The sequence below is a fragment of the Opisthocomus hoazin genome, chromosome 6 (genome assembly GCF_030867145.1).
Source record: "Opisthocomus hoazin isolate bOpiHoa1 chromosome 6, bOpiHoa1.hap1, whole genome shotgun sequence".
NCBI lineage: Eukaryota > Metazoa > Chordata > Aves > Opisthocomiformes > Opisthocomidae > Opisthocomus > Opisthocomus hoazin.
The window spans coordinates 68,665,520-68,809,698 of record NC_134419.1 but is presented as its reverse complement, the minus strand read 5'-3'; the positions used below and the strand labels follow the sequence as shown (position 1 = coordinate 68,809,698).

Sequence of the window (144,179 nt, the reverse complement as noted above, 5' to 3'; positions counted from 1 at the left end):
ATTAATTGATGTGGCCAAAGCTTTGAGATTCTTAGATGCACGCTCAAATTATTTAAACAGCTTTTAAGCAGTTCTCTTTCAAATGTGAAACAGACACGGTTACATCAAGGTCCTTTCAATTGGACACCTGACCAAGATGAAAGTGTGGGTCTGGAGCTGATCATCTTCAAAGTGGGAGCACCTGGGGTGGCTGCTCTGTGTGGATGCCAAGCACTGCACAGGCACTGCAAATTCAAAACATTCCAGCTGGTGATTTGTTACACCAACCTTTTTCATCTGAGCTAGATCAGGCTGTGAATCAACATGGCACAGACTTCCTGCAATGGACAGAACCATGTTGCAGACGTGTAAAGTACTAAAGTTGTATCCTTTTCATTTCTGACCATTTCTGCTTATCCAATAACTAAGCAATTTTAAAACTTTCCATTTTCCCATAAACATCTGCCACAAGCAACTACATTTAGCCATGTCTCGGCAGGTCTTAGTTCCATGAGCAGTTTTTTTATGATAATTTCTATTTTTTTAATGGTAGCTCTCTAAGACTTTATTTAGAATCATGTTGTGCTATCTGAAGGAGAAGGAGAGACTTTGTACTTTATCCAGACCCAAGAACAGGATTCTCTGAAACCAAGCACAGCCAGAAATACAAATAGATGACTGCCACAATATCTGACATGCTAACACGAATTAAAACAAAATTAAATGGGATAACGAGCCTTTGACAATTGCTTCTTTTCCTTAAATTTGGTTATTTGGAATTTCCTAGACACATGGATCTTCCAGACCAAAAATTCAAGTGTTCCTTTTCTTCTCCAAGTGTCAGCATGCTCTGTCTGAGGGCACTAGAGACTTTTCAGGGAGGTGTGTTTGGAAATGCTGTCTCCAGTCTTTCCCAGTCGAGCTCCTGAGCCATGCTGGTATGGAGGGCAGGCGAGGTCAGTGTTCAGATTGTTCAGGTTGTTCTCAGTGAAGCTGGAAATCTTGACAAATGCTTTGGATGCGCTGGGTGCTTTATTCCTAACATCCTTCCCTGAAACATCACATGGTCCAAGCATGCCATATGGTCTAACAAACAAGCTTAAGGTTTAGGCTGTTGTTGCTTTTTCAATCAGACCTTAGGTCACCATCCATTAGGCCTTAGGCACTTTGAAGCTCATGCACGTAATTAAACCCAGTTAAATAAAGGCTAAAATCCATCTTGTCTTTATACCATCTTGCCTGCTGACCCGAAATAAGCTTTTCAGCACTCCACAGTGGACATCAAACGCATCCCATTTCTCATGCTGGGATTAATAAGTGACTCCCAGCTAATTGAACCTCTCTGCTTCCATGATACCAATACATCCAACGCTCTCACTTCCAAATATTTTAGCCACTTTCATGGTTGCCATTAGTGCAGTCTCTGATCAGTCTCAGTCTCAAATGCAAATACACCATCACATCTCTGTGATTGACAGCTGCTCTTTTGTGAAGACTACAGACAGACATCTCTGGGCCAGAGAAGAGAATAAATGTCCCAAACCATGGCAGACACCTTCCAGCTCCCTGGAGTCCTTGGCAGCCAGCACAATCACTGCACCAACTTTTCTTCCCCATTTTCCCTCCAGCAAAAGGCATGGGCCAGATCCCACTGGCATCTATGAGCATCTTACCACGGACTTCACAGACCTTCTACTGACTTGGCAGCAAACTTGGCTCAAACCTAATTGGTCCTGCTAGCATTCCTGTGGTCTTGGACTTTGCAGGGTAACAGAAATAAAGGACAGAAATAAATCCTTTGTTTATTCTGGTAACTGAAGAACTGCTTTAACCTCTGGCTAAAAACAGGTGCATTTTCCTATCAGGTTAATGAGTCATGCATCCCAGGAAAGACTGGTGAACTTGGAAAGCCCAGCGCTCACTGAACAACAGGAAAGGATGACTGGTGGCAAATTTCATCATCCGGTTTTCCTGGGTGGCTTTTTTCTTTTTAAGTCACATTAAGTCATTGGTTTAACACAGCTCAGGCTTGTTCCTCACAAATTCCTTTTCTGTGTGGTATTTCAGCATCATATCCAGTTTGGGATGGAAAACACTACTGGTGTTAGACTCCTACAGGAAATAGCAGGTGTAATGTGTGACTACATAAACAGTGAAGGCAATTAATACCTCTGTAATAGATTTTGTGCTTGGTCCAGCATAATCAGACCTTTTAGCACAGGGACTTGTATTTTTTTTTTTTTTTGATGTGAAAACAAAGTGCTCCCTTTCTGCAGAGCTGTTTTCACAGAAAACAGTATTGCTTCTCACATACCGTCTGGCCAGGAAGAGCCAAGGAATTCTTAAAAGGTGACCTTCAAAGGTGACTTCTTTTTGATGAATTAAAAAAAACCAACCTGCAGTATCTTTCCTCTCCAGTTTTAATACCAGAAATTCAGGTCTCATTACCCTGTTTTTCCACAACTGAAGACTTACCACAACGTCCCGAGAAGCTACGCTGGGGATATTTCTCCACTGCACAGTTAACTCATGTTCTGACTCAAATTAACATCAGTGGCTTTTCTCGTACACAAAGGAGAAACCTCTGACCTGGCCAGGGTGTGCTCTCAGTCCAGACCAGCTTGCCTGGCTAGCTGTAGAGGGCAGAACCTGGAACTGTGCCCTAGCCCTTTTGCACTGTGACTACAGACAGGAAAATTAAACAAAAATCACTTGATTTCTGGTGGTTCTCCAATGCACCTTGCCTAGCTCCACTGTGGCAGCCAAGTGGCTGCAGAAGAATCCTACACCCTCTGAGCACCAGAAAAGTCTGGCTCCGTGGCCAGATACACACAGATTAGCACAGCCCCAGCAAGGTCACTGAAACATGGGCAGGTCTCTGCTTGAGACTGGGCCAGGTCAACTGTGCAGTGACAATGAAGCTTGGTGGAGGAACTGATTTCTGTGTTAACTCTCTGATGGTTTTGCTAGCGTCTCACTAAGTTAAGCATCTTTCAAATAAGGAGAAGTCACCTGGTCTCTGTATGGCAGGGATGTTCAAAAGAGTCCTCTCTTCATGTCTGCGTCCTTTGAGGAAGATCAGTGCATGAATGGTGAAGAGAAGGCTTGACATTCTTGGCACTGCCAATGAAGCAGATAAGTATATAATTATAAAACATATATAAATCCCCCTGAACACAGCTATACAGAGGAACATGAGCAAAGCATCTTCCCCTTTACAAAAATAAAAGGCTTTCTCCTTTGTTTTGTATCATAAAGCACAAATATTTGCAGTCCCTGCCCATCCCCACCCCATTCCTCCCTCTCCCCCTGCCCTGTCCTGCTTCAGGTCACTTTGAGTGACACTGGCACTACTTAAAAAACAACAGAAAGTCAATTACCCACATATGTTATTGTGGGGTTAATATTTAACCTTTTCTAGCTGCACAGTCAGCTGGCTCTGTAAGACATGTTCCTCCAGCCAATGATAAAGTGATAGCTTTCCATTCCTGTCATGCATGATTTGGAGGCTCCTGCATGAAGGCGGAGTCCCACAGATATGCACTGCATGCTCACCTCCCTGGCCCAAGTCCACACCAGGACAAGAGAAAGAGGCCAGACTGCAGAAGCCACATGTTCCTGGAGGGCTGTGGGGATGGATGTAAGAGGGAAGACGAGTACAACACATGCATCTGAGAAAAGTGACATTAATTTGGGTCACTATGAGTCTTAGAGGTCTATAGGAAAAGTGTCTGTCTTTCACAGCCAGTGCTTATTCACCAGGACCAAAGGCAGTGTCAATAGGCTTATGGGGAGCAGTGCTGGCCACTGTCTGTCCATGAGCTCTCCGGGGCCCACAGACCCCAGACTCCGTGGAACACTCACCAGCACACACTATAGACTCGCTCCATGCTGTTAGAGAGAGGATCTGCAAAGCATCACTAAACCCAGGATTCAGTCTTTGCCTGGCTTACACAGGGACCCACAGCCTCGCAGCCGCAGCAGCACAGAGCCTGCCCCCCAACCAGCTGGGGAGAGACGCAGGGACGAGAATCATGTGGGCCCCCACAATGTGGGGCAAGCCAAAACAGAAAGGATCCTGCTCCTCTCTGCCACCTCCTGCAGCCTCAGTGCCCAGCCACACGCTCCAGCTGAAGCAGCTTGCTAGCTCTGCAAGACACTCAGACCAGAAAAATATAAAATAAAATGGATGAGCAGATATTTTCTAGCATAGCAAATTTAACCATCTCATCCAAAGGGTTCAAGGAGCACCAGCGCTGTCGTAAATGGTGGGAGAAGGTGACAAGGAGCAGGGGTGTGGGTGAAAAAAGATTTTCTCTCTGGTGATGGGTAGCTGCTAAAATGCCTTGCACTATGGCAAGCGCAACGCCTTTAGGCAGTGTTGAGGGAACAGCCCCTTGAAACTGCAGATATCTGAGCTGAAGCAAGACAGGCGGTGCCTGCCCTCTCCCTGGCTCCCTCCCTCAGCCTCTCCTGCGGCAGCACCCTGTGTGCCCACAGCCACAGGGCTGCACTAGCACGAGTGCTGGCACGGGGGAGAGATTCACACCAGATCCAAGTGCCTGTGCGCCCATGTGGTTACGGCAGGAGTCTAAGAGCAACAAGGAAGAAAGATTTACACCTTGCTGAGAAACATTTTTAAAAAGTGTGGGAAGTTTCGTCAAGCCTCTTTCTGGAGCTATGTTCATGGACTTTTCAATTGAAAAGCAATCTTTCATTTTTCAGTTGAACAAAATGTATGACCAGCTCTGTGAAACACCCCTAACTGGGGAAAGCCCCCAGCGCAAGAACTTTTCCCATAGGTGTAGTTTGGAACAGAACAGAATCAGAAAAGCACGATGAAATAAAAGTTCAAAACAACCAGCTTGGTGACGTCTGTGCAGGCAGCAAAGCCTCAGCCTCCAGCCCCAGTTCCAGTGGCCAAGCTCATCTCCCAGTAAGATAAGGTTGGAAGGGGAGTTTTGACAATAAACCTGCCTAAACAACAGCCCCAGTAGTGCTAGCCTAAACCATGTGAGAAGTCATGAGCAAAATTCAGCAGAGTGGGTGAAACAGAAGCGGCGACGGAACCACGCTCAGACATCAAAGTGTCTATATGTTCTACTTAAAAACAATTACTCTGATCTCAGCTGTCCTTAACACCACTAGTAAGGAAACTGGTTACATTATTATGTCTTTCTATTAAAAAAAAAAGAATACTACTACTACTAAAAATACTTCCACCTCAGTGATAATTTAATCAAGGCTTCTCAATTCTTCTCCACACTCCTGAATCTTATGGGATTAGACCACCTTTAGGGTAGCCAGTGTAACATGCCATGTGACAACAAACAGAATTATTTCTAGTTGCCTGCTTGCAGGCCAGTACACTCAGTAGCCAACTCAGCCTGCTATGTGTCCAATCTGCCCCACACAGTGTAAACCAGGAGAGAGAGTCCACTTCTGCTTCCACCACCCTCATTGCTAAGCCAGCACCATTCCTCCTAATGGCAGAGAAAAGGGACTGGTCAAAAGCAGGGTGAAAAAGGATCTTTGTGCCCTGCCAACATTAAGGATTGAAAGCGCCAGAGAATGGGAACGTGATGGCTTGTTATATTTTCACAGCACAAAGGGGAAGAATGTCAATAATACAGAAAAATGCACCCTGCAGCTCTCATGGTACCAGTGCTATAACACGCATGCGTTTTGGGGCCACCTAATAACAGCACAATACTGATAAATGGGGGACTGGGGCTAGGGTGGGCAGTGAGCTGGGAAAGCAATGATGACAAAGGAAAAGCTGATGAGGGATGAAGTGGGAACTGATTAATATCAGAATATCAGGAGCACATAGCTCCACTATCAGCTGTCCACATGCAAGTGAAGGACATAAGTGCAAAGAACACTGCCTGGTTCAACCCAAATCAGCCCGAAACAGCTCAGCTCCATGCACCCAGCAGCTGCCAGGCTGCAAAGCAGAGAAACCTGATGCTCTGTGGTCCAGCCCCCAGCAGACAGAAAACATCTTTCTCATTGCCACATACCACCCTCTGCCCCCCACCACGCACAATGGCCAGTGCCAGGCTTTTACAGAAGTGCTGATTTAACAGGATTCTCCACCTTTTGCAGGATCTGGTCCTTCAGAGGTCCACAGGGTGAAGCCATGACATAAAGGAGCACTTTGCAGTGAGAGAGAGAAAATCCAGCGATGGGGAACCCTCTCCCCTGACAAGAAGCAGCACGGCCTATCTGCATGCCCGTAAGTGCTTCTTCCTGGGAAGTAAATTGCTAGCAAATAAACCAACCCATATGTCAAGGCTTGGTTTGTTTTTTCCAACCTTTTCAAGCACTTGGCAGCTATGAAAAGGGACAGGAGGATCTAGTTTTGGTAATGTATTAGTGAAACCTCACAGTTCTTGTTTATGTGTCAGGCTTTGAGGAGCCAGCACCGAGCCTGGGCTGTGCACAGCCATCAGCAGGCTATAAGCAAGCTGTGACTTAACCACTACGGGGGAGAGAGAGTCGGAAGAAAATCCCTCGTGGATTCCCAAAACGGCCACCAGCTGATCTGGTCCTGAGGTGACTAATAACAATTTGGACTGACTTGACATGCTGTGGCTTTAGTGGAAAGTTAACTTATTTTCTTCTTTTTGTTTTAATTCCCCAGCACAAAGAGGCTCCCTCCCCTTGCTGGGTTCCAGGGAAATACAGAGGAAGCTCAAACAAAATAACAATTTACTTCAATGCTGTAAATGTCACAGTAATGCTCATGGAAGGGAAGTGGGGAATTTCATTTGATCTGTGCTAAAATGCTCCCTCCCTGGAAGTGTTCAAGGCCAGGCTGGATGGGCCTTTGAGCAGCCTGGTCTACTGGAAGGTGTCCGTGCCCATGGCAGGGGGGTTGGAACTAGATGATCTTTAAGGTCTCTTCCAAGCCAAACCATTCTATGATTCTATGAAAATGGCCTAAGCAGATCGTGTTCTGTGTTCTGTGATTCTGTGATTCTGTGTTCGGATTTGGTTTCTCAAAAACAGAGAACAAAAGCACACATCGAAGAAGATAAATTTAAGACAGTCTGTCAAAACATGGTATGAGTTGTGCCTCTGCACCTTGCTCTTGTTCATCTTTGCTAATTATCCATCCTGGTTTGATTGGTTGGTTGCTTGGCTTTAAAACATTATTTCCCTCGTCTCTGATTGAAACTTATTATGGCTGCTCTCCAGGCTTCATGGAAGCATTATCAGCCTTCAAAACCTCCTGCATTCCTCCTTCATGCCCCTGTTCCTGCATCACATCATCCTCCACCAGCCCAGAGGTATTAATTAAAGGATGATCCCAGGGCACTCCTATAATGCCATCAAAGCCACTGTGTCACCCCCTCACACCACTTCCTCAGCACTCGTTCCTTCGATTCCATTTTGCTGGAAGGGAGGAGCAGGAAAACAAATGTGACCTGTGCTTCTCCAGGACTTAGTTGTAGCAGCTCTTTCTGTCAAATTAGTAAAAGGAACTGACAGAAAGGAGCCTGTTATTCCAGTTCTGCCAGCCACCTGATGACAGAAGCAATTGATCCAAAATGCAAATAAAAATGTTACAAAATGAGTAAGAGTCAGTTGTCCTTAAAAATGTTTGCAACCAGAAAACTGCATTTTTTCTTTCCTTAGTAACAAGTTCAGAAACAGAAATAAATTTGTTAGCTGAATCATCTGGAGGTGCTTAGTCTGTAGGTTTCTTGAAACAATACTGAAGGATGGGATTTTTAAAAGTTGGAGAAGAGGGATAAAACCAAGTTAGACCCTTCTTCTTCTGCTTTTCTAGGCATCCTTACTTGCATTATCAGCAGAGGTACAGAAACTTAACAGAGGGAATTCCAGAAGCTCAGAAATGTTACATTTTTTTCTATCAAGTTCTGAATTTTCCAACATGAGTCTTTTCAAGTGGGATGAAGAGAAATTTATATTTTTTTCTTAAGAAACAAATAAACAAAGAAGCCACCCACAAAGCATAACACCACAAACCATCCAAGTCTTGGTTTCAAAGTGAGCATTTCATGTAAATCTAATGTCTAGTTTTGTGAAATTGCTTCTGAGAAAAAATAACTCAATTGTAACATTTTCAGACCTGAAGTTCTCGGGATTCACACTGCTTTGGAGCATTTGCATTTTCCCTCTCCCTCACTTCCTACTTCACTACAGCAAATATTTCAGGGAAGTGTTTAAATGCAAGGAAAAATCTGTTTTCAGTGCCAACTATAATTTTCAAGTACACAGGATTGAATAGGGAGGGGAGGAGAATCTATCTTGATTTTTTTGTGGCTTTGTCCTGAATCACAAAGACCAGATGGGTAATTTCAAGCAGAATGATTTTTATATCTGAATGGGAAACATACAGAACAAATGAGAGCAAAAGCCAAGCCTTCTGCGTAGCTGGTCCCTCCTATGGCAGTCCTCAGAATGAAACATGAAAAGCATCTGTGCTCCTGCAGGCCCCTCAGAGATGGAAAGCTTCAGAGAGCTGCAATGCCTTTTGAAAAGACACTTCATAGCTATATGCCCCAAATTAATAAACCTGTCTCTCTTTTACAGATGATATAGGATGCATGAACAGTGAAAGGTAAAGGTCTTTTTTGCTCTGTTTATATTAAACATGGCCAATTCTTTTCTTCTTGTGTAGACACTTGTGGGCATGTACTTGGTATGCAAGTAAGACAGTGCAACGTCACTCTGACTTGGTCTTTTCCTCTTGCCAAAGGGCTACAACAGAGAATAAACATTTCTATGAGTATAGCTTGATCCACTCTCCAGCATTTCTTCCCATCCCTTTGCTATGACTTACTCCACCAATTATTTCTACACTTATACAATCCCGATGCCAACTGACTCACCTGTAGCGATTAAACCATTGTAACGGGATTATCTCCATTTAGTCCTTGTTGTCCTATAGATACAAATTAGAGCAGCATTTGAGATGCACAGAAGCCAATTCAATCTTTGAGTTTAACTTACAGTTTTCTTACTTGTTGAAGTGTCTATGGCCTCCCTTGCCGTAACTAATATCTTCCTATTCCTTCCCTTTCCAAAACTCAAACATCACATCCGCACCTATACCATTCATCTGTTCTGGTACTGTGCCCCTCCATATTTCCTTCTCCATCTGTATCTGCTCTTTTACCAGCCACCCAGACTTCACCAGCCCTCCACCGTGCAAACACCTCTGAGCATTTCACACACTGAACCCCAACTGGGTTTGTTTCTATCCCTTCAGTATAACCAGAAGAGCATCCCTGCTCCACGAGCTGCTGCTCTGTCGGACACCCACTCCAACCACGGCACGCAGAGGAAATAATCAGCCCACAATGGCAATGCCTCGTCTGACTGTTCATATTTCTAGCAAAGTTGTATATTTAGGAAATAAAGACAAGCCTGAAGTTGTATGACCATGGCCCCCTCTTCTGTAGCTATTCCTCTTTAATGTGCTACGTGTCACGTATTAGACTGCAAACTCTGCTCTGTGCAATGTCTCAGTTCCCAGTTCTGTGGTTTGACATGATGAGCCTCCAGCCTTGACTTCAGTCTGAGTGACATGGTAATAAATAACCAGTAACAAAAAAAACATAATAAATTTCCACATGCTTACTGAGTATATCTGAAGGATATAGGCTGCACAACAGCATTCCTTGTGATTGCTTGAAACTGGTGGATCTAATACTCCAAGACTTCTCTAAGCCTGGAAGTAAACAACTTCTCTACCGCACCACCCGGCGCTCCACCCACCAACTCTACCTTCCAAAAATAATGGGCAGTGGGTGAAAATGAAAGGGTTAATTTCTCTGTCTCTGGTTAACCTTTCCAGGCTATTCAGCTTCCTTTCAGACTCCAGTCCATCGGAGGCATGTGAGGTGAAGGATAGAATTACACACTGGGCATGTTTCCTGTACTTAGTGGGTGGATAGAGCACAACTTCCGCACTAATAATGTCAAGGTAATTAGGACATCCTGCAAAACCTGTAAGAGGGAAGAAACAACCATAGTTTATTGTCATTTCTGTTGCTGAGGTGGTGGGCTCCCCTCACAACTCTTCTTACCTTTTGTTCTGAGCCCATCTCTACTTTAGCAAAGACACAACTGGGCCAAATACAAGAACCCCAGGATTCGCAATACAGATTTGGGCTAAAATCTGAGTTGTTTTTGCAGCCCCAACACTCCTCCCAGCCCTGTCTAAGGGCCTGAAGCAGTCACTGAAACCTGCACCTCTGTACCTCATGGGAGGCTCTGAGCCACAGGGCTGCAGAATCACATCCCCTCTGGCTCAGCAGTGAGTTAGTTTCTGCAGTGTGACACACTCCCAACCAAGAAGCATCAAGAGCACATCTTGCACAACCCCTTCTTCCACAAAGCAGACTCTAGTCTGGTGGTCAGGACAACCCTTGGGCAGATGAGGCACGGTTCTAGAAAGGCATGTCCCCTTTCCAGAAGAGCCCAGCGTGCAACAGTTTCTTACTGGAGTCCCTTCTCCTGGCTTCTGCTGGGAAGAAACGCTTCTTGCTTGGCTCTCGAAATAAAAGGCGCCAGCACTGACCTTCAAGCATTATGAAGGTCAGCAGCCCCCTCCCAGGCCACAGGGGCCACAGAGTGGGGTAAGATTTAAATAATTCTGCTCAGTGTCTCCTGCTGGCTCCCTTAGCAAGCTCCTTTCTTTGATGTAGGTTTTTGTGGATGCCTTTTAGAGAAGTGGAGCTCTTCCTCTGTGCTTTGGAATGCCAGATTTTGGAGAATTTGAGGCCAGTGAATGTAGGTGGAAAAAAGCAGACAAGCTTTGGGTAACTGAAACTTGTTTTAGATCTGTTTCACAAGATTTTTAGCAGCAGACAACTGACCCTACAGGTTTGTTATGAACTGCCTCTCCTCTTACTAAAAATATACCAAGGGTAATATGGTTGCATGGGCACAATACTGGACACCAGCTGGATGTACAGCCCAGACCCCCAGGCCAGGGCTCCGCATTTGCTGAGGGGGGTGGATGGGAAATGAGACAACTGTGAGACAATGCGCAAGCCTTCGCCTCTCAAAAAAAAAAAAAAAAATCCTTTGCTCATCTTTTCTGGCTGCAGTCATCACAGCCTTTGCGTGCACACAGATGCCAGCACAACCCATCCCATATCACAGGAAGCGTCTACGTGGTCAGATGCAGACAGTCATATGGAAGCTCAGCCTCGCCGGGGGAGCTGGGGGCTGCTGGGTTCCTGAAGCCATTTAGATGCATTAGCAAGGACCATCTCAGTATCACTTAAGCCTTGGCTAGGGAACGTGACTGTGCAGACGTACCCTTGACCAGGGACGCTAGGTACTAATTCGTGCGTATGCTGCCCAGCTAAATGGGCCTTCTGTCCATAACGGAATACAGATAATGATCTGTTAAATTATCGCTCTTTCCTTTTGTAAGGTTTCCTGGCTGCTGGGTGCTGATGTTCGTAAACACTTCAAGGAAAGCAACATTGATTTTTCCTCAGGTGGAGGATTTCAGGATGCCGCGTGTCTCTTGTTTGCTCTGCCAAACATATTTCCAAGAGTCGTGGTTTTGCACACATTGCAAGCACAGCCTGCATCAATATCCTGGGGGAAATTGTGATTCTAATTAACGACAGAGTTCTTCTAAAGGTGTCTCTATTATGCTTGTACATCAGGGCAGTCTGCTAGGAAATTTCCCTTCCCTCTCACGTGGCACAAGCTGTTGCCATCTGCAGAAGATAGTGACAGTAATGCTGAGGCTAAATTGTTGAGTGTAGTGCTGCTGGGCTTGTGAGGAGAGCCACATGTTGTAGAAGTCCTGTCTGAAGGGGCTTGTGTGCAATGAGACTCTGCACTTGCTTTTCAGAACTGCCAGGTTTTCAAACTGCACTTGTCATGGTCATCAAATCGAGCCTGTAAAAGAAAGCTGTGCACTGCAGATGTGAGGGAGAGGCAGGGGAACAGGATCTTGGATCCTGGAATAATTAAAGATGACTCTGAAAGAGTTTGAAAAAATGAGATTGTGAAAATAAGTAACAGCAGAAGTCAACACAGGATTGCTAGCAATCAGAAGATAATGGTTGTCTGTAACAACACTTTTCACTCTATAAAATAACATCGGTGTCTAAAGGCTGGTCTCCATTCAGAATTTACTAGCATAATTATACTGCTAAAAACACCAGTACAGCTCTGTTTGGACACACTTATTTCAAAATAAGAACATTCATCATATAGGGTGGAAGTACTGGTGTAACATAAGGTATAATTATTCTGGTAAACTTCCCTGTGCAGACAAACCCTAATGAAAAAAAAAACTTGTCTGGTTCATTTTATGCACTGATTTCAGAAGCAATCTCTGACCAGCAAACGAAAGAAAGCGGACGCCCACCCAAAAGACAGGTCCCACAGCCATGTGTGCTTCTCTATCTGCCAGGCTAGGACCAAAAAGCTGAGACAGAAAAATCCACCTTTCCATAAAAGTCTGGAAGGGGGAGGTTGGTGGCTAAAGTGACTAAGTATCAACAATGCCTTTGGTCTAGCTCAGTGTTTCCTCTTCGCTGCTACAACGTGGGAACGAAGCTGTGGGATAACTGGGGGTGGGAGAGCTGCAATGGTTGGTCTGGGCAGTGCCTTTCCCTCAGAGGCTGAGAATTTCATATACAAAGCAGCCTGTGCCTCTCAGCATTCTGGAGGAGTGCGGGCCGGCAGAGGTTAATGACTGACCCTAACCCTTTTGCCTGGGAGTGGGCTGAACTGAGGCAGAGGCACCAGAAATTCCTGCTGATGGGTCCAGAAGGGTCACCTAGTGATAGACTTCAGCTCTATGCAAACTCTGAAGAATGTCTCTGCTTGCCAGTCTTTCTCAGGCCACTGGAAAGGTGGGGATTTCATGTGGCTGTTCAGCTGCAAGATTTTCCACCCATATTTCTTTGCAAAGGAAGATTCCAGCCACTGGGCTTAGGCGCTGTAATCCTGAGGGTCATCTGTGAGCAGTCCACCATGACCATTCCCTGCCTCAGTGCTTTGCTCAGCTCAGCTTGCAGTGACACAATTTTCATGGGTTTCAACCACTTCCTTCGCTATGCTGCCTCATAGATATCCCCATGAGGAATGCCATTTCCTTTTGCTAAGTTCTTCGTGCTATTTCTAGTCATGCCCAAGTAGCTATTCTCCTGTCCGACTTAGCCTTCGAAGGCACACAGCTCCTAAGAGAGGCCGATGCCAGAATCTGCTCTTAGAAGGAATTCCAGCATTAGGACATGAACACTTTATTGCTGCAGGCCTTGATGTCCCAAGCACACTGCAGCGAATCCACTAGCAACCGAAAGAAATGCTGTCTTTTGCCCTAGCAACATTCCACTGCTCACTTGTAGCAGAAGGTTTTTGAAACAAAGCAGGGCTGCCACGGCCTGGATACAGACCAGAGTCATTTGTGGTCATTGACTGCCTTCGGTTCCTCTCTCAGTCAAATTTCTAACAGCGAGAAGTAGCTGCCGAAGACTCAAAGTTCTTCAGATGTTTATTTAATCTGTGTTCAGAGCTGTGTCTGCCCACAGGAACTCGGAGACATCAAATGGGTATAAGGAAGAGCTTCAGCTGGAGGGAGTTTGGAGCAGCTCTGCTCTCTGCTCACAGCTGCTGGTAAACAGAGTGGGGCGGGACACAGTGAGTGAAAGAGACCTACAAAATAATACTGGTCATAGTCACTTTGAACAAAGTGTTGTAAATTTACGAGTGGAAACCCTTCAGGAGAGAAATGAGTTCACTGGAGAGCTTCACAGCACGCTACAGACATCACCCAGCTCTCAGGGAGGAAACATATTCCCTTCTTCATGCAGTGCCATGCAACCAACACATCTGCATCTGGGGACCAGCATCATGTCAGGAAAGAGCATCCAGAAGGGATGACTGGTGACAAAGAAACTGAGACACCTTGCAAGGACTCTTCTTTAGAGACCCTCTCACATTTTTGCCTGGTTTTATAGGATCCCGAAGGGAAGACATTGCCTTACATGATGCCATCTGATGGAGAACACCAGAGTTTGTGGAGTGCTCAGAAATTACACAGGGCCTCAATTAGTGACTGAGACCAGTGTAGATAACCTGTGCTGGGGCTCAACTGCCAGATAGCATTGGCACTTTCATCAGACAATCAAAGGTCACACAAAACATGTACACATGTTAAAATAATCATTTAATACCCTCAGAACAGAAATGAAGAGTCCTCTCTACACAGTTATTACAGCTTTGTATAGCTCTAGTTGGTGAGAAAACCTCAAAAGTGCTCTTTTCATAAAAGCAACTGTAGAAAAAATATTTCCCATCTCAGCTATCAGTCTCTGAACATCACAGAGCTCAGACTTTGCTTATGAGACACCCTGGATCTTAGGAGCGAGGTCAGTCTACTAATTCCCCTAAATCACGCCTCCTGGTTCTTCAGACAAAACAGCAGTCTTACATACTGCCCAATGTCACTGAAACTTCTCACACAGAAGAGAAGCAGAGCCTTTCCCCAGCAGGTGACTCTGTAAGGTATATCCTGAGACGACATGCTAACAGACCCCTACCCCAGCTCAACAGACACTGTGAGTGATCATGAACCCCACAGGCTCCTTGTCCCAAGTCTCAGTGCTTGGAGGATACAGCAAACGGCAGAGATTCCCCCTCCAGCTCTGCAGGGGAGACTCATGAACTCATGTCTGCACAACAAAGCAGCGTCGGCTGTTTTTTTTCCTTCTTTCACCCTAAAGAGTCCTTTGACTGGATCCTACAGCAGTCTGGTTCTGGCCAGGCCACAGGGATGTTCCAGCGCCATCTAGCCAACCTGCCTTAGAAACACACAGCAGCACCTGAAGCACCAAACCCAGGGCAGAAGGTGTCCCTAATAGCACAAACCTCTCACCACCAAACCCAGCGCTGAAGGTCACACTGCAAGCTCTGGTCCCGACGTACACTGTGGCTTGGTAAGTTTGCTAAAGGCCTCTTGAACTGAGTCGGCCAGTAAGTTCCGTGCTAACCGGAGATGGTTATCATATCGTATATGCCTTTGCTACCAGAAGAAAAAAGATAATGAGGGACCTATCATGGCTTCAACTAACTTTGGTTTCAGATTTTGCAGTTCCTTTGAATGAGAAGCAAGAAGTGAAACCTTAGGGTGCGAGTGCAGTGTAAATCCCCAGATAGATCTAATCAGATGAAAACTTGCATCTCTGTTCAGCTCTGTAATGTGGCTTGACCTACATCAGAGCTGGACCTTAGTGAGAGGACAGACTTTGCAAACAACTCCAAGGAGGAAACCAAGCTGGCACTCAGAGGCAGGATAGCTGTGACATGCATGGAAGGAGAACCATTGCTAACGCACACTGGCAGCTTTCATTAAAGGATTTGTTTTCATGATCAGCTTTAGCCAATCTGAATCTGCTTCCTTGATGCCATACATTGCCATCAGCTCTCTTGTGTGGGTACTGGTCATCACAGGGTTAGGTACAGTACCAGACTGGCCTGCTGATCCAGTTGAAAACCAAAATCCTGAAAAGGAGAAGTCTTCAAGTAGGTAGAAACTAATCCTTCTCCCCATCCCAAGTGCCAGCACCAAGAAGGGAGGTGGCAGGAAGATGTAGCCAGATGTTCAGGGGAGGACAGGACTGCTTCTTTTGGCCATGCTGCAAACCTAAAGCATAAATCCAAACTCCTAGCACTCCAGAGAAATAATTTAATTCATAACAGCTTAGAGTACAAACTCAGTGTCCCCACTGAGTGCACTTACCTCAGAGGTGAGCTTTCATGTAAAACATTAGAAGATGACACAGAGGAAACCAGAACTGAACTGCAGTAGCAACATAACAGTACCACCTGTAAGGTGACATCTCTGATTGCTGACCTTTTTTACTGAAAGTTCATTCTGCGTCCGTCACACAGAACAATAAAAACAGATACTTGCTTCATCAATTGCAAACCAACCTGCTTTGTGTCCTGAGGTTCCCCAGCACGGATATGATACAAATAAAAAAAAAATCCAAGACGTAACGGTTTACTTCTAAAAAATTAACGGAGCCAATACTATTTGGGGATTAATGATATACACACACACACACATATATATCTATATAAATACACATTAAAAATACGCAAATCAGTATGCTGCACAATTTCTTCTGGCCTCATGTGGGTAAAGGCCACTAAATTTTAGTGGAAGAGTTTTTGTGACAGCAGATTTTTCTTTTGTAGCAAACGTAATGGCAGATGTCAGCATGGGCGGTTCTGTAAAGCTGGGATGATGTGCAGCACCAAACACCCTAGTAATGAGTTTCTGAGATTACAGATTTGTGAATGTCTAATTTTAGAGAATATGGAGGGGTATCTCTATTCCACTCACCTGAGCAACGCCAAATAACGTCATGAGTGTTCTGCACTTCTGAAGAGAAGTATCAGCCTCAAGTTGGTCCACCTTGGTTCACTGGTCACCAGAAACCGCCCACAGAAGACTGTAGCCTCACATTGCATGTTGAAATGAGACACGCATTTGCTTCCCAAATGAGCAGTTCATCCTCTTTAGAATGGAAAGCTGCAAGGGAAACACAACAGCTACTTTCTCCTGCCTTTTGAAACCATAAAGAAATACTGTAAGCACTCAGTTCAGAGGCCTGAGCCTGATGCCCTCTGCCTATGGGGTTCCCTGTCCAGCAGCATAAGCATCAGTTGAATGTGGGGTGTCCTGTTAGCAAATATTTCAGCCCTGACGGGACGGTCTCTCCCAGCAGAGACTTAGCTTAGGCAGGAGCCATTCAAACATTTCCCCCCAAGCCTCTAGCACAGATGCCAGTCAGTGCAAAGGGCACAGGCGGTTCCTGGCAGTGTGGAAATGCAACTCCCGACTGCCAAGTCATGGGAGAGTGACTTGAAATGGCCAGCCTTGCTTGTCCCTAGGGCCACAATTTCCTCACTGCAGCATGTGGACAAGGCTGCTTTTGCCAAACCTCCCTCCAGAGAGACAAGGTGACAGTTCAACTTTCACCCATTGTTCGACTCACCCCGTCCAGAAGCTCACTGGACTGGCAGAAAACAATGGCGTGATATTACTTACTTGCATAATAACCCATCTCACATTTAAGAATTTGGACTTTTAATCTGTAAATTATCTGTATTTTCATTTGAAAGAATTTTAGTGCAATTTGGAATCTGTGTTTTCCCAAACATTGGAAAAGCAAAAGGCTCACAGCTTCAGTCCAGGCCAGAACTTGGTGGGGAAACCACTGACAGGACCCAGTATTTCCAGTTTTTCAGATCTAAATGCTGACAAAAAACCTTCCCCCCTCCCTGATCTTACATGAACTTTGATACAGCTGCTTCAATAGGCACAAAGAATGCAACAGCTGAATTACAGATCTTTCTGTCTCACTTCTGCATCACCTGTGCCTGCATTAACCATGGTAGGGCTGGACTCTTCATCTCTGGATTTTCTAAATGGAAACAAGGACGTATTTCTGAGGGATGTGCTTAAAAAAAAAAATAAAAGCCAGAACTTTTTGAGCTCAGTGCAAGGATAAGCAAGATGAAATTCTCTCTAAAAGAGATAAGTTTTCAAGTTTGTTTCAAGTCTGAACAGTGGCAGATCATTTCTGTGTTCTAAACCAGGATAATGCGAACACAAATGGGGTTGCTTCTGAGAGTGATCCAAGCTCGCAACATCGCAAACGAAGGAGTGATTTAGTGTCACACCACGAATCAGGTAGAAGTTTATTTAGGAGGCACTTATTTGCAAGTAGGCTACATCATAGCAAGTCTGTTAGGGCCAGTTATTTGAAAGTTACCAAGAAGGTCACTGAGCTGATGCAGAGAAGAACTGATATTTGCACAGATTCTCTCTATTTAGCAAAGAGAGATACAGAAGGGTTGGCCTGGCAGCAGCCTTTTCGATATAACAACATCACAGTGACAGGAAATGCGTGCTGTTTTCCAGCATTGAATTTCTAATTCTGGTATCTCGCTTCCCTCAAACAATTTTTGTTGTGTATGTAGCTGCACTAAAGCATTATTATCTTTTGACTGCCTGGTTTGCAGCTTTTTGTGCTATAGTCGAACATGAGCAGTTTTTTGGCTTTGTAAAGAGTAGTCTATTATTGTACCGTCACTGGGAAAAATTGAGAAACTTCTTTTGAGGCAGAGAGCAGTTGCAGAGGGAGAGAGGGAGGAAATATAAGTCTGTAGCTTGTCAAGGGCTTGATGGAGATGCTTTGCTGCTTTTGTCAGTAGCTGTACAACTCTTGTATAATATTTTTGGGCAATGGCCAGCTCAGCCTCGCAGAACTGTTTTGATCAATGTTTTCTGGAAAGTAGGAGAGGATTTGAATATATCTGATATCTCTGGGTAATGGAATGAAGAACAAAGACGATGCAGTTAAAGCTGCAGCCCACATCTAAACACAAACCTGGAGAAAGGCATTTTATCAGCAACTCTTCCCTGGATATGTATGGTAGAAGTACAACTGAATGCTGTGATGGCTAAGAATCATAAAAAGTACCCAGGGTACCCCTACACAGGGAGATAACACTTTGCGCTAACCAGCCCCCCAGTATCACAGAGAGGCACAGTTCGCAGAGCGGGAAGGGAATATGCATTGTTTTATATTAAAAATTCCTCTTCCTAGAACAGCAGCATAGTCGCAAGGAGCTTTACAACCCTCCTGGTTAGAAACAAAACAGAAGAAACCCACACACCTCATCAATGTAGTTACACTAGTACCACATCCCCCTGCCACCTACACAGGACCCCAGGCCAGGTCAGATAAGCACCTTGCTGGGAGGCGGGGGATTTGACATGCCAAACAAAGTATTTGAAATTACCGGAGAGCAGGAATCCTGAGCTCAAAGTATGCCAGCCACCAGAGACAAAAATACTCCAGCACTACATAATACCTATAGCATTATTTATGGCATACATATTTACCTAGGGATAAAAGGGAATTACTTCTATCGTGAAATATGTATCCTGCTTCAAAATTACCACTGTTCCAGTAAATGCTGAAAAGCCACTGGTAATGCCCCTGGTGATGCTCTACTCTGTTAAACCTGCGCTGGTGCAGTTACTGACTGTCACTGCGTCTCAAGCTGGCTGCTCCCTTTGCTGGTCCATTCAGGCAAACTAAGCACGCAGTACTGTAATTTTGGGCTTGCTAAGCAGATGACTGATTTGAATAGCCTTAAGTCTGTCTCTAATAACTGCAGCATTAATATCAAATTATACTATTCCTATGATTCCAGGATATACCTAAAGCAACTGGCTGCTTTCTTGGATGGTCCCTTTCAACTGCACCTTCAACTCAATCCAGCACACTTGCTGTCATTTCAGCTCCCATATTTGAAGCTGGTGTGCTGATGTGTGCGTAGGGTGCAGTGCCATCGGGGACTTCGCAGTCCCCAAAAGTACCAGCGGACATCAGGAAGGAGAAAGGAAGTGGTAAAAAGTCAGTACTCCTGGTGGCATTAAACCTTGAGACTGCATCATGTGAACAAGAACAGCCTCATAAACCCCTCTGTGCCTGCCTGGGAATTTGCGATTTCAATTTTTCATTTATGAGCTGTGGCCAATTTTAGTTTCAACCTATGACATTCTTCTGTCATATTTGTTCCCATCTATATTCTTGGTTCAGCCTAAATTAGCCTATGGCCCAATCTAGACTGTAACAGTCAAGGACTCAATTACAACTTCTGTTGCAATCAGGTCTGGGAACAAATGATTTCCGTTTTGTGGTGTTGATGGGAATGGTGCCCATGAAAACTTGAACCCAGAGAAAGCCAGATGGTCCCATCGAGGGAGTTGATGGGAGAGAGGAGCAGTGCTGGCAGAGCTGCTTCTGCACTGTTATGCTGGACTATTATGAGAGCAAATTTCTTTCTCCATCCTTTAACCCAAGCTCTCACACACATTTTTGGTGGGTGGCACATCTGGCTCTCAAACTTATTGTTTCTCTGACTAACAGTTGGCAGAGGTTGGTGGGTGATTTTCATGACAAAAAGGCTTTTGTTTGACACTCCTTTCCAGCCAGCAGATGAGAAGCAAAGACACACAGCAATATTCAACGAACACTGTGCAGCTCTTTCCAGGGATATTTTGTTTTTGAGCCTTTTCTGCAACAAAAATAGCTTTTCCACCAAGTCTACACATTTCTGGAGAATTTTTATATATATGTATATATTATTGGTGTTACTCCTTCAGAATAAACATAGATATTATATATTTTAGCCTATCTGCTGGGAAGACTATTCAGTTTGAACAGCCTCCCCAGAAGAATCTCAAAAATGAACTGAACAGATTGAACTCAAGTCTCAACCTCAGATTCCCCTAACCAGTCTAAGCAGATTCAGCTCAGGTCTGAATCTTATTGATGTGAACGAAACTTCCCCATACTGCTCTGGAATAGGGAATGACTGCCTGGATTATATAAAAGATTATTTCAGTCTTGCACAGAAATCTGTTTGCCCAAGGTCACAAGAATATTCTGGCAAAGGCAAGAATAAAAATCTTGATTTCTTGTCTCCCAGTCTGCCCTTTAGGCAACTGAAACCAAGCAAGTACCCTGGGGAAGGAGATATGCAAGCACCATGCCAAACTGGGAATAGGAGGGGAAGAGAATTTGACATTGTGACAGGACAAATATACTCTTCCTCACGGGAACTGTATCTCTAAGGCTCCTTCCAGCAGACGCTGGAGCTCAGAGAAGAGGCTGATCTTTGTTCTTGTACCTCGGAATCACTGGGAGCCCACAGAGAAGTCGTAAAACCAGAGCACCGACATTTCCCACCCCTTCACTGACATCCCAGAAGAGTTCACATCTGACATCAATTACTCCACTTGCTCCAGATGGTTTTCAAATACATATCAGCAAATATTTAAGGTGTGTTTTTCCTTTTTAGCAATCATTTTTCTCTATGGCTTAAAGAAATGCCCGTTAATGAATGGATAAGAGAGGAAATCAACAAAGGAGTCAGAGGAGTCTGTGATTTGCTTCCACATCTCACTTCCCAAATAGCTTCAAGACTTTAACAGTGAAAAGATTCTTCAGCACATTAAAACACATTAAAGTAAAGCTCCACTCCAAGCTTTAGCTGCCCAGTGGTGTCTCTTTGGGTGTCCCAGCCTACCAATCTCAGCAGCTGACAGCCATCACACCAAGTTCTCCCATCATCTCTGGCTGGTGGCACTGCACTGACTCCCCATGCTACCTTCCCTTCATTGCTATACCCCGCTGTGATAAAGGCTGGTGCTAAAGAGGACGCTGCCTTCATGAGAAAGGCCGGACGAACAGAAGAAGGGCTTCTCACCTTTCAAACCCAGGAAGGCACACCGTCCCCACAGCACACCTGGCTCTGCACTTCTGTGACAACCCAGTCACCATCTACAGTTCATGAATCCTGTTTTGCTGTGGGGCCCTTGTGTGGCAGCGGGCTGACTCCACTGCCATGGCAGAGTCTGGAAGACTTGTTTTTTTTACCCCACTCTGAGAAAACCTCCACAAAATGACCAAGTAGCACCTGGCTGCTGAAAGGAAGAGCAGGCTGGTAAACCTTAATAATACTGTGCTTGCTCAGAAGCACCCGTTGACAGAGGACTGACAGCCACTGATAGCACACTAGTTTTCCAAGTCTGAATTTGGGAGGGGCTGAGGTTATGCAGCGGGAGGAAACAAGTGTCTAAATGTGCGTGTGAACTGTTAGACACCACGCTGTCAGGTGAGTAGTTAAGACCGTTCAGGGCTTGCCTGGATTACCACCGTTGCAGCAGTGCCTTCAAACACTGGTCCTGGGCTGAGCCGCCCCATGGTCCTGAACATGGTGCAAACACAGAACAAAGACCATCCATATGCAAAGAGCTTAGCAGAGGACACTCCAACGCATGGCATCACCAAAGCAACTCACCTCCAGTCGCTGTCGGTACACCAGCTTGTTCACGTTAGGAAAGCACATCCATCTATAAAAACCTGTTGGGATCTTTGGACAACACACGGACTGTTCCTGCATGGAGTCTGTAAGACAAAATGGGTTATATTGCATTGGCCTCTGAGGATAAGTCCTCACAGTAAAGCCTGGGCCTGCTTAACTTAGCAGGCATTAATACTGACAAGAGTTCAGGGTTCATCAGTCAAGCTAATTTGTTGAACATTACCCTGCTTATCTGGGATAATCTTTCCTGCTAGAGGAGGGCAGTGGCAGGCTAACACGCTTGGTCCTCCTTTGCATGAACTAGTTTCATCTTCCATCCAACGTTCCTGCTCTATTACAGCATTTCTGTTTAATGATAGCCACGAAGAGGGAAAAATGTGTATTTGTGTCCTTTTTCTTTCTATTTTGTGATGTGACAAGGAGACGAAGAAGGCTTATTTAATTATGAATACTATATCTGTGCAGTTTCAGCAGCAGTACTAGAGAAACAGAGGGTTTAGGAGCAAATCTGTTTTGAAAAGTGTCTGTGAAACTTGTTTTTGATAACCTTGATTTTAATTTATTTTCCCAATACACACTTGGGAGAAAAAGTTGTGTGGGAGATATGCCTGCCTCTTCCATCAGGAGATGAGAAAACTTTTACTCATCAATTCACTTGTGAAATTCTCCAGCAAAAACAACTGCCTGAAACCTCTCAAAAACACAGAATGTGCAATATTAGAAGGAATCCGAAAAGGACCCTTCCCTTGACAAAGCCTTCAATGAAGGCTGAGTAAACTGTGAAACCAGACCGCTTTAGCAGGAAACTGTCAATGGAATGGAGCAGGGGAAGGGCTGAGGGACCACATGTTCACTGAAGCATATGGTTACTAATTTGCTGGACATATGTTATATTCCCCACAGGGCACAGGAGGGCTTTTGGATTAAAGGGTGTAAATCATTGGTTATCACCATAGAATTAAGTTCTATTCTAAATGTACAGAGTCTAAATATATACCTTTTTCTCCCCAGAGAGCTCTTCCCCTAGTCACAGCTCAAAAAAAAAAACCCTCAATCACACTGTGCATTGCTTTGAAGAAAGAAAATAACTGTTCACACAGACTTTCTTCCCTTTATTATTATACTTTCCGGGGGGCAGGGAGGGGCAGAAAAGGGTGGGGAGAAAGTAGCGAGATATAAAAATGTCTTGGGACATTTTATCCCATAATTTCCAGAGGGAGCCATTGATCACAGATGTGCCCAGCAGCACCTAATTATTTTTCAGGGCTCTTGCAATACATGTTTAGGACTCTCAGAATAATAGAACCATATGGTAACATTGTCAGAAGGAGAAAATAGGAACTCAGTAGGCTGGGGGGAGGGAGAAGGCATTAAAATGTGCTGACTGTAAATAGAAAACAATTTGTCAAACAAAGAATGAGGAAAAAGCAGGAATGTGAATTGTTGAAGATAAAGCTTTTCTTCACATTCATTGCAGAAGATTCCAAGAGCCTTATTCTTTGTTTCCCAGCCTTTTTGCTACAGTCATTCCCAGAACTCTGTGCTGTGAGACTGGGTATGGTGTCGTTGCAGAATTTTTGGGGGACTGAGGAGGAACTTGAACAGTTGCTTTACACCAGGGCAGGCGACCTGGACATGACATGCATGGGGAGTTCGTGATGTACCACCAGTTGTGTGACATCTGATGCTTCTGTGGAAGCTTCTCCTGCTGTCCTGAAAGGTGTCGAAGCAGCTACAGAAATACAGGAAGGTTTGCCATGTAAAGTTTCCACCTGTGACAATGTCTGTCTGGACAGGGGCTGTCCAGGTAATCCTGGTGTCTCCAGTTTCACAACCATACAAATGCAGACTTGGGGCACACACACTCTTTCCTGAAGTTAAGCCAGAATCCACTGCAGCATTCAGCTGTCACAGGCACACTGAAAGAGCTCATTTTAGGCCCAAGAACTTGCATTTCTGCCCAGAGGATCTCAGAGAGAAATAGATTTGTGTGTAACGGATAAGACATATGGGAGGGGGCAGTCTGACATGTCCATGATGGTGTCAACTCTATTTTACATGCACTATAGTTATGGTTCACTCAGAGTCCAGGACCTTCTGCTACTCCACACTTGCAGCTGGGCTGTGAGATATCCCAAATAAATACCCAAAGTCCTCAAAATCCTCCTGAATAAAATGGTCACTTTGAAAGAAGAGAGCTGCCTGAGGAAAACCCATGCCCAATAAATGGTAGGACCATGCTAGAACATTACCATAGCTGAGCTCCCTTTCCCTGCAAAGTGGGCAGGTCAGAGCTCAGCTTCAAAAGCAGCCTGGGCTCTAATCTGCCTCACCAGATGGATACACTTAAAAGTGTGTGTGTACTGGCATAAGGACTCCTTGTCTGAGTGGTAACAGGATTGGGAGCTAAGGTACATTTCCGGGATAAACCTACAATGCAGCACCAAACACAGGAGAGACACGCATGCACGGAGGAGGAGGCTTTTTCCATCCACCACACAGCTTGAGGTGAAATGACTCCACACACCACTCATCTGTGTGGGTGTCACAGTGCAGGAAATCCACCCAGCTGAAATCAAGGCATCAGAAGGTGACTGGGGCTGTGCACAGTGGTGGAAGGAGCCTCTCCTGAACAAAAGGATGCCACTGCAGTGATCACAATGTCCCCAGCATGAGGCAGGGGCAGCTGTAATTGTGCAAAGTGCTCTTTATTCATTACCCTTCACTGAAGCTCTGCTCCTCATTGTGCCTCTCAAAAAAACTTCAGGGCTACTTCTTTCCTGTCCTCAGCAAGATGCAATTTCCTCTCTCCTCCTGGACAGTACATTTAATCATTCTGCAAGGGACCAACAAGTTTAATTGGCCCAATGAGCTAATTTTAGATTTTCATTCCCGACTTAGATTCACTTCAAATACACTTTACGAACAAGAAATATAAATGTTAGCAATTTTAGGGTCACGTTTTTCCAAGAGCCTAGAAATCCTCACTGCGGCTATGTTCTTTTACATACACAAATAAAGTCACAGACAATAATTGTTAATTATCTGCCTAATGTGCAGAGAGCATCAGGTAGCTGGATCTCCAGAGGGCATTCACAGCAACCACAGCTGACTGCAGGAACAAAATTGGAAACTGTTTCCCACTCACAGGCCCATGACGTCACTGAAGGATTGGAAAGGGGAAGGAAACATGAAGATCTGTGTTCTTCCCCTCAAAAGCCCCAAAACCTAAAGAAGCCGAAGAAAAGCCAAGAGAACTGACTACCTAGCCTTTGACAAAACAAAAAATGACTACTCAGTCTATTAAAAAATAATTACCGAAGATGTTAAGATATGTTGCCATCATCCTTACTTAAACCAGTAAGTTTCAAAGAAATAAGAACCAGCTCTTCCTGCTTATTTCTTTTCTTTAGCTACCTGTAAAGGAACTAGTCTGGGCACAGGTAATAATCTCCTACACACCAGGAAACTCTCTACAGGCTGGTTTAGTCCACTAAGACTCAATTTACTGCTGATAATTAAAGCCGTGTAATGTTTTGCATTGACCTGTCATTAATCTTGGCCCACATAAATCCCTCTGGATTGCCTCAGCTGCTGGCTAAGGAAGGTAGCGACCATGTGTTAGCCAGGCCTAAGCTCAACTGTTTCTCCCCATCAAGACCCAGAGCTATCACCCTTTCAAACACTCTCCAATCTGACACAACATTTCTCCTTTTGCTTACCATTGCCGGGTTAATCTCCCTGTCCCTTCTGGCTTTCCTTAGAAATCACTATTTCCTACATTTCTCTTTTTCATGACATGAGTTTTGGATTATCTTCTTCCCAGATTTAGAAGCCCAAGACAAACCTCAATGATGATTTCTGCCCAAGTTTTTAATCTTCATAAATCAATTTGCATTATCTTTCGTCCACATTTGTTGTCACAAAACCTCTCCTATCTTGACATGATCAGCTTTTTAGTATTTTGTTCATCTTTTTTGCTCGGGGAAGAAGAGGAACATTTTAAATTTCCAGCTCGGGGCCAGAAGAGCCCAGCACACCGCTCACGGGCCAGTGCATTGCACAGGAAATACGTTCCCTATAGACATTCCCAGATGACAGAGTAGAAGTTGCATGTGACAGACCAAACTCTTTTCTTGGTGATTCATATTTCACCATTGACTTGTTGCTTATTTCTTTATGAGGGAATCACAGCAAGTGCCAACAAAGAGGGTATTTTCTGTACATGTCCATGGGAACAAGCAAAAGATCCAGAGCATCCTATAAAAAATAATGAAGACTTATTGCTCCAGACAGAATAGGACAATAAAAAGCCGACACTGTAGACTGTAAGTAGATAAATTCATAGAGTACTTTGTTTTATTTAGGTTTCCCTATGTGCTTGCAGAGATAGCCCCATTCTCTGAACAGCAGTATACACAAGATTGCTTTAAACTGTACGACTACAGCACAGCCACCTTCGATAAAGTGTAAGGCTTCCTGGATGGACAGCAGTCAGTCAGGGGAAGCCTTCTTAATGATGACACGATTTTGAAAACACTCATTTCTTAAAATCATGAAAGTGACAAGTGGATTCAATTAATTCAGCCTGTGATCTTCTATTAGCTGTCCTTGTCTACACCTGCTATCAAAATTTCCTGGGCAAGCATAGGCTCCATGGAGCTGAGGCTGGGGGCTTGTACAAGCTCCCTTGGAATGCCGGTCTTGGAGTCCGATCGTCCGTGAACCTACTCTTGTCTAGCACCCTGCGTGTCTCAAGGATATAATTTGAGGCTCAAATCTAAAACATGACCACATAAAACTCAGTAGGTATGATGTATTTTCAGTCTCTGCCATAGTGCGAGTAGTGTGTATGCAGCAATGGATTCACATTTCCATCACGTCAGCTCCACTTAGCATCCTTTCACAGTTTCTTTTTTATCGCACCACTGACTAACGTGACATAGACTAACATAGCATGAAGCAAGGTAACATGGCTGAAGAGCTTGAGAGATATTACACTAAATACATTGCAATGAAATCTGCACCACTAACTGCTTTCCCTCCCTCCTCTTTTTCCTTGAGAGGAGCGCAGGTGGAGAGAAATGTGGTATTCAAAACCAGAAAGGGCAAATCATGCAAATCCCTCAGTCCACTAACTTGAAAGCTGGCCTTCATTTTAGAAAGTTTCCAGCAGTGCCAGTAAGTTGAGAGAGAGGGGAAGAGAGGACCTCGGTCCTAACCAGGGCCTTTCCCGCACTGACAGTGCAGGCACTGCCACTGTTCAGTGGAGAATCCCTGCAGATGACTCAACGAGCTAGACAACACATATTACTTACAACCTTCATTTTCCTGCCTTTATGCTAAACCTGAATCTGCTCTCTCCCCAGAACAAGGTCAGAGCTGGACCCTTCCCTTCATTTCCTCCCGACCTCTATTTTGAATATTGCTGTTGAAGTACGATGGCCTTAAAAGTTCTCTTAATTTGTACCCATAAAGTCATCCATATTTCGGGGCATCGGAAAGAAAATGATGCTGCTATCCACAGCTATCAACCCTTTCCCCTGACTCTGACTCCGGTCATCCAGTTCCATTACTCTCCATTTCTTTCTTGACTCATTAGCATCCCTGGGTGCTTTATACCCTGTGATGTAGCCAAAGAACACTGTTTATGACATAGTTCCATTTGAAGTTACTCCAGCTTTCTTAGCAGGCCTTTTGCTGAGGAACTGCTAATTCCTTCAACCTTAGTGTCATAACGATACTGTCTTCCTGAAAGAAAGAAATCAGGGAAAGAAACAGAAAGGACAGAAAGAAAGAAAAAGAATACAAACTTGCTTAGCGTTACCGACAAGATGTACTTCACAGCTGCAGAAACGCTCAAACTCCTGCACCAAAACCTAGCTATGACTAACCAAAATAAAGCTATTCTGTAGCATTATTAATGACAATAAAGGGTAAAATTACAATCAAGTTTCCACTGATTCCACAGTACTGCAGCTCCACTACTTTGGTATATTAGTACAGAAACCTTAAATATCTATTTAAAATTAATTATTTCTTCCACAGAAATACTCTTATGAAATGTCCATAACATTAGAAATAATTAACACAAGTGTGATACTGCTCCTTTTCATAGAAATAAGGTTTACAATATCTGTTGGGACACAGAAAATATCAGACTTTGCAATAAGCAAACCTTCTCATTTTTGTCTCTTTATGAAGTGATTTTCTGACTCAAGCTAACTTAACAATAACTTTCTACCTCTTGTTTTTTAGTTTTGATTAAAGTTCTCTCATGTGCCTTTAACTTCCTGATTTCCCCTGGACTTCACTTGTCTTTTCTGAGGTTTCATTTCAACCTGCTTTCCCACCCTAGATACTTCAGACTCTTTCCACAGTGTAAAAATACAACTTTTTTGACATTAGCTGCTCAGAACATCTTCTGGTGTTCATATGGTTCACCCACCTCTTTCAGTGTTGACTCATCTCTGTGACATCCGCTGTTATCTGTCCTGTAATTTCTAATTCATGCCTTACAGCATTATGATGTGTTTTCCCTTCCACACTGGTGGACAAATACAGTTTGAAAAAGAGAAGTGATAGAAAATAAAGGGCTTTCCTACTAATCTCATATCAGCTGGATTACTCCACAATGAACATTTTCAATTTGAACCCCCACCAAAACCAGAGGAGACCTTTTTCCCCAAAAATACTAGCCTTTCTTTAGCTGAATGTCCTTAATCACCATTTGTTAATTTGCTACATCCCCACTCAGTGCTGTTCTACACCTATTTTTGTACTTGTGTAACTTGCACAGTTAAAGTGGAGCCATTTCCCTATGAAATGTCTATAAAACGTAAGTTTTAAAAAGGTGCTTCTATGTCGGGTGTAAGTGTTATTGATGTAGGGGCCTCTATTCCCATTTAGCTGCACCTGTTACCAGAAGGCTCCTATCATGCAGATATGCCCACCTGTATATGGGTCCAGTCACATCGGCACAGATGCTGCACATAGAGCGGGCACAAATGCATGACATGCCACTTCTAGCCCTTGAGTCCTCCTGTGACAGGGCTGCCCAGGGCAGCTTTTGCCCCTCAGAGCTGGAGGCTTTAGGGGCAACTGACCTAATCAAAAAACACAAGAAATAGCTGCCTACACTGAGATGTTTGACAGCACCTACCTGTGCCAGTCATTGTCCTTGATAGTTTGCTGCATTTGGGCAGAAATCACGTGAATACCCTTGCTTGTGTGGCTGTTACGAGAAACCAGACTAACCCCATAGGCTCTGCCGTAAGGAACAGCAATGCACTAACACAGGGAGTTTCTTTACATGAGCTAGAGGAGTGGATGACAGGTGGTACTTAACAGACCTGAAATGAGTAGCGAGAGAGTAGGATGTGATAAAAATGCAGTATTTAGGGAACACAGAAAAGAGACAAATCAAATCATTGACAACAGCAATCTGAGGACAGACATCCTGCCCAGAAAGTAACAACAGGAAAGTGACATTTTATGTTGTCACCTACTGTTGTCTTTCAATCACCTTATGGCCTCATGTTATGTTGGTCCCACTAACACTTCTGCTGAAGAGGTCTTTCACAGTCCTCCTGGATATCATGTCTGTGAAAGATGTTCTGGGTATCATACCCATGGATATAATATCGGAAGAAATCCTCATAAAAACTAAGTAAAATCATGGTGATGTACAAAGCAAGCCTGAAGGCATCACCCCCACTTCTTAGCAGCCTACAACACTGGGAAGGTAAATTATTGCATACTAACATCACGTTTGGCTCTTCCTGTGAGCTACAGCCATGGCAGCCTCCAAAAGCTAAAGACAACAGTGGAGAGGAAGACTGGCAACATCCTGTCCACTCTCATATAGGCTGCAGACCTCCATGAGAGGCGGTCCATGACAGGTGGAGTTTCTGACCTCCTGTCTTGCACAGCCCACCGTTGGTGAACATCACCACACAGCCCACTCTCCCCTCCACCCGATATGAATCGAGGTTTCAGCCACACATTTGTGTTCTGCTCCAGGTCTGGGGAGCTTCTTGCTGTTCAGGAAATCTGAGGGCATGGGAACCAGCAGCCTTTGGACACTGGTCAGCAATACTGATTCATGCGCCCAGACAACTGGACTGATGCAAGATGGACCATGCTTGGGAAAGAGAAAGTTGCAGGGAATCAGCTTTGCTCAGCAGCAGGTGATGTAATGTCTCTGGAAGGCAAGATGGGCAAAGAGCACTGACGCATCCTTTCTCTGTTACTAGAACAAGAACTGGGGATGGAGGATATTCACACAAACGTGGGAAAAGCAGAACAGAGGGAGGAAGGAACAAGCAGACGGGGAGGAGGAGGTGCTGAAAACCGGCAGGGGAACAGCTCTTTCTGGGAGAGAGTAGAAAGGATTTTGCGTTGAGGAAAGCTGTCGCCAGTTATTTTTGTACATATTTTAAAGTTCACCGAACCCAGCTCTGGAAGTTGCATGTTGTGTTTTTGGCTGGCAATATCAACATACCATATGGAGAAGCCTCAATTTGAGCTTTACAATATTGTTTGGATTTGATATTGACGTATTTTCATTACTGAACCTGCCTTAAATTGTATGTTCTTTTCTTTTATTGTGTGATGGGCGAAACAAACCCAGAAAACAAAGAAGCAAAAACTAAAAACAACAAAAGAAATGCACAGGCAAACGCCTATATTTTTAATTAGACTTGAAATTCATTGACTCTAGCATCCTGTCTTTAACAGCATCTACCAGACATGGTAGATTCCAGACAAGGGGAAGAGGCAAGAAATACTACACTACTGTAGATACCATGGATGCTGTTTTTCCATCTGTTTGTCCCATTATTCTTGGACTGCTTCCATGGTTTAGGGATTTGCTGAACCAGTGGAAAAGGGGGGGTAACAGTCTAAAGATAGTCCTTATATTTACTGGTATAATAAGAAATGAAGGGCAACAGCTCCCACCTTCTAGACTCTGAGAAGATCCCTCACAGAAAATAATCTGGAACAAAAATTTGGAATGGATGAAAGCACAGAGGCTGAAGGGAGTGAAAAATCCAGGGAAGAGAAGAACCGGAGGTCCCAGAGACAAGGGAGCTGAAATCACTAATTTCTCTACTTGTATAGATTTTCTCTTGTAATGTTATATTCTGCTGAAATTGTGCAGTATGTACTTTAAAAAGCTTTGGGCTTTTGTCACTCCAGATCACTGATCACAGCTGCCAAAGGCAAGACTGTCAGTCAATTAAATGCCATGCAGCTAACTTGATCACAGTGCTTGGCGTTGAAGCCTGGGATCTGATCTACGACGAGCACAACCATGACCTTTCAGGTCAGCCCAGCTAAGGCCTGAATGCAGATGCTGAGAAAAAGCAGTAGAAGTGAGAGGGTGGGTGCAACTCTCCAGACATGAGAACCACTGTTGAGAGGGAAGGGCAGCTTACTTGGCAGACCCAAGATGCTGTAAGGGTATCAGTTGATGACATGGACTGTTTTCCACAGTGAATATGAGAATCCCAAGAAGCATACTCCGAGCTGCACGAGGAGCTGCAAGAATAGAAGTCTAAGGGAGGCCAGCTTCATGAGGCCAAAACCGGCATTTGGGTATCTGAATCTGGTTTTGGAGAGGGTTTCTCGCTGGTTTTTTTTTTCTTTTTTTTTTTTAATAACGTATTAAGGTTGCAAACTTTTTAGAACATTAATACTATTGACTATATTCTTCTTGTGCTTAACACCTTGTGTCTTCATCCTGGATGGGGATTACATTGCTAATGTAATATGAAATCTAACCTCCAACAGTATCCAGCAAACACCCTGGGCTGGATCTGAACCCAAGAGCTGTGCAGTAAAACATTTTGCATTTTGTAAACTTCTCTTCAGCGGACCGCTGTCTCAAGTTGATACTTTTTGCTACAACCTGCATTTTAATGAACTATACTTTCCTCTGCTAATTACCATCAGCGGCACAAAATCAAGCAGTAGTAAGAGGCCCTCCTACGCATCTCTTCCCCCTCCTTGCAACCCACACTGCACCAAACTGCATATTTGCATTTTCAGAGACTGCTTGCCTGAAATGTAATTGAAGACATACAGATCATCTGTTTACAGTAAAAAATTACAGTAATTTCAGTGAGGTTTTCGTGACAATTTCACTCCTAACGTGGCTATTTTAGATATGCAGTTAAAACACAAGAAAGATGCTAGTGACATGATCAGAAAGCTTGCAAAGACATCAGATGAAGAACGAATACTATAGTAATGTTTGCTACAGATATAAGAAAAGCTATACTGAAAAGCCAGCCTCTTTCTCCTTCCTGCAACTCCAGATAAGGAAGTTACTAGTACATGATTGCAGCACTACTGTGTGACAGTACACCTCTGTAGCTAGTGTGGGTCATGCAGTGCAGGGGAGAACCCTGCTAGCCACGATCCTGCTCCAAAACCTCTCAAGCAGCTCTCTAGTAGCAACTCCTGTACTCCCTTCCCTTGGCATCTCCATCTATTCCTCAGCTGTTCTACAGGCTACAGAGCATATCCATCTTCCAGGCAGCAGCAGCAGCCACACAACACAAGTTCAAATTACTTGTTGAGTCACTTTATTAGATTTTCTACTACTGCTTATGGCCTCTGGTCTGCATTTATTACAGCCTGGTGACATAGGGTGCCCAGTGTCCTGCTGCAGAGCCAGAAACATTAGAACCTTTTTCACTGGTCACCTGTCACAACAACTTGCAGAAAACATGGTGTTGGTAAAGATTTAGAGAGAAGTAGATGCTCCCTGGGGAAACACCTTGTTCATTACACTGGGCACTGGCAGAGAAACTTAGAGACCAGTACTTAGGCAGAACCAAGTCTCCAATCTCCCTGTAGATACTCACTGGAGGGAAAAGCTCCATTGGATTCCATGTTTCCAAGCTTTTCCTGTAGAAGTGGGTAAAAAGGAAAGGGAAAAGGCATAGGCTCATTTTTAATTAACACTGAAGTTCACAATTAAAACCTGAAACTATACCGGGGGGGGAACCCCACCCCCACCACTACCTTTGATGACATCACTTACTTAGACTTTGATGTGCCTGATCTCCCACCAGCCTGCCTACTTGCTGCTCTGTTCCTAAAACCCTACCGGCACTTCTGATTTTTTTCTCCACCTCTGCTTGTGCTGGAGTTGGAGCAGTGGGGAAAAAGAAAGGAAACAAAACCTGCTGCTGAAAACTCAACACTCACTGTGCCCTCATTTCTACTTGTCAGAGCATTTGTGCAACACCAACCCAGCTCTGTCATCTCATAATCTTTAAAGGTATTCATTACCACAAACACTGTTGAGGTAGGAAGCAGTCATATCATCCCCATCGCAGAGCAAACTGAACCGCTGAGGGATCAGATAGTTTGCCCAAAGACACCTGAGAGAACCCAGGTCTGCCAAGGCAAGGTGTGGTGCTCTGCCACCTTCCAACTGGTTCAACTGAACTCTATTCTGTTATATTTTCTTCCATGCTATCAGAATATCCACCAATTTATTCTCAGTTTTAAAAGAAATTGAAACAAACATTATTTGCACAAAGAATATTTTTTTTAAATCAGAAGTCATAGCTGAGTACAGTAAGTCTTGAAAACATCAAAAGTCATTCTGGAACCCAAATTCTCCTTGAATTTCACTAAATGCATAGTTGCATCACTTTATCCTTAGTTCAATTCTCCCTTAAATTCTCTCCGATTTTCTGGCCAGAGATAACCCGAGTACGAGATGTATTTAGGTCTACTAAGTGATTGTTTATCTGCAATGGCAACCTTACATTTGGAGGAACACTAGAAATGCTAGTTTGGTTCAATAGATGCAGTTAATCTCTCTGAAATCCATCTCTCTGCAAAATTCTCACCTGCTGGAGTCAAATGAAATCAGCTTCAAAGGGGCCAAGACAATTTTTTATGTGCATTAACGATCAACATCACATTCACTGCACCTTCCTCTCTGGATGGATATGAGAACATAACACCTTCTCTGCTGTCTTAAGGAGCAACTATGAAGGGAAGGAACTGGCTAAAACGTCTTCAAGATTTGAAAAACAGGCCACAGTCCAAGTCCTATTAACAGATGACTGCTGTTAGCAAAATTCTTTCTTTTCATTACAAGGAAGAATATGAAACATTGATGAAATTATGTAGATTAACAGGATAAATCAAAGTAGCCCCGTTATACTTACAAAGCTGTTGATCAAGCAGACAGCTGGAAAACACAGTTGACCTTGAACATATGTGCATAACTATCAATTAATTAAAGATACTAAATGTAAACATAACACAGTATTTTCGTAGGCATGTGGCTACAATGAACTGCAAATGTTTCAGTATAAAAGTAGCCTGACAGGACAGAAAAAGCAGCATCTTACAGACAGAAGAGAGCCCTGAAGTGAAGATACTAAATTCTGACTCTTTTATTAGAAAAAAATAGGCCTTCGTCTTTCACTCTTCAAGCAGCAACAGTTTATATGCACACAAGACATGACAGAAAATTTCTACCAAAAGTTTGGTATTGTCCCATTTAGCAGGCAGATTAATTGACCCAGGGGAAATTCAGGTCTGCAAGAGACTAAAGCAGCCTTGCAAAGCTGACTTTACAATTTTCAGATTGGTAGATTTCAATCACATTTTTGAACAACTTCGCCACATCTCTGACCTTTTGGCCAGAAATTAAATACTGAACTTCAGAGGAAACAGCCAGGTCAACTTCCCTGTGCTGAAAAGAACCCACTTGGCACGTGGGAGGAAGGATGGTTCTGTGGTTAGGTCAGCCAAGAGTTGGATTCTGTTCCTGGCTTCCTGTGTGGCTGTGGGTGCCTAAAAATTATAAACCATTCCTCTGATAAAAGAGAGGCTGTAGAGGAATTTCATTCATCTGCGTGTGTGAGCATGCTAAGATATCAGAGCATTAATATATGACAAAGTCTCTACGTGCAAAATGTCTGCATGGTACAACTACCACTGCATTTGAGTTCATGCCACAGAATTTATGCCAGATCTCAGACACTCCTCAGGCTCAGGTATGCTGCTGCAAAGATAGGGACATTGAGCATAATGGGATACAATGATACAATGTGGATTGTACTGTTTTGCCACAATTAGTCCCAAAGTTTTTATCTGGCCCTCATACAGGATTTTCCTTTAAAAAAAAAAAAAAAAAAAAATCACTCAAGTGAAAAGAGCACCAAATGGAGATACCAGCCTGGCAGACAAGCCATCACCGTCTATGGCCAGCAATGATCACTACAAACACAGCAAACAAGAGGCTGTGAAGCATATATTGCTTCAGCTGTATTTTCACCTGTATTGCCTACAGGCATTTCCGTTTCCTCTCTCTCACCTATTTACATTGTGCCTACAAGGGTACGTGAGCTGGTGGCAAGCTCTGCTATCTGTCCGGCTGACGTTGAAAGGAAATCAGAGATTCTCCTGCAACAAATAAATTGAGGTAGGTAAAGCCCTGTGATGAGCTAGCACCTGACAGACAGAGCCAGAAAACTCCCCTTTCTCTGCCTCTGTTGCCCACCTCTAAAGAGAGCTCTGCTCGAGTGCACTGCAGAGTTCATTAAGAAGACAGTGCATGACGCATCAGAAGTAGGTGTGTGTGGGAAGCAAAGTTCATAGTTTCACAAAGCATTTTGCAATTGCTGTTATAAGCATGTGTAGTATTATCCACCTCAGCTGTTTAAACCCTTGCATCCAGGGCTCTGCTCACCAGAGTACTTCAAGCTACACAAGAAAAAATTAATTAAATCTTCAAAAATATTTCTGTAAAGAAAGCTAAGTGAATTCTGTCCAAGCAAAAGAAACCAAAACTGACATCTCTATGAGCTGAATTCCTTGGTTTACTTACAAGCAGTCCAAGGGTAAACACAAAGCCAATTTTCCTCCTACACAATATACGTCAACCTGAGGAACCTTCTAGGAAAGGCAGGAAAAGAATGCACCCATTCATTCATTTTCCATCCTAAGACTACCAGCTAATGAGAAGGGAAAATAAAAACTCTGTGTGAGGCAAACTCCTGCCTATCACAGGCTTCAATGAAGGCCACTAAATTATTTTAGATTATCTTTAAAAAGCAAACCGAAGAAAAACAAAACGAGAAGGCATTCAAAGGCAGGCTTTCTAACAGGGACAGGATACACACACCTACCTATCCTGCCCTCGGATACTTCAAGAAGAGACATGAACACAAAGAAAACTTACATTGCTGCTAGAGTCACATGAACCTTTTCAGTAGCAAGAGTGCTTCAATCTCCAAATACATTAGGAGGGAAGTGACATTTATAGCCCTATTGAAAACAGAAATAAAGAAAAGCGATGAAGAGATCAGTTGTTTCCCCTGCCTTCCTTCCTCTCCTGCCTCCCCCTAACTCCTATACCCTCCAGGAAGAAAGATTTGACTCCCCTTTGACTTTTCAGAACAGCTGGTCTGTCTCTAACAAATGAGATACCCAGAAGAGGAAGTTTAGGAGTGACTGAGCTGCTGAAGAGACCCAGCTGACCTCAGGGCATCAGCTCCTCTCTGCTGGAGAAACCCAACCCCTCCTAAATGCCAAAGTTGAGGCATTTACCACAGCAGTTCAGGGAAATCTCTGGTTTTGGGGATGTATCATGCTAATACTTCTCATCATTGGTCCAATCTCACTCTCCGTTTCATTTGAGGAATGCAGGAACAACCCAGTCACTGCTGTTTTGCATTATGCCACTGCAACTGCTGTGAGTCTTACACACAAGGGGCTATGGTTTTAGCTAGAAATGTTAGAGTTGTTTCTAACAAGCAGTATTTTTGTACTTATTTAGAGATTTCTCATTGGCTTTGTTATTTAAGCTGTGTTAGGTTTCCTCTAAGCAAAGGGAAGCAAGAATTTCAGATCAGAACAAGACCTCATGCATTTCCAACTAGATTCATAAAAGATGTCTTCATGTCAAGCGTTGCAATGAGCCAGGAGAGCCCCACCATTCTGCACAGCGAAGAAAGACTTTCAGACTTAACAGAGAGAGTAATACTGATGGCAGGCTATCCGCATCACTGTTCCATGTTAGCAGTAGTGCAAATGAGAGCTGTGTAAAATGCCAGGGCAAGCAGAGGGACATTGTGTTCATTAAGGGTTGCAGACGGTAGTTAAAACCCACCAGCAAAATGCTGCGTACCTTCCTTAAGCAGCTCAGTTCAAATAGGTTCAAGGCCAGGTTGGATGAGGCTTTGAACATCCTGGTCTATGGGAAAGCATCTCTGCCCGTGGCAGGGGGCTCGGAACTGGATGATATTTAAGGTCCCTTTCAACCCAACACATCCTGTGGTTCTGTGATGAAATAGCAAACAAAACACCACAGGAATTGCACATTCCTCAAGTCATTTCCAAAGCACTGCCCTCAGCTAAGACCAGGGAACCAAAAGTTACTAAAGCACGAGCACAGGGGTCTTTGAATGATGCTCCACACTCAGTATGAAATGTGATATAGGGTCTGCAGCAATACTTGTCAGAAACATTGTCCAGCAGATGGAATGACAAAGGGGGATGCTTTAATGATTATTGACAGCAGCCACTTTTATTTGTAAGAGCTTGTAAGTTTCTTGAAATTGTACCCGAAACACCTAGACTGTCCAGAGAAGTTGCTCTTCGAAATGCCTCATCGTGAAGCTCCCAACCATACATCTGCCATCCCTGTCCCTGCATCAAGTTGGACATCCTGGACATCCTTATATCAAGTCACTGAACTCTGTACCCAGCTCCTACTAGAGATGAGCTTGAAGTGGCAAATTTAGATCTTAATGCTGCTGTAAACTGGCAGATACTCAGACGAGAGAGATGTGAGACCTGTCTCCTATTTCCAGCAGATGTGTGAAAAAGCTAGCTTGAGAGCGTTAAGCAGTGGCAATCACAGAATCACAGAATCACAGAATAGTAGGGGTTGGAAGGGACCTCTGTGGGTCATCTAGTCCAACCCCCCCGCCGAAGCAGGGTCACCTACAGCAGGCTGCACAGGACCTTGTCCAGGCGGGTCTTGAATATCTCCAGAGAAGGAGACTCCACAACCTCCCTGGGCAGCCTGTTCCAGTGCTCCGTCACCCTCAGAGGGAAGAAGTTCCTCCTCATGTTCAGACGGAACTTCCTGTGCCTCAGTTTGTGCCCATTACCCCTTGTCCTGTCACTGGGCACCACTGAAAAGAGCTTGGCCCCATCCTCCTGACACCCACCCTTCAGATATTTGTAGGCATTTATAAGGTCCCCTCGCAGCCTTCTCTTCTTCAGGCTGAACAAGCCCAGTTCCCTCAACCTCTCCTCGTAGTGGAGATGCTCCAGTCCCCTCACCATCCTTGTAGCCCTCCGCTGGACTCTCTCCAGTAGCTCTTCATCCTTCTTGAACTGGGGAGCCCAGAACTGGACACAGTACTCCAGATGAGGCCTCACCAGGGTAGTGTAGAGGGGAAGGAGAACCTCCCTTGTCCTGCTGGCCACACTCTTCTTGATGCACCCCAGGATCCCATTGGCCTTCTTGGCAGCCAGGGCACACTGCTGGCTCATAGTTAACCTGTCGTCCACCAGGACACCCAGGTCCCTCTCCGCAGAGCTGCTCTCCAGCAGGTCCACCCCAAGCCTGTACTGGTGCATGAGGTTGTTCCTCCCCAGGTGCAGGACCCTGCACTTGCCCTTGTTGAACCTCATCAGGTTCCTCTCTGCCCAGCTCTCCAGCCTATCCAGGTCACGCTGAATGGCAGCACAGCCTTCCGGTGTATCTACCACACCTCCCAGTTTGGTGTCGTCAGCAAACTTGCTGAGGGTACATTCTAACTCTTCATCCAGGTCGTTGATGAAGAAGTTAAACAAGACTGGGCCCAGTACTGACCCCTGAGGGACACCACTTGTCACCAGCCTCCAACTAGACTCAGCGCCCCTGATGACAACCCTCTGAGTTCTGCCATTCAGCCAGTTCTCTATCCACTTCACCGACCACTCATCCAGCCCACACTTCCTCAGCTTCCCCAGGAGGATATCATGGGAGACTGTGTCGAAAGCCTTGCTGAAGTCAAGGTAGATAACATCCACAGCTCTCCCTTCGTCTACCCAGCCAGTCATGTCATCATAGAAAGCTATCAGATTGGTCAGGCATGATTTCCCCTTGGTGAATCCATGCTGACTACTCCTGATAACCTTCTTTTCTTCCACTTGCTTGATGATGGCCTCCAGGATAAGCTGCTCCATCACCTTTCCCGGGATGGAGGTGAGGCTGACCGGCCTGTAGTTCCCTGGGTCCTCCTTCTTGCCCTTTTTGAAGATTGGAGTGACATTGGCCTTTCTCCAGTCCTCGGGCACCTCTCCAGTCCTCCAGGACCTCTCAAAGATGATGGAGAGTGGCTCAGCAATGACATCCGCCAGCTCCCTCAGCACTCGTGGGTGCATTCCGTCGGGGCCCATGGATTTGTGGACATCCAGATCGCTTAAGCGATCCCTCACACAGTCCTCCTCGACCAAGGGAAAGTCGTCCTCTCTGTAGGCTTCTTCTCTTACCTCCGGGGCCTGGGATTCCTGAGGGCCAGTCTTAGCACTGAAGACTGAAGCAAAGAAGGCATTCAGTAGCTCTGCCTTCTCCGCATCCTCCGTCACCAGGACACCCGCCTCATTCAGCAGCGGCCCCACGTTGTCCCTAGCCTTCCTTTTGCTGCTGATGTAGTTGAAGAAGCCCTTCTTGTTGTTTTTGACATCCCTTGCCAGCTTCAATTCCAGGTGAGCCTTGGCCTTCCTCGTCGCATCCCTGCATGCTCTCACTATGTTTCTGTACTCTTCCCAAGTGGCCTGTCCCTCTTTCCACATGCCATGCACCTTTCTCTTCTGCCTGATCTCCGCTAGAAGCTCCTTGTTTAACCATGCAGGTCTCCTGCCTCCTTTGCTAAATTTCTTTCTCAGGGGGATGCATTGCTCCTGTGCATGGAAGAAGTGTTGTTTAAAGAGCGACCAGCACTCATGGACCCCCCTGCCTTCGAGAGCCCTGGCCCACGGGATTCCTCCCAGTAGCTCCTTGAAGAGGGCAAAGTCAGCCCTCCTGAGGTCCAGGGTTTTGATCCTGCTTATCGCCCTGCTTCCTCCATGCAGGATCCTGAACTCGACCATTTCATGGTCACTGCAGCCGAGTCTACCTCCAACCTTCACGTCCTCCACCAGTCCCTCCTTGTTTGTTAATACAAGGTCCAGCAGAGCGCCTTTCCTTGTTGGTTCCTCCACCACTTGCATCAGAAAGTTATCATCGATGCTCTGTAGGAACCTCCTGGATTGCGCCTGCCTAGCTGTATGGTCTTCCCAGCTGATGTCAGGGTGGTTGAAGTCCCCCATGAGAACCAGAGCCTGTGACTGTGAGGCTGCTTGCAGCTGCCTGTAGAAGGCTTCATCAACCTCCTCCTCCTGGTCAGGTGGCCTGTAGTATACACCCACCGTAATGTCACCCGTGTGAGCCTGTCCCTTAATTCTAACCCACAAGCTTTCAACTCCTTCACTTGCCCCCAGGCCAAGCTCAATGCATTCCAGTTGCTCCCTCACATATAGAGCAACTCCCCCACCTCTCCTTGTTGACCTGTCTTTCCTAAAGAGTCTGTAGCCATCTATGACAGCATGCCAGTCATGCGAGTTGTCCCACCACGTTTCTGTGATGGCGACCAAGTCGTAGCCGTCCTGCTGTATAATGGCTTCCAGCTCCTCCTGTTTATTGGCCATACTACGTGCATTGGTGTAAACACACTTGAGCTGGGCTGTCAATCTCACCCCTGGCCTTGGCACTCCAAGCCTAGGCTCATCCCTAGTGAGCTGGGCAATATCCCCTTCCCCCTTCGAACCTAGTTTAAAGCCCTCTCAATGAGCCCCGCCAGCTCGTGGCCAAGAATTCTTTTCCCCCTTTGTGATAGCTGAGCTCCACTTGTTGCCAGCAGGCCCGGTGCTGTGTACACCTCCCCATGATCAAAAAAGCCAAAATTTGACCGATGGCACCAGTCCCTGAGCCACCTGTTAACCAGGTGAGTTTTCCTGCCCCTTTCAGTGCTGTCCCCTGCCACTGATGGGATGGAGGAAAACACCACCTGCGCCCCTGATCCCTCAACCAGTCGCCCCAGTGCCCTGAAGTCCCTTTTGATGGCCTTGGGACTTCTTTCTGCTACCTCGTCCCCGCCAACCTGCATTACCAAGAGGGGGTAGTAATCAGAAGGCCGCACCAGACCAGGGAGTTTCTTCGCAACATCCCTAACCCGGGCCCCAGGGAGGCAGCAGACTTCCCTGTGGGATGGGTCCGGTCGGCAGATCGGGCCCTCTGTTCCCCTCAGAAGGGAATCGCCTATGACAATGACCCTTCTTTTTTTCTTAGTTGAGGCAGTTGTAATACGTAGGGCTGTCTGACTCGTTCTAGGCAACCCCCTGGATGGAGCCTCACCTTCACCCACATCCTCTGTGGCCAGTCCCTCACATTCCAGAGCCCCATACCTGTTGCTTAAGGGCAACCGGGCAGGTGAGGGAGGTCGGGGGGAAATTCGCTTGCCCCCCCGAGCAGGGACCTGTTTCCATTCCCCCCCATCTCTTAGGCCCCCTCTTTCTGCTCGGTGGCAAGAGGGTAGGGGGTTCTCTGCTTTCTGTGGAGCCGCCTCCTGCTGCCTCGGCCTCAGGGAGGGCAGGGTGCGGCTCCACCAGTCAATCTCCCTCTCACACTCCCGGATGCTCCTCAGCCTCTCCACTTCCTCCTTCAGTTCTGCCACCAGGCTGAGCAGGTCATTCACCTGCTCGCACCGAACACAGCCGTTGTCTCTGCTGTCCTCCGGTACGAGCGCCAGGCTCAGGCACTCCCTGCAGCCAGAGACCTGGACACCCGCGTTCTTGCGTGGGGCCTCCGTCTGGGTCCCCACACTCCTTCGAGCCACAGCTTTACCACGGGTGTTAACCATGGCTAGAGTATCTCCTGGAAGAGCGATGCCCACTACTTGAGTTGCCAGAAGGGGTGGCTGTACCCTGCCAGTCGCCTTCCCCGCTCGCCCTGCCCGCGCAAACTGCTGCGCCGCTCCCGGGCTGCTGCGCCGCCTCTGGTCGCCCGCGCTCCTGGTCGCCCGCGCTCCCTGGGGGCTGCTCTTATCCCTGAGGGGGTTTGGCCGCTGTCACACTCGACTCCGGCCCCGCTGAGTCAGAGCTGCTGCTCGTTGGCACTTCCCGCTTTCCCGCTGAGGGGGGGGGGGCTGGGGTCTCCTCTCTCTCTCGGCGCTTTTTGCCGCCTCGCCGCTGCGGTTTTGCCACCGGAGAAAGGGTCCCTCGGCGCGAGCCTCTGCTCCAGAACCCTTCACCTTCAGTAGCTTCGCCGAAATGGTCGAAATGGCGGGCACACCGGCTTTTAAACTGCCGCTGTCACACTCGACTCCGCCCCCGCTCTTTAATCTTTAGTTCAATCTTTAATCTCTTGAATCTTTAGTTCAAGCATGTGCTGCCATAATGTACCATGAAATTATCATCTAGCAATGACTTCATCTGTGACCTGGAAAGTCTCCCCTTCCCCAGGAGGGGGAAGCAATACTGTCCAATCAAAGGCTGTCACTCACAAACCAAGTGCAATTAGCCAGAGGCATGTTGCTACTGATAATAACTATAATGAATCCCAAGCAGAGACACCTTCCCTGGCAGGCTGCTGTTTGGGCTTGAAAAACAGTTTCAGAATAAATAAAACAAAAACAGAAGCCATCACATTAGCTACTGATTTTTCACCTCCTACTCAAGCACTCCATAGAGATCCACTCTGGGCTTTGTCAAAAGCAAGCAATTACTCTCAATCAGAGATATCTGGCATGGAGGGAGTGACTTAGCGCATTCCTTGGGGTGGGTGGTTATTTTTATACTAATTCCGATAATGGAGCTAGCTTGCCTGGTGGGAGAAGACGACTCATTTCCAAGACTACCTCCCAGCCCCCTTCCACTCCTTTCCTTGATTTTTAACTTACTCCCACTGCTTTATGACTGGTGCATTACACATAACCAGCTCCTGAGGTGACTGCTCCTGGGTAATAGGAGAGAATTGCTCACATTCCAATGTTGGGTGAGTTGATTTTCCTTTTTCTTCTGTTGCACATAGCAACATGTATATTACACTGCACTGCAGCAAACCCACATTTTTTCCCCCACCGCACCTCAAATCACACAATTTAGAAAGGTAACTGAGAGTACCAGGAACAAAGAAATCCCATGATGATCTGGCCACAGCTTGTGCTCGGCTTTTCCACAGCTGGTCTCCAAAGGTACCAGACTGGTGACCAGTTATCTCAGCCAAAACAAGGGCAGGAAAAGAACTGATGTCTGACTTCAGGCTGACATTTCTGACATCTCTGGCCAGGGCCTCCAAGCCCATATCCTGGGCTGACAGCTTGTCTGGGCACATACTAACTTCTCTTGCTTTTGCTAAGCCAGCATTTATATTTCTGGTCCCTTTCACTTGTCAGAGGCTAAAGTGAGTCAGGAGAAAGCCTGTGCCAGCAAGCCGAGACCATTCCAGGCACATTCCAGGCATACTGCTGGTACAGGCAGCTTGCTCCAAAAGACAGCCAAGACCCAGAGTCCACTTTCCACTTCCAGCTACCTCAAAGCCGTTACTCCCTGCTAGGTTCCATTAGACTGTGTGTGAAGTATATCCACAGTCTTTCAAGAATTTGATGGTTTTTGTAAAAAGATTTTTTGCTATAAAGTACTCAAGAGTAGTGTTGTACTTATTTGTAACTTATTTGCTGATAAGTTCTTTCTGTAGTCTTGTTAGTACAATCCAGGAAAAGAAACACAAAGGAAATATTTTGTTATTCCCTGATAAGGTACTCCCCTACTAAGCACAGCAGGTCAATTATGCCATGTTATCAGTTATGCCATGTTATCACTGTCAGCCTCATTCTCTAGATGGCATAGAGGTGCTTTCCTGGGAGATAATTTACTAGACCTTTTTTAGTTTAACCCAAAGGTTTCCCTTCCTTCCACTTCTGAGTACACATTCTCCAGAACAGAATTAAAGAAGTATTTAGCCCAGATTGTTGAACGACAGTATTAGTGAAATCTCTTTCTAGCCTTATCTGTGCTAGACAGCTGGCAACTGTGGATGTCTGTGGCATCCAGGTAGAGACATTTTCAGGGGCTGCTACTGGCAGTATGCTACAGCATGAGAGGCTGCAATGTAACAGGGATTTTTTTTTTTAGTACCTTTTTTTAGTTTCTTGCAAAAAAGCATGTCCCTTGCCAGCATAATATCACCTGCTGTACACCAACTGCATAAGAGCAAATAAATTACAGTAGCACATCCAGATCTCAGAGGTCACTACATGGAAACCTCGTCAGCAAATTTCCCCTATCAGATACAGAATCACTACTAGTAGACAGCTGGAAGTCAAATAGCAGCTATAAAACCATTTGAGAAATGACAGTGGCACCTTACAAATGGGTATTGTTCAACACCTGTTATCATTTCTACCACTTTATTTTCTGCTCCATTACGAGTCACACTGGTTTCCTTGATATAATGCACACACCTAGCAGGTAAGACTGAACAAATCAAATCTTAGCTCAGTACAATTCTACACTGAAGGTATTTAGTCATATCCTTGCTCTTATCTTTTAAAACAATGCAGAACAAAGGAAGGCCCTACCTACCACTGAAAGTTTATTTAGATTAAGATAGATGAGCCTTAAAGACAATAGTACTCTTTGAACAATTTATTGTGCAAACTTAATCCAGAATAAAGGCAGGATTGCTGTGATTTATCTTCTTCAAAGATTTGCCTTCCAAGTAAAAGAAATTAAACTGAATTCTCTAAAATATTAAATTATAATTATGTATTAAAAAAATAAACTAGCATGGTATATTGTGCAGCTATATTCTCAGTTTTTCAGTAAAACCACAACTTTTTACTAGGAAAAAAAGACAAACATTTATTTCCGAGGTAGCATGTCAGAACAAATATGCAAGAGCGGGGAAGAGGAGGGAAATATAATGAAGAAAAAGCTTTTAAATTTGGCTATGCATAAGAAAACAAAAATTACTCACTTCTCTCAACCTAAACTATGCTGAGTTTTTCTCTGTTATATAAATCTAGGCTTCCAATCCAGAGTCAGACCTACATTAGCATCACAACACTGAGTCACTCAGCTGACTGACGCAGACATAGTGAGCTCTCCAGCTGAAGAACTTAAGCCTTTCCCCATTACAAACAGAAACAGTCTCCCTTTTTAAAAAAAAACACAACAACCATACTGCTCCTCTTGGGAATATCAACAGCTTTAAAATGGTGTAGTCTAAGTGTTGTAACATAGAAACTAAATTCTCTTCTTGGACAACACCCAACCTGCAACCTGAAAAAAAATGTTACCTTCTGTGACAGCCTGGTTCATTTAAAGTTTAAATCCTTTTTTACTCCTTTGTGCAACTTCTCACACACAAAGTAGAAGCCTATCCCATGAACTGTGGTCATGGGAAAAGCTGCTGCTAAAGTACTATGGTGCCTGACCACTGCACATCAGTTGTAGCTTGAAAGATTAAAAAATAATCCCCATTGGGCAAGTATTCCTGGAACTCTTGAAGCCTGAAAGTTAGTTAGCTGTGAAAGGCTAATGAATATTGAAGGTACTAACAAAAACAGTATTTCATAACTGACTTCAAAAAGTTCTAACCACAGTAATTGCCATACTGATGTCTCATGTTATCGTGTATTTCAAATGAAGAGGATTTAAATGAAAAAAGGCAACCCAATTGCCTATCTCACCACTGATTAACCAGCAGTTTGTCTCTTAAGCCTCTATTAATAAGCAAAGAGTAGCTCTTCATCATTCTAGCAGACGAGAGCACTTTTCCATTAAAAAGTCATTTGCCCATAAATCAGACCTTATCAGAAGCAACATTTGACGTGCTTGCAGGGGAGTAAGAGAGGAACTGGGCAAGCGAGCGGCAGGCTGAACAAGCGCACAGAAGCGTGCTATATGCTGGACCAAACGTGCGTATCACACAGAGATTCAGCACAGCTAATGACATCTTTTCTTGCTAGGCATTAAGATCCCATTAACTGGTGAATCATTCTACCATCTGCAAAAAGCAGGTCCTTCCTCCTCTCTTCCCTCACTCAGGACAAGTAAAGGGTAAGCTTCAGAACAACTTTCAGCTCTTTTAGTTTGTCCTTATGAGCAGTTTCATTGTGTCCCTTGGTGACACCATTGGTGATGAGATCTCCAGTTCTCTCTCAAGGGGATTTTACTACAGTGTAATGTAACACGTAGAGACCAGCAGGTTTCCCAGCTGCATATACACCAATGTTCAAAATGACAACCAAAACCGACACCTTTGAAGACAGCTGCATAGATAAATAGATGGTTTCATGTTTGTTGCCATTAAGCAAGGCAGCACTCATTTTAGAGCCAGGACTGAAGAAATGAAATATATTACAACAGACCATGAAGTTGGGAGACTACCAAATAAAACTGAATCTAGCTACCTGCTAAGCCCAGAGTCATCTTGCAATTTGCAGAGACAACAGGAATCTTCTGGCAGGTCAGACAAAAAGGAGGGCAGTTTTGTTTGCAGGTCAGTACCTGCCACACAAGTTTTGCTTGGTGGCTTGGTGCTTTGATGCCATACAAAAACCTTAGCCAAAGAAGGAACTCACTTCACCTGTCTGTCTTGAGCTGCCACCTGATAACCACATGCCAGAACCTGTTCTCTTCCTGGTTCCAAGGAGGCCAGCTAGTTGCTCATCAGGATGGCCAGACCCAGGACCATTACAGTAGTGAGTTACTGCTTCAAAAGTTACTGGGAATGCAGTTCCCAAGAATTTCCTTTGTAGCAGTCAACATCCCACATCATTCCCACCAGAGCTGGCACGGCTGTTTGGACACCCACACTGGCAATCAGACCAGATAACTGATTCAGATGCAAAAAAAACAAAGGGTAGTTTTTGCTGTGCTAGCATCATGGGGAATTTGGCATGAAAGTTGGTTTACATGACTTCAGCAACACTGCTGTAAAAAGTAAAACCACAGCCAAATCGTCTGTTTTAACAGGGAAGTTGTTTGGTTTTGGGTGTTTTTTAAAGCTAATTTTCAAAATAGTTAAAGCTGCAATTCAAACTCTGTGTTAGGCAGCACCCTCTCCCTCACCACTTTTTTTTTTAACACTCATCTGGCTTCCAGATCAAAATGATGAGTGCCACTGTCGGTCTTGAAATCAGCTTAAGGAAAAAACAACGCACCAAGAATCCAGTTCAGACAGTTGAACTGATTTCACAGGCATTTAGAGAGACATTTTCACTGCTGAGTTCAAACTTAAAAACAACTGCCCACAATATGCTGTTGCCCCTCTAAAGTTAAAAAAAAAGACTCCCTAAACCCTCTAAAGAGTTACCTCTCAATCTCTACAACCTAGGGCCACTGCTTCTCCACACCTGGTCAAGAACAAGGGCGGGTGGTGCCAGTTCAAATACCCTCCCACCTTATTTTGTTACTCAGTTCAGGCTCCAATTTCTATCAAGATAAAGCAGATATGGGGACTGGACTAGATGACCTTCCAGCCCAAACTATTCTATGATTCTAAGAGGACAGCATTACAGTGCTTAAAACCTAGTTTTTCCAGTAATTTCCCTTAAGTTTCATATTTAAATAAACAAGAATTGGAACAGGAGAAGGGGGAGGCTCAAGTTGCAGTTGCACCAATTTCAAGAGCTTCACACTGAACTGGACACTTCTAAATTGTAAGCTGCCTGGTGCACCTGAAGGATCATTTCTATCTCAAGAATGACTTTCACAGACCTTGTTTTTTTTGGGACTTACTTTTTCTGTATAGAGACAACAACTAACTTAGCAGATTGTAGATATTGTTTAGCTAACATGTTTAGCTTACCCCATGCTTCATCATGGCACGAAGCATCTGATCTCTTCTTCACTTTACATTACAAAGGATGCATCCATAGGTTTTTTGGTTTTGGCTTTAAAGAGAGCATCATTAAGTGCTGTGCCAAGAAACCTGATTAAGACACTACTTTGACTTGTAAGTTCTTCTAAAACAAACACTCAATTGACAGTTTTAAGTAGATGACAAATGAAGTCCTTTAAAAGAACATTTTAAAATCAAAGAGGTAAACCAATTCTACCCTGCAAGAAAGGGGAAAAAAATTACCAATTCCTTAAGACTGGATTGATATACATTCACTCAATAAAGAAATGCAGATTGTCACAGCTGTCTTAGGCAGCAATTACAAATGAGTTATTCAGAAGTACTAACCATTCCTTGATAAGAGCTATTCAAGTTATTCTACAATGGCAGCACACTGACAGTTTCCTGATGGTGTCTCAACTTCCCCAGCACTTGCAAGTGGCAACTTCGCACCTCTGACAGAAAGCTCCTGAGAACAGGCAGTACTGGGCCACTGTGAGCTACGCACAGAGAAAAACAACAGACTAAAACTTTACTGAACTCTCCAGGAACCTGGGGCTTCCTTTTTTTTTTTTCTGTTTCCTTATTCTAAGATTCCACAAATAATCCATGAATAACCTATTCAGTGATTTAAATTCCCTTTCTTGATCACCACTTCTGTGTTTCATGGTGAAGAGTTTTGCTCTCTTTTACTCCTAGCCACCTGTGTCCACATTCCAAGTGCACTGCTCCAGCAGCAGCTGGTCAGGCAACTTCCGTGTCGCTGTTCCTGCTCTCCAACAGGCTGAGTGCCTCAGCACTGCACTTCATGGCAGTCACTACTGAAGAACGCTCTGTGTCATTGGTGTGCCATGGACATCACCTCTTCATAGGATCTCTCCTTCCCTTTCCTGCCGTGTCCTCAGTTACCTTCAGCTTCTATGCTTGCTCTTGTAGTTTCCAAACACCGTCCCCTGTTATGTGGCCATAACAGATGATGGAGGCACCTGGGGGGGAGCAGACATCTCGCTACTCTCTCTGCACATCGGCGCTTCTCCCGAATTACTGTTTTGTTAACCACACAGCAGCTAAGCTAATGCCTCAGTATCAGATTCACAGGATATTAGAATTACATAGGCGGAAATGGGTATGAATAGCAAGAGGGAGTGTTAACACAGTGTGTTTAAAGCAGGTCTTTCCATCCTTCTGCATCAGGTAGGTGTCAGTAATCCCAAAATATTTCCTATTTAAACAGAAAAACAAAAAAAAACCAACCCCAATTAAAAAAAAATAAATGTAAAAAACACTGCAGGGAGCAAACAAACAACTTTCTGTGCAAGTGCATGTGGCAGCAATCCCTCTGGGAGAAGTTTTATTTTTGTCTTTGTGATTTATCCACAACTCAAACCTTCATGTCTTCACCACCCTTCAGTGGCTGCCTGTTCACATTGAGTTTTGCATTTGTCACCAATGCATCTCACGAGGCTTTGTAACGCCACCTTAATTTTCTACTCTGACCAACTCTCTCCCTCTTAAACTTCCCACAGAGCAAGAATTTGAAAGAAACAAAAGAGGAGTCAGTCACCTAACTTCACATCTCCAATGAGTGGCTGCAGTCTGAGCTGAATCAGAGCCTTTTGAAATTGAGTCATTTTGTCTAGTTTGCTCCAATGTGATAAGCTAGATGGGATAGAAATTCTATATATTATTACACGGAATTATTTCAAAACATGGAGCTAAGATAAAAGCAGAGTCCAGGGAGGGCTAATCTGTGCCTGGCAACCCACACTTTAATCACATGCCGACTATTTGTTAGTCATCTCTTCATCAGTGCTCTCAACCCACTCCTGCTCCTCCTGCAGTAAACTTTAATTAACCAAAGAAACACTGGAGTTACTCACTGAGAACAGAGAAGCAGAAAAATGGCGGAGCTGAATGCCTCTCATCATAGGTGAGAGTGAATCAGTTTGAAGGTAGAGGAAAAGCCAACCCTTTAAACCAAAGCAGCAGGAATACCTGTCTGTGAGTGGACATTTTGAAACAATCCGAAAGGAAGATTTTTGTACCATTGCTCCTTCATGTTTCTTTCTCTGGCATGGGTTTCGGGATAGCAGCTGATCTTTTACAATAAATGAAACTGAGAAAAATGCAAAGAGAACAACACATGAGTCACCTGTGTGGAGAGTTCACTAAAATCACTGCTCTTCATCTGCTGTGCATTATCCTTACTCTGATGGGACAATTGTTAGCTAAAAGCCAAAAACAAGCAAGTCACATAATAGCAATGTGTGTACCTTCGGCTGAGCCTTCAGTTCCTTCTAATTTTAGTGAGCTAGCACCACCCCTGCATGTCATGCCAATTACCACAACAGCAACAGCATCTGTCATGCTACCAGCAAGTAACATCTGAGGTGTTATGGTTTTGTTATGCTCCTAGGGTTAATAATTGTCTATTGGTGGAAAGGAAAACACTGTACAACTAGTTGAACAAGTTGTCATGACTTGCCAAAGAGAAACCATGGCAGAGCTAAGGTGTTACCTTCTTGGATCACCATCGTTGCACCAGCACTAGCACTCTTCCCCGCCACATCAAGCCAGGCAGCATGAGATCTGGAAGACGATTAAAGGAAAATCAAGTCCTGGCTGTTCAGCCAGGCACATTTCCATATTGGTTCTGGAGTGTGAAGAACCTACTAGACTACTTTAGCTATTAGGTAAGTATTGGAGGAAAAAAAGTCTGGCAGGTCCCATACTCTACTGGGTTTTACAATAGCAGCCAGAACTCTGAGTCACACGGAAGAGCTGTGCTTCGGACGAAAGCTGCCTATTAGCCTTGCATGCTCATAAGAGATTCTGCATAGCATCCTGCACCCACCATGCACCTGGCACATTTGCATAATTTGCAGTATTAGAGTAGAAAAAGGATTATTAAAACAATGACTGAGGCAATATTCAGCTCCAAATGGATGTGCTGCTGTTACCCGGCCATAACAGGCTGTTGACAGAACTAGCTTTAGATAGATTTGTCACTTCCTTGGTCTCACTGCCCCTTCATTCTTCTCCTAACCTCTGTATTACTCCATTAATGCCTCTCCCAGCTTCTCTTTCTTCTCACTTCTCTCCACAATCTGCATTTTGCCCATCATTTGCACTCCGCCACCTCACTGCTCTCTCCCTTTCTCCCACTCATGATGTGACACCTCTCTTCATGCCAACATCTCTGCTTCGGCCACAACAGACAAAGATCAGCTACACCAGGATCCTGCTTTTGTCAGTGATTACTGGCAGATACCCGAGAAAGACAGTAAGAATCAGCCTCTTTTTCCTCCACTTATGGAGCCTCCTTGCTTCTTCTGCCCCTCACCTTGCTGTCAGTCAGCACTTTCCCTCATGCCTGATCATGTGAGGATACAAAAGATCCTAATAACTAGGTTTGAGAGGAAAAAGAGCAGAGCTTTAAAAGAGCTCGCCATCTGGATAGTGTTCGGTACAGAGCTGTCACTCAGTGCCACATGCATATGCCAAGTCGGTTCTGTCATTAGAGAGATGCCCGTACGCATGGGCTGTACTCACAGCTGAAGCAGTGAATATTCTTCCTCAAAGAATTCATCTCCATTTTTACACACTCTCTTTTATCTCAGGCAATGCTGTAGAAGCAGTGTGTCTGATCTGGCACTTCAGGATGCTGTTGCTGCATCCCAAACAGCAAAACAAGCACCAAAGGTAACAGGGTTTGCTCCTCCCAAGCACAGTGCAAGAGGCAGGAGATTCTTTCTTACCATTAAGGCTCCTATTACCCTTAAACAGTTTCAGTTTTGCTGCAGCAAACTGCTATCTCTCTCCCCTAATGAAAAACCCCCAGGGGTAAGTGCACTTAGCCACCTCTGCAATTCATGGTCTAGGAAAAGAGAGAATGACTGTTGTGTTGGCACAGGAAGGATACGCAGGCAGCCGTGCTCAAACTTGCTGACCTGGCACAACATTCAGCTGTAATGCAGAACTATTTTCCCATGCAACTCATTGTTAGCGTTCAATTGCGAATGCTGTAGAAAAGGCTAAGGGATTTGGAGGGAGGTTAAGGGAAGTAGAGCATGATCTGGAATGCTGTTTTGCAGTCCAGAGAGCAGTCGGGAAAAGACAGCAGAGGCTGCCTGAATAAATGGGGAAGGCTGAGAGAAACTAGCATCGTGCAACAGCCCGTCTCCAAGCACAAGTAAGACTGGATCGCCACAGAAATCAAGGTTCATAGCTGCTCTCATGCCCACTATAAAAGGTATATAAATCACATCAGTAATAAAAGAGTAATAAATCACGTAATTATTGCATGACTGGATTCAGGGGAAGCAAAGGAAAAATTCAGCATGGTGTTTGCAGAAGATTGAAGTCCCCGACTACAAAGGGGTGGCTTTGGAGCTGAAGGAGCTGATGTTTTCATGACCACTAACTTTAATTACTAACATGTAGGTGTGCAAGTCACATGATTCAATACAAGCATATAAATCAAATGTGAATCAAATCCAAAACCAAATTTCAGGAAACTCACATACCAATGTAAAGCAAGTGGAGTATAAAGAACTGCTAATTTGTTGTCAATTATGACAAGTTCATACCCTCTTTTTGATGTAAGGTTTTCAACTCAGATATAGATATGTCTCACAGTTTGATTAATACCAAGAGGTCTCACCTCTTCTAGACTGCACAAAGGAGTTTTGATAGTTGAATAATTATTCACTCATTGAAAGAACCAGCTTCATCATGCCTGCTGTCATGGTGTGTTACAGCTCTTATGTCCAAATCACTGATAAATGTTGTATCTATTATGCCTGTAACTGCAGAAATGCAGGAACACCTGTGTTCCTTATCTGTTCCCTTTCATATGCTTGTATGCTTTGATCAGAGACAGAAGTTTCAAAAGCCTCTGCTCTTCCCTGTGCAAGCAGCTCTTCTAACCCCTAAGTTCTTCTGCTGGTTCCTGTTTGCACTTGTCTGAAGCCCCACTCATTTCTGAAACTCACATCTCCTGTTCAGCTAGCATAAGACTTCTTAATAAGGACTGAGTTTAGACTAAATCTAAGATAGCTTAAATCACTATATGATCCGTAGATGGCAGAAATCTGCATCCAGACTTTTGTACCTGCCAGCTAGTGGAGAAGCTATTCTAACACTATGTATAATTGAAAACAAAAAGAAGTCTTAACTTAGCTTCACAGTCCCTTTATTACAAACAAACATCATGCTTCACTGTACCATATTGCCCATCGCAATCCCCTTCCTTTCAGCTCAGTGGGACTTTTGGGTCCCTTCTGAGATCAAATTCCTACCAGGAGCTGTAAGTTAACATGTCACCCAGCTGGAACCCTGCTTAGGATGTTAAAAACCAAAAATATATGCCTCTCAATAGCACTCTCTTGATTACCTAATTGATTTTTAGAAATTAACAATACTAATGCTAAAACACCCAGCAGCCTAATTATCAGCTGCTTTTCATTTATACTCCCATTAAATTCACAGCTGCTTTGTGAAGTGACAGGCTGTTGTATCAAGACTGCCTCGTATGCTCTCACTCAAGCCCCTTCCATTTATTCCATAGAGAATGACGACATGAATAACTCAAATGCCTGCTTGGTATTTGGCAGATGCCATTCACATATGACACACTATTCAAAAAGCAAACAGCAAGAATGACATGACGTTCTAACCGAAAAAAGGGGCATTTTCTTCCTCTCATGCTAATAAAACACTTAATTTTGAAGCACCCGCTAATCTCTTTTGAGCCAAATCTGCCAGCTTACCTGTCTTGTAATAAACCAAAGCTGAAAAGTGGGTAGCTGTGAATACAGCAACTGCTGTTGAGGGATGGGGGGAGAAAAACTGGCAAGCAAGGCATCTGCATGACTGGCAGACTCTAGATAGGACCCTGAGGTGTCGAAGTGCTGTCTTCCAAAACCCACCCAGCTGGGTTCCTTGGCAGGAACACCTCAAAAAGAAGAAAGGACCCGCAATTACATTTTGTTGGCTTTGAAACACGCTAAATTAACTGTCAACTTTATGCAGTGAGATGTTTCAGCATCTTCAAAATGTATTTGCAGGTGTATTTCTAATTTGCCAGGGCATTCCCATGCCAAGCACGTGGGCACTTCACTGACAACACAAATCTACACCAAGAACAAGCCTGCATCATCTCAGCTAAGAACTTGAGTAATTTTGCTAGACAAAACTAGGCTGATTTCAGGTTGGACATTACAAGGAAACACAGAGAGATGTATTATACCCATGAATTACATGGGAACAGCCTTGGTGTAACTCAATCTGCCAATGCTTTGGCCCCTGAACTATTGTTGCCCATAAAGAGGGCTGTCAAAACTGATGCAATTTTTATACACGCTTTCCTGTCCACTAAGATGCAGGTTAGGATTTGTTTGCTTGTTTCAGGTTTAGCAAAAGGCTCCCACTAGTAAAATTTTACCTACTATGTATTCCAGATGCATCCAGATGACCTAAGGATAAGTATTGTAAATAATGAACAGAAACCCTGAGATGTTTCGTTTTCCAGGGTCACCTAATCACACTCCACCCGATAGCTTAATTCAGTATCTCCAATGAAAGTGAGAAGCACAACTGAGACATCTTCAAGTAATTACATTTTCACAGCAACCAATTTTATCACTGTATAAAATGAAGTTATTTCTATCCATTCGCACTACCCGTAACTGAGGAACCAGGAAAAACACATAATACGTGAAATACTGTTTTTCAAGCAGCCATCAAAGGCCAATCACAACCTCAGACTCAGCTGATATTTGCCTATTCCTGATTTAAAACAGCGAGAAAATGAAATATTTGGGCCGTATTTGGTTTAAAAGTTCTCTTAAACATACTCCTCAAAGACAACCACAGGACAGAGAACAAAACATATTGGCTAAAACATTAGACATGCTCAATTTCTGAAGACACCGACTGGATTTAAAGAAAAAAGTTGTCATGAAAGAATGAATATGAAGAAAAGGTTCTGCATGGCTTGGGTCATCTTTGATCTCAAGTTGGATTCAGCCTAGAATTTCGCCTTTTTTTCTTTTTTTATTATGGGGTAACCAAAGTATGAATAATGCACTTATTTTAAGTTCTGTTACCAAGTCCATTAAAAAAACATGTGTTTTACAGTCTCTTCTAACTACTCACAGCCAACATACACAGCTTATCGATGATATAAACCTGATGAATTACATCTGGTTTCATTACCATGCAGCTCATAAACCATAACGCAGACCAAAAGAGCATTTTTACAAAATAATTTGAAGTCAATCAGGTTTCAGAGTTTTAAGATTTTGAACTTGGAAACACAGCGAGAATCAGGAGTCAAACACATGTGAATTCAAGGCAAAGGGTGTGTTTACTATAAATGACGCTCCCTCTCTTGCACAGCTATAAACATTTGGGTGGCTTATTTTTGAAGGGGTAAGGAATAGACGACAAAATTAGATTCAATGATTCTGTTTGTTACAGAAAACAAGATGTTATTATTTATTGGTTTATAACTGAGTGCTCTGGGACCTTTCCTGATAAATGCTTCAGTGGCTGAGTCACAGCATGCGCAGGATTAGTCACGGCTGTAGAAGTGTCCTAACGTTTCATTTACATCTGCAGGTTTACCTGATGTATATTCATTTTTTCTGTAAGTTGAAACTCTCTAAAGTTGTGTGCTTCAGAAGCTCCTGGCTGCATCATCTGCTTCATGTCACCACATGCTCCACCTGCACCATTGGAACATGAGGGTCAGACTGTGATAGCACACAAGGAGGGCGATGTCTGCTGGCTGCGTTAGGGAAGAGGAACGGAGGGCTCACAGCTTGTACATCAACATATGTTATGTGGGCCACAACAGAGTAGAGCATGTGTCATGCTGACTTGATGCTATTTTAAGTGGCAACGGGTAAACTAAATGACTTAGATGAGCGACTATGCACTCTGCTTTCATTTTATGCTGCAGCAGAGAAGTCTGAGTGTCCAGCAGTCCTTTTGTGCATGTTAGCTTCTACCCTGTGGTATTCCCACTCCGCAGATAGGGAGAAAGGACAAGAGGTAAGTAACTTTGCCCAGAGTTAAACTGCAAATCCCTGGCAGAATAAAATCCCTATCAATACCTCAGGCCTCCAGGTTTTAAGTCACCCTCTCCAAGTAATCCCTAAAAATCCTCTGCCTGGAAGATGTGATCTAGCAAAGCCCAGCTCTTCCATGAGAGGTGTCAATAACTGCCTACAGTGGATCGCCAAATGAACACCAGGCAACTTATCTCAGTTACCTTTCCTCACAAGCTTGATCAAGGTCTGAACACGGGTGCATGCACGAGTTAGCTGCATGACCTCTGTTTTGAGAGGCTTGCATGCCACAACAGAAAGATCAAACCTGACCACGCAAGCAACAGTATGGAACCAGAAATGTAGGATTCCTACATGGCTTAAATGCGTAGCCAGCCTTTGAAACCTTAAGGCACCCAGCTTTTCTCCATCCTACATCCAGCTTTTGCATACACCTTAAACAAGCCACTATCGAGACATGGAGACACCTTCCCTGGTGCCCACACCCTTACGCTACCTGTGTGAATGATGCTGCTTTCTCAATGGGCAGTTCGTTTTCTGCCCAAGGGACATCTTAGAGACTTGTCCCCAACCAAGTGAACTACAGACACAATGCAAGTTACCTCAAATGGAAGTCTATCTTAATGTAAAAAACATTTGAAAAGGGACAATTGTAAGAATTATTTAAACTGCACTTAAAGGGCATGTGACAGGAATAGCCTCTAAATAAACTTACAATCCCTGTTAAATAAATTCTTACACAAAAGTAAATCGCGGTGAAGCAGATAGTGAAGTCTAAATGATGGCACGTTGCTGCTCTATGCTAGCTTACACTGTTTACAGCTTTGAAGACATAGACAGAGGCTAATTTGCCTAATGAAAACAAACAGCTCCCCAACACTATTCTGTTTCCTGTGAGGTAAACATACATTTTATTCAGTTTAGCATGTCCATGTGGTATGCGCTACACATTGACTCACTTTTGCATTTCTTCCTGCAGCAGAACCCAAACTGTTAACTCTCATCTGTAGGTTAAACCACACCTAATTTCCTTCCTTCTATTATTCTATATTCTCCTTCCTCTCTTCCTGTTTCTGTGCTAAGGATACTGACATCTACTTATGACAAAATCTTCCTCCTCGCTTTCAACAATTTCTCCAATCCACAAATTGCTGTAGAAGGTCCTTAACTGGTCTTATTAGACACACAGAGTCCTTTAATACCATGTAAATGAAAATATACTACACGAAAGCTTGACCAGCTCCGGAAGAGAAGTGAATCAGTATCGACTGAACATGCTGCACTAAAATCACTTATATTATTAACACAACCGATGATAGGACTAGTCCACAGAGCCTTATTCAGTGATTTAGAGTTTCAAAAACAACAGCATTTCCCTACTCAGATCTATACAGATGCTCCAAAGAAATCTAGAAAGATTATTTCCCAAGAGGTTTTGTTAAAAAAAAAAAAGGATTAACATAGTTGATCTAATATTTCAACCATTCTGCACAACAGCTCCTGACAACAGCTCCCTCAAGGATAGCCTTAAAATTATATCATAGCTTAATTTGGCCTTGTTTTACATTAGTTTGAAACCATGTCTGTATTTTATTGAACTCTGATTCTGTTACTGGTTTTACGTATTATCCAGATTAAATTTTTAAGACGGTTTCATGGTTTGAAAAGCATCATCATCTACTGGTAGGGAGTTTTTAGTGCAGCAGGAAATGGAATTAGGAAAGATCTACTGCGTTAATTGAAGATGCCACTAAAAGCATTTGTCAGCTGCAAATATCCTGCCCTTTCCATTTCAGCAGTGATCCTGGGAGGAGAGTGTGGAGCAAACTACTCTCCACGCACACAGCAACTCTACTGCAGAGAAGTCTGTGATATAGGATGGGCCTATCTATGTACATCAGAGCTAGGGGTGCATTTACTGCCTTTAGACCTGCTAACATCAACAATATCATTTTCAGATGTACAATGCTTTGATATGACAATTGTGCTGTGTTGTGCCTGCTCTCTAGCTCCAAAGGAAACACCATCTGAAAGAAAAACATAATTCAACACCACAAAAACCTCTACCTTCTCCACCGCTATGATGTATATTAGAATCGCCAGCGTGACTAAAAAAAGGATAAATGTACTATGAAAACCCATCCAGAGATATGCAAATAGTATTTCCAATGCTCACTATTCTGATTTACCAGGCAGTTACTGTCTTCATTCTATTACAATAAAAGGGAGGTGGAGAACCCAAATGAATGCCCTAAATCTAGAAATATTAACACCATAAGTGTTATTGAAATAAGTCTGCTTGGAAATATCTCCACAAAAAAGGCAGAAGAAAAAAACCCTATGTTTGAGTTTTGCTGCCATATTTTATCCCTGTGACTTAAGATATCAGTGTCATGACTCACCCCAGGGATTGAATTCCTCCCTGGGTGACACGACCTCCTCATACCAGCTTTGTTCCTCATATTAGTACAAATTGGTCATCCACGAACATTGAATGAAGAAACTTCCTTATTAGTCATATCTGGATCTGTAAAACTAATACCAGAAAATTATGTTTAAACAAGCCCACTGCCACTGCCACAGGTATGTGGCCTTCCAACATTTCAAAATCAAATAGTTTCATTAGGTGTGGGAGGGAGGATAGAAAAAGGAAAAAAGTTAGACACATAAGACATCTGCTTTGTGGTGCTAGATAAAATCTATGGATCAGCACTGCTTGCAGCAGTTTGGATCCATATTTAGCTTTTCGTGTTTATTTGCTTGACTGGCAAATCCCAAGGAGATTCTGAGACGGATGCTTAAAAAAAAGCAAATGTAAAAACCCACCAAGCTTTCCAGCTCAGAAGGCTCAGCTCTCAGCTGCACTTTAGCTGATTAGCTGTCCATCCTTTCTTATGCTGTAAAACACTGTGCGTTCCCACATTCAATTAAAAACTACACATCAAATCCTCCTGCTGAACACAGGAAGAGCAGGTGTTTGTCTATGCATGCTCTTGCCTGCACCTCTCCTGGAAAAGTTCAATACATTACTGACCTGACACGAAACTAAAAACTCAGAGGAAAAAAGGCTACATCTCAATAATTAGTGTGAATACAGGCTCGGTTGCTTAATTCAAAGGATACTGCAATAGTATCTAGTAATACCCTTTATAATGGTCACTGACATTAATCATCACCTTGTTCCCACTGACATGGGTTGCTCTCTCTGCTGATAACAGCACAGGGTCGAATGCCAGTGAACAACATATTTTACTCTCTTACCAAATTACGGCAATAGGCTTGTCCAAGACGAAGATGAACATCCCCGTAATTTCAGGGGACCTAATCGGAATCCATCACCTACCCCTGAAGTCAAGGTACCAAGTTAAGCTCTAAACGCTCCTGCAGCTCTAAAGCTTTGGAAAGACTTTGGATCTACAACTACACCGAAGAACCGAAAACTTCTCACAAAGGAAGCATAGCATCAGGAATCAAAATCCTCATGGAAAAGAATCCAACGTATGAAACAGCACAACGTATCAACTATTTCTTTTCTCCTTTGTAAGAAGTAGATAGCACTGCACTTAAGAAGAATAAGATGCAATTGCTAAAATGCTTGAAAGAAAAACTAAAAAACCCAAGCAACCAAAAACATCCCATAGATTTTTAGCCAATACACAATGAGTAAAAATTATCCCAGAGCCCACGTGTTAATACCTCTGAGTGAACAAGAATCATGTAGTTAGGCTTCCAAATCTATGATATTTTACTACACTCTTGGTAACCTGTCATCTTGGTTTGCCTGTCACATTAAGACGGATACCACAATATTTTTTATACAAAATTTAGTATTTAAAGAAGTATCAACCAGCAACACCACATTTTTTTCGTTCAGATGACATAGAATCATAGAATGCTTTGGCTTGGAAGGGACCTTTGGAGGTCATCTAGCCCAAACCCCCTGCAGTGAGCAGGGATATCTTCAACTCTATCAGGTTGCTCAGAGCCCTGTCCAACATGGCCTTGCATGTTTCGAGGGACAAGTCCTCCACTACGTCTCTCGGCAATCTGTGCCAGTGTTTCACCACACTCATGGTAAAAAATTTCTTCCTTATATCTAGTCTAAATCTACCCTCTCTTAGTTTAAAGCCATTACTCCTTGTCCTATCACAACAAGCCCTGCTGAAAATATCTTCCCCATCTTTCCTATAGGCCCCCTTCAGGTACTGAAAGGCTGCTGTGAGGTCTCCTCGCAGCCTTCTCTTCTCCAGGCTGAACAGCCCCAACTCTCTCAGTCTGTCCTTATAGAAAAGGTGCTCCAGCCCTCGGATCATCTTTGTGGCCTCCTCTGGACCCTCTCCAACAGGTCCATGTCCTTCTCATGCTGGGGGCTGCAGAGTTGGACGCAGGCCTCTGGGTGGGGTCTCACCAGAGAGGAGTAGAGGGGCAGAATCCCCTCCCTTGACCTGCTGGACACGCTTCTCTTGATGCAGCCCAGGATATGGTTGGCCTTCTGGGCTGCAAGTGCACATTGGTGGCTCACGTCAAGCTTTTCATCCACCAGTACCCCCAAGTCCTTCTCAGCAGGGCTCCTCTCAATTCCCTCATCCTCCAGCCTGTATTGATAGCGGGGGTTGCCCTGACCCAGATGCAGGACCTTGCACTTCGCCTTGTCGAACCTCATAAGGTTCACATAGGCCCATTTCTCGAGCTGGTCCAGGTCCCTCTGGATGGCATCCTGTCCTTCTGGCGTGTCAACTGCACCACTCAGCTTGGTGTCGCCTGCAAACTTGCTGAGGGTACACTCGATCTCGCTGTCCAAGTCATTGATGAAAATGTTAAACAGTACCAGTCCCAGTACAGACCCCTGAGGGACACCACTTGTCCCCAGCATCCATTTGGACACTGAGCCATTGACCACTACCCTCTGGCTGCGACCTTCCAACCAATTCCTTAGCCACCGAACAGTCCACCTATCAAATCCATATTTCTCCAATTTAGAGAGGAGGATGTTGTGAGGGACTATGTCAAAGGCTTTACAGAAGTCCAGATAGATCACATCCGTAGCTCTTCCCTTGTCCACTGATCTAGTCACAACATCACAGAAAGCCACTAGGTTGGTCAGGCAGGACTTGCCCTTGGTGAAGCCATGCTGGCTGTCTCGAATCACCTCCCTGTCCTCCATGTACCTTAGCAGAAATTCTAGGAGGATCTGCTCCATGATCTTCCCAGGCACAGAGGTGAGGCTGGCAGGTCGTTAGTTCCGATATAAATAGAAACATTGGCAAAGAGAGTTCTAAGTGCCCATCTGATACACTTTTCTTTGATTAGTAGCCTCTGCGAAGCACCATTTGGTGGCCAAGGATCCAAACTGACTTCATCTGGAGACAGCTGCAATGACATGCAAGACAATTACTGTAAGAGACATTCCAGTTTCATTTTCAGAGGAAACATCTGTAGAAAGACTTTCAGTTTCTCTAAGCACTGGATCGGCTACAGGACTGAGATAACGCTCTGATCACCAGCAACAGGATGCTAAACGACATGAAAGCAGTCTCGCTGCTCAAGTAGTGACTAACATGATGTAGAAGGGAACATTTAACAAGTTCATTCACGCAACAGGACGGGTGCTTGCCATCTCTCACCACTATATGCATACTCCAGAAATTCTCTCACTTCAGGAAAACATGTCTGAAAGTCTGTCAGTAAAATGGAGGACGGAGAAGTCTGGAACAGCGATGCACATATTTTGCATTTTATGCAGATTGTTTATATTTGTAAAGAAAGCACATTGATGCATGTGAATTCTGCAGCTACTATAGCACAGTTAATATTTTTAAAGGTTGATGTACAGTGTAGTTAGCAAGAAATAACCTTATCATAGTTCAGCATTAAAAACGTTAACTGTAGGCAACTTCCAGGTTCACAGGATGGAAGTAGAATATGGCATGACAAAGTCAGACTTCAATAGTCCTTGGTGCCGCTCTGATGCCAGATGTTCACAATCTGGTTCTATGTCAGTGGAATTCACTATTTCCCATGGACTCCTCAAATTCTAATTTAAAGAGGGAATTCATTTTCTTACTCGCTTTCATTTGATATTCATCAGTACTATGTCAAAGTATTTTTTAGGTATTAATTTCTCCAACATAAGGTAGCTTTATCATCCCTTGTTCTACAGGAGGGCAAAGAAACAGAGATACAGAGGTCCAAAGATGTCCAAGTGACTAATTAAAGTCTGATGTCGTTAACTTCAGAAGAGGCAGGGAATAATCAGAACCCTGTTTACAAATAAGTACCACTGTCTCAAATGGCTTGTTTCTATTTTGACTGCCCCTAAAAACCTACTCCTACAGCCTAAATGACACTGATCAGGAGTCGTAGCTGTCCCGAGCCAAGACGCTATGATTTTTTCAAAACCTAGGAATGTATGACAGTTCCTAAGAGTAATCTAACCACGTCCCAGTGGCAGCAAAATTACCTCCTGCTAAATCAGAGCTTCTTTGCTCAGCTTTCAGTGACAAGTCCATGAGGCAGTTAGCTCTAAGTTCACACACTGAGCTTTCCTTTTTTCCATACACAGGCCTACCTCACTCACTATACAGACACATCTACACAGGAGAGTAAATCCAGATCTTCATAGGGGTATTCAGTAGCCCTCTTGCAAAGCTCTCTTCCTCTTCTTTCAGCTCACTTATCTTTGAAATTCAGCAAACAGAGGTACAAGACCTACAAAAAACAGCTTATTTTTAGCTACAGATCCTTGATTACTGTAAATCCTGTGCTCTGAACAGAGTGCTTAGACCAGAAGTGTGTAGCTCTTGTGTGGGTGGACCACCAAAGGCCGAGCACCAGCACCGAGCTGCAGTTGCAGGACACAGCCGAGTGTCTCACTGCTCACCAGTGCAGAGTGGCCACCCGGCTCTCTGTGGGTGACAGCTAACCGGCTGCCATTGACCCCACCAGTGTGTGGCATGCAACTGGCAAAAACCCCTTGCATAGTCACCACTGCTGTCAGCCGCACCCACCATCCCCTTCCCTCACCTTTCACGTACTCATTGCAAGCTTCCCTCTCCCCACACATACAATACCCTTCTGCCTGCCCTCGCTACTGCAGGTCTCCTCTCCCCCATCACAACCCCACAAGCCATCACAGCAGTCCGCCCTGTTCCTTACTTCCCAGGTCCCTCCACACAAACACAGAATACACCCACGCTGTTCCCATATTAACCTCCAGTTCCTGCTTCCCAAACCTCACACACTGCTGGCTTGCTGCTTCAAGCTCCTCTCCTAACACTCCCAGGCTCCTCTGCCCACTGCAACGGCCCTTGGTCCCTATTTTCCAAAGTCCCCTCATGTTCTCAACTTCCTTGCCATTCCAATCCCTTCTGGACATAAGGACTCTCAGCAACAGACTTCCTGGCACCCCGAGCAGATGAACCAGTGTTTCCAGCTGCCTTCTCTGAAGTCCACAGGCCTTCAGCACTGCCATACTCCCTGACACACATGGCAGAATGCCTCAGAGAAAGAAGTCACACCTTGACTTGGCGTATTGCTCCTAACCGAAGACTCACGTTAAGCTGAAAATACCATCTGACAAACTGTATGTTGTCTAGGGCTGATTAAGACCCATCGAATGGACCTGCTGCTTGTACCAGTGAAGTAAATGACCACACTGGCAGGCTGTCATTTCCCACGTAAGCCGGCATTTTGTCAGCTCTCACAAGTCATCAGTTGTAGGGGCGTGGAAATCCAAGAGCCTCAGACCCTTCTGAAGCAGATGACGTCCTAATGGACGCAAGCTTTCAGTCCATTCTTCCTAATTCTGACATTTTCTCCTTATCTCCATGCTTCCTCACCCTGGCTCTTACTCCTCATCCAGTTCTGATTCACTCTTCCTCCTCAGCTTTAGTCACCATGCCTTTTTCACTGATGGGGCATAATTACTGCAAGCATTCAGAGCACAGAACATGTTTGAGCTCTCAGTTTCTTTGCTTAGCGCCACATTCTCTGTTGACTACCAGGGCTGTAAAGAGTTAAATTACGCTCAGAAACGTGCACATGCTTACCTAACTGACTTCACTTCCACACAAACTTCTATGTAAACAAGTATTTCAAAATCTTACAATTAGGCCAAGTTTCAGGAGAGTAGAAAGGCAAAAAGTAGAGCCTTAAAATAAGCAGAACTTCCCTAAGAAGTTTCAAGCCTGTGCTTTAAAATGAAGAGGCACTTGAACCTCTCAACAGAATAACTATGTATTTTAATGACGTGCCTGGCCAATCAGCATTTCTTTCTATAAGTTGATGTTATTAAGTGTCAAACTGCTGAGAAATTTCCAAATTTCAGCCAGAGCCAAACAGTCAGTGCAGGAAAAAAAAAAAAATCAGCCAAAAAACAAAAGCAAATTTTGCAACAACAACAAAAAAATTCCTTATAATGGGAAATATCGCCTAATTGCATCTATGGACAAAGTTGACAGCTCTGCCCATGATGACAAATGGCTAGGAAAAAAAAAAAGCCAATTTTCCTTAGAGGCACAGGTCTTCTGAAAGAAAAAAAGAACCCCACATCTTCAGCAAAACAACCCTGGAAATTGAAGTATTAATACTAATAGTTTCTTCATTATTTGATCCAGAGTAATATACCAATGACTTTCAAGACTCACATACTGCCTTACTAACAGGGCAATGCCCAGGCAGGCAGGCAGCCTTCCAGAAAAGACTAAAAAAATCCCGTGTCTCCATTTTGGCCTAGACTTGGATTGTAATTTCTGCCATGAGGACAGACTGTTTTGTTGTCAGAAGCCAATTTATTGCTAGTGACTAGGTCCCTGTGCTGCACACAACAATCTATCTGAACAAAGCTGAAAACCGGGGACGTTAAACCATTTGGATAGAATTGTCCTTCTGGCATTAGTTGCTGCTGAGCACTCTGATCCCTGGCCCTTAGCTGCTTCAGGATTTAACATTAAAGAGTGCAGAATATTGCAAAATTAAGAGTACCTATTTAACTCGTATGCATTTCAAAAGACTGGATAGTCCCAGCTATCTTCAAAAATAACTTCAGATACATGTTCCCATTAGCTCTAACTATAAAAATAACGCAGCAGACCATAAAAACGAGACATAATTGTGGGGCTACAAGAGAGTTAGGTTTCCTGCTGTTGCTAGCTAAACACGGCTGGTGATACAGAACGCGTTGTGCAGCACCACTACCACCTCCTGGACAAACCAAGCACGGCTGCAGGACCCGCCAGTGTCTCTTCCAACCCTGAATTAGTTTGCCCTAAAGACAGGCAGCCCCTTCATGAGCCCCGAGGCACACCCAGCTATACTGGTTACCAGAAGCCTCACCTTCCCGACAAGTTCTGCCGTTCACTACCAAGTATCGCCGCCACCGCTGCACTAACCGCTGCCCGCAGTGACCACATGGCGAGAAACTGTCCAGTTACACCAGTTTTCCCCAGTTACTCCCCAAGTACAGTCTGTCCATCAGTTTCCCGCTACGAATCACAGCTGAAAGCCTCAATGCTAAAGGCAACCGAGTTTGTCTTTGATAAAAGGTGATGGAGTTGCCTTTTCTTTCTGTTACTACGTTAGGGAAACAAATTCTATGGCATTTATGATAAGGTATTGTCTTAAATTTACATGCCTTCCTTTGGCCACATGAATGAGAAAATGTGATATCTAAACTCCACTAACATGTATCAATTACTTTGCAATAATGATATTACTGCCGTATAACTTTGTAGCCTGTAAATAATACAGGTCAAGTCTATAAACACACTGTAGCACCGCACTACAATGTATAAAAATCTTGTAAAAGGCAAGGATTTATGAAGACATACAGTTCTGGTAGCTACTCTGCTGCCCATGGTTAAGGTGAAAGTACTGGATGCAGTTAGAAACATTCAGATATGGCGCAAAAGTAGCTGAACTTGCTTTGTTCTCCTAAGAAATACCGGACAAACAAAATCTTGACAATAACTGGATATATAATGTTTTAAATAGTGTCAATGTGCTACTATGCAGATATCCCTCGAAGCACTGACCATTTCATGAACTGTAAAACATATTGTTTAAAAATTGTAATCTGTAAGATGTCAGGAAGAAGTCCTGCTTATACCATGTTTTTCCTCCATATAATATAAATGAGCTTCTTTAGTCAAACCTACAAAAAAAATCTATATTTGTGGGTGAAGACAAATCCAGTTTTAAGGATGTAATTAACAAGAATTTCCAATTTATAAGAGTTAAAGATCAATGGTTGCAAGATCTGGCTTGTCTTCCTTTACACAGCAGCATGTGTTGAAATAGCTTGTGAAAAGGCACTATCCTGAGCTGAAGAAACCAAGAGTAAAAACCCCATCTCTTAAAGGTAATTGTACCTTCAGCTTTTTGTCAGCTGGGTTTTGCAAGGTTTTTATGTTTTGAGTACTTCATACTATTTTCCATTCAAATTAGTTACATGTTGAAATTAAGTCACCTCCCAGTCTTCCTTTATGAGCTAAACAGACCGGGCATTTCAGCCTCTCACTGATAGAAGGGTGTTTTCTCCAACCATCGAATAAAATCAGTGGCTTTTTTTAGAAGTCTGCAGGCCCCACAAAACTCCAGACTCTAGAACCACATGTACTATTTCGATATTAACTTTCACCAAAACATTTATGTTCGTAAAATATCTCCTTACGCTTGCTCCTGCTGATGTAACCACAATGTTCTCCTTTTCGCCGTTGCTGCCTCCTCAGTCCCTCTGTCACTTCATTCCTGCAGACATGGCCAAGATTTCTTGTTCCGAGATGTGAAGTTGAAATTAATTGTACCAATGTGCATTTTAACTCATAGGTACACTCACAAAGTTGTTAGAGTTGCTCTGTAACAACAAATTTGTATGTCTTTTCAACACTCACTATTTCTAGATTGTTAATAAAAATACTGAAAAGATGCTACTGTTGTTATCTTCACTGTGACACTTGGTCTCATCGACCCATCTGTGAACAGTGTCCAATAATTTCTGTATTTTAATTATCAGACGATACAGAAATCTGTTTTATCCTCTGTCAGGACATCCTCTGAGGGCAAAAACCAAGTCTTGCAGAACACGGTAGATGTTATTTCCCCCTCAGTATATAAACAAACCCAAAGAGCCCAAGTGAAGTCACCTCCCTGCAAAGCCCTCTGTGTGCTGACGACCAGGGGGACAGGATGCTTGCAGGAGACACCGATCCTCCCGGTAATACTAGGAAACTTCTTGGGCGCCTGCTTCATTTGTCTGGCTCACAGGCTCAAGGCCAAATTAATTTCTGGATTTCCACCAGGCAATATTTTGTTATTTCTGTGGCAGGCTCGAAGGAGACACCGAGCTTCTCCTCCTCCCTTCCTCTCCTGTTGTAGCACCAAACATCGAAACCTACTCTCTTCTACACTGTTTGGCAGCAAGTTTTGTGTGGTTCTAATTACCACCGAGGCAGTCGGAGTGTTGTGTCCGATACTGTCATGCAGGAAGATGCGAGCGTGGGCATCCAGCAGGCGCCTGCAGCCGCAGGTACCCCGCGGGTCCCCACCGCAGCCGGCGCTCAGGAAACCCGGCCCCGCTCCTCCGCCAAGGCAGAACCGCGCCGGGCCCAGAGCTCCCTCCCCGCCCCGAGGACTCCCCAGGGGACGAGGGGACCGTGAGGCCCGAGACGCGGCGGCCGCCGCCGGGAGCGGTGCTGGGAGCGGTGCTGGGAGCGGTGCTGGGAGCGGTGCGGGCCGCACGACGCCCGGCCCCGGCCCCGGCCCCTCAGCGCAAGTCCCGGCCCCTCAGCGCAAGTCCCGGCCCCACGCGCCCCCTCAGGCGCGCGCCACAGGCCCCTCCCCGGAGCAGCTCCCGCGCGGCGAGGCGGGAAGCGCACCGCCCAGCACCCCCTCGCCCTCACGTGACCCGGCCACGTGAGGCGGCGGAGGCGCTCTCGCGAGCGCCGGCGCGCACAGGGGCTGTGCCCCGCCCGTCCCCTCGGCCTGCGGCGAAGCGGACGGAGGCGGCGGCGCGACGGGACCCAGAGCGGCGGCTCCCCGCTCCCCCGGCCCGGCCCGGGCCCCGCACGGCCGCCGAGGTGAGCACCGGCGGCTGCTCGCCGCCCCCGCGCCTCCCCCACCGCCGCCCGGCGGCCTCGTCCCGCCCGCTCGGAGGGAGCCGGGGCCTAGGCCGCGGCTTAGGCCGGAGCCTGGGCCTGTCCGCCGGCGCGGGCCCTTCCTCACGGGCCCGGCCTCCTTCCTCGCCGTTCCGCCGCGCCGCCCGGCTCGGTCGGACAAGGAGCGGGCGGCCCGGGGTCGGGGGGTTGGCTCCCGGGAGGGGCCGGTTCCGGGCTGCCGCGGAGGGTTTCGCCGCTGTAACCGCGCGGGCTGCGGCGGGCGGCAGCCGGCGGGAAGGGCGGTAGCGCTGTGGTTTCTAGGCTGCCCGGGGACCCCGCGGGCTGCCCGCTGTGAGCCACGCCGGTTCCCTGCGCACGAACACGTGTCTAACCTCTGCTTTTTAAGAGATTTCTTGGGCGTAGTTGAACGGGACGACAGTTAAGGTGAGCGGCTATCGGTAGTCAAATTGTGCGTTACTGAAGCTTAGTGAGTTGTGTGTTTAATATTCTGGCAATAGCTTTTCGTGTTATTTATCAATTTCACTTCATTTGTGGCACAAGACGTGATTAAAAAGCAGCAAGCCTGGTGTTTTGATGTGGGGGGTTGTGTGTGTGTTTCTTGCAGATGTCGGAAGACCTTGCTAAGCAGTTAGCGAGCTACAAAGCTCAGCTGCAGCAAGTTGAGGCTGCCTTATCTGGGAACGCAGAAAATGAAGATCTGCTAAAACTGAAGAAAGACTTACAGGTGAGAACTTGAGGGTATGAGTAGCTGAAACTTTAGGGTCTCTAGCAGGCGTTTCATCTTTGCTAAATGTTTGCATTACAAGAAAAATATGCTTGGTGGGTTTATTACTTTCTCTTCAGGTAACTTGCTACAGTTATGGTAGGGATGGCTTGAAAAAACCCAGTGGGACTGTTCTTACACTTGTCTTGTATATTAGTAAAAAAGATGTACTAATTTAAATAGCAAACACTTCTGCTAAAAACTTTAGCCAGTGTGATGAAAGATGTGCCAGTGCTGTCTTTACTATTTCTCTTTCTTTACTTTTTTAAAAAATATTTCTCAAAGTCATTTTTCTCTGTTGCTTTTACTGTGCCGAAGCCTGATGGTTCGGTTTAACGTTACGCCTTTTTGATTTTTTTTTTTTGAGTTGTCAAATAATTTCATCCAGAATCTGTTTATTCATTACATGCATTTGCAGTCATAAAAGCTTTAGAGTATAGTTCAGTATTCCTTGTACATCTAAGCCTTGATTGTGTTAAGGTTTTTATATAAGAAAGGAAGAGAGCTGTGTTCTTTATTTGTCACCTGCAGTTTTTTAAACATTTGAGAGCATGCCACATTCTTAAGAGTTAGAAAACATTTCTGACCCTTAGGGCATTGTTTGATGACAGGAGGACCACCAGCCTAATTTTAAGTTGGTAAGAGGTCTTTGAGATTCTTGTGTGTATAAAGACACATTGGCATATAAAAAAAAAAACCCAACACTACTGTTAAAATTTGTCATGAGAGTGCAAGATGCTGCTTCATTTCTGTGGTGGATTGCTTTAGCCATTAGATCTAAAAATATATCACCTACCAGTAGGAGATTCGGTAACCACTATTCTCTATGGAAATAACAGCAGTAAAAATGATACCTCAACCAAAATACGAGTAGTGCCTCGAATCGGTGATCTTTAGAGTTCCTTTTAAATTACAAAGGCTTTGTCCCCACAGGGCACTTTATAGATCATCTTAATGTCCTTCGTTGTACACTGTTAAAAGCATGTGTATATTTTTATATTTTTAAAATGCACAGCAAAACCCATATGGGATGATATTTCCGATACCAACACGACCTCGGCTTTGATATGCAGAGATCATTGATGTGAAAGGACAACTTGCAAACTTTTTAATAAAAGCTTTCTGCACAGAATGGGGAAGATCTTTACACTTTCGTCCCCAAAAGGTTTGCTATCCCTCTGTTCCACCTTGAATATGACGTAATGTTTTGCAGACTTAATATATGCCAGACTAACAATTGTAAAAACGGGTTTGATGCTTCAGTATCCCAAGGAAATAGCTTTCAAAGTAGTTCAAAAAGACTGTTACGATGTAATTGAAACATTTTTTTCTATCAAAATAGTGATGCACTGCTGCATTTCGTATACTCGGCTTATTCCTGAGTAACAAGATTAAAATAAATATTAGAAGAATTTTTTGTAAATACTTTGCTTTTCACCTTTTGTTTCACTGAAGCACTTCTAGGACAGTGTCCGTGCAGCCAAGGACCAAACTTACCTTTTGTATCAAGTAGAACTGATGGCAGCTGTCGTCTTCTGTAATTGGAGATGATATATGTGGGTGTTGTGTTCTGCAGTGTAGCTCTCTCTGGCTTTGTAAAGACCAGTTGGTCAGGAAAAATCTTGGCAAACTAACTAGTGTTCTCTGTGGGTCACACCTTCATGTCACGGGGACGTGGCAGCAAGCCATATTGTTCAACCCATTTGGCTGTGCTGAGCTGCTGTGGTAGTCTAACTTGTGCTCAGCAGTCCTCTGTGAGTGAGCTCTTCCATTAAAGGCTTCTTCAGAACTATCTCAGGGGTTGCAGTAAAATCAATGTTTCTATCTTGTGTGCTTAGCACTATGATATGTGGATATCAGATGAAGATTTTTACCAAAAGTTTGCTATTTGTAGCCCAGTGTTTAAGTGACTTTATCAAATTCGAAGAATCCTTTGTAGACTTGTCTGGAACTAGTCACATTTGAGTTCTGCAGTAAGCCATCCATGAGCGTGGCAGGAATAAGTCAGCAGTTTCATATTACTGGTAGTCTTTGTAGCTGAAACGCTCACTTTCAGGTAGCTTGTGCCTGCTGAAATAAGATACCTACTTCAAACCATGATGCCTCTTGGATTTGCAGAATACATCTGTCTAGATGTTGAGGAATAGTTTGGGATTTTGCATCTGGGAGGGAGAATTAGGCTGCTGCTGTATGTTCTGCAGAGTGCTCTTAAATTAGGTAACCTGATAATCAAAATCTGTTCTGGTTCAGCTGTAATATTACAGAAAATGGAGACCAAAGTAGAAGAAGTAATTGTAAGCATGTTTCTGTGCTTATGGTTGCTACTGGTTGTGCTTACTGTTGCACTTATTAACTAGCAACTCCTCTAAAATGAAGAGTAGAACTCTTGTTAGAAAGGTGTTGGAAATTCAGATGTTAACAGCTGCAACAGGAACAAACTGTTAGGCCATTCATGTCAGTTGTAGAGTTTATCAGATAAAAATGCATCTCAGTTTATGCTTTATTAACTTCTTCTGTGGGCACTGCTTATGATCCTCTAGGTTCTTGAGGAATGAAAACAGCTTCTTTACCGCTTTTTCCTGAGCTAGTCTTTGTATGCATATAGCTGAACTTGTATGTGAAACTGGGAGGAAAGTTCAGGCTCCAGTGAGCCTGGGTTGAACATTGTTTATCTGTAACCATCCCCTAATTTAAATATTTACTGTTAGTTGGGAGAGTGACAATGGTTCATGCTGAGATACTCAAAGAACTAAAGAATTTTCTTTCTGTAAGGACTGCAGAGTTGCTTTGCCTTGTACAGAAAGTTTAAATGGCCTTCTAGGTGCTGGCTTGTTTGACTTTCTAACGCTAGTGAAAACCGGTGGTTTTGATTGTGCAGAGTAAGAATTGTAACATTGAAAGGAAGTTGGAGAGGGGCTTGTGCATGCTCCTGTCTGGGAATGAATGATATTTAAAGGCACTGGAAAAATGTGTTACTTTGTTATTTGTTATGTTGGATTAGCAAGGGAAGGCCTGACCTGAAATCTTAAGGTCAGGGAGTTTAGAGGAGAAGGAACACTTACATCATAAGGACTTGAGGAAATAAATTTCTTTATTATGCACCTGAATGCTCTCTGTAAATGAGAGGGCTTTATAGACTGGCAGTCTTGGAAGGCATTCTTCCACCCTGGCTCTGGGTCCTTCAGTTCAGCCAAATCCACATATTTTTGAGGAAACCTAAAAATGTGTCATCACTTAAATGCTGCAATTATACTTCCAGTTGTGTGTTTTAGAGATTACGATATATAATATAGCCAGCCAGTCCCAAATGGGAAGAGATGGTAGAAACTGTCAGCTAGAGAGAGCATAGAAGCATTGTGTCCTTTCACATCTTGTGTTCAGAGCGCTGTCCTGCTGAATACTTGCTCTGCCACATGTTGTGTGATTTTTGGTCAATAACCAAGATCACATGCAGCCATGTGTGCAGTCACACCTGTGATTTTTTTTTCTTGACTGTCTAGCTATGTTATTGTGCCTATGGATAAGCAATTCATCTAGAAATAAATACTGCTGAATATAATGGGCTACTTGAAATTTTGGGGAGTGCATGGGCAAGTTTGCTGCAATAGAGTGAGGACTATACATCTTTTTATCGACGTTGGTAATGAGTGAGTTTAGTTAAATGATTAAAAAACCAAAGCAAACTTGGTCCGCTTTACATCAGCTGTGAATTTAATGCAATAACGTCAAAAAAACCAAACCAGTAAGCTTGGGGTAAAAATACGCATGGTAACAGAGTTTGAAAAATTACTTTTTGTGGGTTCTTTGTCTTTTATAGGAAGTCATAGAATTAACCAAAGATCTCCTTTCAACACAACCTTCAGAAACTCTTGCAAGTTCTGACAGTTCTGCTTCTGCTCTGCCCAGTCACTCCTGGAAGGTTGGGGATAGGTGTATGGCGATATGGAGTGAGGATGGACAGTAAGTGTAGAAACTTCTCTAACAGTTACATGAAATAGTTCAATGGTAAGAGACTTTATTTCAGTTTGAACGGCCCCTAGGGTGACTAAAAGCAAAAAGAAATTAGGAAAGAAATATGATATTAGCTGCTATTGTACCATCTTTATTAAAGGTCAGTATTTTAGATAAAAAGCAAAGAGATGTGGGGTCATTTTCTAGAAATGCCCTGTTTGTCACTAACCTTATAAAAGTAGGGTTGCTTTGGTAAATTACCATTTGCTAATGTAATAAATGGCAGACTTTTCATTAATTGATCTGTCAGAGCTGCCTTTAGTAAAAGTTTTGGGGTGTATAATTCGTAATTTGTCATTGCATTTGTATATATGTAATTGCTATCAAGAAAAATCCTTGCTGTGTCTCAGTTTGTGCCTATAATTGGAAATTAATTTTTAATTGGAAATGCTGGTTTTTTGGCTATGAAATAACTAGCTGTGTAATGTAAATATAGAATTAATGAACATTTTGGATTTAGTCTCCATTACATTAGCCTGTGAAGTTCTGGGAACCAAAGCAGTTCCTTCTGACTTCATAATATCTGAAATAAACATTCTAAAATTACTTTCCATACTGCAAAAATGTGTAACTGTTGCGGCTTTTTAAAAATTACTATTTATGCAGGGCTAATATCCCAATCATTACCACTTAGAGAGAAGCTCTGTTGTTCACTGAATGTGGTTCTGTTAACAATGTAGTAACCACACAGAGATTCTGGTATAGCTATAGGTGTCTTAGGTAGAAAACAAACCTAAAAGTGAATAGTTCTTCTGTCACAGATTATTGAGTGAAATGCATTTGTGTAAGAACTTAAAAATTGAATCTGACTGTCTTAGGTCACCACTGGGTCATTCTTCTTGCTCTGATCACTGGGCTAGCGGATCAGAGCTTGGGGAGTAATGTGCCAGAGTGTCCACTGAAGTGGATCTTACTGGACTTTAATTAAATTGCTTTTTTTTTTAATCCCTGCTTCTGTTACAACATTTCTTAAGTGACCAGTGTTTCATGAAGAGCTAACCAGAGATTAATATTTTTTACCTCGTGGAGTTTGGGTTTCCATGTATTTTCATGTAGCTCAATTCAATATGATGTTAGCCCACTAAAATTGCACAAGAAATTAATTTAATAAATGTTAATTGGAATATTGTGTGTGTAACATCTCATTTTATTCCTGTTTGCTTCAAATGTATCTATCCTTTTGCTCTGAATTTAGACTCAATTACTTTAAATATTTTTTGAAATGTCACTTGTCTTTTTTTCCTCTTTCCCATTATGAGGTCAGTTTGGTTGACCAAAACATTTCATACATATAAACATGAAGTAGACTGAGTTCTGCTATAATTTCAGAATTGGTATTTGAAATCAATAAGAAAACTTCTAACTTTGTAAGTGTTGAAGGGGGAATATTTTGAAAGCTTCAGTTTTTCTTAATTCTTTTTCATATGGAAAAAAATTGAATCAAAGCTTTGCTCTTGTGAGCTGACATTTTCCAAAACTCCTCAGTGAATTCCCTGAAAGATGTGCTCAAAGCTGTATTTGTTGGGTCTTTTTTTTTGTTTTCCTCCTACCCCATAACCTGCCAGAACTAGAACCAAATCAGGATATCTGATTAGATTGGCTCCAGCATTAATCAGTAGTTTTGATGACTGTGAGGCCATTGCTTCTTGATGTTCAAATTTGAAGGTCAAATGCAGCAGATTCCAGTCTTTGTACTTGTGTCCCTTTGACCTTAAGAAAATAATCTCTTGATTTGTGTATTGCTCCTGAAAATGAAGGCAAATATTTGCAATTTTTTTTACTTAATGCCATTAGCTGGCTGACAGTGTAGATGTTGAAGGGCTGAATATTAAAGCTTTACTCACATGCTTACAGCCATGATATCTTTACAGGTGTTATGAAGCTGAGATTGAAGAAATAGATGAGGAGAATGGGACAGCTGCGGTCACTTTTGCTGGATATGGCAACGCTGAAGTTACACCTCTGTTCAACCTCAAGCCTGTGGAAGAGGGAAGAAAAGCAAAAGAGGACAGTGGCAACAAACCCATGTCCAAGTGAGTAATACACAGGCGTAAATCTGAAAGCTGCTTTGTTTTGGTTTTTTCTTATACCCCCACAGCTATAAAAATTGGTTAATGAAATGACGTATCTCTCTTTTTAAATTTTACGTATCTTTTAATATCTTCACAGGTTTGCGTGAAAAAAGATCTTAAATCAGTCTAGCATATAATGTTTAATAGATTGTTGTGGCTGGTATCATGTGTTATGTATCCTGGCAAGATAACATGATAGACTTTGTTTTTACTCAGATTATGCCGTCTCAAGATACTAAGTATGTAAGCGGTAGATGAAAAAGAAGGTAGTGCTTTTTCACTGGCAGCAAAGAACCGACAAGTTTCAGCCCAGATCAGGTGCAGTCTGTTCAGAGCTGTGGGCTGGCTAACAGCAAGTGTGCTTACCAGTACGAAGGACTTCTGCTTCTGCCCCATCCCTGCTTTAGGATAGCTGTGTTGACCCCATTGCTGGGGAGATGTGCTTTACTTAATATCCTGCTGTGTCTAACAGAAAAGTATTTTTAAGGGCTGAAAACTTCATTTGGGGGAAGGGAAAAAAAAAAGGACAATTTCAGAGTTTGTTATAGGCAGCGATCCCTTCCCTGAGGGATCATTCTGGAAGGCACTGGATTGTGGCATAGGTCGACTCCTAGAACTTCATTACCTTTACTGAAGTAACTTATCATTGTTCTTTTCCTTCCATCCCTGTCCAATACGTGGTAGCATGAGAGTCCTGCAGACTTCCAGAAAAGTTTGAGCTTTGCACTTGAATGGGCTACTTAATTTTTTCCAAATCCTAGATGTTTCTCAAATGTAGAAGTGCCGATGGGTACATTCTCAGTTTCAGTTTGCCATGGTCTTAATCAAGTGGTGGTGGTGGTTGTTCTTATACCCAAATATATAAATAAGCAATATAATGCTTATGCATGGAAAGACTTGTTTGTTTGGGGTTTTTTTCTGTAGAAGTGGAGAATATTTACAAGCTTTGTTTTCTGTCATTTACTTACAGAAAACTATTGTACATGTCTCTTACAGGGGTTTTAGTTTCTTACAGGAAAAGGCACAAACATAAAATGTCTTTTTTCCTTCTCTCCAGAAAAGAGATGATAGCCCAGCAACGAGAGTATAAAAAGAAGAAAGCTTTGAAAAAAGCTCAGAGAATCAAAGAACTTGAACAGGAACGAGAGGACCAGAAAGTCAAGTGGCAACAGTTTAACAACAGAGCCTATTCTAAAAACAAAAAAGGCCAGGTTGGTTTGGTTTTGTCAGTATGTGAGTAACAGCAGGGCACAGAATTCTGTGCGGTACCTTGGGAGAGAGGAGGACGTGGTTCGTAAAGGGATTGAAAGGGGGTTCATCTTTGGGATTCTGAAGTGCACGGTTTGGTGTTCTGTATGCTTACAAGGCCTGGGTTTGTACTGGATGATTGTGGAGGAGTGCTCTTCAGAGGCTGCGCTTGTGCTCAGCTTGGAGAGCAGGGCACACTGTCAGTTGCCAGGTGCTGTCAGTTGCCAGGTGCTGTTTGTTGGAGCTGAGAGCCTGAGGCCTGTCTGAACCTCCAGGCCTGACTTCTTGCTGTGTTTATGACGTGGCAGGCACAGCACTGAGTAATTGCCCTGGAATAGCAAGCATAGCACAAAACAGGTAGCAGGGATATTTTAAAGCCTTGTTTCATGGCCTTGTTTCAATGGCCTTGTTTCATGTTATCATGGCTTGACCAAGAGCTGCCAGACATAGGGGTAAAACTTCAGTCTTCCCTATGAACAATTATTAGAGATCATCTTATGAGAGGTGAACTTGAGTCACTACTGGCCCAACCCAAGGTGCCTAGTACCATGATCATGTCCCGTACTTTGGTGCCCGAAGTTCCCAGCTCTGCTGCCTCACTCGCTGATAGTGTGCTACAGCTGAGCTGGCCTTTAGAACATGTGCCTGTCTGTACAGTAAGAAGTTGAGGATATTGAAACGCTCCAAATGGTAATGACTGCTTGTTATTTTTAAGAGCAGGTTAGTAATTATTCAGAAATGGTGTTTTCTGTTTCATTTGCAGGTAAAGAGGAGTATTTTTGCTTCCCCTGAGAGCGTAACTGGCAAGGTTGGAGTCGGAACATGTGGAATTGCAGACAAACCTATGACACAGTATCAAGATACCTCGAAATACAATGTCAGGCATTTGATGCCTCAGTAACAGCGGAAAAAGGTGGAACTTCATCTCTGCAGGGCTTTACACTTATCTTTTTATCATTATATTTTTCTAAAAGTAAATTATTTGTTGGCACATAGCAAATAGTCCATTTTGTCACCATCACTTTGGCTTCAGCTGATATGAGCCTTAAGTCTCCAGCTATTGATTTGACCCCACCCTAATTATTAAACTTTTTGTAGTTGCATTAAAATACACTCTGCAGGTAAATGCTTTCATGAACTGCTGTTACCTGTTACTCTGAAAGCAGCAACTATCTGCAGCTTTGATCTATGGAATCTTCCATTCATACTAGGAGTTAAGTTTTTTTGTTTTTTTCTTCCTTAAGAAAAGTGATGGTATAAAAATGGCACCTTAACAGCCTCCCTTGTTTCTGTACTCCCCGTGCTGTCTGTCTCAGTGACGAGCTCAGCATTACAGAGCCGCTGCAGCTCTGGGAGAGAGCTGGACTCCATCATAGCTTACATGTCACAGGGAATTGTGAAGGAAGTTCTAAATTACTCCCTTAGAAATCCACAGAAGATCGATTCATACAGCTGTAAATGAGGGCAGAACAGGGGTGGTAGGATCTTTATTACTGATGATGATTCATGTGCTAGAAACAATAAATCTGACTTTAGTCTGAATTTCCTGTGCTAGAAGTTAAGCAGAGGAGATTATTTTTTTTTTTTAAATACTCATCAAATTTTAATAGGTTATTGAAAGGTTGTTGAAATGTAACCAGAAAACCATAGGACAAGATGTTTAGACTCCAGTTTCAAAGTAGAGAACTGTACTTAAAAATACCTGCCCCTCCCCAAGGATGAGAGAGTTGGAGAACCAAAGTGGTTGTGCTTAGGGAAGCAGCCATCATCTTCCCTCTTGGGGATCTTGTGGGTTTGAGGGTACAGACACAGCCCTGGAATATAAGTGACAGCTTGTCATGTACAGCTGGAGCACAGCGGATACGGGTGCCTAGATACCACCGAGCTAGCAAAGGTTAGTCTGAAGTTTGTCTTTCAGTAACTGAATGGCCCTGGTGTTCATTGTACCTTCAGCTGTATTACAGTGCTGCTGAGCCCCTTCAGTTTTTGTTCAGGAAACCACGTGTAAAAGCTCTTCTTGTGTTCTTGTATTTTCTATGTGATTTGCTTTCCTCTGTTACTTGTCTCTCACTTACGGTAGTGGTGCCATCTCTGAACCCGTAATGTGTTTCAAAGAAGTTAATGGGTAGCCCTGTATACAATGTAGATATTATTTTTGTAAAATCTAGGGCTGAGTTAATGGACAAGAGTACATCAGCTGTTTCCCCCATTAAATAATTAGAGGGTGTTTCTTGTCCATTGACCCTGACCATTATTTCCCTGTATATTATGTTAATGTAGCTCATTTTGTAATTTGTTAACTAGATCAGGTCACGTCAGCAATTGTTGATGCACTGATTGGTGGAAATGTCCATCAGTTACCTGAGTCACAGCTCAAGCTAAACTCTACAACTGGTAGTTTAGAATCCATGCATAGAAAAAGGCTCTCCCTATAATGGGAGAATGTGATTTTTATGAATACAAAGTGTGTTAATTTCAGTTTTGTATGTTTAACTTTTATTAAATAAAGTGTTTAAAATCTGCTGGATACATTTGGCAAAGTGAAAGAATTCATTGGGGTGGCAATGAATGGTCAGGAGAGTAGGAAGTATGGAATCCGCTGGGCAGACTGTAATGGGGAAAAGTGACTGGAGAGTCCTCCACACTTGCTACATGATGAAGTAGATGTTGCCTGATTCCTCATCGTCACTGGTAGTGGGGGGGGGGTGTGTAAATTTTCTTTTGCATAGCACAGCTCTTAAAAGTAGAATAATCTGACTCCACTACTTTTTAGAAAGGGAAATTGTACTGCAGCCCTCACCCGATGGAGACCGGTGTCAGCAGTGACATTAAATTGGTGACAACTAACTGTTGCAGGGCACCTGTTGTCTTTGGCAGAGAGCTGTGATACAGAGATACTGTGTCCCTCCTGCTGCCCGAGAGGAGCATCTTCCTGAAGTCAGAACTGAAAAACACTAAAGGAGGCAGAACAGGAGTTTTCAGGAAGCCTTTTCCTGTGTTTACCTGTTCTTTTTTTTTAAAAAAAAATAAAGTCTCTCTCTAAAGAGACTTAATTGGTACCTGACATGCACTACCTGTGCTCCTCTTTTGATGCAATAAATACAATTCAGGGTCTGTCACAGGGCTATTTGTTCACCAGTCCTGAGGAGAACCTGAGGTACAGCAGGACGTTGGAACACAAGGGGTGTGGGAGCTTCCTTTATGCTATCAGACAGTCCAGCCCATAGTAGAAGGCATTGGTCCCATGGACTTAATTTTTGCTGAGCTTTTAAAAAAAACAATTTAGCAAAACTAGTACATTTCCTCTGAGTCACTTACTGTCACCTCTCTTACAGTATGGGCTGCCTAATGAACTTACCTGTAATTCTTCTGTTGGACACTGCAAAGAAAGGCTGAAAAAAGTTTTAATACACGTTTTTCCTTCAATGCCTTACCTGGAATAGATAGGGACACAGTAATACCACTGTGGCTGGGCGGTCTGACCTAGGGAAGAGAGAGCATTTTGAAGACAACCTGTATAAATAAAAAAACCCAACCAAACAAACTGCCATCTTGGCCACACAGCCATTCCTTGTGGCACTTGATTTTTTTTTTCTGATGCTGTTTTCTCATCTGCAGGATGGGGCCAATTCCTGTGTAGTCTGGCTTTCGAACACTGCTTCAGTAAAGTGTCCTGAGAAATTCGCATCAAAAAAATAAATCATAAGTTAAGCAATGCTGGTAGTTGCCAAAACAAACAAAAAAGTTCCTTATTCTGCAGACGCTGAAGTGACTTGAAATGTGGGGCTGAAAGTGGTTTGGGATTGGGTTTGTTGATTGTTTTTTAAATATAATTTTATACAATTTTTTATTAGCTGCTTTACAGTAAGAAACCCGATTTTTCAGAACTCATGTTCTGCATTGACTTCAGTGCCTCTCAGCAAGCAGAGTAAGTACCTACTGCAGTGCTATAAAGCAGACAGTACTTAGAAATACTGAAAGGACAGAGGGAAAGTTAGTTAAGTGCAAAACAACTAAGCTAGAGATGTTACGGAAAAGATATTTGCTGGAGAACACAGATCTGTTCCTTTCAGGTAAGGCTACTATGCACGATGAGCAGTATGGGAGGCATATTTCCTCTTAAAAGCAAGTTACTACAGGAGAAGGTTTATCATCTAGTACAGCCTCAATCTTGTACAAATTGTCATCTGTTGTGGAAATTAAACCCATGCAAATTTGAGTCACAAGTCTGGGACTGCTCCGGTCAGTTGAAGTATTTAGAACACTCTTAAGAGCAGCAACTTTAAATTGCCATGGTCATGGCAATGCATTTTGTTTTCCCTTACACCAGAGAGCACTGTGTCACTTCTGTAGATGCTTGGTCTCAGAGGTTTGTAAACACAAGCTCAGAAGACTGCAGTTCAGCACTGGAGAGGCTTAGAAGGCAAAACCAATCACAAACCTCTGTTTCCCATGGCTGTTCCCCTCGCCTGGATCAGCAGTGGCAGTACTTCGTGGAACAACCGCCACTTGCATCTCTTGCAAGGGTTACACTAAGCCTGGGCTTACGGAAAATGTTCTTGGGCCAGGCACAAGAGAGGGCTCGCTGGTGCTGCTCTTTGCGTTGCGGTTTGTCCAATCCTTGTGCTCTAAAAAGCTTCACTTAGATTGCAAAATAAGGAGGGACATTTGCATGAGGACTGCGGTGAACACCTGTGCCACACCCCCACCCTAGCAACCTGTTAACATACGATGCCATCAAGCAACTTTGCCGCCGTGGCAATACTCTGGCCTTGAGCTGAAGGCTCTGCTACACAGCAGCACGGACAGCATTTCCTTTGCTAAAGCAGCTGCCTTTCTACACGGAACGCACAGCGATGCCTCGGCTGGTGCAGAAGTGCAAAGGTTTCCCACGATGGACGCTGACAGAAAGCGGTGTGCTCTCACCTGGACTGAAAGGAGATGTGACTTCCCAGCGAGATGGTCTCCGTGAGGAACACGCGTCATGCTCAGTTTTAAGCCTTGCATTTTTAGCAGCCCTGCTGAATCTGGTGCTCCCTGGGGTGCTGAGTGCTATTTTGTACAGTTGTCCACCACTCCAGGAGAGGAAAGAGCTATTTTATTTCCCCATCAAGCCTTCCAGAAAGAGATCCAAAACAATTCATTGGTTTGAGAAGTTGGAAAGGGGTCAAAGGGAAAGAATTTCCTAGCCTTAGCGAAACTGAGCACGAGCTCCAGCACTGGTAGTCAAGCCGAGTGACGGACTTGGTCTGTGTGTGTTCTGACTAGCAACCACAATGTCACAACCACCGTAAAAATGCTTTACATTCCTTGATGGTTTATGATGCTTTGCTGCAATGTTCCTCAAGATCAAAGTTAATCCTTGCTGAAACGCAGCCCTGCTGCAACGTTCATGACTGCAGTGAGACCTTAAGGAAGGGAGGAATTTGGCCCAAAGCTGACCGCACGTGCCTGGAGTGGCTTTCTACCTCGCTAGCGTTTCTTTCAGTGGGACTCACAGCGGGGGGGGAGAACAGATGAACCCTAAAGCCATCTTCTCGCAGACCACCCCTGTAACTGTCACCTTGTGGGGGAGGCACGTGACAGCTATTACTTGCTGGAAGGCAACAAGAAATGCCAGCGTCCCTCTGCCCCACGCACGCTACAGACAGATCTGGATGATGAAACAGCCCAGAGGACATCTGCAGACAATCCCGACCAGGGAGCATCCCCTGTGGTGAGATCAGCGTTACTACTGGTGCTCAGAGCCACTTACTCACTGTTCCTCTCTGCCGGCTTTCTCTGAAACGCCCCATTTCCAGTGCGTGAAAGCCCCTCATGGCCTTGTAACCGCCGGCCGGGGCCACCCTGCGCGCCCCGGGCACGCGTGGAAGCTGGCCGCCTGCCCTCGACCTGCTGAAGACCAACGGCAGTCCTCTGCAGCGCCGTGTTTCCTCCCAGTAAACGCAGCTTGGGCACGTGCCTGGAGCGCAGCAGCCTGCACGCCAAGCTGCTGAATGAGTTGTTAAAGGCCAGACTAACCAGCTACCCCCACCAGCTGGCTCTGGGCCTCAGCGGGGTACTACAAACTACGGGGCTGATTTTTTTAGTGGTAAAAATAGACTAAAATATTACCCATAGCCCTTACAGCATGGTTACCACTGCAGATCCTTCTGAAAGAAAACAGCATTTCACCCCTTTGACCGTCACCAGTCAGGCCGGTGGCACAGGGTGACTCAATCACCAGCCCTGCATGGGCACACAGCTCGCAGGGCTCATCCACCCTTTCCAGGGGCTGCTCAGCCACCTCTGATCTCTGTATTTTTGAGGGGACCTCAACACGAGCGTCCCTCCTTATGAGACCACACTTCAGTTTTAGTCAAACACAGCTGCATCCCAAACAGAAACTATAAATACTACGTATTTGGCACCACGGCCACAGTACCAATACCCATAGACTCCTCCTTTCTGCTTCTGCCTAATAATTAAAGGGGTCCTTCCTCTTTTCAGGCAGAAATGAGCAGAGCAGCAGAGGTCAGTGCTGATGTAGCATCCCCAGTTACACAACCTGCCTTTCTGTAACAGGTCGCTCCAAAGGAAAACACTGCGTATGCAGACAACCACTCTCCTCTCCCGTGTTCGTCCTCCCAAACCTCACTCAGATCTGCTGGCCGCTTTCAAGCAGATTTGACAGCGCATCAGTATTTTCCAGGTATTTTGTGCAGCCTGGTGAAGAGAGAGGAAGAAGGATGCACTCCTCTTCCCCGAGGGTCCCACAGGACAATTCAGAGACTGTCTCGCGGGTGCAGAGGAGCTTCAGGCGCTATCAGGTCACAGAATTTATCACTCGCCAGAGAATCCGTCCACAGGACGAAGCCTCGGGAAAAAACATTGGACTTCATTCTGTTATTTATGGACTTCTTTTTCATCACTAATATTATTGCTTCCCTAATCTCAGAACAAAGTCCTGGTTTTTACTGTTATCCTCCAGGAAGTGAGCCCAGTTTCTCTTTCCAATGACGCACGGCTGATGCCAGAAAATATGCAATAACGAAAGCTTACAATTTTTTGGGGGAAAAATAATAATAAAAAAAAGACTGTCTCCATTTAGTGCATACACCGGATCCCACTTCCACTGAAGCCAACTGCTTCCTCCATTTCAACAGGGCAACACAGAAACACAGGGAGCAGCGAGCAGGAGAGAACAAAGAGCGGGAAAGCAGGCGGCTGGCGCTCACCCTCCCGACAGGGACGGCAGCAAACCAACAAAAAGGAGAACACAGCCACAAAACCTGGAAAACGACAACTCTGCACCATTAACCCCACTTCTGTTGGCCGACCGATTTCTCGAGACGGAAGGATTTGAGAGCACCTCCGTCCCGGACATGCCTCTAACGGAACAGACACTGAAGTGACCTTCGAGTGACAACTCGCCGCAGGACAGCCATGACAAATGCAGCCCGACAGCCACCGCCAGCCTGGCTGCCGAGGCGAGATGACACGCTGTAATACGCTTGTGTCGAAGGAAGGAACAGGCCGAATGGTCTTTTTAATGGCTTTGGCCGTGGCAAAAGGACCCACCAGGGTTCTGATTTACAGAGGGAGGACCGGACAGAACGTGCTCACGAGGGAGCTGTGTGTGTGTGTCTGCTCTGCGGGCAAGCTGCCCCAGCAAAGCACATCCGATTCTGTCTTCACAGGGAAAGTCACCGTATTCTTGTAAAATTAAGCAGAGAATAGATTTAGGACTTCTGTTACTCTACAACCACAAAAATAAAGCAGAAAAGCAACAGCCCCCATAAAGCAAACCACAAAAAATCCTCACACGACTCTGCAAAGGTGAAAGGAAAATGTGATTCCATGCCCGAATCACCATGTGGTGAGAGTAAGTGCTGTCTGGATGACACCACAGTTCCCGAGGTGGGCAGACACCTGGGGGCACCGAGGAGGAGACTGGGAGTGAGATATTCCACTTTCCTCCCTCCTTGCAGAGGAGTGAAACGAGGCCTCAGCAGCAGCACAAATCCCACACAGTTGTGCACGAAGAAATACTGGAGTGGAGAACCCAGAGTCTTCTGGGGTGAATTAAAATAACTTTTTTTTTCCTCTTAAAGGATAGAGTTTGGATGAAACAGACAGTAAGCTTCTGTGAGCACCTTTTTTGTGGAAAACCAGGAAATTCGACTTGCTCTTTTGGCCCTCAGAGTTCTGTAATGAGGGACCACCTCAGCTTCCAAAGGGCAAGCGAGACTTGACCCTCCAGAGTTTGGATCTGCACCTTTGGATACTCACTCTGTTTTGCAAGATTTCAGCGTGGCTTGAAGAGCTTTGAGGGTACTTTGAAAAGTGACAGGACCTTAAAGCAGATCTGGCATGTGGGACTACTCTGGCTTGCCGCAACAGGGACAATTCAGGAGATTCATGCATTTTTACGCAGAAGGAACCGTTACGATCATGTAACTGATGTCCTGCATTATGCAGTGGGCTGTACAACCATCTAACAGTAACTTAAGCAGCTTCTCTGAGCAAATCAGTCGTCTGGAACACTTCGACGCAACAGAGCAGACCAGCGAAGGGAGAGGTGAGGAGCGCGACAGACCGTGAGAGCTGCAAGCACACAGAGGCGGCCAGGGTCCACGATGCAGGACAACCTCAAAAAGCCAGAGAAATGTCTCCATCACATAAGAAATGTCTCCAACCTCTAGCTGAAATCTGTTGAGACCTGCACAAGGAACCCTCCAGCATCAGAGCAACAAACCCCATGGCTTCAGCAGCTGTTACGAAGGCTCTTAATTTTGTTTTATCCCTTGTCCTCATCCTGGCTGGACCACTGCTGCTAGCTGAGCAGTCAGGCAGGTGGCTGGTGATGGAAGCTCATCTTCTGCTACATTTTCCCCATTGTATTTGCACTTGATCCCTTCGAGTCCACAGTGCTAGAGAAGGTAGGAGATACCAGACTGGCCCTGGAGCATACAAGCAAACATTTCAGACATGTTTATTCCAACAATAGACACATCGCTGTTTTATACCAACTAGGAGAGTGAAGCCATTCCCCACCTCTCAAACTTCAGTATCTCTCAGCTATGGTATTTCTTTCCCAAGTGGTCATTTAAAGCAGACAGGAGTAACAGGAAGGAGGAGGTGCTGGGACAGCTACAGAAAAAGGGTCATATGTAAACAAATCCCACTGGTATTCAGCTGCTCAGCACCAGGGCTGCCAGTGGTCACCACTTTCAAGGAGAATAATAATGAATAAATAAATAAGGCCTTGCTACAGCTAAAGTTTCCCACTTATCACCACTCAGAAGACTGCCCCAAACCTTGTGTCATCCAGAGATCATACAGACCCCAAAAATAAATCCAGGCAGCATTTCTTCTTTGAAAACCCTGGGGTCCCATTTGTTAACCTAGAGCTCAGTTCAGCCTGTGGCAGGCTCCTGCTCCTGCCAGTTCACCTCCCAGAAGGACGCAGCACAGATGGACTGAGCCACTGGATTACACACACACAAGTGAAAACAGATGTAACAGCAACCTGATCCAGACTTCGTAAGCAAATCAACTGAAAAAACCTCAAACCAAACAGAAATCGTTCATTACAGCCATGGCAAGAATATTTTTCTACCCAAGCACGTGTGCTGTGCCTCTTATGGGGGGTGACACATTTTGGAGCAGAGTGGGGGAAACATCAGAATATTTAAACACAGGCAACTTCTCATAATGCAAACGTCTACAGCAGACTCGCTCAGGATCTTCTCGTCGCAGGATCGAAGGGCACAAGAAGAACAGAGTCAGCTGAAGCGACACGAATGACCAAGATGGAAGAACACGACTCATTTCAGATACAGAAATGTTTAATGGCGTTAAAGTGCTACTTTAATGGGGACCATATGCTAACATTTAAACACAATTCCACTGCACTGCTAAATATGGTTGTCTTTATTTTTTTTATTTTACCTCTTTTTTGCCCAACCCTACCTAAAACAATAAAATAAAATCTAAAGGACTGAAATTAACAACCCATTCAAATCAGCAATAAGTTATGAATTTTATAAAGCATTTTTTCCTCTTTTTTTTTTCTTAGTAATGAGGGGAAGTTAAATTACTTAAGAATATACAAAGTTTCAAACAATGCCATAGGTGAGGATTCTATTAAGGTTTTTAAAACTTGGAAAACAAAATAATTCTGGCCATTAAAAAGACAAAAATAAAAAAAGCAAAGCCCTCAAAGTGCAGGTTAGAATGCTCGTCTCCGAGAAAATTAGAAAACATTTGCTACAACAGCTCTTAACAGCACCTGCACAGATAAGATGGCAAGGCCCTTGGGAGCAGGACGTGCAGTCAAAACGTTACATTAACATGAGAGACGTGCTGAGCTTAACTAGGTTAACTACTGGACTGGAACTTCAAGAGTCAAAGGGAATGATTCTAAAAAGAAAACCGAAGAAACCCCCACTAAACCTGGCCTCTTCCAGTTAGCACAGCCTTCATCCACTGTGTGCATGGCAAAAAGCATCTTTACATTTCATTGGGTCAAGTGCTTCATCAAAACAGAGATCTTCTCATGGCATAAATTCATATAAAAGACATCTAAGGTTTCATATGGACAAGCTCTAAAAAGACGCATCAGACTTGGGGTGTTTTCCCTCCCAACACATTTACAAATGTTTATCAAAAAATCTCTTCAAATAAAAAGGTCGTAGCGGCTCAGTATCTGGGCATGACTTTCTGGCATATCACCTCTCGTATGTGCTGGTTTCTTTCTGTCCTCAGCTGGTTGTGTGCCTGCGCGTGAGCACGCGCCTACGGGAGATCTGCTGTCGGTGTCACAGCCCGAGGCACGACACAGCCCACGACGTGCTGGTAGATTACAGGTGCGTACCTCTTGCTTTAGCCACGCGTCAGAGGTACTTGCTTTTTAAATGATGTCCAACAGAAAGCTGAGCTGAATGGTGTCCTCTCCTGAACATCTCTCTTTGCTGCCCCTCTCTCTCTGGGCACAGAATGAGACCTTAATCATTATCATCATTTTTCTTCCTAGGCTACGGAAGCCTTCTTAGATTTCCTAGTACATCACGACAGTGCTGGATTGCGATAAACTGTAGGACACGGTCCTTTTAGGACCACAAAAGCTCTTCAGAAGGGCCTAAACTAGGTTGTTCAACCTGAATGAAATATAAGAAATTCTGACATTTCTCAGATCTCATGACAAGAAGAGAGGGATGAATCTCTAGTATCCTCTTTCAAACAAATAAATTCAAAACAAAGTGTTTCATCACTAAGGTCTAGATCCAGGTCCCACAGAAACAAACAGATTTCACTGACTTCAAAGGGACTAGTGTTTGGTCTAACTTTTTGCCAGCAGGAATTGGGATTGGTAACATGACCAAAGGAACACATGTGGGTTTCTGTGGAGGCTTCCTTTACCTCAAAAGCTTTTATATACAAGTCTCTCCAGGACTAGCTGTCAATAGGTCATTTCTGAAAGAGGATACTGGCATCTAGGACCCAGTCTGATCACCCCAGCGAAATCGTTCGCCCTGCACTGTTGTCTCACTTGGTTCTAGGAAGCAAACGAGAGCTTGACACTGGCGCTGGAGTAACCCTCGTCACTCCCAATACTCTGCAAGCTGCTGTGATCATCAATGTCACTGATGCTGGTTGTGCTGATATTGTCCACTTCTCCATGGGAGAACTCTGTGCTTTCAACATCCACTTCAATCTCTTCTGAAAAGGAAAATGAGAGAAACGCGCACAGGTTAGCAGCACCCTTCAAGCCAGCGAGCTGCTGGGACTCCCCCAGTCAGGGAGGAAGCAGCAGTCCGGCAGGAAGACTTTCGGCGTTCGCCCTGGAATGGGATGGGCTGTGGACATGATTTATCTAGATACCAGCTCCGAGTTTTTCTTAGGGACTTGGCAAAGGGTTTGACTACCAGCATAGGTGGGCCACCCCACCCACTGAACGTGTTCCGCTACCTCTTTCTTTGGAGTTCTGCTACCCCAGTGTTGGCAACAAAAAGAAACATAAAACAGAGGGCAACAGATAAAATGGAGCATGAAGTTACCCCAAAACATGCTACTTGCTTGATATTACATTGCCAAAGCCAGGACCACTCCTACAGGGCTGCATTGCCATGGGGGTCTGGGTTACTCTCAGAGATGCTCACTGGACTTTAGAACATAAATCTTTTTAAGAAGCACTCAGAAAGCAGAGATCTAGTTAACCAGGTATCTTGGTTCCCATACCCTTTAGGAATTTTCCAAAAGGAATTTTATTATTTTTTTTAACCTACACTCACACCCAAACTATACAGCATCTTTGGGTCTGTCTGTAAACATCAAACCATCTGTTGTACCTAAATATCTCTCTACAACAGAGACATTTAAAAAAGAGAAAGTTATCTGAATTCAGTTAGCCATTCAGACCATCTCTATCAAGTACTAACTGAAGAGATGAACTCTGTGGGAAACTTGGGCAGGGGTGTACAGAATCACTCTGGGAATTTTAGGAGGCAATTTGCTTGGTTCTGTTTGCTTGGTTATACCAAGGTACCTTGGTTATACCATGGCCCAAATACAGAATGAGAAGCTGGATGCTGCTGTGCAACATCCGTTCCAGTCCCACTAATATCTTCCTGGATTTTCCTCTTTGTGTTGCGAAGAGATTCAGTAGACAAAAGACCACAATGGACATCCCAACTTTACCATCAGGTATTTAGCTACCATCTTGTGATCCCGTTATTTTTCCTGACCAAAGCGCTGGCATTTTAGAGAGCTTTTCAGAGAAACAGGTCACTAAATGCCACATGTATCAGCTCAGGGTGACAATAACAACACTTCTTCCAGACTTAATTAGAACTCATGGAAAATATGAAACTCTTCATGTATGTCTGTGTGTGTGTGTGTGCACGTCTGAGCAAAATTAGCAGCTGAAATACCCAAGGCCATAAGAAGGAGGTAGCTGAGAGCCAAGAAATGGATGAATCTCATGCCCTCCCTTCACAGAGTCCTGGGGACTCAGTGCTAGTTCAGCGACACCCACCTCGCTCCGAGTCCGAGCGATCCGAGGAAATGGTAGATCCAATGCTGTCCATTCGTATTCGCTCTATCTCCTGAGGACCCTGTAGTTGTTCCAGTCTTCTCTTTAGGAATCTTTGTTCTCGTTCCAGGTTCTCAAGCTGGTGTTGGCTTCTCCTCTCAGCCTCTTCAAGTTTCTGACATGATCAAATACGACTCAATAATTAATTTCATCCTTTTCTCCTTCCCTCCCACCTCTACTGCCCAGCCACCTGCTCTGCTTCGGCCTTCTCAGGTCCTAGAAGGATTTAAGCAGCAAAAGAACCCCGAGCCAAGCTACCTTGCAATCTCCAAGAACAATGCTGTCTCCTCGCCATCTTTTCCACCTCCCAAGTCCTGATAAATCATACACATTAGTATAAAAAGCCCCTGAGGACAGAGCCTCTCCAGGGGAAACTATTTCAATTGGAGCAGTTTGTGGGTCATTCCACGCGGTTCAGCCACTTGCATTACCAAATCTGTCCAGGAAGGGGCCTCAAGTCCCTTAACCAAACCAGCTCAGGGTTGTGACATCAGGATAGTAACATCCACTGTAACATAAAAACGTGCCCTGGGAGTTCTGTGTTCCTTGCTGCACGGTTTAGCAGGATTTCTCAGAAACAGTTTTCTATTCACTAAGCAATTTATGCAACCTACTACAGATTTCTTTGATCACAGCTGGGAAATCTACCAGGGCACTGTTCTTTGTTTCCTGCGACAAGCATATTGCATAAGGAGGAGTCATTTCAGGCTAACTCTGCCCCGTTGGCAGTGCTTTTTCTCCTTCACCAGCCATCCGCCCTCCCGCTGTCCTGACCTGCGACAAAAGTATTTCAGCCTCTTCCAGATACTGACAATGCTGCATTTTCTCTTCTTGCTTCGTTTTGCCAAAAGTGAATCTAGAAGAGCACTGGGCTAGCTGGCAGGTTCACATGTGAAACCTCAGCAAGCCAACGCCATCTCACACTCTTGTGGTTTGCGCTAAAGCTTCGCCAATGGAAACTGACTAGCACATCAGAAAAAAAGCTGCGTTTCCCATCAAAATGCAGTCACTCCACAGCAGGCATGCTTTTCTTTAAATAGATGCAGCTGTCAACAAACGATCACAATACAGAACAAGACCCCTGCTCTCCAAATCAATCATTTCTGTAGTTAACAGAGTTCATTATGGACTCTTCTAACAATGTGGCTTGTAGCAATGATAAATGATTAACCAAGGGGACAAGGCGTGCTTGCCTTTCTTTTTTTTTTTCCCCCCTAAAAGATGTCAGTCTCCTTCATCAGAGTTACCTCCAGGCAGCAAGAGCGAGCGACTGGACTGTACTTCCCAACAGCCCAGACTGGAAGCAGCTGGGCAAAGCAGCTCTTACCTTGATATGTGCTTTGGCTTTGTTGAGCAGCCCGAGCGTTGTGTGCCTGGTGCAGTCTGGTCCTAGCGGTATCAGAACTTTTAAGCGTTCTAGACACAGGCGGAGGTGAGCTCGGCTGCAAGGGAAGAAGAGGAGGATCAGAGCTATGCTTTCAGAACGGGACTGTCATTTCCTTCTCTACTTTCCTCCTACGAGGCAGTTTTCACATCTCCCTCCTTCCATACATCACAAGATTCCCCACAGGTATGAGAACACACTGCCACTAAGCTATTTACACTGCAGACATCAGCTTCTCACCAATACTCACATTATTGCTGACCTCTGACAGATACTGTTTATTTTCTTGCTGTCTGAACTGATAATCTGACTCATCTGGATGAACCTTGTGCAGGGGCAAGGCACACAGGCAAATGGTACAAGCACCTCGTGGGTTTCCTCTGTCCCTCCCAGCTATTTGCTATCTGCTGTGCGGAGAAGAACTTTGGAGAAAGCTGTTTTGAATGACTGCTACCCTCTGCACGCCTGTGCATTGCTGCCTTGGGGACATTTGCTATGAACCCATCTAAGCACAGTCTTTCTGCACAAGATTAAGAACAATGAGAGAAAAGGTCAGCCCTCAGCACCCAAACAATCCCTGCTGGCAGCTGAAGGAACTAGAGGGATGGTGGTTCCCAGCACTGCACTCTTACTCCTTCCTGGGCCCAGCTCTGAAACGCTGCTGGGGGTGCAAGGTCTGTGTGAACATGAGAGCCCAAGACCTTCCCCTGGGCAGTCTGCTGACCTTGGCTCAGGTCTGCAAAGACAGGCTCAAGCACGACAGTGCTGATGATGATATGAGCCACTCTGTGCAGAATATGGAAACATCTTCTGGGGAAAATGGTTTGGGCAGCAGCGGCAAAGCACATCGTCCTCGCGCTGCACAGGAAAACTGCATCTCCTCCTTTGTATCATGTATGCAGGAATGAACAGCAGATTTATGGAAAACTATCAAGTGTGGGTTGCCTTTTTTCCTCTCCTTCATTAATGATTTATGTCCAAACTTGTCATCCCAATCAATAACACAATGACATCAGCTCCACCATTCACACGCAAGAAACTCCAGTGCAAGAGCGTCCTGAAAGCCTATCCCAGCCCCTGCTCGGGCACAAAGAAACTGAATCTTCGCCTGATCCACCTCAATGCAGGGGAAGGAAAAAAAAAAGAAAAAAGAGCACGGACAGTTCATTTCCATTTGTTTTTCAAATTCATTATTGCAACCAGTTTGAAAGGGGTGGGGGAGAGGAGTCTGTAATCAGGCAATTATGTCAGTGACAAGCAAGGATGATTAAGGGTGGAAGGGTCAGGGGTTTTGCTGATGAACTGTCAGCACAGGGGAGCGTTCACTAGCGGTGCTGTAGCTATGAGCTCCTCACTGTTTCTATTATAAATCTCTTTACAAAGGGTCCATCATTCTGTCTCAGGAACAGCCACACGGCTGCCTATGACCAGAAAGGGCCTGGAAGAACACGTGCTTTCCACTAAATACTAACAACCAGAGGGGTGGGGAAAGGGAAACCACAATCCAAAAATCCAACTGAAAAAATAGTTATCACATCAATCTTCTCTTTTACTTCTCAGCTTGCTCTAGGGCAAACCCCACTGACATTAAGCCCTGTATGACTGACACGGGGGGATTTTTTCTACTTGGAAGCCCATTTTCAGTACAGAGCTTGACCAACAGGAGCTGCGTGCACCCACTGCAGGTGTTTGCCCCATGTCTCATGATGACCCGCAGGGCCAGCAATGAGAAAGCATTACTGGTTCACACTGGCACTACAGTTCATGTCATCCCATGGGAGACTGGACACCGACTTCTTGCAACTAGAGAACGGACGAGAAGAAAGGTCTTGCGGTTAAAGACGTGCTGGGTTTTGAACCCATTTTTGGCTATGCGACAGATTTCCCGAACGGCCACAGAGGCAGGTCACCGAGCCAGAGCTGCCAGAGCACAGCTGCCAAGCTGCAGCGCAGAGTGGCATGTGTCTCTTCACGGCACGAGTACGAGCACCAGCCATAGACTTCATGTACGGGACCAGCCCAAGTTAAAAACGCAGCCTGAGCAGAGCTAGAGATGGGTGCACAGATCTGGGGGCCGAGGAGCAGAGCTGGTTCCACCGAACAGGGGACTTGCTACAGAGCACCTGCTATGGGGAGTGACCCCAGAGTCCCCCCTGCCCTGCTGGGCAAGGGCTGCTCCCAGCCCATGGTGAAAACTGAATTATTTCTGCAACAAAACCCAGAAAGTTTGGGGAATCAACATCTGACCAGCATCAAATGTATCAGAGTCCACTCATGAACACAGAGAAATGGACAACGTGTCTATAGCCTGGGCTCTGGGCTGAGTCTCAGTGCTGAAGGTTTTACCAGGAACCGGGGAAGGCCCCGCACCGGGAGCTGCGATTCCTGGAATGAACCATCAGCTCCGGGCAGCAGCGAGCCCTGGCTGCACTGCCAAGACGGCGGTTAGAGGGATGGCGCTGACCTGCCACGTCAGAAGCTAGGTTATTTGCAGACTTGATGAGATCAACCGAGTTAAGCATCTGAAAGCTATATGAAAAATCCAGCCAAGTAATAAACCCCCGGACACTCAAACACTCCCCATCGTGTCCCAGGACCACAGCACATCGAAGATGGTTGTTGTGCTCTGCAGGCCCTGACACGGGCAGGGAGAAGACAAAGCAGTCAGAGGGCCCATCCTCACGAGGACACTGGAAAAGCTGGCAGACAGCGACTGGTTCTGGATCCCCACTCTGGCTCTCAAAGCCCGAAGGACTGCCCCAGGCTCACCCAGATGGTTTCTAGAGCAGCCACTCCTGCCTGAGGCTCTGCCGTCCAGTCACCAAGTGCCGTGGTGGCAGCTGGGGTGGTGGCCTCTGCTGGCTCACCAGACATCAGGGGACAGCAGCCGGCAACCGAGCATGAGTGCGAGCTGATAAGCTCTCAGCAGCACACAGCACGGCTCAGGCAATGCTGGGGCAGGTGCTGCTGGCTGAGCCGAGCAGGTGTGGAATAAGTTTGACCCAAGTAATCACTTCTGTGCTGCTGGTGGATTTCCCCCTTGTTTTGCACTCAGAGCTGAGCCACGCGGAGTTCTGACGCCACGGCAAACGTAAGCGCACTTCTGTCTCCAGCCCCAGCCTAACCAAGGGAAATGCAGAGGGCTTCAACCAGCACAGAGCAGCGGGCCAGCCTGGGCACGCAGGCAGGCGCAGATCAGGGACAGCCATGTCCCCCAGCCCCACCTCCCACTGCTGGGGACAACGCTGGCAGAGCTACCAAGCCCACAAACCATCCTGGCACGCGAGAGCGTTGCTTTCCTTCAGACAGACCAAATCAAACAGCTTCCCCAGCGTTCAGCACCTTGCTTTTCTATTTTTCAGTTCTGACCTGGTCACGGTCCCTGACCTCTCGCAGCTTCCAACAGACCAAACGGACCATGTTGGGTGCTTAAACCTTGGAGTGCACAGGCAGGTCTGACACACTGGTGGGTGGCTTCAGTAAAACCCAGAAATAAAACTCCAGAGCTCAAAAGCATCACAGCAAACTTAGCTAAAAGATCATTTCATAGAACAAGCAATCATAAATCTATTAATCTTTCTTATCTACTCCTGGAGCTGGACTGCTGTAATCCCACAGGTCAGGCCACGATACAAATGTCTTTTCCCCTTGTTTACCTGGACTCTGTTGCAACGTGGCTTTGACAACGCTGCAGGCTCTTGTATTCAATGAAAATGCCAGCACTGTGCAGGCTCCAGGCAGAGCCAGACGGCTTTCCATGTAAACCGCTGGATTATGCCAATATTTGATGCATCTGCCAATATCTGGAAAAACAAGTCTAAATGCTCATGCTGTTATATAACAGAGAAACTACTGGGACTCGGCGCAAAGGGCTGCTGCCTCTCTCTGCCTTGATCCCGGGGAAGACAGAGGATGACAGAAGGAGAATTCCAGTTTCAGCCAAGGCCGAAGCCTTTGCACGCTAGCTGTGGGGGAGACGGGAGAAGCAGGAGCCCTCTCTCCTGCCTCAGTGGCTTTGGAAAAAATTCAGGCTCTCACAGCAGCATCCTGAGCAAACGGTATGTGCTGTATGTGCTGAAGAAGGAATCCACGGGGGATTTGAAAGGAGGAGGCTCTCTTTTCCAAGAGAGCAGCCTGGTGCCCCCCTCGGGCTCAGCCTGTTAAGGGGAAGACTCCTCATACGATGCCATGTGGGGCATCAGGGCGGCCAGAAAAGGAGTAAAGCACCCCAGAGCCTTCAGAAAACCAGAGCCTACAACGCAGTGCTCTCCCAAAGAGCTGAGGACAATCTTCTGTTCTGTTCCACCTGGCAACTCCGGCTAGGACAGAGCCCCTCTGCCACCTCCCCTGTGTGGTGCCAGGAGAAGCCTAGAAGTAAGCTCCTCTGGGATGTGGAGGGCAAGCAGAGCGAGGATGCCCTCTCTTCTCCGCCCAGAGCTGCTGTGGGAAAAGGTACACCAGCCCCGAAACAGATGGGCCAGGAGACTGAGGCAGAAGAGCGATGAGCAAGCTCAGCAGCCCCATAGCCCTGCCAGCTGATCCACAACGAGCTATAGGTGGCCGCATGTGGAAGAAGGGGGTGCTGGCCCCGGGAACGGCTGCCCCACTGCTGCCCACCGGGCACGTGCTGTTCCCCCCCTTCCATTCTGCGCCCGTGTGAGAGCTTCTGACTGTATCTGGCTGATCCACTCCTACCCTGCAGGGCCCCTCCGAGCCCGAGCCCCTGGCCCCTCTGCCCCGAGCCCCTGTCAGAGAGGAGCCTGGGCCCTGCTCCCTGCAGCCCCCCCTTGCGCTTGGCTCTGCCGGGCTGCAGAGGGCTGCCATTCCGCAGCACGCTCTCCTCTCCGGCTCCCAGTGACATCACCCGCTCTGGTTACATAAAGCACGGGGAGGAAGCCTGTATTTATGCGTGCTTCTTGCTCGCAGCTTCAGCTGTCTCACTGCACAACGCGCGCCCAAATCCCGCCGCAGGAACCGGGCTCCCTTTTGCCGTGATCCAAACTGCAGTGCAGAAAAAGGGGCGGGCGCAAAACGCATTCCCCATCGCCTTCCCCTGCTCCTCTGAGGACGTTTTTGAGGGGGTCTGGGTAGGAATCAGCTTACCCCATCACTCTGCACCACAGCAAGCTGGGCACAAAGCCACCAGCCTCCTCCCTGCCTGGGGAGTCCCCAGAGAGCTGAGGGACTTGCAGTGGCAGCTCCAAGCCTTGCTGTGTAGCCTCCAAGGGGCTACACAGGGGCTGGAAACTACCTACCTCCAGCGCCCGCAGAGCCCCTGCGAGGGCCAGCCCAGGGCTGGAAGACCACTGGCCATTTCCCACCCCAGGTCCTGGTGGGCTCAGCCAAACCTCTGCGTACCGCCAGCCGTGGGCCTCAGCCCCCTGCTCGGGGCCATCCTCCTCTCACCAACGTCGCAGCCACGGCTGCGGGCATGACCGTCAGGGAGCCATCTCTGAATGTAAATGTCCTTGGAGAGACGGCAGCTTCTTTGCTATGACAGCTTTTGGGCTTGTGGGGTTTTTTTCCAGCTTCCACCATGGGCAGAAGCAATGGAAGCCGAGACAAGAAACTTTCTCTGCTGAGGAGTCAGTCACACGTGCACCCTCAGCTCTGAAGCAGCAGGTTTACCAGATTCAGCACTATCCCCTAGGCAGAGGCTCCCGGTAGACTTTGCTGAATCAAGGCCTGAGCATCTGCGAAACACACACAGAGACACACGCTCTCCTCCCATCTTTAAAAGATCAAGCCTCCCTCCCAGCAGGAAATGACCGACGCTCCTCCAGCAGCATTTCAGAATGCTGAATTCTGATTTCTCTGTGTTGAAAGAAGAGAGCATCTGAGGGAAAAGAACAGCATTTCCCAGATATTTTGGTACTATGCCTGCAGGTCTACAGGGCTTGAATTCAACAGCGGATTTAAGCATGTGCTTAACATTAGGAACATGCTCAAGTTCCACTGAGACTAAATCAGACACTCGATCTCCAAGAGATGTTAAAAAACCAGAAACAAACCAAACGCAGCACCAAAAGAACGAGCAGGAGGAAGATCCTAACATGGAAAAGGACACTATCATCCTTCCTCTCTGCCCTCCTCCTCTTCCCTCTACACCTTTTCAAACCTGAGTCTGATTTAACCCTCAAATTGGAAACCACCAACTTTGTTTGGATTGCAGAGCTAATAGATTGCTTAAAAAATTCAGGAGGGATCACTGCTTAAAGAAAGCAATTCCTGGAGAAATACAAGTGACCCTGCATCAACAATTCATTGGACAAGAATGATTTTGAGATAAAAATAATGAGAAACACATGCAAAAACCAGAGGGCGAGGAAAATGGGGGAAAACAGGGTTTCCTTCTAAAAGCAATTCACAGGTCAGAGGCGTGCTTCTCTCTACCAGCCGTCACGCGACGTGACAGTTCTTCCTTGCCCTTGCCTCTCGGCCCCAGCGCAGCCCTCTCTGCCCCGGCATCGACCCCCTGCGCTGCTTAACGCTTGCCTTGGCGAAGGAAGGGCAGGTTTTGCCGAGTGCCAGGACCAGGCACGGTGAGGAGCCGGGCGCTGAGCCCGTGCTCTGTGCCTCGGAGCGTGAGGCCATCGCCGCGAGCCCTCCGCCACGAGCCCTCCGCCGCGCACGACGGAGCTGCCGGGGCGTCCGGCCAGCCCGCAGCCAACACACGCACGTCCCGCTTCCATCCAACACCAGACGCCTGTTTCGGAAGGAAAGCTGGCTCAGAAACGCACAACTAATAGTTAATGTTCTCTACCTGAGCTGGGAAATTCTTCAGAACAAGCCTTGCTCTCTGATTTTAAAGCAGGTCTCTTCTCAAGATTATTTATTTTCCTGCACTTGCTCCCAGCTGAGGGGGATACTTGCTCATTTGCCTCTTTGTTTCCAGTCAGTTGCTACCGATGGCTCCCTGGCATGTAGCAGTATTTGTATTCCAAATGCTAATAAAATGTACCATGAAAAAGTAATTGAAAAAAAAAAAAAGCCTTTACATCTTCACATTTTTTAAGCCTTTCTATTGTTTACAATAAACATAGAAATGCAAATTTAGGACCGACAATAAAAAGACTTGACAACGTATTATAAATAGGAATTTAAAGGCACAAAAAAAGTTCTATGGGCAACATTTTCAGCCTCCTCTTAACCACATCAGATCTGTCTGGGAAAGTTAAAAATGAACACGTACCCAACTGTTTTCTCAAATCAAGGACAGATGAAAAACAAACGACAAATGAAGAGACCTATGATTAAACAATATTAAGAACACTACTAGTAATAAAAACAAAAAGACAAGGCAGTGCAGCTTTTCAGAGTCACAGCAATCAATGCAGCCCTGCCTGGTGACAGGCGACACAACAGGGAGGTAACGGGTGGGAGTGCTCGAGAAAGCAGCGTCCTGACCTAAGCCCGTCAGCGGAAATGAAATACAAACAGCAACGCATTGATGCGCTCTGCAACAGCCGTGCTGTGTCCACAGCCCACCTCAGTCACAAAACCAGACCAGGTACACTGGGAAACGAAGCATCTCACCAAACAACTGAAATACTTGGGAAAAAATGACTGGTTCTGTAGCACACAAACCCTTCTCCACATCTGCAACAGAAGCTGCAAGCCTTAAGGTAAACACCAAGCAAGGATTTTAACTTGAAATATATCGCCCACATCGTCCATTGTAAACTTGGAGCAAGGCTGCCCTACAAACCCTGCCCTGACTGGCCCCGAGCCCAGCATGGCCTCCACCGCAGAGCGAGCGTGTGGCCAAGGGCACCCCACAGGCACACCGAAGTCACTTGACACCCAGCCCTCCTAGATGGGAAGACTCCTCACTGATTTCAACTTTGGAAGAGCTTCAGGCTCTTGGCAAACAGAGGCTGCAAGACCAACAAGTGGTCTGCGGTCACCACTGGTCCCTTCCAACATGGCTCTAAGCTGCTGCTGCAGCCTGGAGTCAGACGTGCTCTCCCCACCTCTCTGTGTCACGCAACTCTCAAGGTCTCTCCCTTTCCTGAGATCCCTCTGAGCAGAAAGCTGAGTGTTACTGAGAGGACTCTCCTAACTTCATTGCAATTCTGAAAGTAAATGAATTCCGTCAAGGCTTTCCAAAATAATAATAAAAAAAAGACGAAGAGAGGGGAAATCAGGCAGCCTCCAACCCCTTGGTGAAATATGGGGGATGTGGCTGAAAGCTCTGGCTTTCCTGCAGGACAGGCGTCTCCTGGGCTGCAATATGGAGAGACAATAGACACTTTTGGCTATATCTCCTGAAGGCCGTTCTGCACTGTGCAGACATTTAGCGTAAATCACATCTAGTGGGTGCAGGGGTTGGCCTACAAACACCTTGAGCTACGTGAACACGAGAGAGCGTCCACTGCCCCGACCGAAGGCCACAGCACTGCAGACACAGCTGTGAACAGGACATTTCTGGCTCCCACTCTCATCTCAGAGGGCACTTCATGGAGCAGGACTGCTCTCATTGTGCACTGGATCTCTATTACCTCTCTTTTCACTCTGACCAGCACGGCAAAGGCTGGACTGTTTGCTCCACTCTGTTACCACTAGCCTTCATCCTTCATCTTGCCCAGGTTTTTGTTGCTGTCGTCCTCTCCTACACCGTATTGCAAACTCTTTGGAACAAGAACACAGCTGCCAAGGGCACTGAGACAGGATCCTGTGACTGCACTCAGAAATCAGGCAGGTCCCAAACAACTGGACTAAAGCAGCATTATGATTCTGAAGCTGAAGTGATATATCTGGGGCTATTTTTATCCATGCAATAACCTCTGGGCCTTCAGCTCCTATGTATTGTATATTTTCAAGTTTTTCTCTTTGAACTAGAGGGCTAGAATACAGAAGCTTCATTTAATTGAATAATAAAAAAGCAAGACCATCTGTAATCCTATGACTTCCAAAACTAGGATGCTTAAAGGAATGGCAAAAAAAATTGAACAGTGATGCTCACTGTAATAAAAATGTCTCACTAATACCATTTTGGAAGGTGCCTCCTCCAGAATGAACTCCCAGCTGTTCGTGACTGGTAACACGACTTCTCATCCTTTCCTAAACCCTTTGATCTTCAGAGGCACCAATGAGACATCCTACTTCAACCCAGTAGAGAAAGATCAAATATAACAGTCTGTGCTTCACAATGAAAAGGCGATGAGAGCAGGGTAGGTGGCCATCTGCCCAGCAGAGCAATGGAGTCAATCAACGCCCGGCATTTTCTCTTGCCCCTTCATTTTCATCCATATCTAGCATGGAGCTCTCAGTGCCCGTTCATCAGCTTCTCCTCCCTCCTCCCAGCTCCTCTATGGCTTTCTGCCTCTCTTTGAAAGCAGTTTGGACAGTTGTTAAGAGATGTCAAACAGCAACACATGCTCCAGAGTCTATTGTTATTATTTATCAAAGTCAATCTTCCCCCTAAACTTAAATATTGAGGATCTACTATTATTGATCTTGGCCATTAGCCATAAAGTATTTTAATCCTCGGTGAAGATAATTAATTGAACTTTACTGCAGCACAATACACAATGCTACCAGCTAAACCCCTTTTAGGCTGAGCTGTGCTTACAACAGTATGCTAAACCCTATAGCCATCACAGACAAACACACAGCCCAGTTGCAGCCGGTATGGTCACATTTAGGTACCTGTGGCACAAGATCATTCAGCACCAACTTTTCACTCATGCTCGCTGCTGACCACGCGGGTATCACCATTTTGCTACCCTGGCAGTAAGATATGGTTACAATCCCACATCTGGCTATCAGGGAACATGAAAAGCCAGCCGTAAACATCGACTGCAACCCAGGCTGGTTAATTATAAAGCCCCAACTATCCCGGTCTAATAAAAATTTAGTCTTTGTTAAAAGGTGGTTAAAAATAGACCTGCTCTTTAAATAGCCAGTGGTGTCCTGTGCCCTCATTCTCACTAATGCCACTATAATCACCCTTCTAGGGATATGCAGTGTGCTCACAGCCACAGAGTCTGGCGACGCTGCTCCTGCCAGCGCAGCATCCTCCTCCACACCACCAGCACGCCTGCAAAGCAGCTGTGCCATTCGTCAGAAACCTGCCTTGCCGAAGAGGAGCCAGTAACCTGCTTTGCTGCGACCTGCGGATTTTCAGCTTTACTGCTAGAATTAGGTCACCAGCAAAGATAGCCAAGATTTTCCAAACTCGCCAGCTATTCTTGATTATTCTGTTCAGAGGTTTCCCGGCTAAGCGCCATGCCTTTGAAAAGAAATGAGGAGGTATTTCAGTCTCCTGCAAGGTTTCTGCAGTCAGACACCGAGAAGCGGGGATGCTCTCACCCCATAATCACTAACTGCCTCTAAAGAGACTGGAAGAACCCGAGTTATTAGGCAGCTTCCCACCAGGCAGCCGCAGAGTGCCCCTGGACCGCTCTCCTGGCAACAGTGGAAAAGCCACCCAGGGTCTGCAGGCTGTTACAGCAGTAAAGGCAGAGACAGTACCTCAAATCAGAGCCTCTGTTTCTTCATAATGCTACTGAAAAAGACCCTGGACTTTGGTGTCTGCTAAATATAGTCAGGTCTTAAAACTAGTAACCCCACTGACCAGCTGAAAGAAGCAAGCACTGACTTTGTAAGATGGACGTTAGTCCATTAGTGAAAGCGTAAAGGATGCCACCCACTTGTAATCTGGGAAAACGTGTTTCCCGTTTTCAAAATTGTGAGCGGGGAACGTGCTGATATCAACAATGCATTCTGAGCCGGTAACAGAAGCTATTTTTGCTATTAACGTAATTTTTAAAATTACACTGATAAGCTATTGCTACTAAAAGATATTTGTATTGTTCATTAAGGTAGGACAGAGTTTTTCCACCCCATACATTTCTTTTCTGAAGCTATATTCCAGCTTCCTCACCTCATGGAAGAAAATCATAATTCCTAATGGAAAAATATTCTAAGAATGTGACCACTTGAAAAACTTGTTTATACAAAATCTTTTATGCCAGAAGGAAAGCATGTGCTCTTCATCTAATACCTCTTCACACTGTCAGAAATATTTAAGGAGTCATCAAATATCTGCTGTATGTTTCAGGTATAGAGGGCATGCATCTGGAACAGAGGAAGCAGTGCATGTAATTTCACCCTGTAAAATTATCTTAAGTTTAACCTCAGACTTCCCAGGAAAAAAGAATTACCAGCCAAGGTCACTATCAGACGTGTGTTTGGAAAAAAGCACTAGGAAGGGGAACTTAAAGAGATTCTAGCATCATTTTTCCTAGTGGATATGGATTTTTGCACACAAAAAGCATCAATACTGTATTTCAAAAGTCTAGGAGTTAGCTAATGTTAGGTGACAAACAGTTTTAACTCAACTTAACTACAAGCATTACTCAGCAGGGGAACCTGAACAGAGAAGCACAGCTCCCAGCACTATGACAGCAGATGAGTCACGACCCGATCTCATACATACAGAGGCACCAAGAAGGAAAAAAGCTTTTGAAAGGAGGTACCAGAGAGCGTGAAAACACACCTTGATTCTGCTTAACCGGTGTGATGTGCTAATACAAACTCATTGTCAACACAGTTCTTTCAAAGAGAAGCAGGGTTTATCATCTAAAAATTAAAACTTCAGGGAAAAAAAACCACCAACAACAAAACCATGCCTCTGTCTTGCCCTTTAGCTACCCTCAACACCTTCCTTGCATTTTCTTTCTCGCCTCTGGGCATGCGGGAAGGCCAAGAGATGTAAAACTGCCCAAAACCTCAGATAGGGAAGAAACAAGAAGCTGGCCACTTGGAAACCATCTCCTTGGGCAGAAAGCAAGACAAAATGTATCCAGAAGACATGAAAATTGCTCGACTTTTTTCAGCTCAACTACAAAACTCCCAGGGCTTCCACGGGGTTCAGAAAGTCATTATGTTAAGCACAGGACATTCTACCTAGTGAACTCCTGATCAGCTGGAGAAGTTTATTAGGACCCCCACCTGGGTCAGCAATGCCACAAAGGGATACAAGTTAATTCCCCCAAACCAAGAACAGCTGTAGTTGAGTAAACTAACATTTGTGGGAGGATTAGCTGCCTTAGGCTTGCTCGCTCTGTATTCTCCCCACAGGCAAGGGTTACGATCCCACCTGGGAAGAAACCAGACACTGAAAGGTTCATGGTTTGTTTTAGAAAGAAAAATAATCTAAAAAATAGGGAGGAGCTGGAACACCTAGTCCTCTGGTTTGGTGGAAACTGGTTTCCATTTGCTCAACTCCCAGGACAGTATTAAGAAAATAACCACACGAGCTGACAGAAATACCTGCAGTGGCACTGCATTATAGTCACAATCACACCCCTCCTTCCCTGTTACTTTGTAGTGCTTACGTCCCTCACAGGGCCTCATGAATTTAGGCAAGATAAATAACTGCTTCACAATCAGATATTTTCTGTATAGTGTCCCATCCCGAGATCACTCCTTGTTGGTTCTGGAAAAATCACTGGTGTTAAAAATAATTATCATTAAAAACCAAGAAAAACAACAAAAAAGATAATTTTCACTGCAAACCATTCCCCTGCGGACAGGCTGCAGTGGGTTTCCTCATCACAAGAACCGAATGGCAAACCAGAAGCACAGATTTCTTGACTCTCCCAGCACTGTGCTAGGCAGGAGCTTCCAGGAAGGGCGAAGCGGCAACCAAACGAAGCCGACATTTCAGCTCTCTCCACAAGCAGGAAAGGGTTATGCAGCAGGCAAGACCTTTCAGTGAGAGCCAGGAGACCTGTCTGCAGACAGCTTGCGTGACCTCAGGTAAATCCCTCGAGGAACTGAAGCACGCACCGCTCGTCCACAAAATGGAGCTAATCCTAATTCCTTCACAGGAGTGCTGCACAGCTAAATCCACTCTTGGTTTTCAAGTGCTCAGGTAGCTCTGCAGTGACACTGGTACATAAAAAGCCTAGTGAGTAGGACACTTTGGGGAGCTAATTCATTCAGCTTTCTCTGCTAGTTAATCATGCCCAGAGTACAAGACGGTCACATTTCTCAAAATGGATCAATAACCCCTCACTTCTCCCACCTGTACATGCAGCAAAAACTATCTGAAATCTCCTCTTACCTCTGTCCCGAGAAATTCCCAAGATGGAATTTCAGCAAAGTTCAAAGGAGTTTAGTTGGAATCAGGATGCTAAGATGTAGGCTGTATTGTTGACTTTGCAATCAAGCAGTCATTAAACTGTTTATTTCTTTAAAACATTTGGTTTCTGATGTCCGACTGTTAATTCCACGCATCCAAAAGATTGTGATTTAGGCCTCATAAAAATAAAAATACACCAGAGTAGCTCAGACATCACATGATTTACAAGAAGCAAACACACACCTGCACAGGATGCTTCCTCTCCTTTCTATTTTTTAAATGCATAGGTTATACTGGCTCATACACTGGTTTTCTGTGGGGGTACAAACACTTAACTCCGGGTGCTGGGATTCAAGAATCACAGAATATCACCAGAATTGCAGTGGAGCTTATTACAAGAGCTGGCAAGAATAATCATATTTTTGACTTTAAATAACAGACTAGTTTTAACAAATGCTCCTTTAAAAAGACAAAAAAAAAAAAGGTGCCTATAAGAAACTCCTGCCATTTGCTTTCCCTGGGTGGCTGAGGGAAGCGCAAGGCAACCCTGCCTGCACAGACTTGAGAGCCAGCTTGGAGAGCTTATGGGTGTCCCCTACTTCTGCACAACAGCTTTCCACTCTGACTGCTGCTAACCATTTACAATGTGCCCAACCCCCAGTATAACCCCTGTCCCGCTCTGCTTTTTCCCCACCACATGTATTTCTCTCTCCCCACCACATGTCTTTTTCTCGGAGTTAACTAAGGAAAAAAAAACCAACTCAAAGAAACTCCAAGAGACACTCATGACTCCAGAGGGCCTTTGCATGTTTTCTCGAAGGAGACAACACCAGATGTAAGATCTCCCTTCTCCTCCCCCTTTGCAATCCCTTCACTGAAATGCATCCCCATATGTGCTTTTTCCAGTGAACACCAAGCCTGTAAGCTGCTTTTCCAAGCCAAGAAAAGTTTAAAAGAGGTCATGCCACAGAGCAGGCTCTGCGCATTTCCTAAGAGGGTCATATTACGTAGAATATCCACCAGAGACAAAGTGTTCCCATCCGGTTTCCCACTTCTTTTGGCACCAAAGTTGCTTGTCTGGGTCGGTGCAGGAAAGATGAACATTCCCCCCCCTTATTTCCTTATCTCAGCCAGAATTCCTCGGCATTTCTAGGGTCTAAGAGAGTTATATCTGCTATGAAAGCTGATTACTATATTCAGCCTTTGGGACTCTCCTCTTCACACACACACACAGAGGCATTCAACTTTGGACGGCTTTTTTTCTCCCGTAGAACAACGCTGAAATAATTTTCTTCTTAGACTTCTGGAAAAATCTTTCTAGCGGTAACAACAGTTCATCCCTGCCTCCCTAGGCAATCCTGCTGTCAAAGGCTTTCAGGCCCATGCTGGACGGGCATCTGTCAGGAAAGGTTAGACAGAGCTTACCCTGCCTCGAGGCGAGGGGACAGACCCAAGCAGCGCTGCAAGCCCCTCTCGGCCCCATCTCCCACAGCTTCACCAAACACCACGTCAGTCTGAAGAGCGCAGTTTCTCGCCCTCCTTCAGGCCCAGGGCCCGAGCCAGTGGCCGGGGCAGCGTGCCCAGTCTCTGGGAAGCGCAAGGGAATTTTGCCTCTCTGAGCAAAAGCTTTGCTCCAGAGTGGCAGCTGTAGCTGCTGCGTGCAGCTGGAAAAGGGCAGGACTGCCACGCGTGCGGAGGCAGGGAGGCAAAGCAAAAAGGAGGGTCCTACAGCACCGGCAAGGCAGAGTTTCCACTAACAGAACGAGACAGCCCCCTGCCCTGCAGGCTGGCGAGGAGAGGGCAGGAGCAAAGCAAACAGGAGGGGTTGTGAGGCGGAGGAACCCCCACCCCAAGGTGCTGAAACCAGCTGCGCCCCAGTCGCCCCAGCGAGCGTCTCTGTATGCAGTGACGCAGCTGCAAACACGGCAAAGAGCAGCCAGCTCTGAGCGGCACCAGGATCCAGTCTCTGAGAACCACTGGGAACAAACCCAGATCAAAGGGAAACACCGAGCTGTGTGCACAGCTGGGGCTGCCTTCCCCCGCTAAAGACATGGGGACGCAGATTTTAACTGCGAGCGCTTTGTGTGTGCTTGCACGTAACTGCGTGCATCTGTGCAAACGCGAGTTCTCACCCCACATCTGGCCTCTCGACATTACCGAAGTGTAGTGAATGAATGGTATTTTCTGAGCTGTGTGGAAGATTCCCGTACTGCTGGGCAAAATCTGACTGGGCAACCCACAGCTCAACCCACCCCAGGGAACAAGGCCAAATAGGTGGGAATGAAAGACATGGGAGATACAGAGCAACCTCTTCTTTAGCCTCCGATTTCTACACCAAACCTGTTACACCACTCCCCCTTCAGAATAACTCATTTGAAGAATTTCACCACGTTTCCAGAAGGAGCAGAACACTTCCCATTTAAGGGCTGGACTTTGGCCATGTGAAATTACAGTGAATCACCTCAAGTGTTCAACAGGTTGTGCCTTTAAGTAGCATTGGAAAGTCCCTCCTGGGAGGAAAATGTGGAGGACACACTGTCCAGAACTTCCTGGGAGAGCTGGAGCAATGCCTCCTGTGCAACCCAGCTCTGAGTGCAAAGAGCAGAGGAACACACTGTGGTAGCAGATGGAAATGCTGGCAGCTGCCAGCTCTCAGGTCCTGAGGCACTCCTGGCTGACCAGGCTCTTCTTCAAGGCTCAGGACAGCCACACTGAGCTCCTCAGGGCTGATCTCACCTCTGCACCCTCCCGTTCTGTCCCTTTTCTCTCCTGGGATGCTCACAGGGAGATCTAACCATACACAAATAAGCAGCAAAATCCAGTCTGGCACCAACTTCCTTCTGCTTTCCACATATCCTCTCCGATGGGTGCGTGGCTTTGCCGGCCTTCACCCTTGTAGAAGGGTCCTTGCTCTTTCTCTGCAAACACACATGCTCACTTCTTCACATGGAGAGCAGCATCTGTCAAATGCCCTCCTTCCATCGTCCAGTTATCCACTGTCCTGGACAATAAGCCATTCGGCACAGGAACCCTTGGCACTGCTCTCCAAACGACTCGGCATAACTACAGCGTTGTGGAGACAACTAGGGAGGAGCAACAACGGCCCAAGTGTAGGAGCAAGTGTTCATTTGAGCGTCATTTAGAGCTGTGCTTCTAAATGATTCCCATGCTTTTAGATATTCCACCCTAGCTCGGCAACCAGTCCGCTCAGAGATAGCAACCTGCACTTGACTTTATAAGCATGACTAAATTTTGTGCAGCTGTTTACTACCTACCGTGATAAAACCCACACCCTTATCATCACAAGAACTGTTATCAGCCTGGACCATGCGTGAACCCACCAATACCATTCACAGAGTCTATTTCCATGAAAGTAAGACTGCATTTCAAGCTCACGTCCTGTTTCCACTGGAGGTTTCAGTGCGTAAGCTTTCTTGTATCAATTTCTGTCATGCCTCCTTTCCCTCTGCCCTTCCTGGGCAGAAACCCTTGTACAGGGAGTTGCAAGATCACTGTGTAACTGCTACACCCCCTTTCCTGCCTCACCTTCTGCGAGCTGAACACACAGGTACTCTACTTGAACTCCTGGGCAAAAAAAATAAGAGCAAAAAGCACCCATCCTTTGCAAAAGCATTTCATTTTCCCCTAAATAAGTCATGTTTCTTTATGAATGCACTCTCAAAGGTAAATAATTAACAGGCAAGAGGGACAGAAAATCTTATTACACAGCTAATGGGAAGTGATGCTTAGGCAGCAGTGTACACATAAAGGATGTCTTCTAAAGATGGACCCTTTTTTTTTTTAATGGAACATCAGGCAGAAGACCTGACTTATCCCATTGCTCTGGGACCCAGGGATTCCTCTGCGTTCCCCCAGACTCAGACAAATCCAAAACCTTCATATGAGATGCAGCCTGCACCTGACAGACTCAAGTTCCACCTTGGAAAAAAGGGGATACTCCAATTTTGCAGAGGCACTGTAAGGATTTACCAAAGAGCAAACACAAAGAGCACTGGGCAGAGATGATCTGTATTTCTACACATATTCAAACTCCCCACGCACATAGAAAGGGAGGCAGGTAGATGACACCATCTACTGCTGTGTAGTTATTGTTTTGTCCCAAAACAAGCCCTGCCAGCCACCCACAGCAGCACAGGTACCTTCACTGCGTGCCCCTCTTCTCTTTTCAGATGGGAGAAGGCACAAGGGCAGCAAGACGGTGTCACGCAGCACCTTCTGGCCCTGGGCAACGCTGACACGGAGGACACCGAGGGCGACACGAGGAGTGAGGAAGAAGTTTTGAAGGAAGCAGAGGTGGGACAGGGAAACTTTTGTGAAGGAGAGGAAAAGCAAGCAACTGGATCAATGAAGCAAAGGAGTGGGTCGATGCACACTTGTGCCCACATGCCCATTAGATGATCTATGAGGTCCCTCCCAACCCAAACCAGTCTATGATTCTATAATTGCTCCAGGCACCGGATCCATGTGAGTTTCTGCTCCTCTTTTGTTAAATGGAGGTGTCCAACTCTTCTCATATCGTAAGGTTATAGGTTCTCAAAGTTTGGTAAAAATAGGCCACATAGCGAAAGCAGAACAAGAAAGTTTCTTGCCTACACTTCCTATCCCACACTGAATTTCCTCTGGTTATCACAAGCCTGCATGGGCTACACTGCCACAGTACCCTCAACACAAGTACCAGATATAGATACAGATATAGATCAGCACACGGAACTCCACCTTCTGCCCCAAGAGTACAAAGTCCTGAAACTTGTAGTTAACAGGTAACCTGTCTCAAAAATTATATTCCTACTACCTCATCTTCTCTAAGGCAGCAACTCCCCAAGTGGCTTTTAGCTAGTAATGCTTTCAGGCCCATGACCAATGTTAGTCATTTGAAAAAGAAAAGTTGTTTCATCAGAATTTCTGTCTCCCAGCACTTCAACAAACAGCACCCCAGGAAAAAAGAAAAAAAGGGCAAAAAAAAAAAAAAATCACCTGCAAAGTCTCCAAGGATGCATTTGAGAGAGATATGGCAAGTACAGAGCCCTGACAAGGCTGAAAATGGAGCCAGGAAAGCTGAATGCTTGACTTCCTACCTAGGGCCAGATGCTTCCCTGGTCCAAGCTCAGTGATTACAGAAAATAATTGCTCAGTCTTCAATCTTTACAGGACAACCATAAAAATACCTAACTGACGAGAGGTCAGCCTGAAAGAAAACTGTGGCAACACACCCAAGCAGAAATTCGAGGATGCAAGCTTGGGAAGAGATTCAAGAACCAAAGCCGGCAATGATGCACTCCAAATCAGATACCACTGAAGTACACTGCACTGCTTTCATTACACATCCACAGCAGCTACCAGACCCTCCCTCCCTGGCTCCCTGAAAGCAGTGAATAACCAGTGATACCTCTTCTATTCACTGCTCTGGAAATCTAAGTACAGGATGCTGAATGCAAGAACTCAGCCAGTACATGGGGAGACCTGGCTATAGAGCATGTTTCTTCCTAACATGAGGACTTGTAAAGCCTCCCTTCTGAGAGGCAAGATGACGAAAGGATTCTCAGCATCAGGCCATTATGGCAAGGCCAAGCAGATTGTGCTGACAGTTCTTTCTACACTATGGGAGGAAAACACATCATAAATTGTCCCTAAAACACAGTCGAGAAGGGTTTTGTGATAAATATCTGTTTCTGAAAACTGGCTTATAACAGTGATTTTATTGTGCAACATTGCTGAAACAAAGCCATTTTGCTTTGCGACAGTTTATCCAAAATAGTAGTATTGTTCTTTTTCCTCTTCCTTCTCCAACTGCTGTTGGATTCGTGAGGGAGGTGCAGAGATCTGGGAGCAGAAAGGCAGGCAGACATGCATTCACTCTTCACTGTATCACTTTGAATAAAACTTTAAAAATCATCTTGAAACTAGAAATTCCAATATAGGTAGTACTGAAGGACTTCCAACAAAATGAGGATCATTTTGTTTTCTTTGAATTTTGGCACAGAGACTAACTGTTCCTTTTCAGCAGATTTACTTAGAGTTCAAAATGTTCTGCTGCCCAGTCAACATGAAACAAAGCCTTTGCGGACTTCTGACTGTAAGTGAATCGAAACGCTGCTTCCACACAGGGAGCCACTTCGCATGAACCAGTGTGGTGGTCAGCCAAAGCAACCAATCCCAGTTTTACAGCATCTGACTGGTGAGTTCCCGGAGCAATGCAAAGAAATAGCCCACAGTACAGCAAAAGGCAAATGATGCTAAACAACAACGACTGAGCCTGAACGTACCCAGAAAGAACATCTCTCCGACAGCCTTACTGCACAAACTACAGATGTCACTCTCTCCAGGTTAAGCAAAACCAAGCACAGCAGTGTAATAAGTTATCCAGATCTCCTCAACTAGAGGAACACGCTTCAGCTCTGCTGAAAATTGCTTGTCCCAGCTGAAAACAGAGGCATCAGTCGCCCAAGTGACAGAGTCGAAGACAGCTGGTTACCTCCAGCTCTCGTTCCATACCGGCCAGGGACACCGGCGGGTTTCGGTACAGCTCCCACAAGAAGCAAGTTGGATCAGTGCATGCTCTGACCTTTGGATGTGTCAAAGAAAGATGCATGCTCAGCTGTGTTGGACATGGTTTGCCTGCTGCAGGGAACATCACAGGTTCCAAGTTTTATTAATGACGAAAACAATATGTACTGTCAACATTTGCTACATGAAGTTAACATGAAAACAAAGCCCACTCCAGAGAACAAATGAAATTTACTGGATTAGTTTCTTTCAGCTCTCCTGATAAATAGCACTGAACTCAACACCGCATTGATTAGTTGGTTCAAGACAAACACTGATTGGATTGCCTTGGCAAGTATACATAGCACCACAAAAGTACGATCATTCCTGTCTATTCAGAGTAGTCAGGATTCACAATACTTTCATTTCCCTTCCCTATACCTTGCCCAGCCTTGACAGCATGTCTTCACTATTTAATACCAGAACTATTTAAATGTCCTATGTTAAACGCTTTCCCCTCCTTCTTCTCCTGCATTTTGCTAACAGACACGCTCAAGCCCCTGTTCTAGAGAAACAGAACCAAACCGCCCAGTCGCTGTGGAGCCTCGGAAGGCCCCACGTCTCAGCGCACGCTGACCCAGGTCACGGGTTTCTCCTAAACCTTCAGTAGGGTTTTTCCTTTATTTCATCTGCTGCCTCAAATACGCAACCGAGCACTAACAGTCAGCTCTGCGTAAGAAACCCTTTTGAAGAAACACTCTGCAATAAACAGAAAGAGAGAATGGGTCGGAAATCACAGAAGATAGATGGGGGATCCTGGTAAGAGTCAGAAATGCTAAAAAACACAGCACTTGATCACTGCTACGTGTTTGTCTTCTTTACTTTGTTTCTGATCATCTCAAAAGATACCAGGGAGGAAGGATCTTATATCCCTTCACTCTGTACTTTTACACTAAACACAACTCTTTAGCAACATGGTTTAGAAGAAGTTCTGTCTCCTTCAAACTTTGTCCTTTTCCATTTTAAATGAAGCATTTTTGCAGATCCACCAATTCCATAAGATCTTCAGAAAATTCTAGTTTCAGTGATTCTCCCAAGGCCTCTTTCCCTCTTCGGATCTATCTTTTGTTTGAACTAAATTATTGCTACTGTAAGAAAAATCAGCCCTAATAACTCATTCTTTACCGAATTACTCAGCTTTGCTTTCCTTCCTTCTGCTGTATTATAATGCAATCATCACCAAAACCAAATGGATCAATCTAGGATATACAGAAAAATATGTCTGTTTGTTTTTTTAAAAAAATCTGATCAGTATCTTTACAAACATCTTTCTTGTTCTACGAGGAGAGGGACCTTTCCTGACAGACCCAACCACCATGTTGGTCTACCAGAACTGCCACTTCACAGAGCAGCAGGAAAGTCATCGCAGCGTGTGTACCTTCTCTTGATACCACACTGACCACATCCTTCCAAAACCAGCCTGCTTCTAAAACGTTCACAGACAACAGTTAATTATGCTATCTGTATAACACACACCATTTTACGTAAGCATGAATTGTATTTATTATCCTTTTTTGAGAAAATATTACACCAGCAAAGTTCATCTTCCAGTCACTTGCTTTATCATGTTTTCTTTCAGAAAATGATGGGGTGTTGCTTACGAATCAGTTTTTTCGTAGGCACGTTAAAGGACTAAAAAGTATTGTTTCAGTTACACCTCGCAGCAGATGAGAAGCAGAATACTGGTTTCTTGTTTAAATGCAAGCTATGACTCATCCTGGGCAGAGATAAACTGAAACACATACCCACTAAATAAAAAAAACAAACAATTTTCCAACATGAGGATTAATGACAGATAATAACTATAAATTAACTTTAATCTTTTAGAAATCAAACAAAGCCCCTTATATAAATGTCACTTCAGTCTCTTCAGATAAAAAAAAAAAAAACAAACCCACAAATCAAAGCAGAAAGAGAAGTCACTTAAATATTACAGTTAATATTTGGTACCAGATCAAACAGCTCCTTAGCAGAACCACTGGATTGTTCATGAAATATTTCAAGACTAAGAAAAGGAGTAAAGTTTAAAGCATTGCTTTAATTTTTTAAATATAATTTTAGTTACTTTTCAACATCAAAGGGGTACAAGGTTCTTAATCCTGATGCATTGAAACATCATCAGCCCTGCAACACCGAGTCCAAGTTAAATCGCATATTCAAAAAGGAGGAGGGGAGCATTTTGTTTTTCTACTATTCTCCTGAAAGAAACCCTGTGTAATTGTTGAATGGGTTAAAACAAAATTTAACTGAAAATAAGAAGGCTGCTGTTCGCAGACAAGAGGGGAAAAACCAGAGTCAGAGACCTAATAGTGGACAATTTTGAAAATTACAGTGTATGTCAATAATGGAGATAACAGTGAGATTCAAAAGGAATAATCTCAAATAATAGGGAAAATCAGCACCTGCCAGCCACAAAGCCATTAGTATCAGGGCTTTTATCTTTGCAACAGTTAAGTCTGGAGACACTGACAAACTTAACGACACAGCAAATAAAACGTGATGAAAATCTAACCAGGAAGCTAGCCCCTTCACTCAGAGAACACTGCTGTGGAGTTTGAAAAGAAATGTTTCCAGTATGAAACTCACTGTCCAAATCACTACTGGTAACAAACGCTGCAAACCCAGCACAGCCACTACAGGGTCCAGCTGAGTTTGCAGATGTGCGTAGCTGCTCAGGTCACAGCATCTGCATTAAGCGACAGGCAACCCCAAAGCAGAAGCAGCCAGATCCCGTCCAAAGATCCCAGACACAGGAGTTTGCCTGTACAGACCACCCACTGTGACTGAATGTGTGCCCTTCCCAGAAGCATGAAAACCAAAGGCTTGTAAACCCATGTCTGAGACAGACCTGGAATACAGTACCTCACGAATGGGAAGCCCTAGAGGAAAGGCCTTGCTGAGAAGGCTGATGGTAAGGAGTTTTCAGCCTGGAGCAGGTGAGGACTAGGGAGAATAACTGAGATGGAAGGGGAGGATGAGAGAGAGATGATATTACACCATCTGGGAATGGGAAGACAAATTCTGTAGCAAGCAAACAGCTTGTCAACATTCAGAAAAAGGTGGCATAAGGGGAAGCACAGGTAATAATACTCCTCTCACTACTAACATATATAACAAAGTGCTGGACCATAGTCAATCCTTGTGATATCCCCACCCCAGGTAGTATTACGGTCCCCAGTTAAAGACAGGGAATCAAGGCAGAAACTTCCTCAACTCATACAGATAGCTGGTACCAGGCATGTCCTAAACCCATCAATACTTGCCTGTCCTTTGCTGGACAGTAAGTATGTAACGCTAGCTGCTGAGATCTCACCCACAGAGAGTCTGAAGCTTCACTGCCTGCCCCACGAGCCTGAGGTTAGACAAAAAAATGGTCACATATCCCTGCAAACCTGGCCAATGTGAGAGGACCAGGTTGGCACAGGGAAAGATGGAGACAGCTCTGCTCTATAGCTGTACTGAGGGCAAGCAGCATTTGCAGTAACAATTAGATATGCAAATAAGCACGCTGAAAATTAGTGACGGTTTACTGTTGTCATGGAGAAAAAGGCACCCTCCTTTCTGGGTCAGACCTAAGCACTGCATTTTCTTGCACTCATTGGTAAATGAAACTGTAGAGAGCACCGGAAAATCCAGGAGCCAACACCTCTCAACACAGCTCCACCTGGGACTGGAACGGTTGAGACTCGGGGAGCAACATCACCCAAATAAAAAACCTCCTTGCATCACCCCAGAGACAGGACCACGACAACTCTGCAGACCTTCAAAGCCACCAGGAGGCAGAAGCACAGCCTGGAATAAAACACCCACACCCTGCAAGCTGCTTCCCAGCACTTCTGCTGCTGGGGGGACGCAGATGTGGGGGAAATGGAGGGCAACATGATGCGTGAGGTACCCAGCTCTGATTCTTTTGAATGCTACATGGGAAGATCTTGTCTGAATAGAAATACACATTTGGCTTGAAGCCTCTGTGTATCTTTGGCCATCCTTATAGTCCTCCCATGCCTTGTTAAATGATGGCTGCAAAGAGGCAAGAGGAGGCAATCAACCCATTTAGACTCAGCTTTCCCGCCCTGGAGGTTTCTTCACAGAAGCAGCTGGCCAGAGCACTGCCTTTGTTCCAGCAGCCACGAAAAAAACAGACACCCCCCCCCAGCACCCTTAAAATCCCATAGAATAGCCAAGATAAGTTTAGAATGGAAACCCTGACACAACCTTAACTATAGCATCCTGAATGGAAGGCGATAATCTGATCTGTGTGTGAACTAGCTCCCCTTGTCTCAATGGTATTTATCTTACTTTACCTCCTGTTACAAAAGGGTTGAGTCATATAGCAGAGCTAGCCAAGTAACAAAACTGCAAGGCTTGCTAAAACTTCGGATTCAAGGATAAACAGGCGCAATCCTAAAACAGGTTAGAAGAGAAAGTCTCCACAGGAGCGCTGGTAGCCAGACCTCTGAGCCTCTGGACAATGGCATTTTCTTCTGCGCCCCAGAGATTATCAGAGCCCAGCGGAGGGGTGGGAGGCAGAGGGTGCCGAGCACAGGGCTCTGCCCTTCGGTTCATGGTAACATGTATTACCCAGGGCCCAAGAAACCTGATCCCGTAGCAACCTCATGTATGGAAAGTGCCCCAATCAGATTTCACTATGTCAGAAGAACAGTATTTACTCTGCATACAGATTAGTCACAAAACTGGGTCACTTCTTGCCTTTTCAGAGAGAGGAAAAAAAAAAAAAAAACACACAACCAAAACCAAGGCTTCTTGTTCAGATCTTTTTGTGTCTTACCGCCCCCCCCCCCCCCGCCTTACAAAACTACGTGATGCAGTGTGGTCATTCACAGCTGTCTAAGCTGATCAAACGGCACCTACATGTGTAAGGTTAAAGCACATTACACTCACCAGGCTTGCATTTCTTAGAATTCAGCTCATTAGCTACTTACCGGTTCTTTTCTAGTTCATTGTGCGTAGACCTGGAAGATAAACAAAAATTTGGATTAGCCACTTTTGACCTCTCAGCACCAAAGTTCAATCGCAAGTCGTGCACATTCCCAGCGGCATATCGCAGCGTAAAGCCAACCAACCAACCACATACACTAAAATCTATAGCTATAACCTCAGCCTCCCTGCCCACAACAGATTCCTCCCCTCCTAAGTCTGTATTTACCTGCTACTGTGCAAAGCTGGTACTCCTACTGATGCTACAGAAAGTGTTCCCTACAGACTTAAACGCGCACAGAAGCCCAAGGAGAGGCAATGATTAGAACAGGGAACCAGAATCAACCATTTCCAGACTACTTCTGGCTCTGCCACCAACTCAGTACAGGACTGCAGTTATGTTTCTTTGTGCTTTACTTTCTCCATCCACCCTGTAAAAATACTGGTATCACCCGCTAACACAGGAGCTCACGAGTATTCATGGACGCACATCCAACACACGGGAACCTTCCAGCAGAACTGGCTCTGTAAGGGCAAGCCCCGGGGCCCTTCAGCGGTCACACACCAGATTTAGCAAACTTAGTACAACTCCAGACACGGTCAGCGTTCGGGCACGAAACAGGATGGCCAGTACTGCCGTGTTTGCAAACATCAGCGGCGCTGAGCAGCACTTATAGGATGCCTGGAAACCCCTCGGGGACTGAAACGGCACCGCCACGGCACTAGCTTGCAGCGAAGCAAGTGACCCATGAAGTGGCCCTGTGACCACTTGACAAAGGAGGGGGCTTTGTCTTTGTACCTGCCCACCACGCCAAGCACGCTGCCAGCGCTCCCCGATTCAGGGCTCGCAGCTTGGAAATGAGACCGGCTAGAAACAAAAGGGAAACAGGCAAGTTCATTCGCCTTGCCTCTGTGATGGCAGCAGGAGTGGCAAAAAAAGCTTAAATCCTTTCGGGATTTCTAATCTAACGATGTTATTAGTAACCCAGGTAAGGTTGCTGAGCATTATTTAAAAAGGATAGCCATTTATCCAATGTTTCTCTTTAACACAAGGTCACCTTAAAATAAGAGTAAAAGAAGCCCAAGAGCTTAATAAAAAGGATCTATTTTCTGTAATTTGGCATCACATTTCTTCCGGAGCTCTGAGAAGATTATCCTCTATCCCCCATCTGGAGAATTCCACAGAGAATTCTACAATTAAGGAACTGAATGGAGGATGTACTCCAAGGGAAACCCTGTCATAATTAAATGCTTCTCCAAAAAAGGGAGGAGGAGTGCCTAACAGGTGTTAGAACTTCACTGAAGATGATGAATAAACCACGGATGTCCGCAATAAAACAAGGTAAATGACTCTAAGCTAGCCATGGCTGAGAGCTGCGGGTGGCCAGAGGAAAAACAAAACGTTACTGTATGTCTGTGCAAGGTACCCTGTGCAGCAGGACACGGGATACCCTAAAGGCGAGGTACACTACAGCTAAACTCCTGGAGGAAAATCCCAAAGCAATTCCTTGCCTCTCAAAAAGAGAGGATCCCTTCAGTCTGGTTCCCAGGAATCAGAGACATGAACATAGTATTTAGTCCAGAAAAACTCCCAAATCAAACCCACGTCCCCCACAGAGCCTCAACCAGAAATATCCATTTGCCCAGGCAACCTGGATGCAGACTAACCCACCAGGGCTGAGTTGGGGCCCTGTAAAACCACCACCCATATGTTCTTTGGAACATGCTTATTGTTCTTATTTACTGCATGTTCCTGCAGGAGACTTTGCACTCTTCTTGGCTATGACATTAGCAGCTATAAAGCCAGAGATATGCAATGGCTTGAATTCCTATATTATATCGAGCCAATTATCAAGGCCAGCACTGAAAGAACAAAGTTTGGCCCACTGCTGTGAACAAAATTAAAACAGCAGGTTCTCCCCACTCCTCTCACACAGGAGACTCTTTATTACCTATCTGCCTTCTGATGAACAAGACAACTAAGAGGGGTCACAGGCTTTTCACCAAGTCAGACAATTTATGCTGTGACTTTTAACCATACCGCTGGCAAGGAAAAAAAAGCAAACCCAAATCCCCCCCCCCAACACTTCCCCACTGAAGCCGAATGCAAAAGAAAGAATCTCAGCAATGCTGAATGAATCCTATGGGGATGTTTCTTCTCTTACCTGCCCATGCTTTGCTTAGTCTTACTAGGGACATTTGGAAAAGTTCTAACTTTTTCTTTCATCTAAACTTAGGAAAAAAATCCCAACACCCCACAACCACCATTCACTAACTCTTATTTTCTATACCAGTCTCCCTTTACTTGGACAACAGATACCAGAAAAACCCCTCTCTCTTCTGTTCATAATTAATTTCATTTTCTGTAGCTCCTGACCTAGAGATTGATTTTCTCCCCTCGTCTTTGGGCTGCACATGTCACTAAGATTTACTGGGAGATAAACAAGGACAGTGCTGTCAGTGAAGTGGAAAAAAGTACAGGAACCTCTACTGATACTACATTCAGAAAAAAAAAATCTTTTAAATAGGTAGAGAAACAAATGTAACTGGACCTCTTTAACCAAGCTGGTCTTATCAGCTGAGAACCTACAGAGTATGACCAGACTGAAATCAAAGCTCCATCCCTGTTCGCTATCACCAGCTTTTTGATGGGTACAGGACGAACACTGCAGCTGTAAACTGCCGCAGCACGGGGGAACCTTTCAGGGTTACTTGTAACACCCCACGTTTACAACAGCGAGGAATCAGTGTGTTCAGTGTGATGTTGCCTTGCTGCTGTTGATGGCCAGTCACAGCCTGTATCACCCAGCGGCACAAGGACACCATGTTGAGCATGGACCACAAGCCAGGGGAGCTCACATCCCCACTGTCAGGTGGACAGGGCAAGCAGGACCTTGACCCTTCCCTGCAAAGCTGAAACCACATCCACGCGGGTACAGACATGTTCAGAGAGGAAAACCAAAGCCCAAGCACACGTATCGGCACTGCTCAAAACCTCAGCTGCAATTTAAAAGTAGCTCAAGCACAAGCAGTCTGCAGGGTTCTCATTTAAAAGCCAGGTTTCTATAGCAGTCAGTTCTTTAACAATAAATTTAAAATATCCAAACTGATATCTGTTCCTAAAAACTGAAGGAATTTTATATAAGGAGAAGGATCCTGCTGACTACATTTCGAAAACAGCTTGGGAAAAGATCAAGAAAGAGTTTTAGAAGCCTAACATAAAGGAGCCAAGCAAACAACACCACAAAGCAGAGCAGTTCCAATCACATTTTTAAACAACAAAAAACTGGAAGAGGAGAAACTGAAGTTTACCCCTCTTTATCCCAGATACCTGAAACTGTGTACAAAATAGGAAGAAACAGAGAGGCAGCAATTGTCAGTCACCCTAATTTAGGGTCAGATACAACAACCTTTTTGCACCAGTTCCCGTGATTCTGCCTGCAACCTTGCTATCCAACACTGTAACAAGATGTTGCTGAAACATTAAGCTACATTGAATTCCCCCAGTGAATGAGACATTGTAAATGATTTATCATTTCACCCCATTTTCTTTATTTAAATGAAATCTCTTCTGCCACGGTAGAGGCAGCCAAACTTCCCCTGAGCACAGGTAAGCCAACAAAACAGACTGCGTCAGGGAGGAACAAGCTCTAAAGAGCACTGAATTCATTTGTCACTGGGTTTTTTACTGTAATTAAAATCACAAAGCTGCCACATGACATTAAACACAGCTGACCTTTCTGGTTTGCACATTTAATATTGATAAATAGCCCAACGAATGCATTTGCAGCACATCTGCATTTTGGTTTGACTTCTTAGTGAGGCAACTATCTTCTAGTGGGAAAACATAGAAATCAAGGGTCCTTGTCCTGCACAATGCACAGATGGCATTTAGACCCAATGACCCTGTCATCTCCTTGTACCTGGTCACCCTCCTGTCTGTATCTGGCACCAGCTCCCGGCTCCAGAGGAGCCCAGGACTCCAAGAGCTCCATTGCCATCACAACAGAGATACTGGTGGCTCAGGAGATGCTGCTGGCCACAAGTACTGCCAGGTAAGCAGGTGGAGTGGAATAAAAATCACCTCTTCAAATACATGTCCTTAATGCCAACACAGAGACAGTGTTTCTCCTCCAAATTCACTCACCCCACTCTGCTTTAACAAGAGATTAATCAAGAAATAAATACTCCATCAGCTTGTGCAAACTAAGGCACAGTTACCTGAACCACGTTTAGAACAGCAAGAACGCCCACCCACAGGCCAGGCCAACCATTTCTGTCTTACTTCACTCTGCCCAGTTTCAGCCACCTCTGCTGTTTGCGCACCACCACACCAAACACAGCCTCCTTCATTTTCCAAACCCTCCCCACCTTCCGGCTGTGATGACACCCATTCACTTGGCCAAATTCCCCTGCAGCAAATGCCTTCTTCCATTCCCCAAGCCAAGATCAAGCACCCTTCTGGAACCAGTGAACTATATTACCGCTCTCTCTTTCATGCAAGCTCCTCCTCAGAAATGACTCCTATTAGAAACAGGCAAATGACAAAACAAAACAAATGAAAAGGAAAGGTGATCAACAGCTTTTTTTTTTCAGTTTTAAATCCACCTGTGTCCATAAACCAAAACTTACTGGCTGAAGAACCCCACTGTTTTGCCAGGGTTTCGAGTAGCAGTGGATCAACACCATACGTAGCCTACAAAACCACCTGCACAAGCCATAGCCTAGGAAGCCTATGGAGCAGCTCCACCAGCAGCAGCGGGTGAGACTTCCGGCCCGGTGGTAAGACAAGTGATAGCTGCACAAGAGTCCAATCTTCCTGCCCAAATGGAGATGCTCAAGGGCTGAGTTTCTGAGAAGCTGTGAACCACCCTCACCTCTGAGAGGCCCAAGAGCCTGGCCCTTGGAAGGCTGTGCAGGAGCCTCAGGAGACAGCAGCTTATGGTGCTCCATGCTACCAAGAGCTCCTACAGTGAGGAACAGGAGATGGCATAGCTGGAGCAGAAGTCCTCCTGCTGCCATCCTTACACCCTTTGCTAGTACCAGTCTCAAGTCTAACAACAGCCTCATCTCAGCCTTGCATATCAGCAAATCTAACAAAATATTTTCTTCCGAGCAACACTAGAGACAAAAGCTATCTTAGTCATCCCGAACCCATGATCCCTCTACACTGTCTGGCCTCGAGGTCCAGAATAAACGCTGCTCCACGAGGAGCTGTAGTGAGCTCTTCTTACTGACGTCAATGGAGATGCACCAGATTAACCTGGCCCCAAACTCTGGCTAGTTTTTGTCGCTCTTAGATGGACATGGTATCAGATTCCTCCCAAGGCTCTGATCAAAGCTGTTTTCCCAGGATCAAGCCAGACCCTTTCCAAAGTTCACATTCCCCATCTCCAGCAGAGAAGGGGACACAGCCGTACTGGCATCCGTTCATGTTTATTCATCTTTGGAAAAGAAGAAATGGCCCCACAGTCTGTTTTCATCTCAACAAAGGGAAAAGAGCTCCTTCGCACAGTTCACACCTGCAGAAAGTCCTCTGTCCCTGGGTTTCTACACAGTATCCTGAAAGCCTCCTGCAACTTTAAAACAACTATAAAAGGTACACTGTGCACATCCCTTGAAGAAGTAAATGTCTTCAAAGCTACCTACAGTATTTATACAGCCCGTCTCCGTCTGGTACCTCCTCCTCATAATCATTATTTTTGTTCGCAACACTTCAGAAATCAAGTCTTCCCTAACGCTTTTTATGCTGGCAGGACAACACCAACACACAGAAATCCCAAATGATTTTCCCAACATCACACAAGTAGCCTGTGGCAGAGAAGGGTACTTAACTTGCGTTCCCTGAACCCCAGGATACAGCTTGCATCGGTGGGTTGCTGTTCTCAGGCATCCCAGAGACACATCTAACAAGGGCATTTGTGCCATCTGATTATTGGGTCAAAGACAAAAAGTGACACAATCATTGTAAGCTGGAAGTGGAAAAAAACCCAAACCAACAACAACCCACATCTAAACCAACCCTCGTGTCTCACCCACCAGATGCCAAGTGAGCCAGCCCTGCTCTCAGACACCACCGTGTGAGGTGCCAGAGAAGAATCTAAAATGGGAGCCAAGAGCAAAATAATACTAGTTTACCGGTAACACTCACCCGATGCAACACATTGGGCATAGCTCTCAGAGGGGGAAGGAACTGCAGCCGCAGCCCCAAACACAGCACACTGTTCTGTCCACATGTGTTCTGCTTTTTCAGTGCAAGGGGGGAAAGAGCAGGAAGACGGCTCCTCCTTGCTGAGCACCATGAGTCTCTCCCAGAGCTGGGCTACCCCAGCCCAGAGCAACACCCCCACAAGCAGCACAAGGTGGCACTCTGCAGGGGAAGGGTTTTCCAAGCCGGACCACAGAACAGCAAGAATGATGTTTTGGATTCACTCCTGCAAGCTGGGGCCAGCGAAGAAGCCCCCAGCTGGCTTCCTTCCCTCCCCTCTGTGAAGGCTCAGAACCCGTGCTGGTGTGGGCCTTCTCCTGCACCACCTGAGGCCCAGGTGCAGAGGCTGGTCCTCGCCCCTAGTGCTAGGGGAAAACTGCCCCATCCCATACATTCCCTCACACAGGGCCCAGCATGGCCAAGAGGAACTGGGTTTGCTGAACAAGCAGCTATTCAATATTTTGTTTTCTCCTCATTGTTCAACACATGGCCTCAAGCCAAGCCCTGCTCTGAATACAGAACCGGTGGTTTCCTTAACAGGCTTTTCGACAGGCTCACCGAGAGCAGCAGCTAGGCAGTTCACAAGCACACTGACTGTCAAGCATCCTCGCTTTCCAAATTGGACACTAAGAAATGGGAAATCAGAGTTGCAGCTTCTTGTCTCTCTGGGTGCCTCTGTGAAGATTCCCAAGGGCCTGGTTTTCTGGGCCACTTTACATGTTCAAAGCACAACTCCCGCTGGTGCCCCTTGCTGCTGTGCACTGCCAGAACTTCTGCAGCTCAGATCCCAGGCTCACACCTTGGGGGGGGGGGGGGGGGGAAAAAAAAATCATAATATGAGGAATAGACTATTCAGGGGTCTCCTATGACAAGCCAGGCTGAAAGGGACTTCCTGCATGTACGCAGGGCTGCTGACTGGGGCCAGGAGTGAAGCGAGTTCTCCAATGTGCTATTCACTGCTCTGTTTGTCTGCCTTCTCACTTCTGTGACAAGTGAGCAAAGGTCCTACAGAAACCACCTCCTTCCCTTCCCAGCCCACAGTTAACCACATCAGAAGGGGCTCGTGCACACAGATCAGACAAAGGCTGGTGTATGTTCATTCTGGGCGGTATCTTAGCCATTTCAATAGAGAAACCCCAGCCCACCTCCCTTGGACATGCAGCAGCTAACATCTCCAATGATTTAGAACTTGGCCAAATTCAGACTAATTCTCACAGGTCAGGAAAAAGTATATTCTTTGCCTTCACCAGGCAAGATTCCTGTCTGTGATCCATGATGCGAGGGAGTTTGAATCCATAGACAGATTCTTGAATTTTCTGGTTTTTTTAAATACATTGACAAAATCTTGTTTTTCAGGACCTGGTGAGGAGAAATGTCAGGCAGCTTCACCACGGCACCTCCAAGCTCCCCCATGAACAGAGAAAAGCATGGCACAGAATGAGGACAGCAAAATAGAGACATTTCCTCGCACTAACGCCAGGCGTGCGCTGTCCCCCAGGTCTCCCCCAAGGGCTGCCTGGGAAGGACAACCTCCCCACATGATCATCATAAACAGATCATGCCAAGCAAAATGAACTGTTTAAGTAGAACGAGGCACAGACTTCATCCATCCTCTGCTAACACCTTAATACCTTTGTTAACAAACTTTTCTCTGTTTAATATTCAAGTGTATTCCAGAGCAGGGTAAGGCCTGAAACTGCAGAAAGCTCTACGCGGTCCTGGCCCTGCTGACTTCCCGCAGGCTCCACGAGTTTCACTGCATGGTCAGAGACTCAGCCTCTTCTGAGGCCCCACCAGAACCAGTATCACAGAACCAGTGGCTGGTACCTGCACAGCAGAGAGATCACAGTGATTCACAGAAAGAGAATAATGACACAGGAGGCAACTTTCAAATCTACCTAGAAAACTTAGGATCCTAAGTCTCATCTTCTTTGAAACAGCCACAAGCTCCAAAACACCAATTCTGCTTTCTGAAAACAGGATTAGAAAAGCGTGCACATTACCCCAACGTACAGATGGCAGGGACCATGTAATGTACAGATGGTTGGACCCATGTAGGTCATCTGACGTGCCCGGATCTTGCAGCCTTTCGGCAGAAGACTCAGGAAATGATCCAAGGGCCCAGCATGCCAGCCCTTTGCCCTATACCATGCTTCTTCCCGTACGTAACACTGTCCTTTCGAGGAAGATGGTCATATCCAGAAATAGCCTTAGCAATGTCATCTGCAGAGCACCAGTCTGTTTGGGGAACGTGTACTTCTCTGCAACACGCATCTCCTGACCTAAAGAACCTGCCTTCAGATGCACTGGGGAAAATGAGGCTTTTTGAGTAAACGCCACCTGACTGAAACACACTTTGTTTGAAAAGAAACTGATGGCATTTGTATGGCTGTCAGCCAGCCCAGACTTTCTTCACTTCTATTTAAACTTGTTAGTTATCTCTCATGTTACAACTATACTGCTGCAATACTGTGCCTGGAGATGAAGGGAGGGGAAATACACTTGAAAATACATTAACATCACTGTTAGCTACATGATGTATTAGGGAAATAAGGCATAAAGACTTACACAGGCTGTAACCACATCAGGGAGAGAACCCAGATGTCCTGATGTCTGGGGTTACATCCTGTCAACAGGGACATACTCATCTAGTACCTGGGAGATCCACGATAAAGGGAAGTTAAGAAAAGCAGAAGAGCTCTGATTTCTTCTGTTCTTACAGCTCTGGCTCACAAGCAGCAGCAGCTAACATGAAGGCAGCGAGGTGGCTACCTCCCACTGCTCCCAGATGGCCAAGCTACTTGTGAAACAGTTCATGAACTGGTGCAGTTTGTAGCCTAACTGTTAAAGGCAAACCAGAATGGGTGCCATGTTACCTTACCACATCTATACATTGCTTTACACCTGTCCAAGCACCTGGGCAATGACGACTGGAGCAACAGTATCATCTGCAAGCCCAATGTCATCTGTCCCTTCCCGTAACTTCTCCCTTCTTGATGGTGTAACAGATGGAAGGAGATGAATGAGAAGCGTTCAGAAAATAATCGATTTATTTATGCAGAGGAACTTTAATCAAAACTGAGCCAAAAGAATGGCTCTCAGTCCACATGCCTGCTTGTCACAGAGCAAGCAGCAAAGTGTAAACAAGTAATTAAGATAATGTTGGAAATCATCTAGACTATTTCAAACTGGATTCACAAAGCAACAGAGCTCCAGTGAAATCACTTTCATATCAGAGAATGGAAGTACAGTAGAGAGCACAGAAATGAGACATGGGAATATGTCCAGCAGGATGGAAAAAACAGGCCTGTTCCCTCTGAGCTGATCAACGAGGCAGTGTCTCGGAGAGAGGCGATCCAGGCAAAGACCAGCCAAGTGCACAGCCCCAGAGACCCACAGCCTCTGATCAACAGAGCCCAAAACAGTCAACAAAAACAAATCCTATCTTTGTTGGTTCATAGGGGGTAAGGAGTAGGAACCAACACCCTCAAGAGGAGAGCAAACAGAAGCCAGTCTTTGAATTTGGGCAGAAATTTGTCAGGAGGGATGAGGAGATGATCAACAGCAGGAACTCCAACAAGCAAGACAATTAACTCAGCAGCACAACATGGACTGGACTGTTTGGGTCAGAAAGAGAAATGATTTGAAAGCTCAACCAGAAGCGAGAAAGGAAAATGTCAGTCTTACCTACAAACAGGGGAGCAGATGCAAACAACATTACAGGTGACAACCAATTCACTGTCAAGCAAAGGATCAGGTCAGGCTGAACAAAATCATGAAGGATAAATCCCTTCATGTCTTGTGGATGAGGCATTACACAGAGAAGATTTAAAAAGGGTACAAGCACGGAGGGTGGGGGGGAACCCACAGCAAACAAGCAATACTACCTAAACCAGGGAAATGACCGCACACTGAATATAATGGGAAGAGAAGATGAGGTAATTCCAGAAACCGACGGCCAGGTTTGGCCCAAATATCTTCCCCACCATCCCAGGGCACCAAACCTCTCCAGGAGCTGGGAGTAACAGCCTTCACGTTTCAAAAAAACCTAAGCACCAGAATCTGAAGCTTCTTGTCACCGCGCCAGCACTGCTATCAGTGATGCAAATCGGCCCACGGCAGTTGCAGCTCCGCTCTACCTGGGTCAGAGTGCTGCAACACGAACAGCATGAGCCTGGGCTAACAGTCCCATTGCTGCAGAACAGCATATCCCTGTAGAAGCTTCCTCCAGATCTGGGAGGACAAAGGGATCAGGAGCCTGCAGGCACAGAGAGCGACAATTCACGGCAGACAGATGCTGCAGCAGTGAATTATAGCGAAGTCGCAGATAACATCAACAACTAGGCCTGCTTCTAGGTTACACAAAGGCCTCTTCGCACAACTCAGTCTAAAGAGACCACAAATTATGTTTTACACTTACTGAAGGCATCAGAGTATAAATTCAGCCCAACATGACGGGTTTCTGCATAGACTCCCTGCCACACTGATCTCCCTATGCATGGCTATATCACTAATACACAAAAATGCAGGAACTGCAGCTCTGCAGGGTCATCCCACTCGGAGGGCTATAAAATAAACAGGGTGACAAAGGGGAGCACAGCAGGTTCCCCCATGGAAACTGCTACATCAGCCCTAGTGCTTCTGGAGGCCTCATTCCTCACTAAGGAGCAAGGTTTATGCTTCTCATGCCATTTGCTGGGTTCACCCTCAGTTTTTGTATTTTGCCTGGTAACCTGCCAGCTGTAGCACTGCAAAGCATCACTGAGAAGACACTGGATACAAAACCTCACCTTCATGGGGTAACTTATTTTTTTCCCCAAATCGTTGGCAGTATCTCAGCTTCTGATGCAGACCAACAGAGACAAGGAAAGGCACAACTTAGTGCCAGCAGGTTCAGAGAAACTCCAGCATCACTATGACCTGCTTGCAGACTGCACTGGGACAAATCACATCAAATGGGCAGACGGGATGTGCTGAGGCTGAACCGAGCTATTTGAGTACAGCCCTACCTGCCAACCTGCTCTGAGCAACCGCACCCCAGTAGAAACCTCCAGAAGATAGTGGGATTTTAACAAGGGGCGATTCTGCCTCTCATGCACGGAGCGGCAATCCATTTTCCCAGTCCAACACTCAAACTGTCATTATACTGTCATTATACTGCTGGCCAGTCCCCCTCAACACCTCTAACAGAGAAGCAATCCTTAACAGCTCAGTCTTGTCCAGTTTTCCTTTCTTGAAAAATTAGCTAGCATATTAATGTATACTCTCTACTAGAAGGCAAGATTCCATCTCCAGCTACTTCTAGACAAAATTTCAACAGCAGCATGAAGATTCCAGATAGTAATCACACTGTTTGTACATTATCAAAATGTGGCATAAATTAAAACATGGCACAGGAAATCTCATCCATTTTCAGTTTTACACATGTGCATTTGTACTATATGAAGCAAAGCCAAGTCCTGAGCCATGAACAGAGCTCCCTGGCACTACAAGGCTTGACGCAGAAAGCACAGTCTCTATCCCCAGCATATTACACAAGGGCCAGATTCTTACCCACCTACACACAGCGAGTCAAAACTCAACTCCCACTAGCTGTGGAGTAAGGTGTGATCCAGTATGAGTGCAAGCAGCTAAAAAAAAAAAAAAGAAGCCCCCAAACAAATAAACAAAGTATCATCCAGAAACAAATAACAACTGATAGAGTGTAGGAAGCAGCAAAGCTGTCAACAAAAAGCCTCAGGGACCAGTTCCCCAGGATGTGAAGAAAGGGGTAGGGGCTTTGTGCAGAGAAGTAAAACAACACAGGCTGACACAGTGATCTACTTCTTCAGAAATCTCTCACACAAGAAATGCAAAACCCTCAGCCACCTGCACCTCCTCTCCCCTAATAAAAATCAGAATTACAGCACTGTCCTAACTCCAAAGGCTGCAGGAAGGACTGAAAATTGCCAGGTACTCAGTCACCAGCGCAATGAGGGGGGCAGTGAACCTCCTCTGACAGAAAAGATAGCATATATTTAAAACTGTGCTTAAGCAAGTGTTCACCAAGCCCCCTGCTCCTCCCCTGCACAGCACTGCTGCTCTGGGGAACCTGGCTTTCTTGTGCACCAGACAGCCAAGGTTGACTTGCAGCTACACGTGCCACATTCTTTTAGCTTCTGCACCCATGTTTGTGAACTTGTGGCACAAGAAGCCACCACCTGAGGCACGCGAGGTACCTAATGCACACCTACCTGCCCCCACAATCCCTGCTGAGGGACTCTATGAGCAAATTAAGCTTAAAGCCAAGAGTACCTGAGGGTTTCAATAGTACAGCCCCCGCCCTCAAAAAACAGCTTCAAAGGTTATGAGAGTGGAGGGCTACGGAGAAGATTCAGCACAAAACCAAGTGATGGGACTTAGAAGTGTGGGGAAAAAGTTTCAAATGGAGCAGAGGAGACCGCAACAACAGAGAAAATGAGGAGCTGCACCACTAGAATGGCCAGAAGGGCAAAGAAACCCAGAGACCAAGATACCATGCCCAAAATGCCTCACCGTACCCATTACAGCTGCCGATTCCAAGCTCTGCAGGCAACCTTGCTACCAGACTGTAGATGTCTGTAAGGCCCTTGGGAAGCAGCCTCAGACACAAGGGAGGATAATAGGAAAAGAGGAAAATGAAAGGAAAAAGAAACTAGACAGAGATTAAATCCTCCCCCATGGAACTGAGCAATAGATTTTTTGAGTGCCCTTAACAACACGAGCCTCTGGGGAGAGCTGTGGGCTCCTAGCGCCGCTGGGAGGGTGCTTGGCACTTCCCCAGGATCCGACCAAAAAATAACAGGCTTTTCTACATGCCTGAGAGTCTAAACAAAAACAAAACACAAATGACATTCTAGTATTGTACCATAATTTCAGATTCCCTTATAAATTTTAACTCCATTAAACTGATCGTATTGGGGGGGAGGGGGAGAAATCATTTAGCATCCCTGCAGTTTGTTTCCTGCTGACAAAACGATTTAAACTGATTTAAAAATCTTCTCAATTATTTTCCAAAATGTATAAATATCTAACCAGTCTAATCCTAACTAACTATAATGAACCTTTCAAATAACTGGGTCTATTTAGAACTGCATATGTAGGGTCCATAAGAGCACTTTCCAGTGACATCAAAGGCCAGTTACTATAGTCACTGAACTGTACCCCCAGCATGGACTACTTCACTTCTCTAGCAAGTTTTTAGAGCTCAGCTGCGGTCCCAGAAATGTCATCAGAAGGGATTAACATTAAATAAGTGATACTGTATGTTACAATAAATCTCCCCTAATTTTTCATCCCAGTCCAAAAGCCAGAAAATACTTTTGTCATGAACAAATTAAAAAAAGAGGCAAGATTAAATTCTAATTTAATACAGGTTGGCTAATTGATCTGTTTGGGTTTTTGCTTTTAGCTATGTGTTAAATGGGACTGGTTTTTTTTAAAGTTTTCCTTGTTTATTGTGAACTCCAGGTCACAATGACTGTGATTCTCCACATACTTTTGCAGGTGGGTAATTTTCAGCACCTAAATGTCCCTGACTAAAGCAAGACTGCATATTTTTAAACACATTCAGGTTTGAACTCACAGCATAAAACACCAGGTCTTTAAAATACCCATGCAAAATACTACCCATACATATAGCTAACGTCCAGAGGACTGCAGAGGGGAACTCCTCTGCAGCAATCTGCATGCTGTCAGTTGCGCAACCGAGACGAAGGAAGAGAGAACCTGAGCCAAAACACTCTTCTTTAAAAATGCATCATGTAAATTAGAAATAATGAAGCAATGTTTTCCCTCTTATCTGCACTCCCCTGTTTGAGGTAGAAAACAACTATTTTGCTGGGACTGGGAGACCATTGTAATTCTATAAGAATAAGATTTGCTCCACCATTGCCATCCAGAGCTGGGCTGCCTTTTCCTCAGAACTTTCTGGGTGTTTGTGCCATGACAGCACAGAGCCTGTTGCGAAGAAACAGCTGTCGTGTCTGGGCTGCAAAGGCCAAAGGCAAATACCTGGATTCAAACTATGACTTAAAAGAGCATCTAGGCTCTGTAAATACCCTGCACGACATAATCATGGATTCTTTGGTTCAATAAAGACCAGCAACAACGCACACCTGTCAATTTGTAAAAGTGTATAAATAAAGGAAAAAAAAAAAGAAAACAACTGTGCTTTGCCAAGGTTGCTTGAGAGCCATTTTCACAGGAGGCTTTTAAATGACAAGATCTGCACGAGATCTAAATGCATAATTTCTCTACACTAATTAAACATTTTGAGACAAAAACAATCTAAGAAAATCTCGTGTCCATACATGAAATGTAAGTTTTGCCCCTCATCAGTGGCTTGATAATTAATACAGATTCCATTCAAACTCCACTAAACAGAACTTACTGAATTGACCCTTTGATTTTAACAGGAAGGGATGATACAGAGCCTTCCTTAAACAAGGCTGAGGCTATACTCAGCGTCACACAAAACACACTGCAGTGAATTCGGAGGCACCCTGAACTTCACAGTTGTCACTTCCCGGCACTGCAGCCATCTGGAAGGCCTGCCATCTCCTACAGCAAGTGCAAGCTACTACGGCTTGTGCTAAAAGAAACTTCCATTTCCAACTGTGCATGTAAGGTCTGAGCGCCCCAGAAGACCCACTTCGGTCTCTGCCCGAGGTGGACCTGACACTAGTCGCCCCTTGAGGCCGAAACCAGCGCAGGAGGCGACACACTGGGTAGCACTCTCACTCGAAAGATCCAATTTGGCCTCAGTATTCCTTGTATAATGAAGGTTTGAAATACGACTAGAAAGTATGTTTTTGGCTTCTCTGTTGTCTTTCCCCCCACATCAGCATATTCAGCCTGTCACGTCAAACGGCCCGGCGGGCTGGTCCCACCACAGAAGGGTGCCCCACAAGAGCTGTGCCTGGGGGCTCTGTGCTGGCAGGGCACGCCGAGCACCCAGGCCCCAGGGACAGGGAATGCTCTGCATCCCTCTGCAGCCTACAGGCTGCTGGATTCGGCGCTATGGAGCTCCTGAGGGGGATGTGCTCCCAGCCCTCCTCTGGAGAAGGGCAGGTTGCCATGACAAAGGCCCTTGAGAGAAAGAGGTGTGGGATGGAAAAATAGTATGAGAGAAACCTAGAGGGGAAAAATACAGATCTCAGTTCAGCATTTGCCATCATTTCCCAACACAAAGTCACTGAGATCTGGGACTTTGGTTCATGGGAAACACTAAAGGGCTACAACCACCCTGAAATCATGAGAGACTGGATGAAGGAGGGAAGCAAATACAAACTTGCAGCATGGAAAGAGCTCAGGATATGCTGATCCTGATGAAGAAAACTTCCCCACAGCAAGGTGTCCTAACGTCACTTCAAACAACCTTTATTATCAAATGCTGCCGAAGCAGAATCACTGCAAGCAAAGGCACCTTTCCCCTAGGCCTTTACAGCTCCTTCCCAATGGCCTTAAGAAAGCTTTAATCACCTGAGCCACCTGCCACCATTTTATGGATTGCACAGGCCTTGCTGCAGTAAATGCAAGCTTGCAATTGCCTTTTCAAAATCATACTTTATCTTTCTAAAGTTTCTCTATCCCAGAAGGTCTCAGCAAGGTCTGAACAATTCTACAGAAGGGAGCAAAAGAAAACAAAAAGAACAGGAATGAGAGGGGAGAGGTAGATCCTACCACAACACCAAATGATAGGCTTAATCCCGTTGTCTCTTCTAGATTTAAGAAACCAAGAAATATGGCATTGTATAACATGAGACGTGTCAAAAACATGGAGCTATACAATTACTAAGAAATAGAAAACTGGGAAATCCCACTGGCCTGAAAGGCAGAGTGAAAGACAGCTTCGCTCTCCTGAACTGAATTTTTAACATGTTGTACATAGCAGCCAGCCACCTCCCTCTCTCCCATTTGTTGTAGGGGATCCATTTCAAAACATCATCTCCTTGCTCCAAATCACGCCTGTCATTACAATCCCAAAGCACTCAGGCTGCACGCACGCTATCCCTTAAAAGCAGTGACTTCTGGGTTGGAAAGACATCAGCTGTACATAATGGGAATAGCTGCTGCCTACCTCCTCCCCGAACGCTGCAAACAGATCTCCCTGCTCCCCTTCCCTCTGCAGCATCTGAGCCCTGGCACAGAGTCAGCTGGCAGGGGCACTTCAGACACAGCTCCCCAGTGTCCCCTCTGCTCTCCGTGCTACGGATCCAGGAGGGACCCTGTGCTTGCGTGTCCCAGCTCCAAATCCCCCCGCGCTCAGACTATTCCCATTTTCCCCACAGGGTAAGTTTCTCTCCTCTGCCTCCAGCCTTCCTCTCTGGTGTCAGCCTCCCGGCCAGCCCTGCACCCCACACCATACCTGTTGGCAATACTCGCATTGCTGCCGCTGCCGCTGTGTCTCCTCGCCCGGCTCAGCCTCCGCGTGGGCTTTGGGTCTTGTAGTCCAGGACTTGGAACCGAGGGGAAGGTCGAGGCATAGCCATGTTCACACTCTGCGTGAGAAGCAACAGGCAGGGCGTAAAAAAAAGAGTCATTAAAAACAAGAAAGAAGTGCTCAGCAGGCAGGCCTCACCGCTAACCCGCCAGCCCGGCTGAACCACCGCGGCTCACAAGAGGGAAGTGACTGATGCTGCGTTCCGAGGGAAGCGGGCTGGGAGGTGGGGAAAAGGGAGGAAGGGGAGTGCAAAGGCTCTGCCAGCCTTGGAGGAAGGACGACGACCGCTCAAACACCTGAAAACACCAAAGGAAAGCGTGACAGCCTGGAACGCGCCTCGCCTCTCCGCTCCTGCCCGAGCCGCCGGCAACCGGGCACGTTTTGCCGTGCCACCGGGGCCTCGGCAACCCCAGAGCCGCCCCTGCCACCTTGCCTGCCCCAGAACCACGGACGCCAGGGGCTGGAAGGGACCTCCGCGGGTCACCCAGTCCGACCCCCTCTCCTCCTACCAGACACCGCACCCTCCTCGGCCACCGCCTCCGGAGGGCCGCCCGCCTGCCCCTCGCCGGACCCCTCGCCCAGGGCCGGCACCCCCGCCGTTACCTCTCTCCCTCCGCTCCAGGTACTCGGCCGCCTCCAGCAGCCGCTGGATGTTGATCATCCGGACCCGCTCCATGGCCCCCGGGCCGGCCCCCGGGGCGCCCCGCAGCCCCGGGCCGCCCTCCGCCCCCACGCTCCCAGCTCCCCCGCTGGCAACGGGGGCGGCGGCGGGGGGGGGTCGCGGGGGATCGCCGTCTCTGCCCGCTCCCCGGGCCTCCTCACACCGGGGGGGGGGGGGCGGCTCTCCCCGGGGGTGGGCGCACGGAGGCGGCCAGGGAACACGCGAGGAAACGGCGGGGGAAGGACCGGGACCGGGATCCTCCCCACGGGGGAGGCAGCGAGGCGAGAGCCGCTCCTGGCCCGCACCCGTCGCTACCGCCGGAGCGCGGCACCCGCCGCAAGCCCCGCTCCGGCCCGGCCTCCCCGGCACTTCGGGCCCTGCCGGGACTCGGCCCCTCAGCCCCGCGCCTGGACCGGCACCACCGGCCGCCCCGCCCCGCCCCGCGCCACTTTGTTTACCTCTGCCCCGCGCCGACGGGGGGGGGGGGGGGGGGGAGGTGCCGCGCGCCGCCGCGGGGCTGCCTGGGAAATGCAGTTCTGCCGCCGCCGCCGCGCGCTGCGGGACGCCGCCGGCCCCGCGCCGCCGCCGGCCCCGCGCCACCGCCGGGCCCCGCGCCTGGGGGACCAGGGCCTGCCCGCCGGGGCCCCGGGGTGACGGCTCCCTGCCCGCTGGGGCCCCGGGGTGATGGCAGCCAGGCCCTGAGGTGGCGGCTCCCTGCCCACCCGGGCCCTGAGGTGATGGCAGCCAGGCCCTGAGGTGACAGCTCCCTGCCCGCCAGGGCCCTGCGGTCATGGCGGCCAGGCCCCGAGGTGATGGCTCCCTGCCCGCCGGGGCCCCGAGGACGGCTCCCTGCCCACCCAGCCCCTGAGGTGACAGCTCCCTGCCCACTCGGGCCCCGAGGTGGTGGTGGTTTGCCCTGTCCCCGCTCCCGGCTCGCAGACCCCGGTGCGCCAGCAGCACCAACCCAGCAGCGCTCGCAGCCCCGACACCCAGCTGTAAATGGTGGGGCGGCAGGCGGGCACGGCTTTCCCCCGGGCCGCCGGCACCGCTGGCTGGGGCAGCCGCCACCATGCCACAGCAGCCTGCAGGCCGGAGCTCCGCGCTCCGCCTCATGCTAGGGGCGTGACGGACATGGCCTAGGAGGCAGGAGGGACCTACAGCCACTTCATCCCTCTCCTTGCAAACAGCAGGGCTTGCCGCACGTAGAAGGGCCAAGACTGTGGCAAGAATAAAGCAAAGAGAGAGTACAAAAGAAAAAGCTGCGGCCACAGGGTGGGAGCTTTCCACATCTCGCCGGTGGAGATGTAACCAAAGACAAGGTGCCAGGCTCTGGGAAGGCACACCTGGAGTAACTGGTCCAGTGTTTCTGATGGGAGCCTGAGGTGCAAAACTCATTGTTTAACATGAACGCGGCCTTTGGAGATCGTAGAAAAACATGTCACAGAGAGCAATTTCACCATGTAGCGTTTCATGTATTTGAAGCAGCAGGTAAACAAGTAACAACGGCAGCCATCTCAACATCTCAATACTGTCACGCCCACACCTCGCAGTTCGATCCACTCATCTCAGCGCCTTGACAGTGTATTCATGTGCTGATTCTCATACAGGCACAACCCCTTATGATCACCTCCGTGACTGAATTTTGCCAACTACTTTAACATTTGCTGGAACCGAGCTTAAAACACGGCTAGCATTTAATTGTATGATATCAGTGTCTAAAATATTTGATCTACGCTCATAAAGGGAACAATCGGAGAATATCCAAAACCAGAATCAGAACATCCAGAGTAAAAATCTGAATCTCAAACTGACACTGACTTGGAAACCCTCCAAGGACTGTTTTGTAGTTCTAACCAGGGTTGTGTTTCTGGGGTCTGAACCTTTCGGCTGTGACTGGTTACATTCGCAAGCATCACTCCATCAGAGCGGGAGCTGGAAAACTACCTTTAAAAACAACAGAAAAGCTGAGACTCTTGTTAATAGCTTGTGTCTGGTAGCAAGAGCTTTAAGCTGAGCACAAAGTATCAGCAGACTCGTGACGAAGTTGCAGGAGCTGGCAGCACTCAAGAAGGCCTGAAAAAAGTGGATTCAGGGTAGCTAACTTTTCTTTAAACACATTTCGCTGACTCACCATTTCTGAGGTTTCCTCAGAAAACTGCAGGCTTGCAGCTGATGGAGGTAAAAATAATACCGCTATTGAGTTCTTACACAGCCCTTTTCATCTCTGAATCTCAAAGGGCTGATTTGGTTTGTTTCTCTTAAGATGGGATAGCTGAAGAAGAAAGGAAGCCGGGACACCTTTGGGGACACACCTCCCTCACTCTGCACCGCGGAGAAGCGAGCCCCAGACCTGCTCAGGCCGGACGGCCTCCGTTCGCGGACCTACGCTGAGGCAGACCACAGCACTTGTAAAGACTGGCTTTCGTCTGGGGGAGAACTCAGGGGAGGAAGTATTCCTCTCTCTCCTCACCTCTTTTTTCTACACTGGAAACTGCCAACAGAGCAGATTGTTAGAGGCACGTGGAAAGTTTCAAATCTGAGCAGTCTCAGGGACTGCTTATGTGACCTTGGATGACTCTCAAAGGGAAAAGGACACAGGTGCACACACCTCTCTGCAACAGCGGGGTTAACGCAAGAGCATTTCTGGGCTCTGACTGCGCTCCCTCTAACCTGCTTCCCAAACTGGGGAGCCATTTGCCTCTCAGGATTAGCAACACTAAACACTAAAAAAACCACAACCCCCCCCACAAATCCCATGATGAAGCCCCAAAATCACTTCAAGACAGGTTCTTGTCAGCATCCGCTGCCACTAGCTTTTCCGATGGCACATTCGGAGATCTGTGGTGCCACTCCAGGATTAAATAGGGAAAGCCACGGCTGGAAAATGAAGGGGTAGTTTAGGAGCCTATCAAAGTGTCAGCCTCCTGCAGCCAAAGTTCAAGGTAGAAAATAAGAGAGTATGAAGTAAGAGAGTAACAGCAGGATCATTTCTGCATGAAATGATGTAGGATCAGCTCTTCCATTTACACATCAGCTCAGCTTCCAAGTCTTTGTTTCCGAAGTGAACAATATACAGTTAGAAAAAAAATAAATCTGTGTGGAACAAAGACAGATTTGAGAATAAACTGTGGGACATCTTCCCAAAGCAGGAGCCCTGAAGAGGCAGGCAAGCCAACCACGGAGCCACGGCAGATCTGCCAAATCTTTACGTTGCCGCCCCAAGTGCTCTTGTGGGCAGGTCAGCCTGCAAAACGCCAGAGTCGTGTGTGACAGAAACAAAAGTGGGTGGAAAGTGAATGGCACCGAGAGGCCCGATGCTATTCAACTGCTGACCAAAAACCCCCCTAAAGTCACATTTTAAATGTGGTTGAGCAATCCACAGGCAACGCTGGGGAGGGGCTAAGGGAAGAGTGTTTTAGGGCAGAATGAGATCATTTAATTTAGTGGCTCCGAATGATCTGTAAGTACAGTTTTCTGATTATAAGTGCTGGCTGCTTGGCATCCCTTCTGGCAGCTGTGATTCACTTTCATTGTGTGTTCTGCTGCTTCACCCTTTAGAAAGGGGCTTTTTACATTTTATTAAATGGCACTTCGGCAGCCCTCCATTTCCAGCCTTAATAATGGATTTGTTAATCTCCCTGATAGCCTTTCCCTCCTCCTTAGCAACAATTTAAATATCCAAGAAGAAATCTGCAGTGCAGAAATCAATTAATATTTACATCTGAAATGCTGCTGTACTATTTTAATCAGGTAGAGCAGATGTGGTCTGGTTTTTACCAACATCACCATCACTTGCATTAAACTAGCATCTTCCATCAGGGAAATCTTCTAAGAGCTTTCCAGAAAGTTATGCTTTAAGCTTCTCAAACCTGCAATGACTTTAGCTCTTTGCTTTCCACTTTGCAGGAAGGGAAACTGAGGTGTAAGCAGCATAATCGCTCGCATGAAGACACACCCTAAGCTAGAGGTGGAACAGGAACACAGCTCATGAATCCAGATGCCCAACCCTCTGCTTTGAACACGAGGCTTAGAAATAGCACAGTGCTTTGCAACGTGGAAGTTATTTTCAATAAGAGAAATCCCTCTGGCTAAACTGCCTAGTCTTCCATCCCTTCTTTGTTTTTTCTAAACTCCTCCTAGACCCAACTCTTTGCAGCCTCCTGGGAGGAACACAAAGATGGCAACAGCTGCAAGAGCTTCTTTTGCCCACCTTCACACAAACCCTGCAAATTCTTAACATTGCTCTCAAAGCCTTGAATCCTAGCACTCCTGCAACCGAGGCATGAACAGAGATCTCCGGAAGGAACCATTCTCTGCAGCTCCCAAAGCAGTGAACAGATTCACTGAGTCCCCAAATTTCTGGGGACAGCGAATCCATAAAAGTCCTGTTTTTCTAGCCAGCGGAAAATCATCTCTGGTGTACCTGAATATCCCACCTGTCAGCCCACGCTGTAACAACCAGGTCTCTATCCTTGTACTCATGACTGTAACAGCTCAGCATCGGAGGACCTGCAGCGGCGGGCTGGAGAACATTCCAAAAGTCCCACCTACTCAACACCCTTCCAACGCCTGCAGTACCTTTGGGTAGGGACCTACACTGCCTACAGGACGCGGCCTCATTTCTCATATGGGAGCCTCATTCTTTCGCAAGGCATCAGATAATCCCTTTCAGCACTCCCACTGGTGCCTGGAACCCATCCACTGCTGAGGACAGGCATTTCTCAGAGCCACACCACCTGGATATCCGAGAGTTTGAACAGGAATCGAGCGCATGCCGTACACCTCACTCTGATTCAAAGATCAAGCTCTGCCAATCAATAAGGTAAAAGCCACAGGTCTGCTGGCTCTGCGGGCTACTTGCTCCTTTCCTCTGGGAGACGTGTTGCTCTGTTTTCAGACCCGTGCTGTGCCCCAGTTTATTCTGAGTCAGTGACTGACTCTGTGACTTTGGTTAAGTCATTTGACTTCATCCAGCTGCAAAATTAAGTAAGAGGATCTCCCATAAGAAAAAAACACGTCATATACAGGATGGGGTCCTTCAGCTAAATCATAAGAAGGTAGGATTCTTCAGCCAAGGGCAGGTGCTTCTCTGCCAGCCCTTAGGATGCTCTGCTGACAAGGGATGTGATCGGTTCTCAGCAGTGCTTCTGGCACAGACCCACGATTTTACCTCTGCCCTGTCATTTCCCCTGCTGTGGCCGCCTTCTGAATTTTATGCTGAGGTCCAAACAGCGTGAGTCAAAATAACCCAACCTGGAAGTGGCTAACATGTGAATCACTGTGGCCAGGTCACGAACCAGGAGGAATGAAAGGGGTTTATTATGAGCTGGATGAAATATATATAAACAAAGGAGCCCTGTACTGCTCCATACATCGCATCACGCTACGATCCAAGACCATCTATACCAACCTCGAGCCACGTGCTCAGCTCTCATTGATTCAATGGGAGATCTGCACACACACTGAAGGCGGTCTTGTCTCCTTCCGCCCTCCACTAATTGTAGGTTTCTGATACATCTTTACTCTGGCTTGTCAAAAAAAGACCCCAAACAGCGCATAAACAATGGAAGGAGCCACGTGATGAAGATACTGTTGACTCACCCTCAAGGTTCAGTTTTCCTCTCCTTCAGACAGGATTATTCAGGAGCAGAGGACAAATCTAAGGTCACCTGTTTGTTATTCCTGGTCACAAGGTCAATAAACATAGCCAGCACTTCAAAGTGAGACTGTGGAGATCTAGCTATCTTCTGCGAGGGGCCCACATCCGCTGTCCCATGCACGCCCACCTCTACTAGACTTGTGAATAAGGACACCGCTGTTACAGTGGCTTGCGTGCCTTCAGGCTTTTAGAAGAGGATATGGCAACATACATCTGTATCTGCAGTGAGATCAGTACGTATTACATACCGTGTCGATTACAGGTAAGTCATCATATCCGAAGAATTCATCACGTGTTTATCTGACTCCCACTGGCAAAAGCGTGAGTCCACAAGCACAAAGGGGATGCTTGGCACGTACTAAACCTAAGCTGAGTTCACTTCAGGTTCCTCTGACGACATCTTCCAAACTCCAGCATTTCAGCTGCTACAGATTTCCAGCCACGCTTATTTACGAAGCGGCATTTGCAGAGGTTACAGATACACCAACAGAGCTGCCCTCAGTGCAACTTTCATTTCTGAAAACAGCCGCTGTAATTTCTTTTCATCTGATGTTTCTATCCCTTGGATACCGAGCTTAAATTTCTAGAAACAGGTCATTTGGAAACCCGTACATGTCCGCTAGCAAGGTGCGTTGGGATTGGGTTTCGTGGCCTCGCCACGAGAAGTGCAGTAAGCAGGCAGGCAGCACTGTTACGCCTTTCCAGAGACTCAACTGGAAAAATAATTCACTTCTATCGCAGTAGCTAAAATACTCCAGTTTACCCAAGCAGTCTGATAACAGGGCTCCAGCTCCCCTAGTACCACCTCCCTTCTACTCCCCTGCTCTATTACTACCTGTAATACAGATAATTTCTATTTTGATTTTTTTTAAAGGCGAGCGAATACTACACGGGTGGTCTCGCTGCTGGTGCTGAAAGGGCTCTCCCAAAGCACGGCCTCCCCCTGCCCCAGTCCTACTCTGCTCCGCGGCGCTCAGCGCTGCGGCTCGGTTTCCACACACCCAGCCCCTCTGCTATTCTTCACCACCACGACGGGATGTGGGATCTGTAAATGTAAAAAAATCACCTCCTTATTTCTCCCCAGGCACGAGGCAGGTAGAAAACTGCTGCCGTAACTGAAAGTCCTGCACCACCATCCACCTCGCACTGCTGGCCTGCAGGCAGAGCTGGGAAGCTGGGGTGTTTGGGGGGCTGAGAGGGCCTGGTACCTGCCCCCCTCCACACCAGAAGGCGTGAGGTGCACACTCTGGGACATCCGAGAAGAGTCTGGGTCCGCCAGAGACAGGGTTGCCTCCACCTTTTGGGGTGGGGGGGTTCCCTCTACCAAACAGCACCCACCCCTGCCTGGGACAGTGTTTAACAAAGGTGAATAACCTGGTGCAGCCACCAAAGGCTTGGAAGAAAAAACGTGAACACTGAGCATGGTTTATCAGAAACTGCATAAAATGAGTAACAAAACCACTTGAGCCCACCCAGCCTTTACAGCCCTTCCTTCAATTCCTGCCTTTGGCTCCAGGAGCCCTTCAGCTTCCACAGAGCTGTGACGCCGACCCCAGCCAGCATCGCGGGGCTTCACCCAGCCCCAGCCCCGGCCCCCGTCCTGGCCAGGAGCTGACAAACACCCACCCGTCACCTCTGTTTTTTTAAGACTGCTTCCTTGGGGCAGGGCGCTGTCACTCCCCACACGTACAGCACCTCGCACAACAGGGCCGTGACTCAGCCGCCTTCCTGACAGGGTGACACCGAAACAGCTCGTTACAGCCCTGCGTGACACCGCGGTCAAATGACCCAGGCATCCTGCAGGAAGCAGGCAAGCACCGAGTCTGCCCGCGACGCGGTTTGGCCGCAGTCCCCATCACCAAACTCCTTCGAGCTGGTCTCCTCTGCCGTTGCTAATTGCCAGGTGGGAGCCTGTAACGAGGAGCGACCAGCCATTAGCTGTTCGAAAAACGTGTAGACGTGGCACTTCAGGACATGGTTTAGCAGGCAGGGTGGTGTTGGGTTGACGGCTGGACTTGATGACCGTAGAGGTCTTTTCCAACCTTAATGATTCTATGGTTGTACGATTACTGACTCAGCCAGCCCGGGGTGCGCTCAGCAATCGCTCCTGCGCTGGCAGACGGAGGGACACACGCAGTGTCCTCTCGCTGCGATAACCCCAGCTCTGCACACAAGTCCCTTCCCAGTAAGACCGCGTACCTATGTTAGGACACGAGCCCCCCGCCTCTGCAGCTACTCCTCAGCTCAGACAGGGCCGTAACGCCCAGAGATTGTTTTCCAACCCCGGCAGCATTTCTCTTTGTTTGGGAGCAAGACGTAAAAGCTGCCTGGTTCACAATGGTCACGTTCTGAACAGCACGTCCAATAGCTGAGCCCTCGGTTAAATGGGACTTTTCAACCTAAATCGTCCCGACCGCAAATTAAAATATTGAAAGGTTTTGCAGAATTGCCTAATAAAAGCGAGGGTTTTCAGTGCTATGACCATGCTGATCGCTGGGGAAAGCTTCAGTGAAAACAAGCGCTCAGGAATGGGGCTGTTTGGATGCAAACACCTCTCTTCAACATTTAGCCGTAAAACCCCGCACGCTGCCGTCCTGCTCATTTTCCAGTTCCACGTGAGGAACCGCATAAAACGATGCATTTTTAAGCGGAGCGTACAGACCAGACACCACCCACCTCGATGGCGAGAAAAATTCAAAATTCTACCCTCCCGCCGAAACAGAACACGACTCTGACAGCTCCCCTGCAAGACCAGAGCACTCTCAAATGAGGAACCGAAGCGAAACAAGCGGTCCCACGCTCGGCTTCCAGCACAGCGCTGCCGCTGCTCTCACGCGCGGACCCGGTTTTTGCCGGGCTCCCGGCTCAGCTCCTCGGCCGCACGGCTTCACGGAGTCGTCACGGAACAGCAATTAGCACGGGAGGGGAAAAAAACCCAACCCCAACATTAATTCAACTCTCGAAAACCAGAAAAGCAGCGTGGATTTGTCGCGGGCGAGCGGGGGACAAGGGCTCTCTCTCTCCCGGCGGTGGGACCCCCCTCCCGCGAAGGCTGCGCAGAACAAGGGCACGCTGCCGCGCCGTCACCGCGCGGGACCTGCGGCGGCCATAGCGGGGGAGCGGCACGGAGCCGATGTGCGGCCAGGGGCCTGCCAGCCCCTTCGCGAAGTTGGGCGAAGAAGAAAACGCAGCACGCGTGCTGGGGGGGGAGGGAAAAAAAAAAGGGGGGGGGGGGGGGAAGAGAAAACCGAGGAGGAAAAATAACAGAGGAAAAGAGAGAAATAAAATTAAAAAATAGAAAAGAAATTAAAATAGAAAAAAAGAAACAAAATTAAAAAATAGAAAATAAAATCAAATAAAGACTAGAAGAAAGAATAACAGAGAAAAAATAAAATAAAAAATAAAAAATGAAATACATAAAAATAAAGAGTAGATGAAAGAATAACAGAAAAAAGAAAATAAAAAATAGAAAATAAAACAAATTAAAATAAAGACTAGAAGAAATAATAACAGAGAAACAAAGAAACAAGATAAAAAATAGAAAAAAAAAATCCCAAAATAAAGACTAGAAGAAAGAATAACAGAGAAAAAAATTAAATAAAAAAAAGGCAAACAAAACAAACCGGACCGCAGACCAGAAGACAGGACAGCAGGGAAACCCGAGGAACGCGCGGGCGGGGCGCGGGGCTGCGGACGGGGCTGGCCGTGACACCCCCGGGACCAGCGGCACCCGGACCCCCGGGCTCGCTCGCCCACCCCCCCCCCGCCGCTCCGCTCCGCGCTCGGCAACGCGTGACGTCACACGGGAGACCCCGGCGCCGCTCACTGGCGGAGAGGGCCTGGCGGCCCCGCCCCGCGGAAGGCTGCCGCCAATGAGCGCGGCGCGCTGCCTCCATGTGCGAACCATGTGGCCGCGGGGGGCGGGGCTTCGCAGCGCCGCGGGTGTCCGCTCCGCGCGTGGGGCTCCGCGGCCGCGTAGCGCCACGGGGGGGGGGGGGGGCACGGCGGCCCCTTTGTTCCCAGCGCGTTTGTCCGCTGCGCCCCCCCCCCTCCCCCCGGGACGCCGCTCCGCGGAGGAACGGCACCGGCTGCGCGCCCCCTCCGCGCCCGCGGAGCCGGAGGCCGGCTGCGCCGCTGCCGCCGCCCCGCATCGGGCGCTCGCCCTGCCCGGCCCGGCCCGGCCCGGCCCTCCCCGCCGGCTACCTGGCGAGCGCTGCCGCTTGCCTACGTGACGCTGCCCATGCCCCGGCGGGGAGCGGGACGTGTCGCCGCTCACCCCCCCCCGCTCCGGCTCCGCGCGGGGCCTGCCGCCCCCGGCCCCTCTCCGCGCACCCCCCCGCTCCGTCCCTCTCCGCTCTCCCACCCAAACTTTCCCCCGTCGAGGAGGGGGGGGTGCTCCCACCCGTGCCCCCACCGCGGGGGGGGGGCTGTGCAAGCCGGCTCCGGCGCCCTTTGTCACCGCGCCCCCGGTCCCCGCAGCCGCCCGAAAGTTTGCGTGATTGTTCCGTTCCCCCCCACCGCGGTCAGGCTCCCGCGCCGCCCCGGCCCCGCACTCACTCTTATTCTCCTTCTCGACCCGCTCCAGGTAGCGGGCGGCCTCCAGCAGCACCTGCACGTTGTACAGGAAGGTGTCCATGCCCGCCGCCGGGCCCCTGTTGCAGATGTCCCCGAGGGGGCACCGGGCCACCCCCGCACCCCGCGGATCTCTCCGCGGCCGCCCGCGCTTCCCCATGCCCCGCCGCCCCCCGCGCGGCACTGCGTGCGCGTCCGCCCGTCCCTCCGCCCGTCCGTCCGTCCGTCCGCCCGCCCCGCGGTCCTAGCGCCGCCGCCCGCCCCGCCGCTGCGCTCTGCCGCGCCGGCCCGCCCCGGCCGCGCCTGCGGAGTGCGGGCGGCTGCGCGGCTCCCGGCGCGCCGGGTGCCGGGGGGGGGGGAGGGCACAGCGGAGAGGGGGCGACCCGCACCCCCCCGCAGCGGCAAACGGACCCCCGGAACCGGGCGGTGGCGGTGGTGGCACCGTGACCCCCGGGGGCGGCGCCGCGACCCCCGCCATGGCAGCGTCCTGACCCCTGCCAGCCCGTGTCACCCCCGTCACCCTCTGCCACCCCGTGTCACCCCCTGACACCCCCAACACCCTCTGCCATCCCGTGCCACCCCCTGTCACCCCCTGCCACCCCCTGCAATCCCCTGCCACCCCATGTCACCCCCTGGCACTCCCTTCATGCTCCCACAAGCCGCCTGTGATCTGGGTCCGGGAGGTCTGTGGGGGCAGCAGGAGGGGATCCCCTGGCCCCGGGCTGGCAGCAGGTGCCCTCCCACACCCCCCGGCTCCGCTCCCGCCCGCGGCGGCAACGCCCGAGCCACGGTGCTGCTCCGACGGGGCCAAACCCCGCTCCGGCCCGGCCGGTCGGGTTGGTCTGGGACTGCTGGGGAGCCCTGCGGGAGCGGCCGGGGTGAAGCGTCGTCCCAGAGGTGTGCTGGGGCGTGGGGACCCTGAGAGGGGCTGGGGCGTGGGGACCCCAGCGGTGTGCTGGGGCGCGGGGACCCCACAGATGGGCTGGGGTGTGGGGACCCCAGAGAAGGGATGGGGCGCGGGGGCTTGCTGATGCCCGGCTGCCGCAGGGCTCCGCGGGCCTCGCCGGGCTCACCGGCATTGCAGGGGCCGGCGCTGGCTGGAGGTGAGGAGAGCGGTCACAGCGGCGTTCAAAGGACGCCATGTCAGTAGGCGTTAATTGGTACCCGGAGCCCGCAGCGTCACGGGGACCTGAATCGCCCCAGAGGGGACGATGCCCCAGACGGCTCGCATGCAGTCAGGCCCCTCCGGCTCCCGCTCGCGGGGGGCCGGCAGGCTGCTGTTGGGGAGCACGGCTGCAGGAGCGTGTCCGTCACGCGCCCTTCCCAGGGCACGCGCCAGCGCCGGGCCGGCTCGGCACCGAAGATGGCGTGGCTCGTCTCGTCACCGCGCCTGGCAGCGTGCCCCGGCTGCCACCCGAAGTGGGCTGGTGGATGGAGACGGGAAATCCCTG

General features: G+C 46.3%; 2 protein-coding genes across 3 annotated transcripts; one reads left to right on the top strand and one right to left on the bottom strand.

Moving 5' to 3' along the window:
• The first annotated feature begins 67,855 nt into the window (after positions 1-67,855).
• SMNDC1 (survival motor neuron domain containing 1) lies at positions 67,856-77,702 on the top strand. The gene is made up of 6 exons (XM_075423720.1): positions 67,856-67,979; positions 68,623-68,742; positions 72,599-72,741; positions 74,664-74,825; positions 75,922-76,075; positions 76,876-77,702. Exons 2-6 carry the CDS (start codon positions 68,623-68,625, stop codon positions 77,011-77,013), a joined length of 717 nt encoding a protein of 238 aa, XP_075279835.1. The 5' UTR covers positions 67,856-67,979; the 3' UTR covers positions 77,014-77,702.
• An 8,224-nt stretch (positions 77,703-85,926) lies between these two features.
• MXI1 (MAX interactor 1, dimerization protein) lies at positions 85,927-142,888 on the bottom strand. Of its 2 annotated transcripts, none has more exons than XM_075423717.1 (6): positions 142,714-142,888; positions 131,762-131,894; positions 115,172-115,201; positions 90,515-90,629; positions 89,131-89,302; positions 85,927-87,815 (listed from the first exon to the last, which is right to left on the bottom strand). In XM_075423717.1, exons 1-6 carry the CDS (start codon positions 142,886-142,888, stop codon positions 87,652-87,654), a joined length of 789 nt encoding a protein of 262 aa, XP_075279832.1. In that variant the 3' UTR covers positions 85,927-87,651. The 2 variants fall into 2 exon arrangements, with proteins under 2 accessions (XP_075279832.1, XP_075279833.1); XM_075423718.1 differs by lacking the exon at positions 142,714-142,888 and adding an exon at positions 132,440-132,915 and having other exon boundaries at positions 85,928-87,815.
• Between the last annotated feature and the right edge of the window lie 1,291 nt (positions 142,889-144,179).

What these genes read in the sequence shown, in the direction of transcription:
- MXI1 (XM_075423717.1), bottom strand. Translation starts at nt 142,888, where the DNA reads ATGGGGAAGCGCGGGCGGCCGCGGAGAGATCCGCGGGGTGCGGGGGTG. An exon ending in AATGAACTAGAAAAGAACCG is followed by an intron (nt 90,630 to 115,171) that starts GTAAGTAGCTAA and finishes CTTCCCTTGCAG; the next exon opens with CCGAGCTCACCTCCGCCTGT. An exon ending in TCGCTCGGACTCGGAGCGAG is followed by an intron (nt 87,816 to 89,130) that starts GTGGGTGTCGCT and finishes TTTCCTTTTCAG; the next exon opens with AAGAGATTGAAGTGGATGTT.
- SMNDC1 (XM_075423720.1), top strand. Translation starts at nt 68,623, where the DNA reads ATGTCGGAAGACCTTGCTAAGCAGTTAGCGAGCTACAAAGCTCAGCTG. An exon ending in ATATGGAGTGAGGATGGACA is followed by an intron (nt 72,742 to 74,663) that starts GTAAGTGTAGAA and finishes ATATCTTTACAG; the next exon opens with GTGTTATGAAGCTGAGATTG. An exon ending in GGCAACAAACCCATGTCCAA is followed by an intron (nt 74,826 to 75,921) that starts GTGAGTAATACA and finishes CCTTCTCTCCAG; the next exon opens with AAAAGAGATGATAGCCCAGC.